This window comes from Gymnodraco acuticeps, unplaced genomic scaffold (assembly GCF_902827175.1).
Source record: "Gymnodraco acuticeps unplaced genomic scaffold, fGymAcu1.1, whole genome shotgun sequence".
Classification (NCBI taxonomy): Eukaryota; Metazoa; Chordata; class Actinopteri; order Perciformes; family Bathydraconidae; genus Gymnodraco; species Gymnodraco acuticeps.
The window spans coordinates 2,041,839-2,186,017 of NW_022990014.1; the positions used below are offsets into that span (position 1 = coordinate 2,041,839).

Below are 144,179 nucleotides of genomic sequence, written 5' to 3' on the forward strand. Positions count from 1 at the left end.
TGTGTGTGTGTGTGTGTGTGTGTGTGTGTGTGTGTGTGTGTGTGTGTGTGTGTGTGTGTGTGTGTGTGTGTGTGTGTGTGTGTGTGTGTGTGTGTGTGTGTGTGTGTGTGTGTGTGTGTGTGTGTGTGTGTGTGTGTGTGTGTGTGTGTGTGTGTGTATTTGTTGTGTGTGAGCGCCGCCTGCCTTTTAACAGCCAAAGACACATTTTCTCCATGCTGATCGTCTGTGTGTCTCTGCCGTCAGCTTGTCAGACCTGTCACCATAGTGCCTAACGTCCCCGGGATCCCAGGACCCCCCTCGCCACAGCCACAGCCCGTCCAATCAGAAGCAAAGCTGGTATTAATTATCTCTTCTCTTACATCAAATACCATTTTCATGTTGAGTTTTTTATTTCCCATCTGAGAGATAAAATAACAGCCAAAGTAATGAGGGAGCTTGATGAGAAGCGACCTTTCTTTGACCAGATGAGGGCGCTAGTGACAGGTTGGGTCTGTAGTATTACACTAACTGGTATTTTTACATTTGTATTATTTTATACCTTTTAACAATAGACTTTCCATCTGGATGAAGGATATTGTATTTCTTTGAATCGATTCATTTTTACTGGTTTATAGCAAAAGCTTAGCTGATTAACTGACTATTTGTTGGAAAAATAATGGGATAATAATCGTTGTCATTGTAGATTTGCTGTTACAATAATATTAATAATAACATTCATTAATAACTTCATTTTTCTATCACCTTTCATGCAAAAAAAATGAAGAATAACGCATTACAATAAGTAAAACTACGTATTGAAACATGTGCTGTTTCTTCTTTGTTATATGTGAAACTAACCTGACTACCTTAGGTTTTGTCTGTTTGAGGCATTCTTGTGAATATTTTATTTGTGCCTTATCCAATCCTCTTTAAGTCCCATTCTTATGAACACCTTATTTTATGAACGCTTTGAAGGATTTCTTTTTTATTTGGCACAAGTGTCTCGATGATGAACTGATTAGAATTGATTTGGTGGTTAAAGGTCAAAGGTCATCCCCATACAACACATTTTTGGCCATAAATCAAGAATTTACGTTCTAATTTTGACAATTTCACACAGTGGATTAAATTATGATAATGAGTTTGGACTTAAACTGCATTTTGACTGCTTGTCAAAGTAACTATTGTTCACTAATTTGAGACATTCCATTGACAAAACGATTAAATTAATTCAGAAAATAAAAAATACTCACAAAACTGATTGGATAATCATATAAAAACAGAACCCCCGCCTCAAAAACATTCCGAATATCTCTCTGTGGGCAGAGGATGGTCATAGACCTGCTGTTTCTAAAGTGAGTTGAAGGGCAGGGATATGGAGTGTAGAGAGGGGGATCAGTGGCAAAGTGATGGAGCACGGATCACAGGACCTGTAAGTGTTCGCAGCGTGCTCCGCCTGTGGAAATTAACAGATACACTGCGGAGAGGAGGTGTGTGTGTGTTGTAGGGGAGGATTGATCCTGACTGGAGAGGAAGGAGTGAAGGAAGGGGGAGGCGAGGAGGTTGTCGGGGATCATGGGGTACGGAGATGACAAACTCGGAGACAGCGTTGTGCTCAGCACGCCGTCACCGGGGCCAACCGGGGGGGGGGCTGCCAGCGAGAGCCAGCTGGGGGCATCCTGGCACACGCTCAGCGAGGCACATTAAGTCGGCCTCACCCTGCATGGAACCTTTTGTTCAGCAGAATCCTGCCTGACCTGCCCCCCCCCCCCCCCCCCCCCCCCCGTCTCACTCGCGGCGCCTCCCACCGCACCCAGCTCATCAGCAAACACCTAATGAGCCCGCGTCAAGAAAACAGACCCCCGCTCAACCTGCCCGCTCTCCCCCCCCCTACCCGACTCTCGGGGGGCGCGGAGACGGCACTTTACAAGGACTGATGATGCTGCAAAGACCACAATAATGATAATTAACTTGCTGAATTTAGAAGATTATGCTGTTAATTAGTTGCAAAATAAAGATAAGTAATATAGTAGCAGATGGTTGAATAACACCCATGAGATGGAGGGTTATTACACTGATGAGGTTTCCGTGGCAGAGATGAAATATGGATCCGACTGGCTTTCCCCTCTTTCTATGGGCCATTCCAAGAGAATAATATCTTGTTTCTGCCAGAAGAGCTTCTGGAAGGGTATTACACGATAAACTAATTTGGTAGATAGATTGGTCTGGCAAAGGTAGTTGTTAGAATAATGTGGTCCTCTGTTTTCTCATGTAAATGTATTCCCTCTCACTTTGTTATTGCCTCGAAAGGCTCATTCACTTTCACCTTGTTTGCTCAGTGTTTGATACTAGAGGAATTGGCCTGTGAGTCATGGACACCAATCTGTAGGGAAGTAGTTTCTGTGAATGTGGTGTATTCAATCCTAGTCCATGTTCAGAAATATACATGTTTTGATAGTTTGGGTCAAATTATGTACCGTGGATCTCCATCAAATGTTTTCATCAATAGGGCTGCCCCCTCTTAGTCGATTTGTAATCCATTGTTGGCTAAAATGTCTTTATCTGGATTGTTTTTCATGCTTTTTTACAGGTACAATTTTATATATATTGTGAAAACACATGTCTTATCTGCCACTGAAAATGAATTTTAAACATATTAACTTTATATAGTCTATTGAGATATATGAAAAATAGCAACAAACGTTTTTTTTTACAATTTTTCATGACTAAAAATAAATGTCCTCGCCTCCTTTTTGCATGAACATTTCATGACTGTTTTTCATGATTCTTTTCCCTGAAACTGAAACCCACACTAAGCCAGCTGCCTCCTCAGGTTACCACTGGAAATGTTGGTGAAGTCCAGAGCAGCGCTGTCACCCACTCTCCTGCTCCCCCTTCCCCGGCAACCCCATCTCCCTCCCCGATGGCGGTCCTGAGTCCGGCTCCTCTCCTGCCCTCGGCTGAGGAACCTTCTGCCCTCTCCCTTCAGCAGCCAGCCACCTCCACCACAGAGACCCCTGTGAGTATCCACACCTGCAGCAGACACACACTTTTGCTCAATGAGTGTTTCACAAGAGCTTCATAGAAGAGTCTTATTTTGTATTGTATCTGTGGGAATACGTACATGCAAGAACAATACTTAAATGTGTTCCTTAACAGACCTCAATGTCAAGGTCAATGATAGGTGTTTACAGTAGGGCTGCATGTTGAAACTCAAGTATTTTTTGTATACATTATAAATCTACCTGTAATATCAAAAACCATCAATCAATCAAGTACCAAAGAAATTGCATCATCATATTTGTAATCTTGCGTACAATCTTTTTTTTGTTTACCTCATCATTCAGTCCCCTCTTAAGGCACACATCTGGTTTGGCAGCGTATATTTTGTAAGGTATCACAAGTTCTGGTTATATTTTTTTAATGTTAGTTATTGTTTTGTATTGTTATTGTTTAGGCGTCCCCAGCGCCCTCTGCGCAAAACCCCCCGAGCACAGGAGGTCGGCGGCGCAGAAACACAAGCGAAAACCCCGATGAGAAGCGGCGCAAGTTCCTGGAGCGAAACAGAGCCGCGGCTTCTCGCTGCCGGCAGAAGAGGAAAGTTTGGGTCCAGTCTCTGGAGAAGAAGTCTGATGACCTCAACTCCACCAACGGACAACTGCAGGTGCTCCTTACCCCCTCCCCTCAGCTTCTGTTATAGCAACAGCTCCTTCATCTGTCTTTCTCATGTGCTGTTATGCATCAATGTGTCAGTTTTTGTATGTTTTGCATGCTTGCGTTTGTCTGTTCATCAACATGTGCTGTTGGTGGAAGCGTGTGTTCGCAGACTTTTCCCTTCTGTGGTGATGAAGTCATTAAAGCCGATTAAGAAGAGCTGCCGTGTGACAGCAGCGGTGTGTGAGCCCTTTACATCGATATGTCCCTGTCAATAAAGATGTATCCTCCAGATGTCAGCCGCGCACAAGCGTGTCTTCGCTTCTGTCTCAGCAGTTTACTGAATGGCCTCAAACATCTCCTAGGGAAAGGTGTCTTTTTGAACCTTCATTTTGCTGGAAGCAATTAGGATCTGATGCTGACAAGTTCGAAACAGTTCATGTATCTGCTGTCTCTGTTGATAAGTGTGAGCCGGGGGTGCGGCACATCGGTGTTCCAGACAATTAAATGAGATGTGGTGTTTATTTGCTCACTGTCTTATTTTTCTATGAAAGCAGATTTAGTTGTAGTGGGTGGAGGAGGGGATACATGACAATATAAAGACATGGGTTCATGTTGTTAATTAATATCTGTGTCAAAACATTTTTGATCACCAGTTGTCATGAGTGTGCTTTTTGAGATTACATTTGAATATATGCAGATGAAAGGGTTAGGGTAGGTTTAGGTGTGTCAGTAGACGGGTTATAAACGGAGCATCGCTGTTAACTACAAGGAAGGGAACAACATGTGGCAGGGAATAAAAGGGCGCTTTATATGAAGGCATTAATCAGCAGTGCAGTTTTTGTATAAAAGCCCATGCTGACATGGCCCAGCTGATCAGTGAAACTGCCTCTAATGATGCACAATTATTTTAACATCATCCTTAACTGGCTTTTTAATGAGGTGTCAGACCAGACCAGGCAGCTCAGACAGCTCCCAGCATCACCCAAGGCCTTTTTCTATATTTTGATTATCTCACAAAGTTAGAAATAAGTTTTACAGCTTGGCTCTGTTTAAAATACTAGGTATGATGCAGTTTGACATACTGTACCTGTTGGCGTGCATGCATCGCAGCATTACTGGTACAGGTTCTATTTCATTTTCTGGGTGAATGTTTGAGAATGCATTTGTAATTCAAACAAACAGTTTCTATTTTATCAAACTAATTGAACTACATACTTGTATGGATGTTACAATTTCTGACTTCTGTTTACAAGTCCGGCTTGCGTGCTTTCGCAGATTGGAGGGAGGGTTTTAAAGGATTGTGTTTTAAATTGGCCGTAAAAGGCTGCAGTTATGGTGGAAGAGCAGTGAATAGGGCTTTGGCTTCATGTGATGCATACGCTCCTTCCAGCTGTGTTTTAAATCTGTCTTACAATAGCTTAGCCCTGCCAACACCAGCAAGACTAAACAGATGGAATCAAATAAATTGGCTGCTTTTAGACTAATAGATTTAGCCGCCCATAGTCCTTTAAAGGAGAAAAGAAGGAGCTTAAATCTGCCATGGGGTGTTCTGCGTGCCCCTGGTCGCTTTAAATCCAGTAAAAGTCACCTTCAGCGTAATGTGGCCCTCTTTTACGACATGCAGAAATCCTCAAGTCCCCTGAGAGCCGTAACGACACCAGAGTGTAAATCTCAGAAGCATCCACAAAGTTGCACTGACAATCCCAACAGCTCACCTCTGACTAATGTGCTGCTCGTAGCCAGTGAAGGCCCATAATTATTGTGCAGGAAAAAAAGTAAATGACACTTTTCCTGTCTTTACCGTTTGGAGTACCGTTACCGCTTTTCTTGTTGTATGAAACGATGAGATCCCATGAATTACTGGTAATGAAACCAATGGTGGATGAGAGTTACCGCTAATAGAGAGAAAACAATAAACGGACATTTGGTGTAAATACTGTTTTTACTGTATATGTGCAGTAATGCGTTCAGAAGAGATATCAACGCATATATCAGATGGGGCTGATATTTACATTTTTAGACATATCAGTTTTTGCTTAAATGTGGGCCAAATAGTCACAAGAACAGTACTGAAATATAACAAATGTGTGTCGTCATTACATAGATTGTCCACCACCGAGCATCAACATGTTTATTTTGTAACTATAAAAAAAGCAATTGCTCAGTTTAAGGTATCTTTTGGTCACAATTATTTTAAAAAACTAACATAATTGATCTTTATCGTCTGTGTTACATATGTTTAAGTGTGTTTGTATAAAAATGGAGGGTACATTGTTATCAGACACTTAAACGTTCAAACATATTTATCAGTATCGGCCTCCAAAATGTAGTATGGGTTGGCCTCTAGTTCAAACTTAAGGTTATAACTTTATAATGAAACGAAGAAATGCTCCCAATCATATTTTAATGAACCATATTGAGACCTTTGTCGAAGTTTGGACAATCATTGCACAGATTTGAACTATCTGCACATGTCGTAATCGGATAAACTGTACGCTCCAGAGTGACCATTCTATTGCTGTTGTGTATTCTCCTCTCAAAGAGTGAAGTGACCCTGCTGAGAAACGAAGTGGCTCAGCTGAAGCAGCTTCTTCTGGCTCATAAAGATTGCCCTGTAACCGCCATGCAGAAGAAATCCGGCTATCACAGTGAGTAATGCTCCATTATTCTCAGCCCGAGGCTTCCTGTGAAACGCTTCTAAAATGAAGGACATGTCTTACTTATGGCCAAACAGAAAGAGCTATTGACTTATTAGATAAAAAGAAAAACTTTGCAGAAGTTAAGATATTAATGGGCAGAAGGGTTTCAGACACATTTCTCGCTGCCGGCATTGTCCAAGTCTTTTGACGAGGCCACAGGTGGTAACCACAAGAACTGTTTCCTCCTCATTTGACACAATTTGTCACATGCAGATAAATGTCTGCAGGACATATCGTCGGGTTGTCAGAATAAATAAGCCTGATCTGTGTTTCTCTAACTCCTACTGTGCATGTGTTAATTCAAATATAACTTCATACTACTTACATACGAGAATCACGAATATTTAAACATCATAATTGTGCAGTTTGCAGCCTCTTCATTTAAATGTCTTGTCGTCAAGGCGCACAATGCGTCTCCATGCCAGTTCTTGTTCATCACACATTTAGAATCAACAATATTTCTTCTGTCATTCTGATTTTCCATTCATAACTCACCTTCCCTCACAGATGAGCCAGTATGCAAGCCGCTTCTCCACTGTGATGTAAACCCCTCCGCTGACTTGTATTGACAATGATTGCCTCTGAAATGAGTCTATTAAAGCAGCAAGCTTGACAAGACTGCAGAGAGATTCTCATTGCGGGGTGTCCACCAAGCTAGGCTGTTCATTATGCATCCCCTATTGCTAACCATCCCACTGACACACGTCCTGTGCATTATGGGACTGATGGTTTGCAGGCTAGAGCCGGCTGTCAGAGCCAGGTCTCATTTGGTGTTGTCTGGATTGTTTTTTCGAAAGATCCACAGATGAATTGGGTCATCTTTCTCATGTGTTGCCGAGGATGTCTGTCCCGTGTTTCTGGACCTTTGTGAAGGATGACATTTGGAGCACTTGTTACCCTGTTTGGGAAGATATAACCTCATCCAAATACCCCAGTTCATCAGTGTGGCTCTCACAGTGACAGATTTTAGACAAGCAATGAAGGAAAACCAACTAATGTGAAAGGAGGAATAAATATCTGGCAAAATGAAATAATCCAGTGGCTCCCAACCTTTTTAATGTACCTACATCGACCTACCTATTGATTAGTTTCTGCTTTTTCAGCACTTATTTTATAGTTTCAGCTAATCATTTCCACTTGTTATCCACAACATCTAGCTATATATTTCATTTGCATCAACTACTGCTTCTTCAAGCAGTGAAATAGTTGGCAAAATTCTTGAATCCAAAAGTTTGAGCCAATTCAACCATTGCTTATATTTAACTTTTAAACATCATTAATTCATGAATTCATTACTTTGTCTGTTGCCATCTATTTTGAATATTTATCCATTACTTTACCTAAGCTTTTAGACGTCTACCTACATGATTTCATGTACTTTTGATCACAACATGTACTGTACAGGTGCTATAGCTGATTGAATATGTTTTCAATTAAATCATGTATCCTTCCATATACCCCCTGGCAGTTGCATAAGTACACCCTGAGGCACGAGTACCCCTGGTTTGGAGTCACTGATTAAATCGATCTTGCTAATTACTGACTGACTGATCTGTGGCCCTCACATATGTAAAGGGCCTCATGAAGCCCTCCATTCTCTGGGTGTTACATATCCTGTTAGACTACATGGCCCCCCAGGTCTGGTAAAGACCCTTCATGGTTCTGCCCAGGTGGGAGGACATTACCCAGACTGCCCCGCTAACAAGCCAGGACAAGCTTACACTTGGCATGCAAAGCTGTCCATCTGCTTACAGCGAACCCCACTTCAGAAACCAAGAGAGCAGAAAGAGGATCTGGCTTCCCAGGAAACTAGATTTTTCGGAGTATTATGATACGTCCAACAGCCACCCCTTAATGTCATTAGGAGTAATAATGCACACTTGAACATGGAACAAAACCACCACGCTGATTTATTCTGAGGTTGACCTTCTGCATGGTAAAACAGCAAGGGAGTTTATAGTGCTTTGACATTCACTTGCACTAAATCACACGGTCAAAGTCCAGTCAGGAAGGCAGATGAAGCCTCTAATGTGAAGACATTTGTATTTGCACTTTAATTGCTTCCTCTTGCTCAGGAATCTGTATTTAACACTCTCAAATACGAAACCCCGGTCATTAATTACAAAGTGGCATAACAAGTGACTTCATATCATTAACAATATTAATTATCACTGTGCTCCTTATTCCTTTACGAAACAGAGCATGAGAGTAGGCTTTTTTTTCCATCAGGATCCAATTAATTCAATGCAACTGCCTAACAGCTGGTGGCATTTCAACTCCAAGTCTTCCCTACTCTCAAGTGTGTGCATCATTAAAATCAGGTGCTGTAATCATCTGTCGCTGCAGTAGTTGGCAAGGTAACAAAAAACAAATGAGAGAACAGTTAGGGATGGGAAACACTGCCACATGCCCCAGAATGTAATGTACCCTTATGATGTGGGTTTAAATTGACATTGGAGCTTTAATTAAAGGAAGGGGTGCAGAAGTAGCATTATGGGGATTAATGAAACAGTTTTCACACACCACATGCAAATAGCTGTTTTACATCTGATTAGGCCTATGTGCCAAAGCTTTCCCCAGCCTTTCTAGATGATATGCTGTAATGTAAGAACATCATAACATTATAATGGTACAAGTTTATTGTTCAGTGGTTATTCTCTCATCTTTTCCAACACAGTCTCGGATAAGGACGAGAGCTGCGAGGAGATGTCCGTCCCCAGCAGCCCCCAGAACGAAGCCATCCAGAACGAAGCCATCCAGCACAGCTCCGTCAGCACCTCCAACGGGGTCAGCTCCTCCTCCACGACCCCGTCCGTCTCCACCGCGTCCAACCAGAGCACAGAGGAGACCCAGCCTTCAGGGAGCTGATCGCCGCAAACCGTGCCCGAGCGTCAAACCTGGAGCCTCTTTAATCCCTGCGACACACAGAGGGATTCTCTTCAGTTTGAAGTGTGGTGTTTTTCATTTATTAAGATTGTATTGTTTTTGTTTGGTCCATTTTGTCCTCCTTTCGCAATGCTTTTTGAAAATGCAAATGTTTTCTCTGGAATTGATGAAGACAAAAGAACAGGCACTTTAGGTGTTAGATGTAAAACACGTGGTTCTAAAATGATTTTGTACTTGTGTGATTTATTTATTAATCTTATGTTTGTATTTATTTATAAGCGATCAGCCTTAAAGTTTGATCAGTGAATTGTTAGAGACCTTACCAAAGTATGTTGTGTGGGTCATTTGTAATTAGTTTGCTTGTTTGTTTTCATTACTTTTGTAAGCACTGTCTTTATGATGAAGTTACATAAAGATGAGTCAGCCTTTTTTTGTAATTTGCTTTTTCAATTTTGCACATTTTGAGAGATAATTGGTGACCTTTTTAGAGATTGACAGCCCACATGTTATTAAGTACAGGCAGATTTTTAGAAGTACATTTGAATACTGTCACATTACACACATGTAAATGCCTGAATCAGATTTAAGATTTGACAACTCTTCTGTGAGTGAGATCAGATGTAGTCACATTGTGCTGTTTGAATGTTTGCGCTCACCTCTGCTTGTAGAAATAGTGTTGAGGAGGTGAGCCGGTTAGAAACGTGTTATTTCATTAACATTCCACGTGTTGTCTGATTGTTCCTGAAGCAGTGATTGTAGGATTGCAGTACCTTTTCCATTACTCAATCTTTGTGATGTTGACTTCATTCAGTGCCATTAATGTTTTTGTATCTTCTGTACATTTCTAATGCAGATTAGCTCAAACTGTTAAGATTAAGGGTCTCATGAACATTTTAGTAAGGAGATATCTTGCTTTGTGTAAGGCTTCAACGCAGAACACTTAAAGATGTTGTTTTCATGATTACAATTTTTTGACATTTTTAGAAAACATTGTAAATAACGTCAATGATACATTGTGTGTGATCTTTTTAGGTGGTATGTACTTTTGTATAGAATAGTCTGGGGACAGAGCTGAGCCCTGTTGACCACATGAACTATGTTAGACGTAGATCTTAACAATGTTGAAATCATTAAGATGACTCGACTTCTCATGTAAAATAAAGCGTTCAGATTTGAACTGGAAACACATAATATATATTAGAGTAACACTCCTACCGCCTGTAAGAATCGTGAGCATTTCATCATTGAAACAATAGTAAGAAGCAAGTCACACTATGAAGTCAATTTGCCTTTTTTCTTAGTCTGTCCTAGCTTACTACTGTGTAGTTTTAAGAAAAGCTAAAAAAAAAAAAAAGGTTTTCTTAATGTATGAATCGTTTTTATTTTCACTGTTTTGTGCTATTTGCATGAGATAATAATTCTCCGTGAGAATTTAATTGTTTTAATAGTAATAATGTCTCAGTCAGATAAAAAATATAATTAAACAAGTTGTTTCAACTTCAGTTGTGGCTCTAAGTTTATGAAAGCTTTGGTTTGTTTTACCTCAGCGTTACTGCTAAAACAGGAGTGTGATACTGTATTGAAAATGTACTTGTAACTTGTGAAAGTTCTGTATAAAACATTTGAATTGATAAGTTGTTGTAATAAACCTTTTAATATCTCTTTAAAATCCAGCTTTGCTTCAATGTATTGCTCCAGATGGAAAGAAACTCTGAATATGTGATTGGGCTAACAACATTAATGGCTGTTCATTGGGTTTCTAACAATAAGATAATAATGTAGAAGACAACCCTCCCCACATGCTTTACCAGATGTTACAATGGGGCAATGTCTTAATGCTTTCATTCAAAACCAGTGTTTTGATTTCGACCTGGCTGCTGCATGTTGTCAAAACTGTAAGGGATGAACACAAAAAATCTTGTGGTGTATTCTGCCACCTTGTGGATGATCTAGAATTGTCCATATTTTTGATAAAATATCATTATTAGCCATAAGTCAACTGGATACTGAATATTTGTGTTTTTCCTAATAGTTCTCCTGCTTTCAAAGGTACTTATATACACACACTTAAGTACAACAATATGATCAGCACAATGTATCTCATTTACACTGAAAATAGGCTAATGGTGGAGCTAATATTTTACAACTTCAAATACTGTTTGATAGTTTTCATCACTAACTAAAAGAAAGACACAAAAGCCAAATGCATTAACTGGCTATAATAACCATAGTCAGGAATAATTGTGCTGACAAACAAACTGAAAACATAACCTTCTAAAAAAATATGCCTTGAATAGTGACTATAGCTTTCAAATACATGTTGAGTAAATTGTAATTGCATGGATGCAATGGATGCAATTATTTGGACTGGCCAAAAATACTTGTTTATCACTTTCACATATTTTCATTTAATGATAAAACTTAGATTTTGGTTTAGGTTTGCTAAATCAAAGGTAGATTTTGGTTGCTAAATCAAGGTTGGAATGACCTATTCATATGTTGTGCTGCTCTATAAAGGCAATACATGTTTTCCTCTTCTGATCCATTATTTTTAAATTATATAGATTATCTTTTATTTTTATATTGCCTTGTATATCTTGTCTTCAGGCCCTATGCTTTTATGTAAAACACTTTGTAATGTCTTGTTTACGAAAGGCGCTATACAAACCAACTTGCCTCACCTAAACAGGTAGGCCTATAGGCAACACATTCACTGCTGAAATGGAACAACACTCCTTCCTGTCATTATGGAAATTAGCTGAGTTCCGTATGGGATGACGCAGGCTAAAATAAACTGAACATTGACAGTGTTGCTAAGAGTGACCTTTTATTGTTCCTGCAGTAGCCTATACGTGTCTGTGTGTGTGTGTGTGTGTGTGTGTGTGTGTGTGTGTGTGTGTGTGTGTGTGTGTGTGTGTGTGTGTGTGTGTGTGTGTGTGTGTGTGTGTGTGTGTGTGTGTGTGTGTGTGTGTGTGTGTGTGTGTGTGTGTGTGTGTGTGTGTGTGTGTGTGTGTGTGTGTGTGTGTGTGTGTGTGCGCATATTGTGTGAGTGAGCGAGAGAGAGAGAGCAAGCACGTGTTACCGGGGTTTGTTTTTGTTAGCATTTGGTGCTAGCTAGCGGCTCTAACCGCTGTGAGAAGCTGTTTCTACAACAAGGTGGAGGAAGAGTTCTCTCCTGTCTGACTCAGATAACTACAGCTCAGGTGAGGTAAAGGACTTTATTTTACTTTAAACTTTCGGTTAAAATCTTGCCTATAGGGAAGCAAATTGGTCTGAGCCAATGAGCTTAATTTACACAAACAACCTGCATCCGTCATTCTCAAATTACAGTCTCAATGTGTATTTAGCTATGGTATTTAGTCAAACTCACATATGGAGCTGCTTCAATATCTCCCTTTGACAGTAGAGGAAGACTGAAACACCTATAGGCCTACTCTTCACTGCTTCTATTTTAGTGTTACATTACTTATTGTCTTTCACGAAGAAGTTGCATCAACTGCACATCATGGTATTCAACAAGTGTAAGGATTGTGTTTAAATTGATTATATAAACTGCAAAAAATAAAAAGCAGTAGGCTACATATCAAAGTAGGATTGTTTTTTTCAATGAAAAAATACATGCAGCTCAAATGATTAGAAAAACCGGTGTTCATTTAAATATGAATATTGTACTTGATTGTGTGTGCTATTTGCTCACATAATGAAGCAAACGACCCCTGAGCAAATTATGATCTGCATGATGCACAGCTGAAGGTTTCCCTGATGTCTCCACCAGCAACGGCTCTGAGTGTCCAGCAGGTGGCAACACATCCAAACTAATACCCCAAATGCAAATGGCTGTCTTAATGTATCTGCTTTTCATGGAAACATTATTCAGATTACAGCTAGGAGAACTCACCGAGATGTAAACAAAAAAGCCTCTCAAATCGAACATTATTCGACACAAAATCAGAGAGCTGTTTGAATGTTTTACTTATTCATATTGTTTCATTTACATTTTGAGACTATGTTAAATTAAGAAAATAATAAATTGTCTCTCATTAAGTGTTTTGTCCTGTTTACAGAGACAGAATTGTGCCTCCAAACACACCCTCACAGTGTTAAAGTGGGGCAGCCTTGATTCACTGCTGATCACAGAGGGGAGAAATGTAAATGTTACTATGTAGGTCACAGCCTTTACGAATAACATCACTTTTGGCTCGATGCTGCATATTTACAGAAATGAACCAGAATCATGCGACAGTACAGATCTTTGAAGTTAAATCAAAGGGGAGAGAAAAACAAAGTCAAATCTTATTTTTCCTTTCTTTCTCACATGCAGAAAATAATTAATCTGGATTGTTTGATTAATTAAAATCCCCCTGGCAAACATCCCTGCCTTATTCATTATTCATCCTGTAATGATTTTAATGTTAATTTGATGAGGTTTCCCATTAATGAATGCATGTTTGGAGGTATCACCATTTTCTAGCTATAGCAGCATGAAGAGAAGCGTATATCAGTGTCCTGTGTGGTGACAAAAACACACATTGCGAAATAAACAGAATCATCACTGAACAGCAGCAACAGTCTCCATATTTCTCTAAATTACGAGCCACACATGGATGCGAAGCCATACGACAAAGCCTAATTGGGAAAGGCAACAGGAATAAAGATGGCCTCTGGTTGGGAGTCTCTCTGTGTTTCCCTCTCGATAAATGAGCAGGATAATAATGTGGAACTGATCTGCTGACAGGCAGGCGGCTCCAGCTGTTCCCATAATTCGACAGGTATTACGCTTTGGCCCTTAGCAGACTGGCACTTAATTAGGCAAGGATTAAGGCCAAACAGCCTCATTTACGTGAAATGTTTCACAAATACAAACAGGCTGCCCTTTCTCCTTCAGGGGGCATCAGGGGTTACATTTGAAAAACGCAGAGGTTTGCTCAAAAGAAGATGCTCCAGGCTTTAAACTCCAGATTTCTCAACAATGAAGACTCTTTCCCCCTGCTGAGGGGTGCTGTTTTTGAGCACACGCTCTTAACCCCTCAAATCCAGGGAGACAGAGATGAAACAGCTTGATTTACATTTAATTCAGATTATGCAAATACACTGGTCACGTCCCAAACCAAACACGGGACACAATGCAAGCTGCCTGCAGCACCCAGCAAAGATGGCCTCTATTGTTATTCAAATTCAAGGAATAAAGTATTGCTTTCATACATGGGCTGGGCGTTTAATTGAACTCCTGATGAGATATAATATGTTCTCTCTACAAATATTGATAACCACTCATTATTTTCACTTGGCAAACTCCACACACTATCATGTGGAGTCTGTTTGCTTTCGCTCGTGATTGGAGGGCGATGGGCACGGCATCTGGCTCTGCCACGCGGGATGTGCATGTGTTTAATAGTATTATAACGGAGTATCAGCTCAGCTATCACTGAGTGCAAGGGTGGAGGCAAATCCCCAGTGGGCATGTGCACGTGCATCGAGTGAGCTCTACTCTGCCAATCCCTCCCCTGGGCTTCCCCGGTGGCACCGTGATCTCCTCCATTAGCCTGCGCTGACATTAGCATTCATGAGGTCTATTCAGTAGGCCGTTGACTATATGTGCATACTGTATGTTGGTCTCCTACTCAATTCTGTTTCCCATGTGAGTTTGCTTATTTGGTTATCAATATTTAATAGTGGTTAAATTGACTTTCCATGCTGCCATTGACGGGTTATGAAACAACACTTCAAGCAAGCAGCACCCGAAGTCTGAAGTTTCTATCATTTGTAGTCATTTTAGCATTGTTTGTGTCATTTTGCATTTCTTTGTCGTCTTTTTTTGCCTCTTTTTGTTTTTTTTGTGTATCTTTCTAGTAATTTTGCATTTCATTGTAGTTGTACAGCATCTCTTTGCAGCTGCTTGTGATCCCTGGCATCTTTGTGGCCGTTTTGTGTATTGTTTTTGTCTCTTTCCGGGACAGTGTTCAGTCATTTACGTTTGTTGTGCACTGACGATACATTGCTTTACTTTCTGGTAAAACAAGGCAGAGCTCGGCCAGGTTCATCTGGCCATTATTTAATGTTTGGAGAAGATGTTTTTAGATCCTTGTAAGAAGAGAAAGGATATGAATACTTTTATAAGAACTGAAATATTGCATTATTAAAATAGTCATTTAGACCTCCTTTACTTCTTGCAATGCATCATTCATCGAAAAATGTAGTCGTGAACGAATAGGGTAAAACAGGACATCTATCTAGTTACTTTAATGCCACTAATTGTAAGACGTCTCAATATAAATATGCAACTTAACATTAGTATATCTGAAATTAAACACATCTTATATCACTCAAAATGGAATAACATTAATTTAATGTTGTTCTTTTTCCATTAACTTGCCACCTTTAGCAGGTATTGTGTTGTCTAATCATTAAGAAGAAGGATGCATGCTTTTTTTCACCACAACTACTACCCTTACAGAGGCCTCTGGTAAGTGACTATAAAAATGATTGATAACTTCCAGAGTCGTAAACGTCCCGACCCAGGCTGTTATCTTCTTCCTGTATTGCTCATATCTGATCCATGTCTGCTAGCCACTCTGTGACAGTATATCTTCTCATGATGTACTTGGCAAGAACTTTTCATGCTTTTTATGAAGAATAGAAGCATGAAGGAGGTTTTTTGTGGTGCGTAAATGAGTTAATTTAGATAATTTATAGGTATATGTTGCAAAACAATAACATTTTGCAAGGAAAACAACTAACTTAGAGAAATATCCCCCGAATATAATTGAAGACATAAATCTGTTTTGCAGAATATAGATTTCCAGAGTTTGTACTGCAGGAAATCCTCTTGTCCCTAATGGATGTTTTCAAAAAAAGTGTTATTGGAAACATCTGCCCGAATTACACCAAAAGTGTATTAATCTGCAGCAAAAATAGTCCCCAACGAATGCAAAAAAGACCTCCCTTTTGTGAAACATTTGCTGTATTCTGATGTATTTTCTGATGTATTTTCTGATGTATTTTCTGATGTATTTTCTGATGTATTTTCTGTACTTCATGTTTGCGATATATTTTTTTAAAGATGCACGTTTTTGGGAGGAATACATGTGCCAAGGATGAGTGCCAAAGACAATCTTACTTCAGAAACTATAGAAAGATGAACTGATGCATTGTGGATGTTGTTACAATCATAACGTTTGCTGACAATAAGAACAACATATATACTATCTGTGTCTGTCCCTGCAGCTCTCTCTATCCTTAGCTCATTTGGTGCTGTATCCGGTTATAAACTCAATTTAAGTAAAAGCGAATTGTTCCCTTTAAATAGAGCGGCGCGTGAGTTCCCTCTACATAGTCTACCATTTAAAATTGCACTACACAGCTTCACTTACCTCGGGATCCAGGTGACCGATACATTTAAAGATCTTTATAAAGCTAATTTTGCCCCCCTTTTGTCCCGCGTACAGGAAGACTTCGACCGCTGGTCAGTGTTAAATCTGTCTCTGGTTGCCCGAATTAACTCTATAAAGATGAATATACTCCCCAAATTTCTATATTTATTTCAATGTGTGCCCATTTTCCTCACTCAAACTTTTTTTCGTAAAACTGACACTATTATTTCTAACTTTATTTGGAACAAGAAAACCCCAAGGATACGCAAGCAATTTTTACAGAGACCAAAGGTGGACTTGCTCTGCCGAATTTGAGGTTCTATTATTGGGCTACAAACCAGAGAATAATACAGTCCTGGCTGCAGTCTGACTCACAGCACTCTCTGCCTGTTTGGCTTGAAATGGAGGCTGCTTCCTGTAGTCCAGTATCTCTTTCAGCATTGGCTCACTCTCTCATTAAGACCCCCTCCTCTGCTTACACTAAAAATGTAATTGTCAAAGCAACCTTGAACATTTGGAATCAGTTCAGACGTTTCTTTGATCTCCAAACATACTCTACACTAGCCCCTTTAACTGCAAACCATGTTTTTCCTCCATCCTTAGTAGATGGCGCATTTACTATTTGGTTTAACCAAGGCGTTAAAACATTCAAAGACCTTTATATTCACAACACATTTGCCTCTTTCCAACAGCTATCTGATACATTTGCACTTCCTAGGCAACATTTCTTCAGGTATCTACAGATTCACAGTTTTGTTAATAATAGATTTACTCAGTTTCCTAATCACCCAACTGATTCGCCGCTAGACACACTCCTCAGGCCGTTACCTACTCTGAAGGGAATGATGACGTGTATTTACGCTCAGATTTATTCTCTTCGTTTGGTTACCCTGAACTCCATTAAATCTCTTTGGGAAACAGATCTTGGGGAGGAGATTTCAGAAGAACTTTGCTAATGTACACAAATCTTCTATTTGTGCTAGACATGGACTGATTCAGTGCAAAGCAGTACATCGCACACACTTCACTAAGCTCAGGCTCTCTAAAATATATAAGGAAGTGGACCCAACTTGTGACAGATGTAGCCAAGCACCTGCGAGTCACGCACACATGTTCTGGTCTTGTCCGGTCTTACACTCTTATTGGACTGACATCTTTAGATCACTGTCAGAAATTACTGGAAAACCGGTCGCTCCTAATGCTATGACCGCACTGTTTGGTGTAACCCCACCCACATGGCCACTCTCTTCTCTGGAGACAGCCTTCACAGCCTTTGTTACCTTACTAGCCAGACGCCTGATATTGCTCATGTGGAAGTCTCCAACATCCCCTTCACACACCTCGTGGTTAAAAGAAGTCCTAAATTCAGCCAAACTCGAGAAAATAAGGTGCATACTGAGGGGCTCCTTGGGGAAATTCCACAAGATGTGGAACCCCTTCTACAAGTATATACGGGAGCTGGACATGCCGGATGTCTCTGTACAATAGGGTGGTGGACCTGCGGTGTTAAACTGTGATTAGCGGGCGGCTGACTGACCAACAAGTGCTGTGTTTTTATTTTATTTGATATATTTGGTCTTTTTGTTCCATTTATACACATTATTTGATCTCTAAATTGCATTATGGTATTAATAATGGACTTAGACTCAGAGCCTTTAGATTCTGACTTTGTATTTTTGTTTTTGTCCTGTCGCAGTCCATTTTTTGTTTTGTTTTATTCATTTGTTTTTTATCCTGTCGGACTCAAATCACACTTGTCATCCTAACTTGTTTGCCAACTGCTATTGCGTTGTCTGTCTGGCTGTTTGTTGATAAAAAAACTAAAAAAACATAAAATACTGTCAGCCTTATTTTTTAACTTAAGCTTTTGACATGCTCTTTCTAGCTTATATCACCCAGATGAAGCTGCTGTCTTCTCCATCTGCACTTCTTTGTTCCTGACAGTATTTGAAGGCAAAGCTGTCTTGATGTTAGTTTCTGCTCCATAATTCATAAACATTGATTCAGTGATGACAACAGCGGTGAAATTGTCTTCTGATCTCAGCGTGAGGACAATTTGCTTTTAAATGATTTTAAAATGTGCTGTCGAGGTGCGTCCTGAGATGTCTCTTAACTGAAGCGTTGACTGACCTTTCGCTTCAACATGCTTACACGAGGGAATCTTCTTCACTAACTGCTGATCAGCGCAAAGTCTTATTGATTGTCAGACACTTCAGCGGGGATCTGAGGATTGATTTCTTCTAGAGATGTGTCAACAGGAATTCTTTATAATTGCTCCAATTACCATATTTACGTGGATTTAGATTCTGTTGGACCATTTTATCATTATGTTTTATAATAAGTCATCCTGCGTGTAAAATGGAAACTGTGCTCCTCCAGAAGCCATAAAACATCATCAATGTGCTCTTGACATTGACTCGCAGCATCGACCACCATGTATGTCACCCTCCCCCCTCCAGTCCTTCCCCACCCTGCCCCTCCCCCCTTTGCTCCCTGACCAGTGTTACTTATTGCTTCTGTATCATTTTGGGCACAGTTGTGTTGATTTATCGGCTCTGCAGCGATCTTGATCCCCCTCATTAGCTCTTTCATTACGCCGTCGATCATTTTGTGGTGGGCCATATTGAACACTCGGTTTTATTGAGCCGGCTCTGAGAGCGTTTCTGTGCTCGCTGGTTATCATGATAAATTCCTTAATTTCTCACATTCGAGCTTTAGCGTTTAGTCACGTTGTTGAAATAAGAAGAAGCAGTTCAAGATTCAGAAGATTGTCCCCAGTTTACGACAAAGGATATTTATTTCTCTAATTTAGACTCATGTTATGTATAAATTGGAACACAATAACAACTGGACTATAAGGTATTGACACTGCTTAACCTGCATTATAACACACATATGTTGTTTCTACGGTGAAATAACATTATTTCACACTGCTTTTTGTTGACATAAGATGCTTTAATCACTGCCAAATGTCATTGCTTCAAGTGCACTTCCTTGTCTCCTCACTGTGTTATATACACTTTATACTTACTATGTTTAGTGTATATATTTTTTAGTCCTCAATACATTTATATGATTCATTTTGTGTTGTACTTATTCAATCTTGGTACATTTAAGTGATTTTTAAGTTACAAATGTAGCCTGTAGATCTATTCTTGTTCTTCTGCCATTGTCTCTTTGACATTTGCATGTGTTTGTTTATGTCCTAAGGTTAAGGTTTGTTCTCTATTAGCTCCCTATTAACAAAAACATATATATACTACATCAGGAAATGCTCAACTAATCAATTGAGCAGCATGGAGAGGTGGAAGGTTTTAGTTTCTAATTTGATGTGATGCACAAAGTAAGCAGCTTTAGAAACATCTGCAAATAAGCCTGCTGCTGCCTCTCTATTCCTTTGTTCCTTCATTATTACACCAACACCAACATTCAACACAATTCAAGATTACATATAAAACCCCACTCTGCTGCCTAGATAAACAATGCTTTACATGTTTTAATAACAATACAGATGTGTTGCAGACATCTTAAAGACACTAATAGTCTTCTAAATGGTGATTGGCTCCATTGTCTCTGAGGCGGTTCACTCAGGTCGTAGTCACCGTTTTGCTCGAGGAGTGCAGCTCCACTGAAATGACCTTGGAGGATTTTCATCAGGTGAGAATTTCACACGTGACTCAAAGAAATACAATATGCAAAGCACCCATTTTCCATCTGTCAATCAATTATATCAATCAAGACACTCCTCCATTTTTATATTCAACTAAATTGTATTTTATGAAGATAATAAATCCTTCTCTCTTCAACAATGACCATAATGAGTCAGGCATTGTCTACACTGTCTGATTGTGCTACTGCATTTTTATATTCATCACCAGCCATTAAAAAATCAGCCATGTCCATGTTTGTCACAACAGCTGTATCTTCCAATTTCTTCACCACGAACTCAAGTCAGTCACCCTTTAATGGGATTTCCATAAATCTTCTAAATGGGTTTAAAAGCAGCCTCGCCTCGATGTGGATTTCAGAAATCCTTCTGTGGACTTTGAAAGTTTAAGATGCACACAATTTGACAGAATTTGTTCTGTCTCAGAGAGCTCCTCATGGTCTCGCACCCTTTTTCTTCAGTGGTTAAGACATGTTTGAGCTTGATAAAGTTAATGGGATTACAGACGAGGCTGCTAAAATAGGATTTAACTATCTAATGTTTAAGAGCAGCGCCAAGCTAATGAGGGCACTTCTCATCACACATGAAGGGGAGCAGGATTACTGCGGTTTATCAGATGACACCAGGGACTGTGAGGTCACCGCTTTTATTGGTAGTATTAAAGTCTCTCTCGTGCTCATAAAGTGTATTATAGCGATGTGAAACGAGGATCTTGTCTGCCTAACAGAGACGACATAAACGCCTCAGCTCTGCGGGTCCTGCTGTTGACAAACCTGTGAATCTGAACACTGAGCGGAGAGAGGGACAGACAGGAAGTCAGGAGATATATTGTCCTCAGTTATCATACAATGAGCATAGTAATATAGTATGGAGTAATAGCTCCATTGCTGTCCAAAAGCAATTAAAACATAAATAAAGCACCCTGTTCTTTCATAAATCACCCGGGTAAAATACAGGTATACTGCTATTTACCCAGGTGCAAAAAGCATTGTTTACTATAGCCACCCTGGTGAAAATAGCATTGTTTACTATAGTCACCTGGGTGCAAATAGCATTGTTTACTATAGCCACCCGGGTAAAATAGCATTGTTTACTATAGTCACCTGGGTGCAAATAGCATTGTTTACTATAGCCACCCGGGTAAAATAGCATTGTTTACTATAGTCACCCGGGTAAAATAGCATTGTTTACTATAGTCACCCGGGTAAAATAGCATTGTTTACTATAGTCACCTGGGTGCAAATAGCATTGTTTACTATAGCCACCCGGGTAAAATAGCATTGTTTACTATAGTCACCCGGGTAAAATAGCATTGTTTACTATAGTCACCTGGGTGCAAATAGCATTGTTTACTATAGCCACCCGGGTAAAATAGCATTGTTTACTATAGTCACCCGGGTGCAATAGCATTGTTTACTATAGTCACCTGGGTGCAAATAGCATTGTTTACTATAGCCACCCGGGTAAAATAGCATTGTTTACTATAGTCACCTGGGTCCAAATAGCATTGTTTACTATAGCCACCCGGGTAATATAGCATTGTTTACTATAGCCACCTGGGTCCAAATAGCATTGTTTACTATAGCCACCCGGGTAAAATAGCATTGTTCACTATAGTCACCTGGGTGCAAATAGCATTGTTTACTATAGCCACCCGGGTAAAATAGCATTGTTTACTATAGCCACCCGGGTAATATAGCATTGTTTACTATAGCCACCTGGGTCCAAATAGCATTGTTTACTATAGCCACCCGGGTAAAATAGCATTGTTCACTATAGTCACCCGGGTGCAATAGCATTGTTTACTATAGCCACCCGGGTAAAATAGCATTGTTCACTATAGTCACCCGGGTGCAATAGCATTGTTTACTATAGTCACCCGGGTAAAATAGCATTGTTTACTATAGTCACCTGGGTCCAAATAGCATTGTTTACTATAGCCACCCGGGTAATATAGCATTGTTTACTATAGCCACCCGGGTAAAATAGCATTGTTTACTATAGTCACCCGGGTAAAATAGCATTGTTTACTATAGTCACCTGGGTGCAAATAGCATTGTTTACTATAGCCACCCGGGTAAAATAGCATTGTTTACTATAGTCACCCGGGTAAAATAGCATTGTTTACTATAGTCACCCGGGTAAAATAGCATTGTTTACTATAGTCACCTGGGTCCAAATAGCATTGTTTACTATAGCCACCCGGGTAATATAGCATTGTTTACTATAGCCACCTGGGTCCAAATAGCATTGTTTACTATAGCCACCCGGGTAAAATAGCATTGTTCACTATAGTCACCCGGGTGCAATAGCATTGTTTACTATAGCCACCCGGGTAAAATAGCATTGTTCACTATAGTCACCCGGGTGCAATAGCATTGTTTACTATAGTCACCCGGGTAAAATAGCATTGTTTACTATAGTCACCTGGGTCCAAATAGCATTGTTTACTATAGCCACCCGGGTAATATAGCATTGTTTACTATAGCCACCCGGGTAAAATAGCATTGTTTACTATAGTCACCCGGGTCCAAATAGCATTGTTTACTATAGTCACCTGGGTCCAAATAGCATTGTTTACTATAGCCACCCGGGTAATATAGCATTGTTTACTATAGCCACCCGGGTAAAATAGCATTGTTTACTATAGTCACCTGGGTCCAAATAGCATTGTTTAATATAGCCACCCGGGTAAAATAGCATTGTTTACTATAGCCACCCGGGTAAAATAGCATTGTTCACTATAGTCACCCGGGTGCAATAGCATTGTTTACTATAGTCACCTGGGTCCAAATAGCATTGTTTACTATAGCCACCCAGGTAATATAGCATTGTTTACTATAGCCACCCGGGTAATATAGCATTGTTTACTATAGTCACCCGGGTGCAAATAGCATTGTTTATTATAGTCACCTGGGTGCAAATAGCATTGTTCACTAGTCACCAAGGTGAAAATAAAACTACTCAGGTATTTATGTTACCAGTGTGAAGAGGAAGATTATTGGTGATGATGCACAATGTACATCTGTTAACAAATAACATCTTGCATGCATATTACCCATCAAAAAATAGAAGATTATGAAAACAATTGAAAGTCTCTTTTTTGATGCAGGACCCCAACACTTGGAGCCTCATTGTTCCCAAACCCGTCACACTAGTTTGTTTTAAATCAAAAGATGACTGTAACAAAGAAAACTCATACGTCAGGGTTGATTTTCAGAAAAACAAGGGTTGAATGTTATTTGAATTTTGAATATTTAATCCAGTATCCATCTGTGTGTTACATGAAATGTTCAGTTCCTGGCACAAAGAACAAGATTTAAATGATAAAGGAACAAAAACATGATCGCCATTACTCAGTCATGGAAAAATACATTGATTCACAGTTTTTCTCTAATAAGATTTTTTGTCCTGAATCCTGACCGAGAGTTTTCTGATTTCTTGCGTTTCCACCAGGCTGTCTTGAAGATTGCCGTGTTGTGATGATTGTTGCCTCTGATTAGCAGACTTGCAGCTGCTTGCTTTCACACCAGCGAATGAATTAATCAAGAAAACAAAGACGATCTAATCACTGTTTTAACATTCGCCCATTAAATTAAGTGACGGCTAATTACTGTTTGTGCTTTAAGACAGGCTTTCAGGAAATCTCAAATTGCTTTGAAGTCAGATATCATCTCTGATTGATTTCTAAAAGGTCTCTTATTCTAACCTCGCACTGAGCATCTTTGTCCTGCTTTAGTGCACAGAGATACTTTATTTCATCTATGTAATGTTAAACTTAATTCCCCCTTACCAAATGTCAAAGCATTTTTCATGTGTTAGTTAGTTCACCCAAATTACAATAAGACATATTGTCCCCTTCTGCTCTACTGGCATCTAGCCATGCAAATAGTCCTTCTCTAGTCAGTGTAAACTGTTCAGAAAAATGAAGCTTTTCCAACGGCAAAGCACGATCGCGGGAACAATAGAAACCTTCAGAAAAAAGTAAGGGATAATATAGTATAAGGCATTCGCTTTGTGAGGTAGTTTCTAAGGTCAACAATGAACATTTTCTACAAATATTTTCTTTGCAAATGTTTAAGTGCCTTACCTTACCACAAGAGGCAAGTGAGAGCTTTATTGTTTCTACCTATAAAAATGTGTGTATTTTGACGTTTATGCAGACAAAGCTGGGACTGGGAATAGCACAATAATGTAAATGTTTTAACTAAGTATTTCCCAAAACTGTGTGCACGTAAAATAAGATCACATTGTCCTGACACTCTCTGCGCTCTCTTTGTGTAAACACGCAGCTCTGGTGCATGTCAGCCATGACAGATATTGATCGCACAGACATGTGGTGATATTTTCACCTTTTATTACATGTCTCTGTGCAAACAAGCTTAATGCCTTTCTGCTGCGTGTCAAATCTAAAATTGCTGTTTTTTATTCCCTGGTCAGGGAGGCAATAATGGGAGAATTAGGGCGGCTTTACCCACAATCTTTCTATCCCTCGCATAAGACCGGCCTTGTAAAGATTTTGACATTGTATGCCACAGAGTGTGTTCCAACAGGGCACACAGCAGAAAAAGATTTAAAGAAAAGGAAAATGCTGCTTCTTTATTTTGCATGCATAGCCATTGTTCCCTTTGATCTACTGCATTACTGCATCATGCATTTGTTCCATTCATAATCAATTCAGTCGGTCCTTTCTGTTCACCATGAGAAAGAGAAGAGCCTGATCATCAAGATGATAAATGGTTTCCACATCACTGCTTCCAAGTCGCTGGCTTTCCACCAGTGCAAGGATAGCCATTTATGTGTCAGCTCACATGATACACAAGTTTAAAATAAATGCTTTTATTTGAGGTTTTCTGTTGAATGTGTACCCATTCTCTCACAGAAACAGTAATACAAACAGTGTTTTTGTCTCCACCTGTAAACTGGGACTGCATATGGAAAGTTCATGACTGCAGAAGTGCTCTTGATCACAAAGATGTTATTCTTGGAAAGGCTATAACAATGGCAGCATGATGTTTCCTCAAGGTATTGAGTGTTGATGTTAAGATAAACAAGGAATAATTTTTCTTATTTTTTCTGAACGTTATCATGAGTTTGAGAACAAGTTGTTTACTCATGCAATGGATATAAAGGATGGTAATAGCTGTGACTCTCAGAAAGGCGTCAGGTGGGAGATGCAGCCCTGTGAGAGCAGATAACCAGCCAGAGGCAAGAGAGCCAGCCTCAAAGAGGGAGATTGTCCTCGCTTAACGGCGCAGGAAGAGATATCGTAGAAAGTGACAATTTCAAATGGTTTTGAAATAAATTCAGAATAAGTGGAATAGAGAATAGTTCAGGGCGTAAAAAGTCCCTTTCTTCTGCAGTGTTTATTCTCACGCTGCAGGAGACTCATAAAGCAGTTGGATAATGGTGGTGTTGTTGGTGGAGTGAGTTCAACCTCGGAACAAAGGGCAACTTTGTTTAAAAATCTGGGCAGATTTCCTTCGTCTGCTCACCCCTTGTGTAATTATTTTAAGTGGAGGTGTTTTGTTTGGAAGAAAAGTATATATTTTTTAAAGCACAAATTTAAAAAAAATTGTTTTCCCCATGTCTTTTTATCTGATTCATACATTTTTGTCTTTTATATGCTAACAAGCAGGCTGCATGGGGAGAGTGTCTCCCAGAAACCGGTTGGCCAGATGTCCACCAGTCGCTCTGCTCTGGGTAATTTTAAATGATTTCATATTCATGGCCTGCTGATTTAAAAACTGCCTGGAGCCAAATGCCTTGGATTGGATAGATAGACATACATATACATGCATTGCTTACTGCTGATGTGTTGTGGAACATTTGATGTCATCATGCCTTTGCGGGCTGCAAGTAATGGTACCTCTGAAAACAACATGATTTTGTAATTTATAAAGGATAGTTCCGGGTCTTCTATATGGTCGGCCATTATTTTTTTATGAAACATTAGTCTCTCAAAGCTACAACACCCAAATTGTTAAAATGTGCAATAATAAAAGCATCACAATTCAATGTCCAACAGGCCAAGAAACCAAATCAGACTTGCAATCAGGTTTTAAACAATCAGCTCAGCCAGGTTATCTAAACATGTTTCTTTGTAGGTGAAAAAGAAATCAAAAGCACCCATAATGTCAATTATAAACCCTGATAACTCAAAACAAGGTAGGCGGACCACTGCAACAATGAATGACTTAATTGTTATCGAAAGCCAAACTAAAATCAATGCATGCTACCAATCTGATTGTATTTGTTTCAAAAGTTGCAATCACAGCATCCACCGCCCAGACAAACTGAAAAAGCCTCTGTACGTGAAAAGTAACATGCTGGTTTGAAAAGGATTTACTATAAATATCCTTTTAATTAAATGATGTTCACAACTTTTCCAGTCATGGACTTGGAAAGGTGGTAAAACCAGAAACTGACAAATGACAAGTATCACACGTATAGGCCTCAATTATAAACTGCATAGTGAAGAAAGGATACGGATACATATTAATGACAAGAAACAACATTTAACATATTCAACACTCTTCAACATTCACGTGACATGGGATTAAACTTAATATTTAATTTTAGGATTGACTGGTGCACAAAGGAGCTTTAACACGACTTTATTAAGTCATGGAACTCTTTATTATTCACAGGAAAATCACTTTAGAATCAAATATAACAAAGAATGAAATATGCAGCAGAAGTGATGTGAGATATGTCTATGGACAATAAGACTTATTCACTGTAAGGAGTTTCAAGCTGACCCCAGCTGCTGTTCTCTTTGTAGGACAAAACTACCAAATGTTAGCACCCCTTAGGCTGACAGGGAATGAGTCATTATAATGCAGAGTTATTTTGAACTCTGCCTCTTTTCTTCACTTATTCTGTCATTCACTGCAGGAGTTTTTGCTCTTCTGTTTTCTAAAAGTGTCAGGCATTTTCATGAGCTGAGCCTAGAATATTTTCATGGAGGATTTTAATGCAGGCTTAAGAATTAGAAAGCTTTACGCTGACAGAGTGCAGCTAACAACAGGCTGATCCTGTTGCTGTGGTCCTGAGTCCTGGATCGCGAGCCCTGGATCTTGAGTCCTGGATCATAAGTCCTGTAAATTGAAAAGATAATACATTTGCAACATAGATAGTCCAAATGTTTGGAAATGCATGTGTCTATAATAAGTAGATGAATCCACGAGGATATCCATCTTCTTATTATACACACATGCATTTCCAAACATTTGGACTATCTATGTTGTAAATGTATTATCTCTTCGATTTACATACGGCATCTATTGCACGTCTGTCCGTCCTGGGAGAGGGATCCCTCCTCTGTTGCTCTCCCTGAGGTTTCTCCCATGTTCCCTTTAAACTGTGGGTTTTCTCTGGAAGTTTTTCCTTGTACGATGTGAGGGTCTAAGGACAGAGGGTGTCGTATTGTCATACTGATATTCTGTACACACTGTGAAGACCACTGAGACAAATGTAACATTTGTGATATTGGGCTATATAAATAAACATTGATTGATTAATTGATACATTAACATTATTATGTCTCATTGTGCTCTCTCATTTAATTATTTCCTGTTTGTTATTTACAATTGTAAGATGCATTTCCTTTCTACATAAATCCCTCACTAGTTTGCTCAGAATGCAATATGTTTACAGTGCAGCGTAGTATAACTCACACTTATCAAATTATTCATACATCAGCACCTCTAAAATATGTATTAACACCTCCTCCTCATGGGACCAGTCATGTAATTGTGGCTGGTAAGAGAACCAGCCGTGTATAAAAGCAGTCCGCCGCCTCAGAAACGTTGTTCTCTTGGGAACCTGGCGCTCTCAACAGATGCTGTTCTTATTTCACAGCGAGTGAAACAACAACAACGAGACACAATATGGTCAGCACTCCACAGGTTTGTCTCATTTTCAGCCGGAGCAGACAGCGAGCAGGTTACTGAGCACAGAGTCAGGCCCTGCTGCCAAAATGTGACTCTGGGCCACCTGTCCCCAACAATGAAAACAGGCTTTAAAAGGATTCAATTTGAACTGGAACATATTCTTTTTACACTTCTTTTATGTACTGTAGCATGTTGTGTTTGTGAAGTGACTGTTCACAGGTGCTGGTGGGGGATCATGTTATTGTTGCAGAACTAGTGGGATAAGAGAGACTTTATTGTAATCCATCTGCAGTGCAATGCAGAACACGGAGGAACTCAATTGTGTTTCTTCTGCTCCCCGTCGCACAGCAAAGAGAATGAATGATGCAACATGAGTGGGAGTGAAGCAACATGCATAAGGTGCGGAATAACAAACAAGATACAAAATAAGGTACAGACATGTAGGACAATACGCAGGAAGAGAAAAGACTATGTTAGAAAATAACATATGGTATAATATAAATATAAAGGACAGTATGGTGCCAGTTCTTCCACACTAAACATAGAAAGCCATTTATTTTGTTTGCTTTTTGTATGGAAGCATTGTCATGTTAATTCAGAAAACGGGCTCCCCTGAACTGTTGTACTATACTATTGTATACATGTAATTTCATTCTGTAGCATTTAAATTTCCTTTAATTGGATCTTCGAGGCCTAAACCATGAAAAATAGGCTAATACTCCATTTATGTGCTGGTTATTTCTTCTTAAAATGGCTCCAAATGGCTCCATAGATTCCTGGGAAGACCCATAGTTGTATGCTTGTCTTTTGGTTACATCAGCCTTGAAATTAATTGGAGTTTAAAAATGGCAAGTGTGTCAGTTCTCCATGTCACAGTCTTATTTTATCTGTCTACAGAGACATGTATATGTTAAGGAAATTGTTTGGAAATTAATGTGAATATACAGAACCTTAAAATAACGCATGACCCAAAATAGGCACAGAAAATGTGTATAGAAATGTGCGTGAATCTACTTTATTTTCTTTAAATCTGGACTTTATGTTGAAATTGTTGTTTTTGATTGGTCTGTTGCCTTCTCTGTTTATTCACCCATTGCGCATAATGCAACTAACAGGATATGACTGCAAGACTGATGTAATGAGGCAGAAATAACAACTCAGATGAAATCCAATCCCTGCTGCACACCCAGCTGCTAATCTGGATGTGTTTAAACGTGTGTAAAAATATTCCTTTGTTTTGATTATTATATGATGAGACAGAGAGGGCCTCTGACTCGCTGCCTGTTATTGATAAGACCTGAACTGGTTGTGTAAGAGCTGATCGTGAAGCCTCGCTGTCCTTGTTTAGGCTTAGGGGACTTCTAGACCTTTCTCTCCAGGGATGTGTTGGAGTAAGGTACAGTTACATAAGAGAGAAAAATGCATATACACTCTATACACACATCATTATGCATGGCCAGTTCTGCGCTCAGATCCCACGCTGGGTGCTCACACAGAGCTTTTCAAGCGTTCTAAACCATTAATACTCTTACCAGTACTTTTTTCCTTCAGTTGTTGTGTAATCTTTTATTTATTGACACTATTTAGGGAACAAAGGGGTGATGATATAAACTATAATTGAGCCCGGAACAGTCTCAAGCACATTGTCAGAGTCTTTGTCTTGTTGTGTTTAGTGTTACTCTGTAAAAGCTTTATATTTTAAGACCAGTTCAAGACTTTGTAAAAAACGCAGTCTCTTTGCTTCAGTGAGCAAAATAAGAATATAGATACCAATCCCATTTAGCTTTCTTCAGGATCTGGTTGGCTAGTGGTAAAAGAAGTATACTCAGATCCAGGGCCGGCCCTAGACTTTTGGGGGCCCTAAGTGAGCTTTGGCTTGGGGGCCCCCCTCACTCTAGCACGTTCTCACCACACACAACACGGAACCAACTTTTGTCTTATGATGTTAGCATAAGCACACATATTGTATAAATAAGCATGTAAACACTGTGGACCTAACCTCCTCTAGGGGTGTCCTCACCTCCTCTAGGGGGGTCCGGGGGTATGCTCCCCCGGGAAGATTTGTTTTTAAATATTGAAGTTAAAAGCATCAATCTGGTGCACTTTGAGAGCAACATTAAGAGATCTATGGATACATCTATCAACACCCATATGAAACAGAACTGTAAACAGATTTTTCCTTATGGATATTTTATAAATCACTTAAACTGTGTTCTTGTTTTGTCATATAGTATTTCATAACTGTTTTTCATTTATTCTCTCTGGCTGTCCATCTCATAATTCACATAGAAACTAGCTGTCAATAGGAATATCATTCAGAAGAATTCTAATTTCATGCAAAAATCTGTCACAAAAAGAGGTTGCACATTTAAAATCAGGTGTTGTTATGGCAACGTCATTGGCCAAACAGCCACATTTACTGCTGCAAATACGTTCAAACATGCTGTTGACACGTAAAGCAGTGGCAACTATGCCACCATTTCAGCTGACTTTTTCTCAGAAATACTTTCACATAACATCCATATATTTCAGTGCTAGGTTGATGCTTAGCTAAGCTAACTATGAAACACTTTAACTGACAGGACTCAGGATCAACGGTGTACTGTAAGGTAGCTTTTAGCTTCATGTCGAACAGTAAGTCAACACTTCCCAGAGAGCTTTCTTTGAAATCAACAGGTAACGCTAAAAAACATTACATTTAGATTGTATGACAATGTTTTTATTTAATATATCTGGCTAGCTATAGCTACTTGCCAACGGTTTAGCTTACCCCCGCGATTCAAAGTAACGTCAACGTAGCTGTAATTTATGCTTTGCTTACATGTTCGCATAACTTCGAAGTTTACTGACATTTACATACCTGGTTTATCTGGCTCAAGTGGTGGCTCTGGGGTTGTTGTGTGAGCCACCACTTGAGAATTGTCGTCTTTTTTAAGAAAATGTTTTCTTATGTCCATCTTCAAAAACTCTGAGTCCGACTGAACAGTTTATTTTAAACATTGTCACAGCTCACAGGATAGGTACCTGTCAGCCAATAAGACAGATGTTTATTTCCATTCAACTCTCTGGTTGGTCTGGTGTCTTGCCTCTGTTGCATTCACTGAACACGGGAAATTACAATCCTGCCTTCCCCTCTTGTGTCATGATGAGGTTCAGGTAAAGCACGGTTAATGTATTATATTATTGACTCAATAATATAATACATGACTTTGAGAGTAGGCAATCTAGGCATATTAACACAATTAATTAAACATACTTATCACGGTGACGGTGTACTGAGATTTATTTATTTTTGCTTGGGGGCCCCTTAGTGGCTGCGGGGCCCTAAACGGCCGCTTAATATTATTAATATTATTAATATTATTATGTCGCTTAATTGGTCGGGCCGGCTCTGCTCAGATCCTTTAGAGTAGAAAAGCTTTGATGACATGAACTTGGAAGTTGTATATAAGTTGTATGATGATCTTTTTCCTTCCTAACATCCATTTTATGTGATGTGAACACAGCATAACACCTGAAATGGGATTGATATACGAAACACAATTTTCTTGAAGATATTGAACTTTTCCTTTCAGAATATAGGTTTAATGCTTTAATGATGGAAAAGTAAAATGTCTTTATACTCCACCGATTTGGTATTCCTCTGCTAATTTGTTAAAACGCCTAAAGACTGACCAAAATATTTCAGGCATCAACTAAATCCTCCTGTAATCATCACCCTGTTGCCAAAATAGAGCACGCACAATGAGCCATTCATCATGCTCTGTCGCTGGTATTCAGGCTGTTGTTGGGGGGAACTGCTCTCGGTGGAGGCACATAGAGATAAAAGACCACTCAAACATTTTAATTATTCCTCACAACCGTTCCTCATTCCATATAATACAGTCGTTCTTTATAAAAGTAGGTGATTCCCCAAGTAGATTGCTTTGTGGTAGCTAAATTGTTTCTCAAGACCGAATGAATGGCAGCGTTTGTACATTAGTGGCTGAGTTTTAGTCGTGGCACCTCCACTGATTTACAATAAAATATTATGAACTGATACCAATATTTAAGATTATCTTAGGGACCACTGTATGAAAATTCAAATGTATTTTATTTTATTCCACCAACAGTAAAACTCAGTAACAGTGTTAACATAAAACAACACATTTCTATCAAGGATGTGTTGCTCATTGTGAGTTTGAAGCTTGACGGCACTAATGTGATCGCACATTTCCACGTCATTGAAGCAAAATGAGTCACTGTTATGTTCAGCACTGTGATATTTTTTAGACTACACTGTTACTGTTTAGAATGATAATATAAATCAGAATTCGGTCATCTTCCACAAGGAGATTTTTCTTGTGGTAATTTTGGTGTGTATCATTAAATATAGTGGGAGAAAATCAAATTCAAACGTACTCGTAAAGTCAATTATCACCAATAAAACTAGAAGAAAATAGACACTTATATATATCAAATTATAGAATAAATCTTGTGAAAATGCAGTTGTAAGCTCACACTATATTGAGCGTAGTGTGTTCTTCGTATGTTGTGACCTTGTGATCCGTGTGAAAAGCAAAGCGTGATAGCAGACCCCCATACATCACTGTCAAACCACAGACTGCTCCAGCCACATCCAGGTAATCTATTTGTCCCGGTAAAATATGGTGTAATTTGTTCCAGTTTTTTCTGCAAGCCCAGCAAAAAAGCTGCCGTGTGCTGCAGCTTATGCATATGTGGCATTTCCTGCATGGTGCTGGTGGCCAAATAGTTTTTCTTTGTCTTTTGGGATTCACATTGCTTACTCTCATATCAAATACGTAATTCTTGTGTAAAACAGGTTTTATTTGCTTCATTCTAAATGACTGTATGAAGTACAATCTCTGCTGTCATAAGACCTTCAATGCGTGACCAGATTCAGATTTCTTGTGCTCATCTCACAATTGAATGCCATGTAGCTCTCTGAAAGCTTTCAGTGTGGAGGCACTCTAGTTCTGACGTCAGTCCTCTTGGACTCTATTATAACCTCTTGGTTCTTGCTCTCGTCATCGTGCTATAGTTTCTGGTTATATAACATTATGTAACTTTATGATTTGCAGCTTTAATCAAGGATGTTAATGGTCCAGCCGCCTTTTACATTAATGCAAAGTCTTACAATGATCACTTGGCAACCTACATCTCTTTATTTTGGCCTTCGCTGAATCATGACTTACAGGTTTAGATCATGATAACTGTTATATATATTTCAAACAAAGACTGTTAAGTAAAAGATAGAAATCGTTGCCCTGAAAGCTTTCAGATCATGAGAGCTAACATGGCTGCCCTGTTAATGGGTCTTTATGTCAATGCTGGGTCAGCAGTGCATTAGAAGAACATTTCCTTATGCAACAACCTTTCTAACCCACAGACTAGTCACACTGACAGTTTAAGGGCTTACAAGAGAGTTAATGTGAGTGAGGAAACAAAGTTGTAACAAAGAACGTTTGGAGATTTTGCTTGTTTCTGGGTTAAACCAGAATCAAATCGTTTCATAGCAGGATTTCAGTGTTATTTATATCCTAAATGTGGCTGGATCCCAACATTCAGAATGAGGCTGGACACAGACAGACTTTACAGAGAACTAAAAGATACTGTACTGTGCACTAAAATCCTCAAGAGTCCCGTCTCTGGACATGTTTGGGAAACAAACAAATCAATCCGTGTCAATTAGAGCTGCGTTCAAAGTAACCCACATCCTGGGAGTCAGTCTCTCATTCTGCACTTAACAGCAGGCAATGCAATTACACTGCAAAACCCTGTAAAGTGCTGAGGGTCTGAGAGGATGAGCCTCTGCATAAAAGGCTCTTACTGTCTTTGATCTGTACCACTCTCAGGTACCCTCCCGAGCAGAGACTTTCCCCATAGCATGAGAGAGCAGAGCTGCATCGGAAACCCTCTGTTTCACGTCTTTCATGTTGAGATCCATACGCCGTCAGACACCACAGTTAGGGAAGCCCCTCTACATAAGTACACTGATCATCAAAGCCCCTGTTCTGCTCCCCTCCACTGTTCCTTCTCTTATTTTGATACCTCTCTGCTGAGGTGGGGGCAGCGAGAGTGATAGCAGTCCTGATTGAATTCCTGAAGGAGAGTTACTTCCTCTCCAGCTGTCCTCAGTTATAAAAAAAGAGGTGAGAACGCTGCACTTTAACAGCTGAGTCTGAATTAGACTGAGGAGTGGGAGCATAATCACATTTGACTTGCAGTGTGAATTACAGAAGCAGGTTGTGTGTCCTTTCTCCCACATCGCTATCACGATACTTCATTTGCATGCACACCACACAACGATTGAATCAGTGCAATCCTCAAGGAAATGAACATTCAGACAAAGACTGCAGAGCAAGAAAACTAGGAAGAGGCTCCCAGCTTCCAGACATATGTTGTTAAATTCTTTATTGTATATTTTATCAGAATGTAATAAGATGGAGTAAGCTCGTACCAGTGAAAATGATTCACGCTACAAATGATTAAACTGGATAATATGTTATGAAATATTAAATGTACTGCATAATTCCTTTAGGGTGATTCATTTGCAACGTAAGGACAGTCTATTAAAAGCACTTTCAGGACCAAAGGAAATTCAGCTTGGTTCAAAATATATTACAAAATACAAAATGGGAATGTATTCTCAAACAGAGCACTGGTATGTTGTTTTTTTTATCTGTTTTTGCTGCTTACATATGTCATAATAGACATTGAAAAGCTGTTTCATCAATGTGTGTATTATAAACAATGCACTTTTTCAGGAGATTCTTTATATTTGTATTTATTCTTCATCAGCTTGTGTTTATATTTTCATTTCCTCTAATTGTTTAGTCCACATGAAAAGGATTGTATTTGCTTGGAAGCTGGAGCATCACTTGTGTCAAAGTGTACATTTGTATTCATATTTTTCTTGACTGCATGGTGCTTATATGTTAGTTCCCATCATGACCCGTTTCTGTGGCAACATGATTTTGAAAATAGCTCCTCTCCAACGGCCCTCTGCTGTCGCAAGTTGTGCCGGCAGCAGCCCTCTCTTGATGCATTACTCATTCATTGCTCATTATCATCCCACTCTCATTTCATCCAGGGTCCCCTGCTTGGATATCTGATGGAGACGGTTGTGTGGGGGCGGGGTAGTGGCTACTATAAAGCTGGTGTATGCTGTGATTGGCTGGTGGGATCCATTTAATCTGCTGTGACTACTACAGGGTCCGCCCCCTGCACTCCTCCCCCTCGCTCTGCCCGCCCTAACGGCATCCCTACACAATAGTGTGCTGTCTCTGTTCCAGGGAGAATATCAGCTCTGCACAGGGAGGAGAGGATTAGCGCACACTACTCAGCTCATCTGCATACATGTAGAGAACACATGAGCGCCCAGAGCTGCACTTCTTTTGTATAAAACCTGGCACTCCCACCACAGAGGCTCCACTTCACCCACTGTCACTGCTGTGAGAGGATTTATTAAGGACCACAGTTTTCATCCTTCTGGACTCTTTTTTGATTTTTCTTCAGTGTTTTCTCACAATTCAAATGTGCATTTTGTTGTCTTTCTAATTGGGAAAATGCAACTATCATTATTTGAGTTGCTCTGAGCATCACACAGTTTTCCCCACCTTTTTTGGGACTTTTCCATTGGGGTTGTTCCTTCATCTGGTTTGGGAGACTGCAGCAGCGAAATGCCATCCAGAGAGTCGTACGAGGTTCACAAGGAAGAGAAGTCCCTGGTGCAAAAGGCCAAGCGAGAGGCCAATCAGGAGGATATTCTGGCCGCAGCTCTGGGAATGAGGATGGGGCCACAGAAACCTCCAGCCACTTTCTGGCAGCCACTTAAACTATTCGCCTATTCACAGCTCACCTCACTGGTTCGCAGAGCAACACTGAAGGAGAACGAGAGGACGCCCAAATCTGAGAAAGTCCACAACTTCAAGGTGAGACTTAGAGACCTCTTGTCTGCTGTCGCTACTCCAAAACATTGGTTTAATGTCATCATGTGTGGCCAGAGGGCTTCTCATGCTTCCCTTGTGGGAGATGGGAGGAGGAGAGGGGAGTGCTTCGGAGTGGGAGAGAGGGGATGAAAAACAGGGCTGTTTGGGTCTGTCCAGTGAGCCTTTATCAAAAGGAAATCTGTTGGGTGGTCTGTGGACCGCTGCTGTTATATTTGAGCACCAGATGGAGAGATTAGGCCGATGGAGAGGGGAAACAGAGGAGGAGTGTTTCCCTATTTGGCTCAGGCTCTTGCTTTGGCTGGTTAATGGGATGGAGAGCAGCAGGTGAAACATTAGCTTCCAGGCTTTCAAACTGCTGATGCTTACCGATCTATTTCTGCTGCTTTGTTTGCTAGGATTGCTGAATGTTGCGTTTCAGCATCTTCGCTTAGCAGATAGTTCATGTGTTCAAAGCCCCCAACTAAAGGATGATGTGCAATTTGATTGACTTTATAATAAAGAGAGTGTAAACAACATCTGGTCGCTTAAACAAGTTTGCAATTATCAAATGAAAGAGCTTTACTCCTGCCTTTATCAGACATTACATTCATTTACATTATGTATGTGGATGTGTTTAAAGAAAGACATGATAATGTATGTATCAGAGACCAAGTTAAGCTAACTAGAAAAATATATAAACAGCACATATTGATGAGATACATGTCAAATCATAGTTCTGTAAACATGAAAAGAAACATCAGAAGAAACGACTTTCTTTATATTTCAACACAACGATCTAACTGCACTTTGATAAGCGAGTCAGAAGCTAGCATTTCTTTACCAAAAGGGCTTGTTTGTGTGCGGTGTCTGCTGTTGACGTAATGTGAGGAGAACTGGGAGCTATGGTTTGTTTTCGCTCCCAGAGGCCTCCCTGATTGGTTGTCACAGGCAGGGTGGCCTCCTACTGTTTCCATAGCAAGTTTCCCTGACATCTCGCACCTTCACTCTGGAGAAGTGTCAAATCCTACTGTGCCGTGATGGCTAATCCTCCCCTCCTCGGTGTCACCCACCTAGCCAGTGTTGTCAGTTTGAGGGTTTGTTTGAACAACAATCCTCCTCTGCCTCATTGAAGGTGGCAGCACCTACAGGTCTTCTGGGCCAACTAAGGAACAGGATGTCGTGTCAATGGAGCAAATGGCAAACGCAGCTCCCCGCTGTCTTCTCATTTCACTTCATCACTAATACCTGTCACTGTCCTCCTCTCTGTTGTAGGTCCATACCTTCCGAGGGCCTCACTGGTGTGAACACTGCGCCAGCTTCATGTGGGGACTGATTGCTCAGGGGGTCAAATGTGCAGGTACATGTTGTTCTCAGCCTACATCAATACTGTATTCAAGCCAACTGTACATGGTGTACAAAGCACTTCTGTATATAGGTTACTTGGCTTTTAGTGCATACAGATCTGGATTATCGAGTCTTAATAGTAAATCCCAACAGTAGTTCATGTATAGGGGATTGTATAATAGACTGAAATGAGAGCTCTATATTGTTGTTCATAATGATGTAACATGCACTTTACACCATGTTAAAACCTTATTTTGACCTACTTTTCCACACTGGCTTTGTGAATGGAACAACCAGATCAAACAAGCAGTTTTAGGACTATTTAGAAAATCTAAAAGAAGCTTTATTCTTTTTGGAAATAATGATTACTTTTTCAAGCTGAGGGTTTGGGTTGCTGTTGACATTTTGTGCTCATTATTGCCATAACAAAGGCGATCTGTGTTTCCACTTCCATGATTTTGCAGAACATTTGCTGCATTATAACCTAAACACGCAACAATAGGCTCAATGCAGCAGCTGACAGAAATAATAAAGCTCAGTTTGTTGCATGTTGTCATTATGTGCTCCACAGTATGAGCATATTAGACATAGATGTTACATTCAAACAGTATTTCTGAGAAGTAAATGGAGCTGTTATATTTTCCGTTTTGCTTGTCAAACACTGTAATGTGATTTCAGTTTCACTTATGTGTTGTTGGAATTTGCTTCACATCCTAGAATAGTGCTAAAATATAGCCTGATGTGTGCCTTTGATGTTTTATTGATGATACAAAGTATGTCACACAGATCTGTGGGAGCTCTTGCTTTAATTATTGATGTCTTGATTGTGAACGCTGACAACAATAAAAAAAGGCACTTATGTTTTCAGCCAACCTTTAAAAACTCTCATGTTGCCATTCCTTCAGTCTCCGCCACAGCTACCAGAATCTAGGGCAGCGAAGTCTCACATGAGGCTCACATTTGCATACCAAAAAAATGTCCTCCCACCCCCTTTTCTTTTTGAATGTGTGAACCGGTTTTGGCCGTGTGCCAGAAAGCCAGCCTCTGCTTGTGCTTGTTGTGCCACATTTCCTCATCAGAGTACGCCCCCCAGCCTCCTCCCATCATGCCCATGAAGGAAAACAAAGCTGGCATGTCTCTTTAATGAGGAGCAGGGCTCGGAGCGTGGGGAAAGATCTCTGTTTCCACACACATTAAAATGCAGAGGCTTCAACCAAAGAGCTAGGTCAAGCAGCTCAACCTCTATTTCACTTGAATACTTGGTTAAAAAGAAATCCAAACCATCTAACAAATACAAGTGGTGCTTTTTGTGTCTCAGATAGAGACCGTTATTTGTCTCTGCTGGTCGACATGTTGATAATGTGATGATTAGAAATTTGCATCCAGCCACCGTTAAACATCTTCAGAGCCCTTTAGACAAAACAGAGCTGCAGCCTCCTCCATAGCAACAGAGACAGAGCTGACGGTGCAGTAAAGCAGAAACCTCTGTCTCCTGGCTCCCTCGGGTCCCTTCCTCACTCTGACCCTCCCCACCTGGGACCCAGGGCCGTCAATGTGCTCACATGGACAACAAGAGCCCAGCAGACTTGTGTCTGATGACAGGCCGTCCTCTATTATACTGCCTGTCTCATATCCTTAAGAGAATCATCTCTTAAAGTAATTACATTTCTGCATCAATGCATATAAATGCAGGCTGCTTGAATTTCTCCAGGGACCCATATTAATCTCAATATTGTCTGCGGTACTCCAGTAGCATAGATTCTTGTCTTTTATTTAAAAATGTAAAAAGTAGCGATTCTTCTGAGGGATCAAAATGTGTGTTTTTAATCTTTTGGAATCAAAAAGCAGACAGCATTTGTAAAAAAAAACCTTTCGGAACTTGGAGCCGGCTCAAAAGATCTGAGAGCTTGAAGAGCTGCCCCATTTTAGTCTGGGAAACTAGGTCTAGAGTAGCCCGCAGCGCCTCAATTGCTGCTTCCGAAGCCATTGTGTGTGAGCTTGGATTTGGAGAAGAATAGAGCACACAGCAGCAGCGCTGGCTATCCCTCCTCCAGGCCACAGCGTTCTCAGTGTTCCTCTAATTCCCACCATGCATCTCTGTTACAAAGCAGAGCAGTAGACTCTCTCTGCTCCTGCTCTCTACGGGAGCCTCTGTACCCGACAAGGTGAATCCTGCCCTCAAACAGCTGAGCCCCAGGCCCTATCTGCTGGGAAGACAAAACGCAATGTGGGATACTTACTGACATAATGACTAATATGCCATTTAAAAACCCAGTGTGGTGCAACCAATGTAGGAAAAGATATAGGAGGACGAAAGGAGGAAAAAAACATTTCCACACATTTAATATCATCAAATCAATTTGCCTGCTGTTCAAATTACTAAATGCTTTTATACAAATAGGAACAAAATGTGCACAGAAATATTTCATAGATTAATGCCCTGTCTCGTGGTTAATCATAGTTTTATTTTACGTTTTTTTAATGAACCAATAGCCCTTTAGAGGTGACTTTGGATCGTCCAGTGCTCAAGGTGACTTCAATGCCGTGTGTGGTGGAGAGAAAAGAGCTCTCCAGTGGTATTGTGACATTTAAGGGGCAAACATTGATCGAGGGAATTAACTCCCTTCTGCAAGCCAAAACAAACATAAAACCAGCCAACCAAATCCAAATTAAGCTGATGTTTAAGGTACATTTGCATAATTATTCTCAGTTTACAGATCAAATAAACTGACCTATAAGAATTAATTTACCTTTAAACCTCAACATTATTACACTCTTCCATTATGACTATTTTTAAGATGCACAAATGAACATGAACTAAACATGCTGATGTCTCTCTCTGCAGATTGTGGTTTGAACGTCCACAAACAATGTTCTCCTCTGGTGCCCAACGACTGCAAGCCGGACCTCAGACACATCCGTAAAGTTTACAGCTGTGACCTCACGACCCTGGTGCAAGCTCACAACACAGCGCGACCCATGGTGGTGGACATGTGCATACGAGAGATCGAGTCAAGAGGTCAGTTCAGGACATCCGTCTTTGTGTGTGTTCACCACATCAGAATATACTCTAAGGCTATTTCTCACAAGATGTAGAAATGATAAATAAGCAATAATTGTCCGAGTGGAGGCTTTCTAATGAAGGATTATTGCAGGCATGCTGCTAACAAACAAATAGAGACTGTACTCATTTAAGTCACTACTGCATACTTAATTATTACATTCAAAAGCAGCTGAATTTATATCATTAATACATCACATTACATTCATGATTCATGTGGAATGTATCCTCTGAAATATCGTTCAATTAAAGATTTACTTTAGAAAAATCATTAAAAAAACGTCAGCTTCACAAATGTATTATGAGTTATTGGACAGTATTTTTTTGTTTTCTGACATTTTAGATCCAGCAATTATCAGTTTCATCTCAGGGACTTTGATTTTGGAGACTTACTATATATGTAAAAACTTAAATAGAAAATGGAACAATTTGATCAGTCTTTATGTGGAAATGTTGATTTTCAGATAGATGGTTTTGTCAGTGCTGTTACTGTTTCAAAGCTATAAATAATGATCAGCTAAAGCATTTAAATGACAATATTTAATATTCAGTAGGTAATCAATTAAATAAGATTTTAAACTTCTGCATGTTTTTGATGAACTATTCAGAATCGAACCTATTCAGCTAATGTCCAGTAAATCTTAAGGGATTTTAAACTCTTCCTCTTTACTGTGGATGCTTTCCTCTACTTTTATACTAAGTGATTTACATTACTTTAAGTCTGCTTACATTTCTAACAGAGTTAATGTGTTTGTGCGGGGGGGATGACTGAGTGATGAGTGTGCTGGTAATTGAGAACATGTAATGAGGAATACATTACTTTGTTTCCTGCTGCCTTATTTGATTGTGTTTCAGTTAAATCATTCAACTATGTAGGAAACTCATTGCTCCCTCATTGTCTTCCCACTAATATATGTCTGTAGCTAAGTTTGATTTATGTCTTTATTATTTTGCCCACTGATGCAAAAAACAATTTGCATCTGCCCGTGTTGTTCTATTGTGTGACATTGTGGACATTTTATCCTTAATTTCCTATGCATATTTAAGGGTGTTAAATGGCATTTCCTAAATTACCCAAGGCAATAATGTGCTGGCGAATTTTTCTACATTACTCATGACAGCCATGACAATGTCTGTGAAAGGTTTTTGTTTTGTTTTTAATCATTATTGTATATTTCTCTCAAGGATTGAAGTCTGAAGGCCTTTACAGAATATCTGGATTCAGTGATTCATTAGAAGAGGTCAAGATGGCTTTTGACAAAGGTACGTGTTGCTTTATAGATTCCTGTCAGCTCATACCATGATGATTGACATTGCATGCCTTCATTTGTGTACATATGACACACATAGCATTTCAGATTCACGAGAAAGTGACACATTTGTGGAGGATTACTGTCCATCTGGGAGTGCAAATCCTATCCTGACCATCTCACACAGCTTTTCACAGTGTGGACAGACAGGGGGGGGACCTCAGGGGATACAAACCATGGATGTTCTTTCACTGCTTTAAACATAGCTCTTAAAAAAGAGAACTCTTGCGCTGTGTTGGGATTCAGTACTAGACTTAGTGAGAATGAGCCTGTCTTTGCCCAGTGCAGTGTGAATTTTAACTGTAAGAAAAACCCTCCAGCACTGGGCTAAAGTCTCCTTCAGATCCGCATGTGGGAAATCATCCATGACAGAGTGTCATTCCAGCTCACAGCGCTGTGATGTTCAGTCTGCCAGCACAAGTAGGCCATGGCCTGCTCTGGAAAGCATGCATAACTGAGGGAAAGTCAGAATAAAACAGGCCAGGCGGATGATAGCAGCGACTTCACAAAATACAGAGCGAGGGGAAGTGTTTTTATCCACCCACAGTAACACAATCTCTTTATTCCTCAATTCACACGGTGATGTGAAGGTGTCGATTGTCAGCTATTCTTGCAGTGTGAAAACTATTTTTGTCTTGTCTCCCTTATTCCATCACATATCCTCACAGATGGCGAGAAGACAGACATCTCAGTGAATGCCTATGAAGACATCAATATCATCACGGGTGCACTCAAACTTTACCTCAGGGATTTGCCCGATCCCATCATCTCATACGACGCTTACCCCAGGTTCATCGAAGCTGCAAGTAAGTCACAAGACAAATTAGTCAGAAACACACCTGAGTGCTGCAATAAAGGGGACAAAGAGTCAGTATTCAGCTGTATGTTGTTTGCTAGTAACATGGAATCAAAGTAATTAATCCTCTTTTATTTAGCAGAAAATGCAATACATTGGCCATAAGGTGGGTAAAACAACAGAAACACTTGTGATGAAATCAAATGTAATAACCTTCAATACAATTAGATTTATGTTACAACTGAGCATTATTCTGGCTGTAGTTTGTAGGGTTGTTGTGTTATACTGCGTTGGCCAGGCACATGCATTGGTCATTTTGCTCAGTTGCAGCTAGTACACAGCTTGTTGACTTCCCAGAATCAACCAATGACTTTCCAAACTCAACACTGAATTCAAGTCCTGAATACGTAATTCAACTCTAGTTGTGCCCGTCATTTCCTCAACCACAACAGTCGAGAACACATTTGCAATATTAAAATGCATTAGCCATTTCATGCAGCCTCAGACTTCCTCTCAGAGACTAATGGCTTTTATTACCCAACAGGAAATAACTACATTGATTCCTGTTTGTGTCCTCTGTGGTCAGAGAGTGTATTCTGGCCTCTCTGACAACACCCTGCTTTCTGTTTCTGCTCAGAGCTCACAGACCCAGAGAAGAAGCTGGAAGCTTTCCGTGAAGCCATCGCTTTGCTGCCACCATCACACAGTGACACTCTGAAGTACCTAATGGCGCACTTAAAAAGGTTAGCAATGCGGCTCAGCAAGAGCGAAGGGGCTGTGTGAAAATTAATATGCGGGAGGGGTTTCATGGAAGGGGGACGATGCATTATTTTCATTTGGATGATAGGAGACTGGTTCTTGTATATTATATTTCATTATAGTATAGTGGTATAGTTTATTATTGTTTTAATTGGAATACACTATGTCAAATTCTTTGCACCCTTTTTAGTGGTTGATAGCTAATAAACTGAACTAGTCAAAAGTTGGCTAAGTCATTACTTTCAGATATTGTGGGCCTTGTTTTATCAACAAAAAAAAACATAATGTTCATTCCACCTCCCCACCAAAGTCATTTTCATACAGTCCCGACACATTTGTATTTCCAGTATCAGTTTGTGTTTCTAACTTTGAAACTTTAATGTTTTTAGGGTGGCCCAGAATGAGCAATTCAACCTAATGAATGCAGAGAACCTCGCCATCATTTTCGGACCCACCCTCATGCGTGTACCTAACCTTGACGCCATGACAGCACTCAATGACATCCGCTACCAGAGACAGGTGGTGGAGCTGCTCATTAAAAAGGAAGATGTGCTCTTCTGAAAATGGATCAGGACTTTTATAGAACAGCTATCTAAACATTATTCTGTGTAAAGACTTGAATGACTGTTTGTATTACATTGATTGATACATTTTTTTTAAATGCCCTGCGTATGGACTAATGTTGACCTAACATCTGTCCTTCCCTGTTTCGGGGTTGGAAGATGAACTTAACACTTGCACGTACTCTATGTCTCCCCATTTTTGTCGGGGGATTTTCAGAAGCTGACAGGCCGGCATGCATGGTGCAAGGTCTTTGTTGCTTTGTAGTCGTAACCCAGCATGTGTTAAGATCGTGTAGCGCTGTGATTTTGCTTTTGTCTGGTCTGTAGTAGTTATAGCCCACATTCTCAGCTCCCTTTTGTTAAACATTGTATAGCTGGATTTAAAAATAAGCTACTGATATTTCCGGGTTAATTTCTATGATGCTGTATTTTTGTATCTCCTCAACTGTTTTAATGAGTAGTTGAATGAGCCTTTCCTGTTGATGTGTAGACACTGGTGCATTAGCCTGACCTGAACATTTCTATTGTGTTAAAAACAGCATTATTTGTGAATTTAATTTTGTATTGTAATGTTTTTGTACACAAATTGTGCATGATCACTTTAATTTATTAAACCTTACTCTGAGAAATGAAGAGCTTAATGAGTCTGACTTGCCATAATAAAGATCTGAAAGGGAAAAAAATGTATACCTACGTTGATACGGCTAACTTATTAGCAAACTGCTTTTTTCTATTTATAGATTCTGCAGACAAGGCAACATTATCGTTCACTTAAAGTTTTTCTTTCTGGCATAATATCTCTATCTTTAACCTGTAAATTATCCACCATACTCACCAGCTAGTTGCCAACTGCATCTCAATTGGCCTGTTTTCCAAAACACCTCAATACACAGAGCAACATAACAAAAATACTCTGACCTACAAAAGCAGTAAGGCGCCTTGTCTTCCTATCTGAGTGCAGCAGATAATAAAAGGGAAAGCAAAAATTAAAGGGAAGGACAAACACATTTTGTTGATTTTTATGTAGGCAATATATATAAAAAACATAATTACAGCAACAGTATCCTTAAAAAGACTTTACATATAATGTTGTTTCAAATATTATATATAAATAGTGAAGAACTTACTTTGTGGCTGCAAGATTACCCTGACAGGAAGGACTGACAGTTCTTCATTCTGCACATTCAGGATGACAGGTTCTGCCTAAAAGCCACATGTCATGTGACTTTTGAAAAAGCCCCCTAACAACACATCAGTCACACTGATTCACTTTGAGATTAAAACCAAACACGCAACACCTAAGGCAACACCAGTCGTGCACTCGAGAGACTGTTAATTACTGGATATATGTGCAAACAATGTCACATTAAATATATGCATTTTGTGTTTAAATACCCACAGGTTATGTATTTCCAAGCAATTTATATAAACCAGGCATGCACAGCCATCAATGGTTCATACATGAGCACTGTTTCAAACAGTTTAGGCTCTAATAGGATTGTGTCTTCATGCCACATTTCCTGTTAAATTATATATATCCTCCGTGGGCATATTAACCTTTAGGTTGATAATTATTGACGGATATAGAATCTGATGTAACCACAGCGTTTTTAACTCCATTTTGTCTATGTCTTCAAGTTCAGTTGTTGCCTTCGTTTAGGTTTTTGCGCTTTATATTTCCCCACAAAGCATCAGAGAAGCAATCACTGGTTGACATTTAATCACTCAGGTTTTGTGACCACATCACATTGAGTTAATGTGAGCCGAAATCCGACTTGTCTCTGGTGATAGTGTGGCAAAATTGGATTTTCATCCAACCGATTAGCCTCCCCCGCCATTATCAGCCATTTTAAAACATATCATACTTTCATCAACATCAGGCATTGACTGTGAAAGGGGGTAAACCGAACTTCCTACCCCTCAGTCAGATGCTGTGATAACACCAGGCTGGAGTAATGTCTGCCAAATGCATTGTGCGTGGATGTGCCTCATTCCCAGTAATGAGACTACATTTGAAAGGCTGCGATCCATGAGATAACTGACCTTTCTTTGTTGACTGGATCATGACGCTTACCTCCCTGCAAACTGATGACCTGAATACATTTTCAAGTGTTGAATTATAAAGAAATATTCAGTTTATCCATGTGAATTGTTGGAAATGGAAAAATGTATTCTGTCTTTATAATCATATCGTATATACATATATTTCACATAGAGCAATTTATATGTAATCATATTAACAATGTAAACATGAATGCTATTTCCTTGAGTTTTATATTCAATGTACATTAATATTTGTTTTACTTTTGAACAAAACAGCTGAAATACTATAAAACAGTGTTACAACATACTGTTTATTATACAAGATTGTCCATTGATTGTGAAGAAATATTATCAATGCAGTGCAATTTTTATATTTATGTTGGAACATCATGTAAAATATAGCACACATAATAATCTCTTCTATAAAAACTCTAACCCTCTTAATCTTCATCGAGGCATAAACATCCAGTATGTGGTCCAGTTTCGTCCACCCCCTGCAGATATTAAATGGGTGCTTTCATTCAGATTCAATGAACATTTAATCACCTATAGAGCAGATATAAACACACAGCTCACAGTCCTCTGGAGACTGTAAATGCCTTGTGAGCCTTCAAAGTGTTTTAATTACCACTGGACAGAGCTCCAGAGCGCCTGACTGCAGGTCCAGTGAGCAGACACAATGCTGGCCCGTCCCGTGTTACATACCTGAAGAAAGGCGAGGTGATGCTTACATGGTGTACATTCAGCTGGCCTGAGTGATTGGAGATAGAGAGGGGGTGGGTCGAGACAAATCTCTCTTAATTCAAGCATTGCCAAAATGGTCATTTGTCCTTAAGTGAGATGAATGAGGCGGCCGGTTGAGTGACTGGCTGATTGAACGGACTCGGGATGGGAGGAAATTGAGTTGCCTGACCCATCACGGACCGACAAGATGGGGTAGAGCAAAAGAGGAGAATACGGGGGTAACACCTGGCCCCCAGGACACAAACAAAGGCTGTTTGAGCATCTGAATTATCTTAGATTAAATGTTATTGATTGTTAGGGGCAGCTGGACATTAAGAGAATACTTTCTAAAACAAAGCTTCATCATCCACCTCTTCAATACACAACAAAACAACTAGAAGAGTATCAACAATGAGTGACAAAGACCTTTTAATGTTGTTGTAAGCAAAAAAGTCAAACCAACCATATTAGATATCACTAAAAAATATATATATATACAGATAGACCCGAAGAAACATTTCTTACCTTATTCTTATCTCACATTATCATTCACCTTAAATAAAGCTCTTATGAGTTCAATTATGTATATCTATTTGCCTGTCAACTTAGACTGTCAAGGTGGATAAAGGTTCAAAGAAACCTTAACATTAGATAAATCACAAACATGTATTCATACACATATCTTTCATTCAGTATTTTTTCAGAATGCATACAATTTCAAGAGATTCTGGTTTTTTCTCTACCCGACAAGCAATATTAAGAGGATTTGTTAAATGTAACCTACCAAAAGATAGCTTATTTAATTAACCATTACCCTTAAGAAACAAGTTCTTACATGCTGCAGAAGAAAGATCCCAAATCTGAGACACTGTAACCTCATGTAAATGTTGCCTGACCGAGCATTGCTCAAAGGTTCACGCTCCAAGCTTCACGCTTCAAGTTTAGTGTATTTATAGAGCATGTCTCAAAACAACAGAATTTGACATAAGCGTTGTACAGTGGTAAAAGAACAATACAACGTATACAAATAAGACATACGTGTTAAAAAACAATAACATAGATACAAGCTGAACAAATAAATAAATAAAAACATATGGGGCAACATTGAGGTGGACATAAGGATCGATTAGATCATTTCACGACAAGCTTCTTTCAGCTGTTCCTTGAGCCTTTTATTGCATTACATGATCTTTCTCAGCACATTGATATTGATCATGTAATTCAATGTAATGCAAAATGATAGTTTGAAAAGGCCCTAGTCAAAAGACCATTGTGTAAAATACTGTTTCCAAGGTCAAGCAGGAAATTGACAAAGCTTTATTTTAAGATCCCATGCTTCAAAATGCAAAAGATGTCACACGTCACCCAAACTTCGATTACCAAATAGAAGGCAAACACATACATACAGGTTACATATGGACATTCTAGTTGCTAAACATTATGCATCACCGGGGTACGGATTTAAAGTCTGTAATGAGAGTTTATCAATGGGGGTTCAAAGCAGCCATCATTTGCTGTGTCTCTTCTCACCTCGGGATGAGTGTGGCCAAGTTCAGGATGGGATATTTCAGTGGTGGATTACTCCGGCATGTTGATCTTGCCGATCACAAAGAATGTGGCCCTCTCAAATGACAAGCACTGGCAGCTAGTCACTCACATCCGCTGTCGGACAATAACAACACGTCTACCAGTGAAGAGCTCGGAGCGTATGCTGTGAGTTATATGCCAGTGCTGAAAGATGTTTTAGCTGTTTTAATACTGAAGTAGTCTGCGGGCTGCGTGCTGAAGTTGGATCTTGGTTATTGGTTGCCTGGTTTTATTGGCAACTATGAACTCTGTGTTATGCATTATTCCTCTAGTCATTCTAGCAGGTAAGAACTTACAAACTGAAGAGAATGTATGTTGTGGAAAAAAGTGCCTGTCTCCTTTGCTTGAATGACTTGTAGTGTTAAAGCATGATAAGGTTGGAGTCTATAAAACAATTACCAAGCCCTGTTTGCTTTCATTATGTTATTAAAACCAGTCTCATGTCAGTGAAAGCTGATCCAATTCAAACAACAACAAAAAATGAGCAAATGTTCAGTCAGTGCAAACCAGCTTTTGATTGACAAGGGCATGTGTGCTGTTCTCATTTTTGCGTTCCAACCATTTTTCTGTCAACACATGAAGTCACCTGCATAATTATGTTCATGTTCTTGAGTTTACCGAGTCGAAGCTCAGTAGAATCATTCAACCAATGCAAACATGTTGCTGTAAAATGACCTTCTTTTCAAGGTCAGCGGGAAAATGTAAGGGGATCCTACTCCGGCTTGTCACAGATATGCAGCAGTGAGAGTAAAAGAACATCTCTATTAACACACGTGCAGGGGTGATTGCATGTTTGAATGCAGACTTTTCTAATTTAGTCCTTAAATATATATGCATTCACAAATACATGCATTTACACAAGAGGCCAACAGGATTGCAATCATGTTCCTGAATACAATTCCCTAATGGTTTTCTCAAAGCCTTGAAAAACATTGAAAATAAATTAATAAATGAACATATGGACTTTTTTAACACACCAACATTTATGTTTTTAATGCCCAGCATGTTAAAAGTAGCTCCATTATAATAACAACATGCACATACAGTATGTTCACAAACACCTTACACCTATAGAATTACCCTGGGCACATCTATTTTAAACTCATATTAAATGAACCCAACATGTATCAGATGTTCTTAAAGAGATATTCTACTTTGGTTACTACTTAGTTTTCAAGCACAGTGAAGATCGCCTTCTACATGCCTTAAATGTACAAAACTGTGAAAAACAACATGCCTGTATGGTGTGTTTCTTATTCTAGGCACTGCCTTGGGCTCCGCTAATGAGACAATTCTAGTCCAAAAACTCTTTACTGGCTACAATAAGGTCGTCCGTCCTGTCAATCACTTCAAGGACCCGGTGATTGTGACTGTGGGCCTTCAGCTCATCCAGCTCATCAGTGTGGTGAGAGCTCTTGTCACACAACATATCAACCCATCTGTATACAATTAACCGTCACCAACTGTCTAAACACATTTATCTGGATTTACAGGATGAGGTCAACCAGATTGTCAGCAGCAACGTGCGAGTGAAGCAGGTTTGATACTTGGTTTATTGGTTTATTGGTGTTGTTGTGATTAAAGGAAGGCTTTGGATTCACCACATCACAGAAAGCCTCAATAATGTACCAATTCATATGAGTTTGAAAAGGATTGGGAAAAAATAAATCATCAAATAAAAAATGATAACTGTCCAAAATGTGAAATCCCTTCAACAAAAATGTATTAATATGTAAAAATAATTTATAACGATAATTGAATTTTCTTATTCTATTCAAAAAATTCTCTTATTTTTTTGTCAAAATGGATGGCATGTCTACGGAAGAGGATTAGGGCCACATTAAAAAAAAAATTGGGAGGATTTGAAAAACAAATGTTTTTGTTTTTTTCTGAGAAAAAAGTCAGAATTCTGACTTTTTTCTCAGAATTCTGACTTTATTCTCAGAATTCTGACTTTTTTCCTCAGAACAAAAAAACATAATTTTTTTTTGTCATTTATTTTTTCCAGCAATGGGAAGATGTAAACTTGAAGTGGAACCCGCAGGATTACGGCGGCATCAAAAAGATCAGAATTCCCTCCAAAGACATTTGGCGGCCTGATCTGGTGCTCTACAACAAGTATGTTCTCAGGCTATATTTGATACATGCCATGTCCCTCTTTCAGTTTTTCTTGAAACCTTTTTTGTAAAATGTTGATGTGCCCTAAAGCATCCACACCTCTAGAAACAATTAACACACCTTGGAGAGGTGCTTTTAATCACACGTTCCTATAGTCCAGTATTCAGCGTGTGATCTGGACTCTATATCAGCCCCCTCCCCCCTCCTCCCACCATATGCTGCGTCTGACAGGCTGCTTCTTTTCCCTGACAACCAGCTCCGCTGCCACAACAACTTGTGCCAAGCTGAGCTCTGGTTGGCTGTGGTGCGACCGCAGCACTAACCCATCCTCAGGCACTGATGTCCCTCTGTGTTAACATTTAACTTATTATCTCCCATGTTGATGCTGCCTGTTTGTGTCTGTGCCCGCAGTGCTGATGGAGACTTTGCCATCGTTCATGAGACCAAAGTGCTGCTGGAGCACACAGGAAAGATCACATGGAACCCGCCTGCCATCTTCAAGAGCTACTGTGAAATCATTGTGCTGCATTTCCCCTTTGACCTGCAGAACTGCACTATGAAGCTGGGGACCTGGACCTATGATGGAACCCTGGTTGTCGTCAATCCAGTAATTTAACTCATTCAACCCAATTTCTTTAGGGAACTGCACTTATTAGCTTTGTTGCCGAGAAGATTGATGGTGGTATCAATTTGTCTTTCTCCAACAATAAAAAGTCAATGTCAAAATAATATATCAGATCAAACACCTGTCCCCTTGAACAGCATCACTAATAACTCTGAGGCCCCTTTATTGCTTAAGAAATTGGTACAAAAAGAAAAAATATACACTATGGCTTCAATTTATAATCTTTTTTTTCATGCTGTGTTTTTTGCGGCACAATTGGAGTAGTAGCCTCTTGTAAAATATTAGAATGCAAGCAGTCTTTCAAAGGAGGTCATTTCTGTTTACAATTAACTAATATATGCAACAACTTAAACATTTTTCAACATCAAAAACACTATGAAACCATAACATCTTATAGAAGATATTATGTATGCAAAGTTCAAACGTACCGCAGCCAAAACACAGTTTAATGCCTTTTTTAGCAAACAGGAACAGAAATAATTAAGAAATTTGATTTAAAAACCATCCTTTATTAACCCTGAGTATTGCTTCTCCTCACCAGGAAAGTGACCGCCCTGACCTGAGTAACTTTATGGAAAGTGGAGAGTGGGAGATGAAGGATTTCCGCGGCTGGAAGCACTGGGTGTACTATGCTTGCTGCCCGGAAACCCCTTACCTGGACATCACCTACCACTTCCTCATGCTGCGCCTCCCACTGTACTTCATCGTCAACGTCATCATCCCCTGCATGCTCTTCTCCTTCCTGACCGGCCTCGTCTTCTATCTTCCTACAGACTCTGGTATGTTGATACCATGGTTGATACTGAGACCACAATTTGGATATAACATAAAGTATTAATCAATAGCACGGGGACATTATGACATCAGTGCTTTTCTCTGATTTTCAAAAAGCAATTAAAGATGACATATACCACATACAGTATGGTAATCTACAGTCTATACAATCTATACATATTCAACAATAACAACACACAATATATATATATATATATATACACACAATAGCTCTTCAAATACATCATCTATTCTATAGGCCAAGTTGACATAGCTGATTTTATATAGTATGTCTTTATACATTTGCCCAATTTATTGTGCCGCATGCAAATACAGTGAGCAGGGTTTATGTGAGGGGCTGGTAAACAGATTTTTTACCTCTGACTCGAGCCAGACTAGCTTGTTCCCTATAGCTGCCACCAGCACCTCTAAAACTCACTAATTGGCTCTCTGTCTGGCACTCTCACTGTGACAACAAGACATAGTCATTTCAGTTAATTAGTGAGCTTTCGAGGTGCTGGTAGGCACATTGAACAGAGCCAGACTAGCTGCTTTCCCCTGTTTCAACTCCTTGTGCTAAGCTAAGCTAATGGTTTCTTTGCTGTAAAGTATCATATTTAGCCCACAGCTATGAAAGAGGTTTTGGTTTTCTTAACCTTAGCAAGACGGCACATAAGCTTATTTCTCTAAATGTCAACCTATTTCTTGAACATGGATGACGGCAGGCCCAAAGTTCTCTGACACTCTCAGCTGAGATAATGATTCATACATGCTAACTGTATATATGTATAATATGGAGATATGGCAAATACAAAAAAAACCTCTGATTTAGTATTATGAAGTTGTCCAAAAAAAACATCTACTGAATGCGACATTATCTTCATTATCTGTGGTATCATGATGTGACATAAAAACACAGATACGATATGATAACTGACATCATGTTGGACTAATCCTCGTCCCTAATTCTGAGGTGTCCCTACATCAGCTGATGCAGTAGTTGCACTGCTTGTGCACATCTGGCCGTGTTCCCAGTGTGTAAGTCTGCCTCATTACCCAGGGTCCCTCTGTGCTGTCATGTCTGAAAGCGGGCCTTTGCTTTAATGTATAATACATCACTTGATTCCAGTGTCTGATATGGCTGCTGACAGGAAAGTGTGGAGGAGAAGCTGGTGCCAAAAGATGCTCTCTCCGGGATAACTGCTCTATCTGAGCAACAAAACAACACGTCTAGCATTTTACTTGTGAGATGGTGTCAGAATAAGTTTACTTGTTCTATTGTTGAGTTTAGAAACAACAGCAAAAATACCTCGTATTCTCGAGTGTGAACAGTGCAGTTATTGTGTGCTGTGTTAATAGTGGGGGTAGCATCCTGATTGGATGGCAGGGTAATGGAAGTATTTACTACCCACAGCAACAGCTCTCCCTTGTGGCGATGTATTAAGATTGCATGTTTTTGTGTTTTGAACAAACATTCTTTCAATACGGCAGCTCCCCATTTTTAATTCAGTTTAAGGGTTATTTCAGTGTGTCTTTAAAAGTAAAGATGTGTTCAAATAACATAGAATGTGATGTTGTAGGTTGACTTTTTCTGCTGCTGTAAACACAATGTTCTCTACACTTACAACATTTGAAATCCTTTTTGACCCCATGCTGATTTGTGAACCACAGACATTTGTTTCATATGTTTACCGGTTGTGACCAGTTGAACTAAAACAAGTTTGATGATTATCGATGATTTCTAAAGTCCTGTATATAGAGTTCATGATGATACCCTTGATGATCACAAAAGATGTCTTCTGTGTCTCCCAGGTGAGAAGATGACCCTCAGCATCTCCGTCCTGCTGTCTCTGACTGTGTTCCTGCTGGTCATTGTGGAGCTGATTCCTTCTACCTCCAGTGCTGTACCACTCATTGGGAAGTACATGCTCTTCACTATGGTCTTCGTCATTGCCTCCATCATTATCACTGTCATCGTCATCAACACCCACCACCGCTCCCCCAGCACTCACACAATGCCAGACTGGGTCCGCAAGGTGAGCACATAAACAGAGGGGAACATACACCTTAACCTATTGTTTTGACTGAAGAGCTTTACCACTCAAACTTGGCAAGCTTTAGAGAACAATCCTTTATTTATTTTTCTTTGTATGATATTGCCATCTAGTGGTAGCAGGCATAACATGTTAATTTCACATAATCCAACTTGTCTAATGCTGTATGACATCATGCATATCTGTTGTCTTTCTATGAACAGGTTTTCATTGAAACCATTCCCAACATCATGTTCTTCTCAACAATGAAACGCCCAGGAAAGGAAATGCAGGTTAAACCCAACCTATATGGTGCTGATTTTGACATCTCAGACATCTCAGGCAACCAGGCCTCTTCTGTTCCCTATCAGTCGCCCATGACTAAGAACCCTGACGTCCGCAGTGCCATTGAAGGAGTCAAATACATCGCAGAAACCATGAAATCGGACGAGGAGTCCAACAATGTAATCTCTCTTGCACAGAAAGTGTCACTAATACTGTTCTTTAGCATGCTTTGTGTAACACATTGTCCCTCTTTTCTTTCCAGGCTGCTGAAGAATGGAAGTTTGTAGCCATGGTGTTGGATCACATCCTGCTCTGTGTGTTCATGGCAGTGTGTCTCATCGGCACATTAGGTGTGTTTGCAGGCCGTCTCATTGAGTTGAGCACGATTTAAAGTCCTGGAGTGGAGTGCACTAGCTGGGCGTAACTGCATCATGTTTTACCTGTCTAACTTTGAACAATAGCTGCATTCATAGTATAAGTTTTTGTTTGCTCTTTGATGTTGTGTTCCTACATGTGTATATGTAAAAGATAATGTTGTATACAGTAGCTTCAGGATATGTTTTTGCCAGAGCTGTGTTGCTTTTCTTTTTTAAAGTAATATATAGGTATATGTGTGCAATTGAGATATTGAATTCATTTAAAAACATTTCATATATTCTTTCACATGTTTGTTTAGGGAACAACTTAATTAAAAATGATCAAGTCTTGCTCTGTGTCCAGAATCCTTTTGCCTCATATTATTTCATATATGTAAAGGTGGTAAATATAAAAGTAGTTATTTTGCATTATTAAGCTGAAGTGAGGCAATGATGCTGACGAGCGTGATTATCTCAGGCTGTAAAACAAAACATTGAGTTATAAGAAAAGCTGAGGGACATTGAAGAGTTGAGTCATACTGTAGTTCTCTGTGGGTTTGTCCCTTCAAATAACCCCTGTCACCTTATACAGTCATATGATTCATTGTTCATAAAGGATGTACGTAGAGTTATTGAATTATGAAAAAGGAAAAACTGAGGGCTGGTGTGGATTGATGACTCAAATACACATATAAAACAAGTCTTATTAACAATAATAAACTATTACTTTTGTAGGAAAATGATGCTTTCTGAAAGTTTGATTATCAATTTTACATATACCAGACTTGGTTTTTCATTTAGAAATATGTACACCTAACTCATGAATTGCCAAACTTTGATTACCTTTCCAAGCTTTTTAAACACTTCCTCAACATTCACTAAGAACCATCTCTTTGAAAAATCCTACTTCAATCACTACAATCCACCATCTGAAATTAGGTTTTCTAAGATGTATAACTCATAATGTATTATAAGTAAGTAAGACAGTACAAGTTATAATGTCTAAGAGGGGAATAGTATCTCATCTCAGTCCTGTTTTAATTATACCCTCTCCTGCACATGGTTCAAGCGTTTTTAAAACTCTTGCGTCTTCAAATAATAACAAAACTATAGACTACAGAGTTTAATTCAGTATTATTACTAAATGTATGTGTCGTACTTGATGGGGGGCATCAAAAAGCGTGTGTACCTGCTTTGCATGTGGTGTGTGGTGTGTAAACGAGTAAGCCCCGCCTCTTTTTCCCTCGGTATATTTTGATTGGTTGAATCGTTGTTGACAAATCAGGGAATAGGAAAGTTGCTGGGTGGTGACTAAAGTGAGCTATTAACACCTACGTAACGCGACATTTCAACAACTATATAGCCCCGGGTGGGGTTAACGTGTGGATTTTGGAGTTGTGCAACTCCACTTACGATTTAAGAGGATACTCTCAGTTGTGTTTCACCAATTCAACGATAGCTAGCTGGCTAATGGCTACTCCAACTGACATTTCACTGACACATGGAAACGTTAACGGTACACGTTGGGGCTGAACTGCACTCAGAGCAGAGGTTAGTAATTTATTTATAACCGCAATGACCTTGATATGCCTGTTTTCTATTTGGTAAAAGCTTGATAGTCACTCGTAAAGGAGTCGGTTATATTACGTTGATTTGGTTAACAAACGCCGTTAACTCGTTATCTTTGCCAGTTTAACGTCTTACTACAAACTCCTCCTTTGAACTCCCTCCCTCTTGTGTTATCTGACAGGTTCGACAGGAAATAACATGCCCTCAAACCAGACATGACAAGTGACAGTGGAAGGATGATCAACATGATGGAGGCACCGGGCAGAAACACCAACTTTTCATATGAGCAGGAAGTCCCCTCACCCAGCATGTCCATTGACAAGCTGCTACCGGCTCTCCTGCAGTGCTTTGGGATAATACTGTGTGGATACATCGCAGGGAGGGCAAACATCATCACCTCCACACAGGCCAAAGGATTGGGGAATTTTGTGTCCAAGTTTGCCCTCCCAGCTCTGCTGTTCAAGAACATGGTGCTGTTGGACTTTGGGAATGTCATTTGGCCATTTCTATGGAGCATCCTCATTGCCAAAGTGTCTGTGTTTTTCCTTGTCTGCGTTCTCACGCTGATAGTTGCCAGTCCTGAGAGCCGCTATAGTAAAGCTGGGCTTTTCTCAATATTTGCCACCCAAAGCAATGACTTTGCCCTGGGATATCCCATTGGTGAGTATAATGCCTTTTAAGCCTACCACACACATTGCTTTTCATTCACTGCTGCAACTGTAATCATGCTGTCCTTATGTTTGTCCACTCATCAAATCAAAAGTGTAATTATCCATGTGTCACTGTAAACTACCTCAGCTGAAGTTGATATCATTGTGCTCACAACTTTCCCTTTTTAGGTTTTTATTCCTGAGAACATTTAGATTCATTATGTTATACTCGCAAACATTTGGACAAATGGAATAACATCTCTGATCATGCTTATCTTCCAGTAAGGGAATTTAAATGTTATACAAGCATACTCATGCTCTATAAGCATGCATATGCTGATGCTTCTGATCATATTATTATAGAATAAACAAACCCTTTAAGCATGATTGATTAACTGACCGTTATAGATATTTCTAAATACAGTAGTAACAACAGCGCAGGTAACAGTATGGCCCAGGTACTTTATATGTAAACAGTCCTTACACTTCGCAGAGTACGTCAATATTGAGCTATTTGTTTTCATCTTTATCCACAGTGGAGGCCCTTTACAAGAGCACATACCCAGAGTACCTGCAGTACATCTACCTGGTGGCACCGGTGTCCCTGATTCTTCTAAACCCCATTGGCTTTGCTTTCTGCGAGATCCAGAAGTGGAAGAATCAGGGAAACCACCAACAGAGAAAAATCCTGATCGTGGGGCTTGTAGTGTTGCAGGTCCTGAAGAACCCTATCGTGTTCATGGTTGTCATCGGCATCATCGGCCATTTTGCCCTGCATCAGACAATTCCTCCCTTCATGGCTTCATTTCTTGATGGCTTGGCCAACTCTTTCGGGGGAGCAGCTCTGTTCTACTTGGGTCTGTCCATGGTGGGACAGTTGGGGAAATTAACCAGATCCTCAGTCGTGACACTGATTTTACTCACAACAGCGAAACTGTGAGTGGAAAAAACTAAGATCTTTGCTTAATGTGCATTTTGAACAAGGGAGGATTCAGTGTTATCAGATGAACTCTTAATGTGTTCTGGGAGTGTAGATAGTCGTCACGAACATGTTGTTTTGTGCTTATGGTTTGTGTGAGTCATGCTTTTCACATTCCACATTATCATGCTACACCTTCCTAACAGCTATGACTTGTCATAGCTGTTAGGAAGGCGTAGCATGATAATAACTAGTGTATGTTGTTTATATATTCGTAACATTTTTCAGTTAACTAACTCTCAGGTAATAATTTATGACACCGGCCGTTTGATTTCACTTTCAGGTTGCTGATGCCGCTGATTTGTAAGGACATGGTGGATTTATTGGACAATACCAACACCAGCTCATTGAACCACTCAAGCCTATCCAATTATGCCTTTCTTTATGGCGTGTTTCCCACTGCACCAAGTGTGGCCATCTATGCTGTTTATTACAACGCAGAGCTAGAAGTTGTAAGTTGTTTAGAGTCAACATCCTATCTGCCATTTAGATGCTAACAATTCATTTTATTTTTTACTTAACATACATAGTATTCTTCTTCCTGACAGGTAACCTCTGGGATGGTGATCAGCACTTTTCTCTCAGCTCCAATAATGTATGTTTCTGCCTGGTTACTTACGATGCGCTGGATGGATCCTCAGCTTTTGATGAATTCACTGCTGAGTGTCAGCTTTAATATAAGCATAGTGACCTTGGTTGCACTGGTAAGTCTGATATGTGTTAACTTGTTGTTGGTTAATGTTTTATAACTGTCTTTTTATTGGCTGGTTATTTTGTTTTATCTTAGTATGTGGAATCTGGGTTCAAAGGGAAGTCCTGACTCATAAACCCTTTGCTAAAGCATTCTCTACTTCTGAACTTAAAGCAGTTGGGCCTGCAATTACTTTAGTAAGTTATTTCCATAAAACAGCACAATTCACTACTGCTACTACACATCTGCTGTGGAATGAAAAGAAAACACAAACATGTGGCTTCTTGTGAGATGTTCGAACCACTGTGGCAGATAGACATAAAAAGGCTTCGTCATTTAGAGGATGTGTGACCGAACAGATGCTTTACTGGCTTGAGAACTTACTTCCTCATTCAATTCCACTTTCAGGAACCTGCAACCTGTTGCAAAAAACAATGAATAATCTTTGTTGTGATGAAATATGTATACAGTTGTGTATTCTGCAGTATATTTTACTACCTTGTTAGTCTCCATTCTTTCATTCTCTTATTTCACCTGTCCTTTGCTTTCAAATGAAATGCCAGCAAATAATGTTGAATAATGATAGTTATTGACATGTCTTCGTGTTGGACGACATGTATAATTTAAAATGTGTGTTTTCCCTCACAGGTTTGTACAATTGCTGTCATGTTTTTAAGTAAAAAATTCAAGAAGCTACCTCACATGTTTACAATCAACCTTTTTTTGGCACAGGTGAGCAAACTTGCACATTTTTTCTGAATTGATTTTATGATCCATTATTCAAATTGACCAAACATCTACCTGCAGGTGTAACCTCATAAGTAAATGCAGTTCTTTTTTATTGTTTGGTCGGTAGCTCCTAACTTGTGTTGGGATGATTCTGTGGAACTTTATGGTGAAAGAAGACAACTTCATCGGGCAGGTCCTGACGTTCACATTAATATGTACCTCCCTCTACAGTAGCTTTGTTTGGCCAAGTATGCAAACAACTCTCCATCCACTTTAACCTCACATTAAAATGCATACATTTAATTTGGTGATCTCTGAAGACTGAAGTTGTTTTGCTAATTCTGTAATGTGTTGTTTATCATTATAGGTTTAATAGCACTCTCTCTTGTGCTCATGAAGAGTCATGAGGATGTGAAAGTCTTACCCGGCATGTTCCTCATTGCTGGCTGGGGGTGAGTCTCTTTTTAAAGAAGACTAAAAACAGAAATGAAACTAACCCAGATTGTCTGGTCTACTAAAAGGTCCGCCATGTTGGGGATTTTAGATTAAAGTGCATTCATTTAAAAATGTAATCAGAAACGGAGTGTCATTGAGAGGATTTACATTTTACATCTTGATACTGTAATTGATTTGAAATGTTGTCTCTATATTCACAGTATCCCAGTGTCAATAACAGCTGTGTTGCTCATTTCTGGGACAAAAGTGCCTGACACTATTGACTCAGCTTTCTTTTATGGCAAACCACAGGTAACAACATCTAAATCTTTCATATTTTCTGCAATTTTTTAACCTGCAGAGAAATACTTAAAAGCCTACATGTCTGTATGTGCATTATTTTACAGATAATATGCACCACGGTTGTGCTAGCTCTCAGTATACTGCTGGGAGGGAGCTCTCTTATATGTCTCAGCAGAGGAAGCTGGGCCCACACTGAGGAAAACTCTGCAGAGGATCTTGTAACTGAGGATGATCCAGAGAACCAGTCTCTGTTTGAGCCAACCGCCCCATCAGGAGATCCCAACGGAGGTCATTTCTCTTAAAGAGGCCATTCAACTGAGACTTTTATTCAACATTTCAACATTTGTTTGAATGTCACCTTTTAAGATTCTGAATAAATAACCGTTTGCCAAGTGATGAATGTCACAGCACATGGGAGCACACAGAGAGTTCACACATCTTAAATGTTGTCACAGTTGTTAAAGCCTTAGAGAAAAGGAGAGAACAGTCGTTATTCAAAAGTCATCCATACGTCTTCTTCAAACTGCCACATTGGCAGCGCAACTTATTTCTCATGTACTGCCCCAGCAGACCATTTGCACAAGTAGAACAAATAAGTTTCAAAATCACAAAGTAAACACTGAGAAAAAGGAACAAACATTTTGGATGTCATTATCTGGAGGAAACACAAGAATCTGAAGTTACTGATAAGTGTCGATAGTATGACTCGATACAAGTCATAGATATAACTTGTAATTGAGCCTTCACGGCTAACATTTTGTCTTCTTTTGTAAGGAGACTACTGCTGTGCCAACTCAAAATGTGCCTGTTAAAAACGTAATACAATACAAAGTGTGCACATGACAAAATGAGTCACATGGATCTCAAGCTGGCACCTAAAACATCCAAAGTCTCCTTCCATTCAAGTTAGAGCTCTAAGTGTGGTCCGACTTTGGGAATTTTATTACAATACATACAAACCAGTTCTGCCACTGTTGGAGAAACACACTCTTTCTTTTATATGAATATGATTTGAAAGATACTAGTGTGTTGCAGACAATCATGATTCTAACATAAAAACAACGACAATTTAAACATGTGGTTAAGAGAATACAGTAGGTATCATTCACATAAAGAGTAGCATGAAAACATTTAATTTCGCAATAACTCAAAATATTCAAGATAGTAATATGTTATAAGTATTACTCTCATCTTCATTAGAGGGTTAATCTTGTTCTGTATTACTCATACTGTGTGTGCTTTTTGCCTCGAGTTTGACCTCACTCTTAACACTTTGTTATCAGCGTGCCTCCTGTGTGACTGCGCCCCACCCCAGCCCATGCCTGACATGATCAGCACCACCATCAACAACACAGCAACCACACTCACAGGTGTTTTACTAATAAACAACAGTACATTTATTCAGCGAGAATTAAAAATACATTAACCCCAATTTGTTAAACACACACAACAATGAGCATTTCTGTACAATTAATAAGATTCAGTATTGAGTGTATGTTCATTTCCTGTTGTGCTGCCCCCCTCAGGTCAGTGTGAGAGCTGTTGTGAGTCCACAGACTGCCTGCTCCAAGTGGAGGAGCTCCAGCAGGTAGAAGAAAGACAAGTGGCCCGTCATGTGCTCCTCTGTCTGCTTCTGACTGTTGGCTTGTTGGCTGTGAGTAAACCACCACTTTTCACTTCTACAGTGACATGAAGCCAGCCTTACTGCCTGCATCATTATATTTAGTGCATCACAAACCAAATCAGACACAAATGGCTGAGCCATGTAATTTCCAACTCACTCACTCATTCAGTTTTGGTTGTAGCCTTCTCCAAGGCAACCCATTAGATTATTATGTTTGGATTGGTATTTATTGCTCTAAATATTTGATAAGAAAAATATTACATCTAGAATTTATATTTGTTTGTCCCTGTTTTAGGCCTTATTTATATTTCATTTTAAAGAACATTTTAAAGTATGTTAAGACTGGACATGAAAGCTGACTGGTTCTAATAAGACTAGTAGATACCAATCAAACTTGTGATATGTGGTTTCTTTGTGTATCTCAACAAATATTTTTTAAAACCTGTAAATTCACTATTTAAAGGTATAGTACAAATGATATGTAGTGGGGTTGGAAAACATTCTCCTCCATAGTCACTGCTTTACATTGCCCTTTCCAACTAGACTACATTGACAAAATTAGTAATTTTATCTTATCACAAGAGTTGCTGGTTTATGGCTGCCTACATTAGTGAATTTGTTTGTGTTAATGTGTAACTTTGGTCAAAGCATCAAAGTCACTTGAACAATCTAACCAGTGCAGGAAGCAGCTGACTGGAGGTTGTGTTTTGTGAGGTAAAATTACAGTTTTTTCTCAATAGTCAATAGAGTCATGAGGCTTTAAAGAGAGCATGGATAATGGCCTCAGTTCAACGTTGTAAAGGGCAATCCGGCAGCCATGTAAATGAAACAAATACTCTAAATATAAAGCTGATCTTGAATATACAACAATATATTTTGTACTTTACTTTGCTACTGTGCCAGTACTGCTTTCTGCTCATACAACAAACATACAAGTACTACATACAGCCCTTATTCAAATAATCCAAACTATTCCCTTAATGGAAGTCAAGTCACTCTTATTTTCTGTCACTTATTTAGTTGTCCTAATGCAGTAATTTCACTCAACTGGTTCCACAAGCGCTTCGAGATTTGTCTTGGCAGATGAGAAGCACTATATACATTTAATTTATTATTACATATTGTATTCTGTCAGCATGTTTGCTGGTGTACACCTCAAACAAAAAGCTCCTCTCACTTCCTGTCATAACAGAACCTGTCCAGCTGCTTGTGGTTGCTCTTGAATCCGGTTCCTGGTAGACTCTACTTGGAGCTGCTGTTCTTCTGTGCTGTGGCCAACTATGGACAGGTTGGTTTCCCAGATACACTAATACCAAGATTGTGAGCTTTTTATTGTCACAAAGCACCAGTGTCATGACCTGTTCTCTGTCCCTAGGGTTTGCTCTCTTTTGCTCTCTTTGGGATGGACAAGCATTTGATAATACTGCCATTTAAAAAGAGGTAAAGATAATCTATGTTATTAAGCTTTGACACACTCTCTAGTGTTTTACACACAAGCCACACTGTATTAACCGTGTATACATACTATGTGTTAACTACACTATACTCTATGCATTTATACCTTGTTTTTGTGAATGTTTTTTTAGGTTACATCGTCTGTTTTATGGAAAGAAGCAAGAAGAGCAACCACAGACTAATTTACCGGAGGAAATCAGGATGACCTGCTCCCAATTCACCCAATACCACAAGGACCAGTGTTGTCATGACATCGTCAAAAAGAGAAGGTGAGAGCACATCATCATCATACTCACCGCTGCTCTAGTCAGAGGTTGATGACAAATGTCTTGAATAAACATGGTGTGTGGAGAAACAATCCTGGTAGTCCAACACATATGACAATTATTTAAAAAAACCTTTCAACAGTTATTTTGCTGTAAAGTGTCACTTCTGTAGGCTATTTTTATAGGGTTAGGGTTATGTACAGCACTTTGGCTCGACCAAAAATCGTTTATAAATGTGCTATATAAATAAAACTTGATTTGATTTGATAGTGCTGTCTCTTTGCTTCTTCTATCTATAATTCAACCTTTTGGGTGGATGTTTCTTTAAACTATAAGGTGTGGGAAGCAGACTATGGTGGAGATTTTCCTTGGCTGTGACCTGGTGGAGTGGCTGCAGCAGGTGGGCTTGGCTCAGGATCAGGGGGAGGCGGAGCTCTACGGGAAGCGCTTACAGCAGGGCGGGGTGCTCCAGCACATCGGGCAGGAACACGGCTTCCAAGACAGTCACCTTTATTACCGCTTCATGACATAAGAAACAAGGTCAACCTTTCTGTTCTGTTTTTATTAAAGGAAAATTGCATTTTCATTGAGGAAGAAAATGTCTTCTTTGATAGATCTTAAGGTCAGGCCACATGAAGAAGCATACTGACTCTAGGAAGTACCATAATCTGACATGCTGTGTGCACACCATGCACAGTACAGTCCTTCCCAATGCTGTTTTGTTCAGCACAACATCCCTGTCGGGTGTTGGAACAGACCACACCTGAACGTGATGATGGGTGTGTTCAGAAGGGCAACAGACTTGAAACTTTAAAACTAAGTAAGGCCAGGTCATCGCACTGTGCAGAGTTGGTCCTAAAGGGATTTCTAACCATAAATGTCTTATTTATGTAGTTAAACATTTAACATTTCAATCACCAGTATACATTTAGGGATATTGAGATGCAGCAACATTGCTTCAACGGTCAGTCAGGACAGACTCTGCATCATTTTAACTGCAATGAAACTGGTGATTAAAATGATTACATTGAAAATGACTGAGGGCCATAATTTCATATACAAAATCATAAGCATGTCATGCCAGTTAAAACAAGTATTACCAATTTTAAAGGATAAAACTAGACGTTGCTGCTTTTTATTGAATTTGTTATCATTTCAAATGCAATGCAAATACTTGGACTTTCCGTTGGATTGTTTTTATGTTGTGTCCTGTTTGGGATTGACAATGCAGGCAAGCAAGAAATCCCATTATTCTGCTAAATGTATTATTGTCTTCACTAGGGCACTTCAGAGTGTGTCATCACTCTTTTACCAACGCCACTTGCCAAAAGAAAAAAGGAACATGGTTAAAGCTGCCTCCTTTTTTTAATAGAATGTTTTTTAATGTATGGCTAAGTGAGTTTTACCAGATAATTACCTGGTTATGAAGCTTGAGAGTATTGTATCTTTGATAACCTGTAGTTTAATAGGACTTGGTTCTGATGTAAAACAGTTTAGCAGAGCTAGTATCCTAACATTTCAACAAACAACCTGCCAGTTCCTGCATGTTCCAAATTTGAATGACAATGTTGAAATTAAGAATTGTTTTTCTGAAAATGACAAAATAAGCAACCTTCCTCTTTACATTAAAAAAGTTATAATTTGTGTGAAATGAGTGTCATAATCCAGACAATGTTAATGTGTTTACTCGCAAGTGTGCACATTGACTTTGAGACTTGGGATGTTACAAGCTGCTGGAAATCATTTTTTTTCTCTCAGGTATACATAATTTAAAACACTGCTAAAATATAGTTTTGTTGCTTTTTAAAAAGCAAAACGTTTTACATTTATGATGCACTAGAGGTGTAAAATGTATTTTTGATAAGAAAAACACTTTAATATACTAGGTGTGTATTAATGATGTGTTTTAAAAATAAATGTTATGCCCAAACCCTCAAGTCCCGTCTAATGTAATTTGTTCCTCCTAGTATTTCTGGTCAATGATGCGATACGTACAACATGGGTATCCAAGTCTGTTTTACTTTTTCTACAGCAATGTTAATTTCTCAAGTTCTGTTCTATTTAATTATACAACCATGTTTTTTTACACCTGATTCAACGGTAAACGCAGAAGCATATGCTGGCTGTGTCACTGCAGTTCTGTTTTGTGGTTTCAGCTCTTGCCGTACACGGCCATCTCCTCCTGAACACAGCTCGGGAACAGATTCACCAAAAGATCTGGTTCCTTAATGCCATGTGAAAGAATCTCCTCCATCTCTGTCATCTTCTCCTTCTCCAGTCTCCTCATATTTTCTGTGATCTTCTTTCCTCTGTCCTATAGACAAAAAACAATTGGTTAATACATATTTAAAAAGAAATTGATCATACCAAGTTGAAATTGCAGGCTGAAATTAAGTTGTTAAACCTTGAAGGACTCCATGATGGCCGCCACCAGTTCATGTTTGACAAACAACTCGTGTTTGCGGTCAGGTTTGCTCTGGAAGCGAGGTTTCTTCTTGACAGGGTCATCCGCACCATAGCTGGGAGAAGTAGTCTCCTTCGGCAAATTAATCGCATTAATGTTCTTCACAAAGATGAAAGGTTTGAATACGGACCTGTTGTGCAAAAATAATGACATTATCTGGTCATTAGCTTTTTTAAATGACTTCAAAGCATGCTTTATCAGCTGAACTGTGATCCAGCACTTTACCTTTCAGGGTCTGGAGTTGCTGTAAAGTAGTGAACCCCGGGCAGAGAGGGATCAGTGGGTATCACAGACACCATACTTCCTGTTGTCATGAACATGCCCTCCATGTTGATGCCACTCTCTTTATCTCTCAGGATATCCATCATCGTCTCAGCAGTAATGTGACCTTCAGTAGACAAAATAAACACTTGCATAAACAGCGGTACAGTTGTTACCTATGATTCAATTCCCCATAGTGAAGTGTGTGTTACTTACCATTGCTCTTTTTCAGCAACTTCTTCCCCTCACAGTACCGGCTCCCAGCAGCTTCTATTCTGGCTGTAGTGGTAAAGGAGTAGACCGTGGAAAAGTTGAACTGAGTCTTTCCATCCCACCAGCCCTTGCTCTGTGCATATTTCCTCAATTCTGGGTGTTCCTTGTCGATCTTAGTTTTTATGCTATACTCGTTTGAGATGTTGCGATATCCAGCTAGAAGTAAAAACGAGAAGATTAGCAATTATACTTGAATTTAACAATATTTGATAGCAACCTAAGCAGTGTAATGTGTTGTAAAAAAACTCAGGCCTTTAATGCAGAAAAATGTCAAGGCGTGATGGTCTTAATAAGAAATTTGATTGGCAGCTACTCAGAGAATAACCTGACAGGGACAATATGGTAAATGACAAAAAGAATAAACATTAGAGCATCAGAAAGTCTTCTATTTTACTTTGATAGAATAATAATAATAATAGCTCCACTTTGAAGAAGGATAATCTTGTGCCCAGGTTTATTTAACAAGGTAGGATTCTTGTAATTATTGTTACCAAAGTGTGACAGTTAATCATGGCATTTCTGTCAGTGATATCAACCAGCCCTTTGTTTACAAAGCAGCTGGAGTGCTGACAGAGCTGTTGATCCTGGTGCGCCACATAAACAAAACTAAGTAAACATTCTTATTGTTTTGGTAGGCCCATGGGTTTGGGTGTACATATTTAAATATCAAATTAAATTAAAAACATATTTTGTTAGTAAGTTATAGGTTTGCTAAAGAAAAAAGGTTAAAATTATGTATATGGATGATGATGATGGATATATAGGATGATGGTGCTTGTTGACAGCTGGGATCTTTTTGGCTTATTGGGCTGCAACTAAAATAGACTCCTACAAACATACAGTATATTTGGCATTTCTCCGACAGCATATATACAGATAAAACGATAAATATGAACGTTATTCTGTTTTCTAATTACCTTGTCTTCTCTCTGCTGCCCAGTGCTTCCCTGATGTTTCCAGCAGCCATGCCTCCTTCCTGTCAGAGATGAGGAAGCTGTTGTGGTAGGTGAAGCTTCCCTGATCCTCCATGCACGATCCTCCTTGGCCATATTTTTTCAGAAGCTCAGTGATAACATCCACAGCTTTCTCAGCTGTATCCGCTCTCTCAAGTCCAAGCCTTGAAAATTGTAGAGTCAGAAATGTATGTTTTGCTTCGTCATTGAGTGTTTCTCAAAAATGGTTTTCTGGATGTTATTACATTTCCAACAATCTCTTTTACAGGGGCTTTACCTGACAAGATCCATACCGAGAAGAGCTTCGTCACCATCTGCACTCTCTCTGCCCCACACTGCTTCATTTCCAATACACACTTGATGTTCATTTGCGCCCATTTCTGCGCCCCACAGCCATGCTGGTTTGCTCAACATCACTGCATAAGTGTGGGCAACCTGCTCGATCTCTATGTATGTACACTGTTCACAAGATAAAGAAGAGAAAAACTGTTAATGGTTACCCCATGGCACTTTCACCAAAGATCAATCATTGTGGGCAATTGTGAAATTGAAGGTTGGAGGGCAATAACAAGCTGTCTGTGTCGCCTACCTCAACCTTCTCCCCTGCAACGAAATCTCTGGCAGGAAAATAGACCACCTCCTGAACTTCATCACAAGGCCTGTCAGAGTTTTTCCCAAAGATGATGCATTGTCTCTCAGTGGAGGGGGGCAGAGCCACGAAGGTGTCACAGGAGGATGGGTGCATTTTGAATCAAAAACTTTCTGAAAGTCATAAACATAAGGATCAGTACATTGAGTGGGTTACATTTGTAGTTAAACAGGTTTTGAAAAAGGCCTTAACATTAGCAGCCAATAGTACACTTTGCACCATATTTATTAGCCAATAATACGACATTGGTATTAAATCAGATTTAGACCTAAAGTTACATGAGAGAGCAAGACAAATGTGCAGAGTAATTGAGTTGTTTGTAACTATATTCATCATTCAACAAGGTACGCTTACCTGTGTCTGTCAGTCTTAGGTCTTACTGAGCTCTGTCTGTCACTATAAGTTTCTATTTTCTTTTAAGTTTCCATTTGAGCTCACCGTCACAGTTCACATTGTAGTCTCACACGGAAACAGTCACACAGTCACGTGACCAAGCTGAAGTCCGTTTTATATTTGTAATCGAAGTAGTGTTGTTTTTTTACATTATAGTTTTTTGTTTTCATCCTTTATTGTTACGATGGCAGTTGGTGTTCCTAAAACATATACATTTTATTTAATAATTGTTTGACGATGTGTTGTCAGGAAATCATTATTGTGTCATTTCATTTATAATTTAATTATCAAAATCCCATGGACAAACCCAATTAAAAAGATGTAGCTTTTTAAGTTTATATATTACAAATGATGTTACTATATTTCAATGTAAATACTTGATGCATAAAGAATGAACAAATACATGTAGTTTAAAGCGTTACGCGTTTATGTTTTCAACGGCTCCCTGTAGCACCAACACAGAACTGACTTCCTGCAGAAGGATTTGTTTACATGCGCACTCGGAGGCAACCTGCTACGTTATCAACTCTCTTAGCCAACGCTACGATTTCCATTCAGGTGACATTAACGGTTGTCAGCCATGGGGAAGTCGTTTGCCAATTTCATGTGCAAGAAGGATTTTCATCCTGCGTCGAAATCAAATATCAAAAAGGTGAGTGGTTGCGACAGTTAGTATTACAGTTTGAGGGTAATTTAGCCAACTAGCAAGCAATGCTAACCGTTGATATGCTAGCCCAATTTGCTACTAAGCTTAAGCTAACACAATCCACTTTGAAAATTGTTTGATACAAATGACTCCCACTCAGTAGTGTTTATGTGTCAATTATATACAAACCATATACGATGTTTAGTCTACATTGTGTGCTCGCATTGTTGTGTGTTGGTCGGTAACGTAAAGCGAACGTTACAGTACAGAAAGACATCGCTAACTTTACTTTAGTCCACTTTACTATCGTCGTCTTTAAAAGATAAAGATACTATTAGCAAAAATTGACCACCCAAACTAATACTGTATTTGTTTACTTTGCTGATTGTAAATGTGATTCAATATACATGATATGTAGTACTATCATTGTGTCTAGATGTAGTCTAATGCTAACTTGTAATGAGAGTCGTCTCTCCGCTCCCTGTAGTATAAATCAGTTCTCGAGACTAACAATGTTTATACACATGACAACCTCTCAAATAAATTCATTTGAAGATACATTCAATGATTGCATGCTCTACTCATTCATGTGCTTTAGTTTTAGCTGTAACCCATAAGGATTTCTCTCTGTTGATGAATGTGACTGTAATGATGATAATAATTTAATCTGTAAAATAAAAATATTCTTACAGGTATGGATAGCAGAACAGAAAATAACCTTCGACAAGAAGAAGCAAGAAGATCTCATGCAGGCGTACATGAAGGAACAGGATTGTTACAACAACAGGTTTGATACATATATAATTGTAACCTTAAACCACCTCATGACCTACTGATTTATTTTGAATTGCATTTAATTTTGGTTTATTGATTAAAACGTAACGTGTAAATGGAAAGGTTTTTATTTACTTTACATTAACTTATACAATCATTTTAAAATAAATACTTCCTCTAATGTTATGGTAAATGTTGAAAATCACCATTAATAGAAAGTAACTCAAATAAAATGTTTTTGTTGTGTTTTCCATTCTGCAAATTATGTATCTATACATTCCATTTATTGTATATAGACTCTTCTTGCATTATTTCTATTTTATTTTGTACATTACACAACTCAAAACATTCTCTTGCACTATTTTATTTATCAGTTGTATTTGTTCTATGTCCTATATATATTCATGTTGCTCTGTTGGAGGAGCCTGTGACTTTTTCATTGCCATATCTACACTGTAGCTACTGTGCACATGACAATAAGGCCTTGAATCTTATTACCTTTAGGGTGTTGATGGGGGATGATCGTGTTAAAAATGGCCTCAATTTCATGTACGAGGCTCCACCGGGAGCATCCAAAGGTCAGTGGTTACTTATTCCAAACATCTGATTCTTAAGAAAGAAATGATAAACTTCATTAATACTTGTTTGCTTTCTTTCATCATTGTCTTCTCTCCTGAAGAGGAAACAAAAGAGGTAATTAAAGCAAATTATTTATCCATACGGTCCACTCTTTTTCTGCATGTGGACCTTTCTTTACAACTCATTTATAAATAGAAAGGCTTGCATACTAAAATGTGTAATGAACATGTGTCTTTTTTTCAGGATGGGGAAGAAGAGTACAAATTTGAGTGGCAGAAAACGGCTCCGAGAGAGAAGTAAGTATTTTTCTTTGAAACGAACCTACATTTTATAGAAATATTCTCAAGTGCGCTGCAACATTTGCATTCTATTTAATCCTTCATTTTCTCCTGTAGATATGCGAAGGATGACATGAATATTAGAGATCAGCCGTTTGGAATCCAGGTATGTGATGAATTTTTATTATTTGAGGCATTAACGGAGCGTCCACACAGCAGCGTGCGTTGACACTTGGAGGTGGGCGTATCTGAAGCTTGGGGATTTTTTGCGACCAACAACCAATCACATGAATCTCCCGCCCCCGACAAACAAAGCAATAGCAATGTTAAAACGAAGTAAACTGGATATAAACTCCCCAAACAGGCGAAAACCTACCAGATTCACCCACTGTCTCTGCCACCTCCCTCCATGCCTCGCTCCTCCGGTTTGTATCCCGGTAGATGAACAGAGACTGATCATACAGCACCGGGTGATTCACTACCGCTATAATGAATTTTCCCTCCATTTTTTTGAATATGAGGAAATGACCTGCGTAGTCTCTCCCAGCATACACGCGGTTTGATTGGCTAGTGCTTGTACTGGCAGATTTGCATAAACGGGATTTCATTGGCTGACGCCTCCATCGAGGCGTCAAAAGTTGAACATTGCTCAACTTTTGACGCCAGCAACGCTCCACGTCGCTTCCCAAAATGCAGTTCGGCTAAAAGTGACGTCACCCCATTCAAAGTGAATGGGCAGAAGCGTTGGAAGCTTCAACGCACGCCGCTGTGTGGACGGGCCGTTAGGCTGCACCTGTGATTTAGATCTAGTGTGCACAGGTTGATACAAATCTAAACAGAAGAAATGACACCCATATCTGTCTAAGATGTAGCAGTAAACGTATACGATTGGGACCCACTGTAGTATTAAAGAAACTGCATACATTAGTGAACAAAGTAAAAAAAATTGGACATTAAACTAATCGATTTAGCCTTAAAGTATGTGATGCCATCATGTTTAGAAAGGATTTGTAGACTATTGGTTTGTCTAAGTAATGAATGGTACATCTGCACTATTTTCCATAATGTGTGTTGTTGTGAACCCCCCAGGTGCGCAACGTGCGGTGCATCAAATGTCACAAATGGGGCCACGTGAACACCGACCGAGAGTGTCCCCTCTATGGTCTGTCGGGTATCAATGCCAGCGCTGTGGCCCCCGAGGAGGCACCAGGTAAATGCAGTCATTATCTCAAATCTGAAACGCCTTCTCCAGCAGTGTCTTTGTTTATCAAAATAATCAAATGTTATTTTGATATCTCTGTAAACACACAACAACCATTTTATATACAGATAGTGTGTTGCTATTGAATTAAAACAGTCATTCATTCATCTATACAAGCATATGTCAACATTATAAATACAGCACATTTAAATATGGGATAAAATAAAGGAAGTAATCATTAACAGTTTATCAATATGTTGATACTTGACCTGCTGTGATATATACTTCTAAAACATGGGTGTTCTTGATTATGCAATGGGAAAAACCAGTAGGATTATGGTATGTCGTACAATATTATAAGGAGTGAGTGTGAGCTTCAGTCTGTTGCAGATTTTGCAGCAGGTACACTGAATCATTCCCCTCGGGGTTCAGCTGGAGCTCCCAGACTTCTGCAATCAGCAGATAGCGCAGTAAAGAAATAATGTTTCCCTGGGAGAGTCCAGTCAGTGCATGGTGTTGATGGTGGAGTGCTGTAATGGTCCCCCTCCTGTGCCGGGAGGAAAAAAAGTAATTATTGTGTATTCTGATTCCCCTAACTGCTGCTTTGGCAGAGCATGATATTGTATGATTTGCTCAGCCGGAAGTAGAGTGAGTTGATTTGATGTCCCATTCTGTTAACAAAGCCGCCCCTGAAATTCCCACTGTGGAGATAGTGGCTGGCGTGGGTCTGACATCAATGGGACTCTGACGCTGTGATTTGTGCTAACAGGTCCGTCGATGCACCCCTCGGAGTTAATAGCGGAGATGCGAAACAGTGGGTTTGCCCTGAAAAAATGTGTCCTTGGTAGAAATTCTACTGTTTGTGATATATCGCAGGTAATTGTCTGTCTCACACTCCCTTCTTTGCACACATAGGATGATATATTCACACACACACATATATACTTTACCCTTCAGGGGGAAAAGGCCGACTACCTCTCTTATATGTCCTTAGAATATATGAATGCTGCCGAGAGGCCAGTTATTGAGGTAGCTTAAGTCAAGTAGACTAAATGATATGGATCAAATGTATTGTTTGATTTTCAAAAGGTTTTCGGCTGATGTACTCACTTAGAGATTTACAAAATGTGCCTTTGATAGTTATATTTATCTATATACGTTGATGTAAATGTGCTGTGTGCTTTTATAGGAATACGTTGCCAGTGAGGATGAGGAAGATCCCGAAGTGGCATTTCTTAAGTCATTGACAAAAAAGGAAAAACAAAAGCTCCTCAGGTAAAAACATTTAAAGCACATTTAAAAAAAAAAAAAATGTTTATTTATGAATGAACAAGATTATTAATATTTTTGTAACACTGTTTGAATATTTTTTGCCTAATTTATAGAATAAACTGAAGGAAAATAATGTTTCAAAACCATCTGATGAATTACTAGGTCACTGTTTTATATGGAGCGATAGAAATATAACTTTTGAATATTAGTATATTATCAACTGTCAAAAGTGAAAGGCATCTTTTTTTGCATTGTTGCATGGTTTCCTATTTGGATGAAGTGTTTTACATTCCTTCCAACTCAAATGTGTTTATTAGAATGTATTTTTGTTAATAATATTCGGTTACCTGCTGCCTTGTAGAAATCTTAATTGAACATTTGTGATCTTGTTTTACAGAAAACTTGATCGCCTGGACAAGGAGAAGGCGAAGAAAAAGAAGAGCAAGAAACAGAAGAAGAAGAGCAAGAGAAAACACAAAAAAAAAGGCTGAAAGTAGTGACAGCTCGAGTGACTCCTCCGATAGCAGCAGCAGTAGTGATAGTGACTCAGATTCAGACAGCCATGGCAAGTTCAAGAGCCAAAAGAAAAAGAAAAAAGATTCCTGTCGGGATAACAGCTCTAAGAGCGAGCGGCGAGTCAAGAGTCAGAAAAAGGCCTCCTCTCACAGAAGCAGGTCACCGAGCCCTCGCGCCGAACACAAGCGGCCTGAAGAGAAGTCGGGGAGATTATAGACAAACAAGGACAGAGAGCGGGAGTTGTAGTCTTATCCCAGAGAACAAGATCAAACAGGAGGGAGGTCAAGAGAGAAAGAGACACAACAGCAGGGACAGAGAGAGACCTAGCAGCTCTGCCGTGGACAGAAGCAGGAGCGGCGAGAGAGGCAGGGAGGAGAGAGGGAGAGACGGGCGTCACAGCAGAGATGTTGAGAGGAACAGAAGCAGCCCAGATGGAAGGAGAGGCAGAACAGCAGATGGGAGGAGCAGAAGCAGGGAGAGGAGGAAGGAAAGGGATGGCATGGGGGAAAGCAGGAGTAGGGAGAGAAGCCAAGACAGAGCCAAAACAAGGCACTGACTGTTAGCTGTGTTCCTCTCTTACAATATTGGACAAAATATGTTGAATCCCCTTTTGTGATGACTCTGATTACTGAGAACGCTATAACTGTCTCTCTATTTCAATTGCAGATATTGTTCAGTAGGTTTTCCTTTTTTCTCCAGTAGAGGGAAGCAGTGGACAGATAATATCCAGATGCAGCTCGTTGCGCCCTTGTGTTGTTTGGAAGAGTCTAGATTAATTGATAACCATTGCAAGCAATTTGCAGCTATGATCCTTTGATGGAAAAATGTTAGACTCATTTTAATGGTCAGTTGGCCACCGGAAGACCATTTTCTGCGATGCAGCTTTTTTATATATTGCATTCATTATTGTGTCGTTTGGGGAAATATCGTCATTGTAAGATGTAAAGCTTGGACGGCTGTTGATTCCGGAGAAAAAAGTCTCGATATTTTATTTTCTGATTAAATTTTAAATTCTCTCCAAAATGGGTTTGTTTTGCGATGGATGAAAGAAAAACCATCATTTAGTAGGCCTACTGTTAGTGTATTCCCACTAAATACTAACATGCCTTTAGGTCCGGGCACCTGAAGATAAAATATTACTATTAGGCTATAATCAGAAACTAATTACAATGTTTATTTATTTGTATTGTTTGTTTTTTTTTGGCCCATTTCCCTGAATGATATGACACCATTTGTGTTTTTCATAAAGATATATATTTCCTGTTGGTTTTTTGCAGGCTTCAACAACAAATATTATTTATATCTAAATGTCAAGCGTAAATTCAGCAAACGAAACAGCAGCTGCACTAGCCTGTATTTGTTTTATTAATGCACATCTGTATTTAGCATTTAAATACATGTTTTAAACTGTGTACATTTATTTTTAACAATTATTATTTTAATTAAATGTGACAAAAAAAGTTTAACCTGTTATTTGATGTCCTAAAATTACACATTTAATTTGAGACAAAATACATTTTGTAAAATAAAACATGGCAACAATTAAATTATTTATCTCAGATTTACTTTTTTTGCATGTGATGCAAGAAGCTTTAATTTCCCAAAAAATCTCAAGTGTTGCGTTTAGCTTTTTTTGTTGTTGATGAAATTCAGATTGTGCATTTAATTTGCTAGTTTTCACGATGTGGCCGTTTCCTTAGCGCCGCTGTGGCACAAAGGGGAAATTGAAATAATTTCCCTCTATTGCCTTCTGGTCAATTTAACATCCTCTTTAAAAAAAAGAGGGTGTCTGGATGAGATGCTGCTCCCTGACGTATTCCCTGTCCTGGACCCACGCTTTAATTATTCCCCGGGTTTTCTTTGAGAGTCGGACGCTGCACTGGGTAAGCACAAAGAAGTCAGAGAGCATCCTTGAACCCTTTCAACACGGGGCCACTGATATTCAAATACCGTGCAGGCACCATTTGACTGTTCTGAGCAAAGAGCATTTTAAATTCAAACATTTGCATGTGACTCTTTGCCCCTTCTTTTTCTAAAGTTTAAAAACTGTTCCCATAACATCTATGTGGCTCCTGGCAAAGAGAAAGACGCCGTATCCGTATTATCGGTCCACCGATTGGTATGCAAATGAAAGCAGTTAATTTGGACAATTAGAATAAATATTCAGGGCCCTTTGTCGTCAAACCCCCTCGGAAACCCCCCGATAAAGTGAAAGTGAACAAAAGATGTCTCGGAGATTAATTAGATATTTGATAAGACACGAATCCCTAATCGCAAATACAAGACGCATGGGGCTGCGATGTGCTCCAAGTCATAATTAATACCATTTAACAAGGTTTTCATTTGGGCATGAAATGTTTTTTTCCGGGGCATTAAACATTGATTTATTCCATAGGGGAAATAGTGAAAGTCAAGGTGTTATAGGTGATATTTAGAGTAATAGTAAACGAGCAACACGCACGTTTAAAGATAAAATTCAAAATTGAATAAACATTTTTTTTAGCTAAAACCCTCTCAAGAATAATTAAACAAAAATATATAAAATGTACATCACACAATTTCAGCCTTTTTTAAAGATGTTTTAATTACGATAAAATGAAAGTCATATACGTGTGACTTTATACAGGTAAACATTTATATATAGATATTTTTTTAGCAAAGAAATAAAATGGTTAACCAAAGTTGAAAAAGCTGTGTACATACATATCCACAAAGTGCGTCGAAAGTAAACTCCCTGATTTCCAGGATACCAACACGAATAAAACAATCATAGCCTAACATTTACATGAAAATAACAAATAGTTTAGTCGTCAATATACAAGGTGTAACTCACATTGTCCAACCAAAATTCAACAGGTTTCGCTCACCCTTACCCAAACATCCATTTCGTTTTCAAGTTGCCCCTAAAAATCCCCAAAGGCCTACAGTAAAGCACTGTTTTCTTTTGATGGGTTTACGAATGAAACGTCTGTGGAGAATATATGTTTTTGACTTTGCAATCTCCTCTTGGAATATTTTCTCCTTTTTATTGTCTTTCAAATAAGACCCGTTTTTCTATGCTGTGCATTTTTTAATCTGTTTTTTGTTGTTGTTGGATGAAGCCTCATTAGGGCTCGTCGTGAGGAGACTCATGGTCCTTAACATTGATTCTGGGATTCACCCCCTCCATTATAAGTTCTGGGGACTCGGACCTCGGGGTCTCCAGGTTACTGGTGTCGGTGTCACTGTCGCTTCCCTTTTTGCTTCCACCACCGGCCGTGTGCGTTTTGATGTGCTTGCTCAAATGGTCACTCCGCATAAAGCGCTTGTTGCACACCGGGCAAGAAAACCTTTTCTCTCCGGTGTGTGTGCGGAGGTGTCTTTGGAGCTCATCGGACCGAGTGAACCTTTTGCCACAGAAAAGCCAGTTGCAGACAAAAGGCCGCTCACCGGTGTGCCATCTCAAATGCGCTTTGAGGTGAGACGTCTTACCGTACACTTTACCGCAGCCGGGAATGTGGCAGCTGTGGAGTCCCTTTCTGCGCAGGCTGGCCCCGGCGGGTCCCAGCCGCTCAGCCTCCTGGCAGTTCGGACAGTCACATGTTGCTCTGCCGGAGTACCGCCGGGACGACCTTGAGGAGCTACTTATTCCTGAACTGCCCCAGAAATCATGGCGTTGGCAGCAGCAGCGTCTGTGTAAGTGGGGATGACAGTTTTGAACCCGTCCTGAGTTAACAGGTGCTGCCCGGTGGACAGGAGGTGGGACGCGGTGGGGCTGATTCCTGTGGAGCTGAACGCTGAGTGGGTCAGCGAGGAGAAGTCCGGGTTGTAGCCACTCAGCTGGGAGTGGATGCTTTGAGGTGCCCCGGTGTGCAGTGAGGTCTGGAGGGTGCCGGCAGGATTCTGGACATCAAGCCACGACCCAGGGTTAGTGTGTACGTCCCACCACGAGGACGCACCGTTGGCAACTTCGCCAGAGATGGTCGAGTGGAAACCGGACTTGTACCAAGACTCATACGGGTGCGCCATCCCCACCCGAGGGTAAAGAGACTCTGCTGATGTGTGGACTTTGGAGATAAAAGCTGACTGTCCAGAATCTTGGGATGAGACGCTCGCAGAGTTGGAGAACAGACCGCTGTACTCTGTGGAAAAGGCAGAGGAGGTTGGGGAGGTGGAGGCAAAGCAGAAGGCGCTGTTGCCTGCGCCACTGCTCGCTGTTAGTCCTGACGGCGCGCGGCTTGTTGCTACTGTGAAACCGGGCAGACTGGATCCCAAGTTGCAGCTGGAGGAGGATCTCTTCCACGGATGAAATCCACCTTTTGAGAAAGCGCTCGAGTCAGGTAAAGTTGTAAGAGGACTGGTGTTACCAATTTTGTTGCAAGTTGCAGCCAGCATTGCTAGAGGCGTAGTTCCAAACCGTGGCTCTTCCTGAAAACACACACACAAGTTGGACTTAAAACGGGCAACAACATTGAAATATATAAATGTTTTTCTATTCAACCCGAATATCTTTAGCAGATGACTTATTACAAACAAATAAGACTTTAGTTAAATAAATAATAACAACATCTAAAAAGAATAGTTGGAGCTAAGTTAAATGTTTTGGAGCGAGAGGAGAATCGTTTTTTAAAAATCCATACATAAAACACAGGCTAACGTTCAAGAAATAATTATTTATATTTTTTTTAAACTTTAAACTTTCTCAGTATACTAACTCTGTCAGATATCTGCTGTGAATATACACACATATAACATAATAAAACACAATCCTACACGTCTTTATCGGCATGTAACTATTTTTTAATAATAATTAACGAGTTAGTAACACAGTTGGAGATCATTAGTGCAAACTTGAAAGCAAGCATGTTTATGTAAGCAGCAAGCACTTTCAGTTGCAGAAGAGTAGTCTACAATAACTTTACGCACAACCTTTGCGCACAAATACAAAGTCAGACTCACCCCAAGTATAGACGTTGCCATATCCAGGGTCTGTGCTGTGATGAGAGTGTTCGCGATTTCAATGCTGTAAGGCTCCAATTTGTTTCAGACTCACCGTGTTTGACTCAGGTCACACGGTTTCTCTCTTGGCTCGCAGCTCCCAACACTACCTAGTTGTAGAGAGCGTGTTCTTTGAAGTACAGCTGGCAAAGACTCACAGCCAATCGTAGCACAGCATTCATGGCTGGGGATGAAGGCAGCCAATCAGAGACTCGACCGCGGACAGAAACACCAAAAACCCCGCCGTCAATCATCTGTTGTGCAGCCTCTGCTCAGACTGTCATACAAGACACGATTTTTTGTTTTGTTTGTTATGCATACAGTTATTTTTATGTATTCTCACGAAGGCTCAATGTCTCCTTTCATTGCAGAATTGAGTTCACACGTCAGTTCTCCAAAAGGTAAGCGTTTCACTTATTTTAAAGCATGTGTAGGTTGTGGTGACACTGTATTCTTCCAGGTTTCCCGTCTGATTTTCAATATTCAGATCATGCGCAACACGTCATTGAGAAAGTGCTGCTATTTAAGCACATAGTATCCTGAACAATGTGAGAGACGCTGGCGTTGCTGATGACTTTATCAGAACAGAGTGTGTAGACATGCTGCAGTGTGTTGGGCACGGCACAGTCAATGCTCGGGTGTAAACAAATAGCCTACTGTTATATAGCTTAAACCACAGGTGCTCGTGTTCGTATTGCAAAATCACAGGAGAAGTTTAGTGAAGATGTCCAGAAACAGGCCGGAAACAGCAGGGATATTTCCTCCAAACGCCTGGGGATCATTTATGAACCGACTGAATGAAACGTATTGTCTGAACACACGAAGGAAAATAACCTAATCACTCGTAATGGATCAACAACCATGTGTTTACTTCCAGACACAATTATTTGCGCGTCTGTGCTCGTGCGTGTGTTCGTGCCGTGCGCGCATCCCCCTCCCTGCTTCCTTGTTGGGCAGTTCAGGTGAAGGGTTAATTACAAATGACAGCTTGCTTGATCATGTGTTTTTAACTCAACGACAATTATTTTAAAAGAGGGAAAAGTTTCAGTTAGCAGGTGATGCCTGAGGCCGCCACTCATCTCCATTAAACTGCGTTTGCACTCTGTCCGAGTCTCATCCGAGAAATAAAATAATGCCACTCTAATCACTCACATCATACATTTTAGAAGATTAAGAGGTTGCCGTTTTCCAACAATTTATCTAAACTAGCGACTATGTTTTTCCCTTTTAAATATCACAATTCCATAAGCCCGCATACCACATAGCTTGTAAAAACGCCCAGGGATAATGACATAATATAAAACTGACCTCCTCTGACGTGAACCATCATCCCTCTAAAAGTTAAAGCAATTTTCCAGAGAAAGGCTTGACTGAACGATGTGCATTATAGTATTCAAAACGGGCAAATAATGCTCCATTAGTATGAATGCTTCCATTCAACACAGGCGCAATTTGTTCTTTTTGCTTTCAAACCACCAACCTTTAAAAGGGTGAATAAAAATCAGCCTCATCAAATACCGAGAGCTGTAACGACAATTAAATATTTGTTTGCAATCTTGACAATATGCTGTTAACAGTATTAAATGTCTATTATACATAAAGTGAATTGTTGCTGAAGAAGTTAAATTAATTGGAACGGTAAATTAAATTACACGCAGCATGTAGGGGCATTGTTTTCATTATACTTAAATTACATTACAACATCGCACAACATTATTATAACAATTATTAAAAATATAAAATGATGTCACAGATTTTAGTCTCAATGGTAAGACGGGTATTCTGTCCGTTTGTTGACATGTTAATTCAAGTGTTCATGATTGTGTCCTATTATATCATACTGTAATAAGAGATTGTAATAATGTTCAGAAATCTCAGATTATTAATGCATCAATAAATGTATTTTACAAGCATTGCCTTAAATGTATTTGCAGGAAAATGTGTTTGTCCCATTAACCTAATAATAATAAAAGAGTAGTGATTTTTCTGGCGATGTCTTCTTGAGACAAAAGGGGAGAACATGATCTTGCCTTGTCATTCAAGTAAGATTTTTGAGTTGCATCTGTAATCCTGGATTTTCGTGAGCACTTCTCTGTGGCAATTAGGAGCCTATTACAAGCCATTAGATTGATCAATGTACCTTAAACAATGGGAATGATTTATTTGGTTGAACAAAACGCTCTGCATCTATTGTGATGAGTCTAAGTGGGGGTGCATCCATCAACAAAAGATAAATGATTAATTCAGACCTATTCATTTGAATTCTTCCTACAAAGCCAGCCTCACTTGCCTCAAATCCAGATTATTAGAGCCTCATTTTCAGCATGTTAAACCAGACAGGGTGCTGGATTGGGCAATGGTTTTTGGTTGTGCCCCTGTGAGCTTTAATTTGTATTTCTGCTGGGGGAAGTTTATTTGAGGACATTTAACTAATTGTGGTAATTTGGTGTGCTCATGTGGCTACACCTGTTTCTCTCAAAGGGGGGTTGGTGTAAACAGCAAGGATGTTTTACAGTGCTGTCTGAAAATTACACTTTTTATGATCAGATGAAGCTCATTGAATAGCACAAGTATGAGTATTTTGTCAATATGTTATTACTTAAGGTCTCTTCCTTCTTAAATGTAAAAATAAAGATAAAATCATTGTTTTTGTTTGCTTTAAATGACAATGATCTACCATGAGTTTGTTTAGGTCATTGTTTCGTTTGTTGGCAGCCGAATAGAGACAAAAGCACTGGAAATAATTGATATACATTAAAGTGCATTGTGAAATAAATTGCTTGATGAGAGGATTTATTGCTGTAGGAAGTCAATAAGGTATAAAAGAAAGAGAAATGGCCAAATTGCTTAGACCTGCCAGCAAAGGGATGAAGCTGGTGGATGTCTTCAGTAACACGGCTGTCAAGACGATTCAAATGTTAATTCAAAGCAGGCAGCTGTTGACAACCCAGTCAAGCCTCTGTTGAAGATTAACTACACTTTCAATGCAGACACATTTCAGCCAACAGTTCTATGTAAGATTGATCTCACAGCAGCTCATCAACCTACATTGATAAAAACCATCAGCTAAATGTGGAGGTACAGGTCATCCTGCCAGCGTTCAGTGTCAACTTCCATTTCCAGAAGCTGCATGTTCTATTTTTAATGCGGGGGAGCGAGCCATCCGAGGTGCAGTCGGCTGGTAACATTTGAGGACTAAGCTTGGCACATTTTGTGTAAATGTGCTGTTTTCTTCTCTGAGTTGGTGAGCTGTTGTGGAACTCAGCAGAAACCTAACAGTGGAAAATGGCTCAAAAGAAGTTGCAGGTTATGAGGAATAGCTCCATACAAAAACGAGCATGCATTGTGGATTATGTAATGGTGTTTGGTTCTGACTTCAGACTTCTCCTCGTTGTCTTTATCAGGGAAAGGGAGAGAATGAAGCGAAGCCACTGCCACTGATTGGAAGGTTTGGCACTTCATTGAAAATAGGAATTGTTGGCCTGCCTAATATTGGGTAAGTAACGTTTTTATTTACATAGATAGTGTTGCCTTCTCCCCATTCACACTGCCTGCACCAGCATGTGCTCTGTCCACATCTGAACTATGTCTGCCTCCCATGATGCCATAAATATAAATGCATGAAAGGCAGCATGTAAGCTGAGTACAGTAGATGTCAAGACTTAAGAGCATATATTAAATAAAGAAAGAAAAATAGAATTTCAGATATACAGACAACTTTGAGTTGTTCACGTTTCTTCACAAAGAGCTTTCACACCTTGTTTTTATCAAAACAATCTAAACAGCATTTGGCTTGATGTTTATAACTTGAAATGTACACAATAGCCAGAGAGGCAAAATACCTTGTTACTAAGCAACTTCATATTTTCAGTGTTTCTTAATAAACGTTCACGTAATGCTTTAAACATTACATGTTTTAAGGTGTTTAAAGTGAACACATACACAGGATTCTCAGTCAAATAGGACACCTTGCAGGCCACAGAAAACTGTATGATATTCACTTCACAAACCCTTTGCATTAATCACTCAGCTATTACACCTGCATGAAATTGGACATTATTTATGGACATACACATTTTCTGCTGTGGTCTTTCCAAATGTTTTTTTCTCCTATGCAAACTATGCTTTAGTGTCTTCAATTGTGATATAACCATTTCAACTAAAGGTTGCAGGTACACATATGTAGAAGGATGTTAATCAGAGTCCCGGATCTTTTCTCTTTCTTCTTATTTACTGATGTGGTTTTATTTATATATAACGCATAGATGCAGCAAATATTTTAGGTGTTTCTGTCTGTCAATGCATCAATGTAATCAAACACAGTAACTTGATTTAAAGGATGAAAAGAATGTGAGGTAGTTTTGGAATATTTCCATTTATATGAACCTGGAAAGCGAGTTACTCTTCCTGTGATTTGTATACGTAAGGTGGTCAACTTGACATGAATCTGTACTGCATGCTCAGAGTGTGTGTGAGGAGGCTGACACAGTGTCTGCATGTCAGACCTGGTCAGACAAATCCAGCTTGTCAGCACCAGGACCTTCAGCAGCCCCAGTGACAGAGTGTAATGACAGGGTAATGACATGTTACCCTTTGAGCTACAGACTGGGCCGCAGCGACAGGTCATCTTCCGCTCAGCTGTCAGGTTCTCATCTTTCTGCAGCTTCCTGAAACGTTTTTTGAGTCAGAACGGTTGTTTTCAAGTGGCCTTAAAACTTTTACAAGGACTGAAAACTGCAGGTTATGAAGGGAAAAAAGCTCATGTTATTCCAAATAAACTGTATAAAGCGTGAGGGTATTTTTTACAGGACTTTTCATTATATTTCCAGGTACTGGATATTTATAACGGAGAATAAACACTCTGTATAGAATCCCTTTTTTTTTTAGATGTTTCTGCTCCTGCACATGCAGTCTCTTCACACAGCTGTTTGCTGGATGTTAGAGCACAAGGATCCAACCCCCTTGAGTCCAGTGTTTTCTTTTCTAAACCCAGCAAAACCACAATTTCTTCCTGGTATAAGAAGAAGAACTCATTGAGGTTGTGGCCTGCCATACCTCATTTAAGTCAAAGTGCAACTCGTCAACCCTCCTGTGGTTTCTTCATGAATGAACCATGTTTGAATGCCAGCCTGCTGTTAGTTGGGCGTAACTGACCGTTCTTCACACACATGGGAAACTTGAGAGTGTGATTCAGCCAATCTCGCAGCTATTCCATCACAGAGACCAGCACATTTGGTCTTTTTGCTCAAAAGCTCCAAAAGGTTGAGTCTTTCTTGTCCATTTAACATACTATTGTGACACACTGACAAGTATGCACAGTTTATGGCTTAACTGACTCATTGTGAGTCATTCTTAAAACACTTCCTCTGGTCAGCTGCTGAACTTAATTGAAAGGGTCCCTGCCTTTTGACTATAGTGCATCATCCCAGTCTGCTCTATGTGACTTCTTATGCACTTAAGCTCGTTATGTTTTTATGTTTATGTACCAGACAGAAAATTAAAAAATACTGAATCTCTAAGTCATTTCTTGAAGTTCCTAATTGCCCCATTTAATATGCTTAAAAAGTGGATATGCTAACATTTGCTCATGGACATACTGTGTATGCATGCACTATTAATTTATTTTTGCAATAGACAAACAACAAATATTTTCTATTTCATACATTTAGCTCATTGGTCTCCCTGCCTTTTTTACACTGAAATAATATCATTGATTTGATTGAAGTTAAACAAGCAATTCAACCAGAAAAACAATGCAATCTTCTGATAAGAACTGTTGTGAATACAAATATCATCTATAACAAGGGTCTTGTCTTTTATTAGAACATAGAGATATCCCAGATATATCACATAGAGATAACACAGATACATATGTTGTGGCACTTTGACCCCTATAAAGAAATTATGTAAGAAAATATGTGCGTTATTTGCAAATCACACATTTTAATTATGTGCCATGACTTTTCTCTTGTTCCTAATTGTTCTCCACTTTCAGTTTAACATTCTATTTAGCATCTTCCTTTTCTTGGAAAGATTTAAAAAATAAACATATAAGAGTTAAGTATATACCACTCCCACTAGTGGAAAAACAGTCTGGATCCCCATCCCCATGGACCCGCATTTTACACTCTAAATTGTAATTAGAAACATTTTCAAACCTGATGATAATGGGGCAATGTAACTGTGGATTGTCATTATTTTTGTTATCCAAGGTGACCCAAGAATATCCTTCAAGTATGTAAAAAACAATTTAGGTTTACATACGAAACGAATGCATCACTTTAGCAATCTTGAGCAATCTTATGCCTATAGGATTTAACAAACAATCATTTCCCCCAATGAGAGGATGCAAATGTAAAGTCCTGGATTATAGTTAACTGCCATGCCATTATGACTCGTAGACACTTGCCATTGTCTGTAGATTTTGAAGTACACTTGATCTGCTTGTGCCAGAGAAAATAAATCTCTGTGTGATCACAACATGGGGCGGCGTTTGGCTGATCCCGTTCAACAGCTGAGATCTATCAGAAATGTAATTTTCCCCTCGATTCCACCTACAATTGATCTATTATGGGATTATCTGACCTTGTAATTGGGCGAAGTATTTCATATAGTATTTCTGAATCAAAAGCTCAAATACTCTATCTCCATTAACCTTTTGGTTTTTTTTGTTCCATTTTCCGAAAAATTAAAAAAGCCTTAAATAATTTACTGAACTCTTCCAGGTTCATGCAGTCGAACCATGAGGTTCTGCACACCAGCACTTTTAGATGGATTGACCTCACTGCTGTTTTTATTTTCAGGAAGTCAACCTTTTTCAACGTGTTGACAAAGAGTCAGGCGGCAGCAGAACATTTCCCCTTCTGCACCATTGACCCAAATGAAAGCAGAGTGCCCATTCCAGATGAACGCTATGATTTCCTCTGCCAATTCCACAAACCTCCCAGGTATGGGGTCTCATCGTTCACCTATTATTCACACTTCAGATCTGTAGTCGCTGACGGTCTTCTTGCAATAGGTATGAGAAAACATAACAATGTTGTTGACATGTAGCTGCTAGTTCTGTATGATGTATGATTGCTGCTCTACTTCAAGGTTTTCTGTTAAGGGAAAAGCAGAATCATCTGAACCTCCAACACCTGGTTATCATACACATTTATAGAGGCTGTTAAAGCAGGCGGAATTCAGATTTGTCGGGCTATTCTGACAAAGTACTAGTGAGATATCCCTTTTTGACTGACAAGCATTGGTATGTTGAATAGCACAGAGCATTTGACTGCATGAATTTGAGTCACTACTGCCTTTCAAAGAGCAGTATGTATCTCAGTGGCAGGCTTAAACTCAGTTCCTCTTGACTTACGCTGCAACTTTAATACCCGCAGAACAGATTCCACTGCTACAGTATAGCCCAAGAACAATGACATTAAATACCTCTCAGTTGTAAATTATTTAGAGACGGATAATGACATTATTGTTTTATTTCATAGGATTTGATTGCAATAAAGAAAAATCCAAAATGAGCCTTCTCTTTTATGATGTTTACACTATGTTAAGGCTTCTTAAGATAGTGTTGACTATGCCATGTTTTGTGACTATAATCTGATATAAGAAGATGATAGTGTAATCTTTTAAGTGTTAAAATAATATAACGTTTTACATGACTTTATTGGATTAAAGCACAATGAGGGAGGTTTCTCTTTTATTTAAAGTGATATTAATAATGTTTAAAGTCTGACCTTTTTGCTTTTACTTCCTGGTTTGCAGCAAAGTTCCAGCTTTCCTTAATGTCGTGGACATTGCTGGCCTGGTGAAAGGCGCTCATGCTGGTCAAGGCCTGGGAAATGCCTTCCTGTCCCACTTCTGCTCCTGCGACAGCATCTTCCACCTGACACGTGAGTCCCAGGTTGAGGGCTGTGCTCATCAGTGAAGCACTCTTGTTTCTACTGTAGCAGTTGGCAACATTTAGTCACAATTTATAGCACCAGTACCGTCTAAGGGTAAGGATAGGCCTTAGTTGTGCTATATAATACCAAGACAATGTCCCAGGACAACTTATCTGGTGCATTCAGATCAACATACATCTCAAAATGAATATGTAAGGAATGAGAATCATAAAAGTTAAAGGGACTGTAGCTTAGGCTTCACAAAATCAGTAGCATATTTGTAGTTTTAAAAACAGAACAAAGAGTACCACATGATATAATATCATTCCTAATGACACTTTTGACTAAGGTTAGGTACTGTGGAGGTAAGTAAGTTATTCATGAACATACTGTGAGGATGAAGGTTTACTTTTCTTTTCCTTTCAGTTTAATACACACTGTTTACATTTCTAATAACAAGCAGCTTTAAATATAATAACTTGACAAATACTATTGCCACTCCTTATAATACTGTTGACAACAATAACAGTTGGAATAATAAAACAAATTTGTAATGATTTAAAATACCTTCTGTGATACCTGAATGTACAGATCTGATTCACTCAGCATGTTATTCCTGGTCTGTCCCTCAGAGAGACAGATTTCAAATCTCTTCCCAGGTCTCCCTCAACTTCCTCTGTGTCTCTGACATGGTCTTTGTCTAATACAATTACGTTTCCAATAATAAAAGTGTTGCAAAGTAGAATCATTAAAATGACAGCAACTGAAATGAATGCAAAGTCCCCTTTTAAAAATACCTTTTAAAGAAAGTACTGATTGTATGCTGTTATTGACTTTCCCACTGTGTGAAAGGAGCTCTGATTAGAGAGACGGTGGCAGCAGACATGAAGCCTCCACATGGAAAGGGTTAAGATTAAGACCATTTTGCTACATTGTTCCTAAATTGTTCCTGTGTGTCTCAGACAAGTGTATTACTTTTGTTCCAGCAGATTTCCAATCGCCTCTGACTCCACAGTTTGTGAGAAGTGGAACTGGAAGACAGACCACCCACTGTAAGACTTAGTAATGATTTACAGAGGGGACAAGACAAGTGAATTGAGATAAAAAGGTCTGATGTCAGTTCAGTTTTTAATGGCTTTTGGCACAACTTAAGTAATATTACAAAGCCGGTATTATTTTACCTCAAAACCAACAATTCTTTAGTCATTATATTAATACGGTAGTTTTCCTTAGCCTGTTTGTGGTAGCTAAAACAGGTCATAAATATATAGGGTTTGTTGTATTTCAAAATGTAAGGGAGAGTTTCCCACAACTGCTTGGCAATGTAGTTTAAACTAAAACAAACTTGTCTTAAATACAGATTACGTAGATTAAGCACTGTAATTGTGGGGGACTATTTTCAGCTGCGGATTAATACACATTTGCTGTACTACAGTATTTACAGCCACAGGGCAGAATATTACAGATTTACTCAAATTAAAGAGTGCCTTTGTGCATGGTATTGAAGGACAATGTCCACCAGAGCAACAGTGCAGCTAAATTATATGATTTTAATAGTCTCTGGGCAACAAAAGTGGTAGATAGCACACGGGAATAAACTTATTTTGTACACTTGTGCAATTAGTTGGATCAGTTTGGTCTTTTCAGATTTGACAATTAAGAAATATACAGTACATTAAATATTCTCAACCGTGACGTTTTTCATATTTCAAATGACAGAATATAATCTCTTTGTTTTCCTGTGTGCCCACGTTTTGAAATACTAATTCACTACATGTGCTATACATAATTGTTACTAGTATGTGGGTTATATTTGAAATATCCTTATGTACATCCTTATGTCCTTAAAAACACCCACAGTTCCTTCAATATGTGTATGCAAGATCCTCTCCCAAAACCAAGTCTTTTGTTTCTACTGCCACAAAGAAGACAAACATCCTCAACAATCATAAATAGGAAGATCGAAAGCTTCTTCTTTGTGAGTATTTACATCTATCTGCTTTGGCGTGCTATTGTTTCCACTCTTGTGAGGTCCTTGGAAACAATGTGGTATGTTTCACAAGTTAACCATTAAACATAGCTGGTTTTGTTTGGTAATTATATCTGGTGAAGGCAGACTGCAATGTTGAAGCCATTGCTTTTATATAGCTTGTTGTGGGGGATCACACTTTTTGTTTCTGGAGTGGTATGTTTTTTGTCTTGGAATTAACAGAAGGGCTTTTAAAGTCACCACAGAGAGATGCTCAGCTTTAGTGTCATTAAACATCGATTGTCTTTGCAAAATGAAGACAAAACCAATTGACCTGAGCCTGATGAAGAGGGGAAGTCATGTTTTATTTTAGAGATCAGCATTTATTTTCTACCATTTCTCTGTATGACATTATTTTAGTGTTTTTTCACTGTTACATTCCTTTGTGATGAGGTTGTACAATTTGAGGAAAACAGGTTTTACAAAGACATGAAGGCAGAATAGTTACCAGAGAGTGAGTATACATCTATTGAAAAGATTAAACTGTTTCCAGGGAGGAGTCTTATTTAATTTGCGTCTTGGTGTTTTTAAATTCCACCAGCATTGTGCACATTATGAATATTTGTCAACCCCTAATGATTTTTGAAAAGCCTGTGTAAACAGTGGATTGGCTTTCAACAATACCTACCCAGTACTATGAAGGCGCTTGATGACATCCTGAAAGCTGATTCTGCTGAACGGCTGGTGTTCCCTGGTCTCATAACAAATGGTTTGCAGGCTAAGTGTTCCCAGTGCTTCTGCAGTGACTGGAACGCGACGGGATTCTCGTGGTCTGAGACAAGACGCAGACATGTTCTACTTCATCTGTTCTTCTGTTCCCCGCTAGCAACTCTGCCAGCTCACCTGGCCTTATTCCCAGATGTTTGGTTTCCAGCAATTAGATGTTTGAATGCTCACCCAGTGTCCCCCTCATCGCTGCAGGAATGCTCTGGTTCACTTCTAATGACGACTTATTTACGGTTGCATGACACTCAGTAAGAATCTAGCCTTAAGATACTGTGGTGAAGCACGTTTAATCTTTAGGGACTGGCTGTGGTTGTGGGCAGCGTACTGGAAAGGAGCTGTTATTTTTGGCGTAGACTCACTGTGATATTCATGAATTTAGCACCTGAACTCCTGGTTAAGTAAAGGCTCTTCTCTCTCGTCCTCTTTACTGCCTGAAGCAGTCACTAGAAAGTTATCCAATGTTATAAAACAGTGGAAAAAGTTTCAGGATATAAAACCTGATCTATTACATGGTATATCTACGGTGGCCAACTTGACAAAACGTGAAATTAAGCGCTGCATTAGCAAAATGCTACAAGCATAAATCACTGCAAAATCAAAAAACGCTGCAAGAAGCTCAAAACTCAACGGAAACGGGAAAACTAAAAAGTGATGATCGATGCACCAGAGCGTTTCTTGACATTTAGGGATTGTAAAGTTGGCCAACTGTCACCCTCGCATAGTTGTACGTGTTTTATCAGTATATTTGAAATTACTAGGTTAGCTACGTTAGCTCGCTAGCTTTCAACAAATCTGCAATAATATCTGAAGGAATCATTAAATTACATCGATAAAATAATTGTATATAAATTTCCTGTGACAGATATTTGCTCCAGAGCAGTTAATATGGTACATTGCTTTATTCATTCATTAACTTATTAATTAGTCCATGAGAACTTAATCATGAATTAGCTCGTTGATTAAGGCATTTTATAAAAAGCCCAAAACTTTGATGGTTCCAGATTCTCAAATGCGAGGATTTGATGGGATAAGGGTTTTATTGTTATTCAGTGTTGGTAGTAGGCCTACAGTACCACATGGTACAATAGTACCTCTGAGTAGCCTACTATAGAACCTTTTAGAGGTAAGATGGATAACTGAGATACATCTGCAAAGGTCTCTTTTACAAACAGGGAATACTTTCTCCGTCACTGCAATGTAAACCCAGACTTGTGCTTACAGCAACTGTAGCTGTGGTTACAGCAACAAGAACAACATCTAAAATCCAAAAGCCAATGGGCTACCTGTTTAGCTCTTTAGTTGTTTTGCAGTCTTGGTTACCTGGAAAACACCCTCATAAAGCAGTTGGCAGCCTTATGGAAATATTACATATTTGTGTTGTCCAGCTAATTATAAATGAAGACATTGGTCTGTTTCACTCCTGTGCATTATTATTCAGGTTATACATAAGTGTTCATTGTTCACTGCAACTGTAGTTTGATTTAGTTGCTGTGTGTTAGTTTGTGTATCAAATCTGTCAAACACTTTGGAAGTGTTGCTAGGTGCTAACTGTCTATTACAGTTTTTTGTTTGATGGGGTTAAGTCAGTCAAATACAAATTAACAACATTGGTACCTCTGAAGAAATTGATCTGATTCATCTTCCAAAAAAAGTTTGGTATTTAATTTCCTCAGTGACTTCCACATGAATCACCATGACCTGATGAATATCGGAATATGATGATAGACTGAGTGATTAAATGAGTTGGCTTCACTTTGCTGAATTTGGTTACACATTGTATTTGTGTTTGGTTATTGCATCATGCAGACATCAGGCCACAATACACTAATCGCTTATAGTGAACAAATCAAACTGATTGTTTAGCTACAGGCTTTATGAACAAACCAGATTGACTATTCAGACAGAGCTGATTTATGGCCAGCCATCCTCCGCACTGACGCCAGTAATGGCTGGTCTCCAGGAATTCTGCCTTTTCACACACCAACTCACACATTCTCAACTCGACAATCATCCAAAACACCTCACGCAGCCCGGTGGCTTCCAAGTGTGTGACTATCTAACCAGATCAGGTAATGAGTGAATCTCTCAGCAATTCAGGAGTTGCTGTTGATGTAATCATTTTTACAATCAATTGTCACTGGCAGAAATGTCAGTTTATGTTGCAGAAAATATTTTACGGAGAGATTGTTTTACAGGAGGAATATACTGCTACAGCTGAGCGAGAAAAAACAAGTAGTGAAAACATGTACACAACAATTTTTACAAAAGTTTGACAATGACATGTTTTCGATCCCCTCATCATTGTGAGTTTATCTAGAATGTCTCTCAAATGATTGAAATCACAGTATACCTGATTAATTTAGTGTATTTCAGTATGACTGAAACTTTTAACTTGAAGAAAGACTTTTTTCATTTAAATGAAACTGTATTTTTGTGCAATTTTAAAGCTTTCTATCCGTAATGGTAAGATTTGAGAGGTATGAAAGTAGTAGTGAAAGTATTAGGTTGTCAATGGGGACATAAATTATTCAAATGCAATATTAGCGGAGTAACACCTAACAGCCTGACTCTGTAGTTCTATAAGACATTTCAGAAACAGTGCTGAAATAGTGCTTTTGAGCTGCCGACTATTACACATTTGGTATGAAGTATTCTCTTACTGTCACTCATTAATGTTTCCACCACCACGATTTAGGAGCTTTATGTGGGAATGACTCACAATTGATGACAGTGGCCATGAAGGAGCATGTCACTCAGAATAACAGTGTGGTTCATTGCTGAGTGTTTCATCATTTTTGGACAATATGTGACAGAGACATTTTTAATTGTATGTCTGGCTTTTTGTACAAAGGCATTAGTTATTATACAAATTGATTCATTGTTGTTTTTGTCTCAATTCTTTGTTGTTATGAGCAGATATATCCCTTTAATACAACAGTGGGAAGAGCATAGCTCAGTGCATGGAGCTCTATGAAGTAGCTTACCTTTTAAAGAAGGGAAGGTATCAATACATTTTCACTTACTATAGTTTAAAGGTGGGGTAGGTCATTTTGGAGAAACCAGCTCGAGTGCGCCAGAATTTGAAAATACACAGCCGGAACAAATCTGCCACTTCCTTACAAAGCCCCTCCTCCAACACACACGAACGTGCACATGACCAATGAGGGCACGAGATAAGTTTGTGCACAGATGGAAGGCTGACAGGCAGGTAGGCCATCCAGTTACTTTAGCCGGGCCGGCTAAAATGATTGGTCGTGCTTTTTACAGTACTACGGCTTCCACAAATGACATTTTTGTATGGATTTGTTGTCAAAGCACTAAAGATATTCATTGCTGTCGGGATGTTAAGAGCATTCCATGGAATATAACAAAAAGTGTATCTCGAGCCGGTTTCTCAAACTTACCTACCCCACCTTTAATACAAGTTATTATTAATTTAGCAACACCTTGCACGTTTAGCTCACATACATACAATCATGTTTTTATTATATTAGGAACACATTTCCTCATTAATCCATCTTACATGTTGTATCTCTGAATAGTAATTCTGGTGTACCAGTATTTGCTATAATGTGTATACAGTAATTGCTCATCAGTACAAAACAATGGGCTATCAAACCCTACAAAGCCTGTATGAAATATGTTTTCTGCCAAGGTCATACGTTTGTCAAATTAATGCTTCTGATGAAAATAGAGGGAACAATCTCTGGACAAATATTTAGATGTGAGGACTGTGTTCATGTGTTGCTGTTGTAGAGGCTTTTGCTTTTATTATTTCCTTCTATTTAAAATGTGTCTACATAGTTCACTTACCCTCTTACCAATACTAAATACACTGTTGCTTGTTACTGTCAGATTTCACTATATTATTTCTGTACCTGTTTATTTTTTTCAGTCATAATTGGTACTGTTGTAGCAACTTTAGCTGGTTTATAGGACGCAAGTGACTCACTTCCCACGCCACACTTCAACAATAATACAGTGTGTTGTACAACAGTCTCAGCTGGGTCCTAGCACCTGCCTTACTGTTGTGTCTTTTTATGCTTAAGGAGAAATTGTAATGTTACTTTGCAAATCAGTCGTAAAAATAAGCCTTCCCCTGCCATATCTGTTGTTTTTGTTTTGTTTATGTCAGTTGTTGTTTTAACCAATACTGCAATTCCAAATAAAGATCATTTAGCCGTGGGGATCTTCCTCCCTTTGTGTGTTTCCGCCAGTGTGTTGAGGTGCTGTCACAGCATTTAAATGAGCATTTTGCTTCAGCGTGAATGAAGAGTTTTTGTCAGCCTCCACTCATCGTGGATGATTAGAGCAAAATGTCTCCCCATCTTGACTGGAGATCGCCACGGCTCCAGATAACATGCCCGGTGATTGAAGGTCGCAATATTTTGAATTCTAATGGGGCTGCAAGATGAATTGCCTGAAATAGACGGTAGACTCTTCCTGCTTCCTCCTCGTGCCCCCCTTGCCTGTCCGCTGTGAAAAGAACCACTGGGAATGGCAAGGCCCGATGATCATAGAATTATTGGATGGTGATTCTAAACCCTTCAAAGAGGAGTTGCTATGGAGATCTCGCTCCAAACTGTGAAATGATTCACCTTTGAAAGGCTGGAGGGCCTGAAAGCTGAACACATCATTGTTCAGGTGGCGGTTGGTTAGGAAATTGCTGGTGCCTGTGCAATCAGCAGCACTATAGTAGTTAAGGATCTAAAAAGGTTTGTTCTCTGAATGATGTGGGACAACAGTGGTGTGCATATGACGGTTCCTTTCAATCAAGGCACTCTCATGCTCCACGGTTAAACAAAATAAACTGAATGGCAGAGGTTAAGCTAATGAAAGGGGGAATTATCTTTATTGTTTTTTTTACATTTCATAAAAACTGGAGCCTTCACTATTCAACTGCACACGGATCAGGCTTGTGTCAACGGCTTTCCCCTAAATGTAGATTTATTTTCAGTCAGTGATATCAAATATTTTTGGAAAGATGCACCTTTTAACGCTCAGTTTGCTATACAGACTGCAGTAGACAGTAGATTACATAGGAATTGGAGACACGTTGTGAGGGACAGATATTCATACTATTGAGCACTGTGATTTATTTTTCAAAGATGGGATCATGTTGAAAACATGAGTGTTTCCCTGAAGGGCTCAAACCCTCCATTTTCTGGTGTCGAACTGCCTTTTAGCAGCCAATGCATTTGCCATAATTGACATACCCAAAGAAACAGCTGAATGTGCCACAAACTCTGTTACAGAAGCAGCACACTACAAATTGCTTTCAATTTCATGTATCCTAAAATGAATATCAAGATGATATTTCCTGAATGAACATAAATACCCTTATGTACATTGCTGGTGTGTCTAAGTTGGAAAGACATCCATAATGTGCTTTTCCTGAGACTCATAAAATAGCTTTTACTGCTCTGAATACCAGGAGAATTGCGGCACTGAGTTTGCATGGCCATTTTAAAAGCAGTGCGAGGAATGCACGTTCTTTAGATGTGCTCTTACCCATCTTGCATGTGAAAACATGCACAGGAAGTTAGAAGTCAATGAATACTGTAATTTAGCTGAATTATGTTGACCACATATCCTCCCAGGTAGCAGCATCAGAGGAAGCAGCTCAATCAGTATTGATCGTGACTTGACTGAGATGACTGCCTTGTCTGTGTTGCTGACAGAAAAGTAATGATATAAACTGGCTCCAGCTCGCTTGGCGGTTTTAGGTGTGAAGCTTGTACAAACTAGAACTGATTGCTTATATTTGTATACGATTCAGTAGTATGTTCTTATTTTACAATGTTACATATTACAGTGAGGTTAATGTAAAAAACAATGTCACTGAAATCAATTAGTTTTGTCCGTTTTTTTCCCTTTAAATGCCTGTCATTGAGTTTTATCTTCTCATGCTCCCCTGCCTGCAGTGCCGCTGTAAGTCCATAATTTTGCAGAGCTTAGCCTGATCCCTAATCAGGCCATTGAACACCACTCACCCTCTGGTGACTAATCCCTTTGTTCTGTCAATAAAGGAGCACCTGTTAATAGTGTCTTCAAAACATACACAATATAAAATGAGGCAGTAAAATTCAAATTGTGAGACAGATATGACTCCTGTAACCAGGCCTTTCCAACCTCTTTCTTCTTTTTTTTTTGTGTGTTTTAACTGTCTTGCATGTGGCTTTTGTGTGGCGCCGCAGACTCATAAGAGCTGTCTTCACAGAGTCCTACCCAGACCCAGTTGTTAAAGGACTAATTGTGGAGATTGCCCCCTCAGATTTCTCTCCTCTCTTTCACCTCGGGCATTTGTTCTCTGGTTCTAAGCCTTGAATGGGACGGCGGTAAAGTAGATGTGAATGTTAAATTAGGCGAAATTAATTAAAGCAAATTACTTTGGAATATGTGGCAGTCAGAGGATTGTGTCAGCTGATGACTAAATAGTGAGTGATCAGCTGCTCCTGCTCTGTGAAAGCCTCCTTCAAATTTTGATTTATCAGCTTTTTATTGGCGATGCATAACAATAGTTAGAAACCGGTGATCATTATTTAAAAAAAGTAATAAATGTGTTTCGAAATGATTGTGCTAGCTTTAGGTGTTTTTGTCACATTTACTGATATACAGTCATACATCCTGATTCCATTAACAGTGATTTATTCGGATCATGAGTGTTTTATAAACCATGAAAACCTGTTCTTCGCTCCTCATTAATATGCACTAAATTAAACAACAGACTCTTATGAATCTTTACATTTGAAACACAGAACTGTACATCATAATTGTTTATAGTAGGCCTATATGTATATTCTTGCAGCTAACAAAATGATTACATTGCATTATATCTTCTGAGTTCATGCAGACAATAGCAAATGTTCCTTCCAATCAGTGATGAACAGGGAGCTGGTAAATTGGAGCAGCAAAACAATAATTCCACTGATTAGCCCCTTTCTGTGCGGCGTAAGTGAACTGTTTATACTGTGGAGTACCCCTGCAAGAGGAAAGGAACCAAAACAGCCTGATTAGGCAAAGAGTAATTGGATAAGTTCATTTCACCATGAGGACAACGCACAGGATGACAGCTTGCACAAAAGTCTATAGCTTCTGTCGACTCGCATGAGTAATAAGGACACTGGCAGACGATTTCTTGATTTCTGTCACTTTTGTTGTTTGGATGTGACTGATGAGTGATGATAGATTCTAAAAGCCCTGTAGTTTAGTTTTATCAAGTATGTTTCCCTTCGTAAGACAGTAGAAGAACAAAATACATTAGGGTCTGTCTGTGGAAGATCACAAAGGGCTTCATATTGATTCAGTTTACAACTTAATGTCTCAGAAAACACTCAGATTGTTTCAGAGGCAATGGTTCCTTTAGTGAAAAAGACTTGAGAGTCTGCAGATTTGCGAATGGTAATTTTGGATTGGAAAACTGTCTAAAAACGATTGACTCGCTATCCTGTAACTATCCTTACCGTAAACATTTGAGGTCCATGCCAAACAGGATCCATATTTCGTGAGTTTTGCCCAACGGTTTACCAACTAGACACAACCATTGCTAGCCTGTGAAGCTGCACTTGCTAACATCCAAAAGCCAAATGCTAACATCATCAAGCTAACATGCTAACAGTGACAATGCTAACATGCTGATGTTTAGCAGATTGATTGATTGATTGATTGATTGAAAAGTGTATTAACAGCTTGTATATTGGGTACAGTACAGTACAGCTCAAAACATACAATTGTTAAGGGGATGCAGACCAGAGAAATACTTTGGTCTTGTTTACATCAGGGTCCCCCATTTCCAGATCATGTTTACCGTCTAAGTTTATCGTATTAGCTAACTAGTTATGGCAACCATTCAATAGTGGTTCACTCATAATTGAACATCCTGCACAAAATGTCATGGCAATCCATTAAACAGTTAGCCTATACAGTAATATTTCAGTCCGTACTAAAGTCTGACGGACTGATATTCAGACCCCTTGAGCCATAGAGATAACAAACACTCAATCTTGTTAGTAAAATATTTGGCTTCCTCTGATGACAACTAGGACATTTATTTTGTTAGTGAAGATAGGCATAGATAACTTTGATTTATACTTGACTGACGTGTCTGATAACGTTATGCATAATAGAGCTCTGCAAAGATTTCCCTCATATGCTGTTGCCTAACATGACAACTACACACAGCTGTGAATCATCAATATTTTCAGCATGTATCACTGCTAGAACTTGTTGAGAGACGAGGGGACAGCCGCATTAATTGTGCAGATCACTTCGGTGACGTTATTATCTCACAGGGCTTCACCTGTCAACAGACCTCCACTGTTCAGGTGTCAAAACGTGAATATGGATGGTTTATTCTGTTAAGAGACTTCACCGTGCACATTCCAAACATAGCGTCCTTCGGCGCAGCAATACTTAAAGCCAAGTCATCATTCACCTGACTTCCACTTACCTGTTGAATGAGGTGGCATTCCCATTATGCCAAACTTCACAAGTCTCTGTTGACTGATTTACAAAGCGGGTGAAGCCAAATTCCAAGTCCAAATATACTTGATTTATTTTTTAAGTAGTATGTAAATCTAATATGACGTTTATCCAGTAGTGGAGAAAATCTACAAGTTTGAGGTATTGTACTTTACTAGAATATTTGACTTCCATACAACCTTGTACTTCTACTACAATATAGTTCAGAGGGTGTATACTTTTTCTCCACCACATTTATTTCACAGTTGTTTCACAGATTGAGGATTAACACTCAACACATGATGAGCTTCAACAATATGATAAACTGTTGTGATTGTATACCTAAAAACGTAAAGTAACATTTCCGCATCTGCCAACCACCTAAACTTATCAAGGCATACTACACTTTTTAGATATTGGTTGTTTTACACCATATATTTTACCCATCTGGATCAAAGAAAAAACCTGACTATATGTTAGGAGAAAACAGCTTTTGAGTTACGCTGAAATTTAAAGTGAAACCTCTGAAGATAATTGGGAAAACCTCCATAAATGACAAAAAAAAATGAATCCTAATCCTAGAGAAGCTGATGATCACCATTAAACTCTATATTTTCTTATTGTTGTGATTAAAACATTGCACATGTGTTTAAATTACATTTTTATGCAGTACCTTTACTGATAATTGTACCTACCTAGTATTGCTACTTTTACTACACTAAAGGATCTAGATACTCCACAACTGATCTCCCTTTTATTTGCATACAATATGATGTCGTAAAACAAACTGTACAACAACAGGTTGGGTTGTAAATAAACATATTGCAGTCCACTACAGTTGCCATTGGTGATGTTAAAGGCTGTCACTCTCATGTGACAGATGTACCGCCCCCCCCCCCCTCTCTTACCCCCTCCCTCTGCTGGAGAATCAGGGGTCCTGAGAGCTGCTAAATGGTCTGCTTCAGAGCCTCATTACCTAATCACCAGCACCGCCAAGACGGCTAAGACGCAAATGATTAGGGAAGACTGTCATCTGCCATCTATAAATGTTGACGTATTTCTCCTAAATCATTCTCACTTTTGTTTATTTTTTATATATATTTTTTTAACTTAATGGCTAATAGTTTCAAGACAGAAGGGTAAAATATGCATGACCAGACACTCAGCACTTCATGCTGATTGACACACAAGCCTGTTTTGCTGCACTTAAAGCCCCTTTAAAGGAACTTACTTTGACACACTGTAAGCTGGTTTCTTACAGCTCTGACACTTTCACACGACAACATTTTTTAATATATTCCTAAGTATTTTATTGTATTTGTTATGACTTTCGTGTGACTCCCACTGTGCTTGTTCATGTAGATGTTTATTTCTTTCCCATATTCTCTGCAAATAGCTAATGATTTTTTGTGGCAAAATCAAACCGCTATTTCACATTCGATCTGAAGAAGTCAATGTCATTGATCCTGTGGCTCTGACTGCTTATATATGTGTTCATGTAAAGCGGTGTTGCTGCTGCCAAAAAAAAAAATGATATACTGATGCTCTCTCTGTGTTTGTGTCCTTTCTCTGCAGGTGCTTTTGAGGATGAGGATATCATCCATGTTGAGGGAACAGTGGGCCCAGTGAGGAATATGGAGATCATCCACGAAGAGCTGAGGCTGAAGGATGAGGAGATGATCGGCCCTATTATTGACAAGCTGGAGAAGATGGCCATTAGAGACGGTGACAAGAAACTCAAACCAGAATATGTGAGTCAATGTCCCAGTAGGCCCTTTGCTCCCCCTCACAGCAAGGCACAAATAATAACCCTCCCACACACATGGCAAAGAACAAAAAGTATGTTTTTTTTTAATCTCCCGCAATAGGTCTCACCCCTCCCCCTGCCCCATTTTTCCCTTTCTGCGATTGAAAGTGATCAGGGGTCAGGGGTTTTCTGCTGTAGAAATCATTAATAGAGAGTTACTTATTCAGCTGCTGACCCTGGGTCACAGCACTGGGCTAATGAAAGTGTTTCCACACAGCTCTTTTCATCTTAAGTAATACTCAAATCATGGCAGAGCTCTCGCTCATGCTTATACACCTACAGCAGCTCAGGAAATGGTATAAAGCCATACAGTGGGTGACATATATACCAATACCTGGCTATGAATAACGTAAATGTTTAGAATATTCTTTGACAGCAGATTCCTCGGTCATATGCAGAGAGGTGCAGGGCCAACTGCAAGGTAAGATCAGAAAAAAGATCACATCCTGGATCAAAATGTATGTGGAAGCGCACGCATTCAGATGGTGGTATTGTTAAGGTAATGAGGCTGAGCTGACAGTGTTAGCAATGATTTGGTTGTAAATGTCTCATGATGCACTTCTATCCTCGGAGCAGGATAGGATGGGCTAAACACGAGAGAGGATCTGGCCTTTCACTCGGAGCGGCATACCCAATTTCAGGCCCGGCACACCGAGGCTCTGACCACTCATTACACTAACGAGAGGGGCTTTTTCACCTGCTGCAGAGGCCCTGTGTCTGGTTGGTTCCCCTCAGACTAAACCCCCCCTTGCAGCCAACAGCACTTCCCCACACCCCTGTAGCCACACAGACAGGAGCCATTCAGGCTAGGCAGGTGGCCGCTTACGCACATAATTGCTAACAATTTTAGGCAATGAATAAAAATGATACATTACTTGTCAAAGGTTGTGCACACGTCGGCAAGTGAAATCTATAGAAAACCTCTTTAGACGGCAAAGAATGGTGCTTATCAAAGGCTGCAGCGAGCTCTTAGATGGGAGGGATTGTGTGATTGTCTCACAGGCTGCGTCTGGCGTTTGACACGCTCAGCTGTGCACAGACATACATACATGTTTATGTAAGCATCTATATGCAGAACATGTGGATGAAGAAAATGTACAGTATAAATGAAACAATAGTGTTTGTACTGTCTTCTGTAGAGCCACAGCATGCTAAGAAATAAATGGGAAATTCTAAGAAGATGGTGATTACTTTAAGACTCCTTAGATTTTTTCTATTTACCAAGTAATCTGCAAGACCTTTGAAATAAAATCTAATTTCAGTTTCCCATAATCTACAGGTCTTTTTGTGGCCGGGATTTTCATGAGCAAGAACTGCTTTTATTCCAATTATACGGAATTTACAATATTATGTTACCATTTCGATATCTGCGTATTGTCAGGATGTAATGCAAGCAAAACGTACATTCACATTTATAAAGCTGGATCAGTGGACATGTAGTTTACATGAATACCATGTTCACATTTATATAAGAGGAAGCAAAGTAAGAAGTAAGTAGTCCTTACTATGAATTAAAAACAATTACAATAATATACAATTGTTATGTAATTATATTAAAACCACAAAAATGTCCATGTTGCAAATCATAAAAATTAAGGTATTTAAAAGAGCTTTATTCAGAGAAATGTAGGCAGTTTAATTAATTCCCTTTATATTTTAACTACTTAATAGTAACAATTTAACTTACCATATTTCTCTGAGAGGGAACTACTATATATTTTAGTATCTAACTTTGCAGTACAGTATAATACTTTGTACACATTTTTGGGGAATTTGTATTTAATTCCTGCATAAAGAGCATGTGAGAAAAAAGACAATACACATTAGGGGATAAGTAATAATGTTTAATACTAAAACTTAAAAGGATACCAGCCAGCGATAGAATGCTGTTAAATCAATTGGCAAAATTAATTTAAAAAATCTCTGTGAAGATTTTATAGGTTTGACTATTCATAACGTATTGCTGCCACACTCACTTGAAGATTTTCTGTTTATAAAAAGGGATTTTGTAAGAAAAAAAACAACCAAATCAGACATTTTGAATTTATTGTAAAATAGTATATTCTGGTTAAAATATGTTGTCTGGATAAAAAAGTGATAGAATATTTCATTGTGAGTTTCAGGTGAATGTGTGTGCATGCAGCAGCACGGGACTCGCATTGTTATGAAGATTTAAATGCATTCTGCCTGTGCTGTGTTTACAAGAACATTGTTTCATTGCTTTTGTCTGTGTGAATCCTCAAAATCCCCCACCTTACAAAACAATAATAAGAAGCCGGCCCACCAGCGGCGTTTCATGGTGGCAGGCATATGTGTTTGACCCCTGTGGGACCTATATGCCTTTTATTAACACCTGCCTGTTAGAGCAGCGCTGCACGGCGGCTGCGAGCTGATGAGGGAAACCTGGAGCGGGTTCAGCCTGTGTCACTGGCCGTTTGCTGTTTCCATTTCACAGATGATTAATCTCTCTGTGAAGACTTGGGACGGCGCGGGCGGAGTGTATGCAGCTCTTCCTGCGCTCTCTCCCGCTGGCTGCACTCTGGCTGCCTGACTAAAAGGCCTTTAGAATTCCTGTGGAGAGAGATGTGCAGAGAGTGAATGCAGCTGGCTGGGGGTCAGTGTGTGGAGCTTTTTCTGCCATTGTGTAATTGAGGCTCTGGCAGGATTTTTTTCTCAGTTCTTTCAAAAGGGAGTATGATTGTGAAGTGCTGCAAGGGTTTGGGGAGGGAAAAGGAGGTAGGGGGAGTGTTGCAGGGGGTGGGGGAGTTTTTATATGAAGGGGGAGGTCAAGTTGACAGGAACAAAAAGAATGTGTTCCGCTAATTTCTTTGGGGCTGGATCAACAATAATAGGCTCAATTTCTTTATTACAAATTTTATAACTACCTCCCTCCCATTTTCCCACCCTTTTCCGCTTCCAGATCCTGTCAAGACCCAGACTTGCCTGTGGTCTCAGCCCACAAGTACTTGAGTAATGAATGTGGCATACATAGCTGGAAATGCTCAATATTTTCTCCAGTAGAAACAGTGAATAATTAGTTCTGTATCTCACTAGTGCTTATTCAGTATGACTGCGTTCTGCTAAGTGCCTGAGGAAGGACTAATAATTCACACCTAACTAACCAAGTTCCAATTAGTTCCCCGCTCTTTCCAATTTAGTCTTCTCTCTCTATCCTTTTCATTAAACAGTCCCGAAGGAATTTTGATGTTCAAAACTGTGACTCTAAGCGAGACACCCCAGAAGGCATTTTGTCATGATTTAAAGGAGGGAAGGGGGTCTGGTGCATGCCATCCCTGTCAGAGCCAGGCCACTGCTGCTTGAATGCGAGCACAGCCATTGTTCATTTTGGCATCAGGATGCCATGCATTTAGGAAATAATTACCACATACCCTGCTGGGTTTATATTCTTTTTCATCTCCTTTAATGGCTTCTTGTTCATTCTCTTTTAACCCCAAACAGGACGTTATGTGCAAAATCAAGAGCTGGGTTACAAATGAAAAGAAACACGTCCGCTACTATCACGATTGGAACGACAAGGAGGTAAGCCTTTGATGTTGCAAATGTATTATTGTGATTTATCTTGATCATCTTTTCATCTGACCTAAAACAATAAAACTGCTGTTTCCTCCCCTTTTCCCTCAAAATCAAAGGTAATATTATGCACAGTCTTTTGTTAATTTTATTTTGACATTACTTTTGTACAATCTAAGGACATCTGGCCGTGCTGATCATAATCTGGTGGCTTTAAAGTCGCTCCCCACCGTGCCTATACACCAGACCCTGATTTGATTTGGCATCACTTATCTCTGTCTGTTCTGTCCTCAAAGGCTGCTTTGGGAAGTTTGAATTCTCAGTACTTGTCCTGTCTGTCTCTGCACAGATCGAAATACTTGTTTTTGACATCCAAACCAAAGATTTACCTCGTTAACCTCTCTGAGAAAGACTACATCAGGAGAAAGAACAAATGGTAAGTGCTTGGAAGAAAGGCGGGAGCCGACTCATTCCACTTATTAATCATCACCTAAGAGCTTTTCTGCGACTTATGTACGGATTGATTTAGAATAACTTTGATTGAATCTGCATTTCAGCTACAAGAAGTGTGTGCGCATGCGTCTGCATATTCATGAACTGGAGTGTGAGAAGTGTGTGTGTGAGTTAACCTCCCTGATCTACTGGCTGCGGTCTCCTGCTGACAGAAAGGGTCATATCTGTGTGAGAGGATCTGCCTGGAGGTGGCACTAAGTGTGCACTAACACAAAATCCAACTCTGCTAACCCCAACCAGACACTGCACTTCATTAAGCGCAAACTAGCATATGGTCTCTATTTTCTTGCAAAATTTGACATATCATATGGAAGGCTTTAAATGACAAAAAACAAACAAACATGTGTACATTCAAACCCCGACACGTAATTAATGTTGTGTGGAGAGAGCCAATAAATCACAAGGGTTATACTCTTTGAACATTTATCTATCTATAACTGTTTTGGCACAAATATGTTCACAATATTCACATGTTGTTTTAAAAAGTATTACTTTTCAGCCACGAAACTCGTCTGGATTACAATGAAAGCACAACAAGCTGATTACAAAAATGTTTTGAATGCTAACAGGGATTTCCTCCTTTTTCTGTTCAGAATCAACACACTTTTAATACTAAACTTATCTTCTGTGTTTTAAGCTCTGTCCTCTCAACAATACTTTTTATAGAAATGTTGTCTATTGGCCACAGAGAGCAGATCTTGAAGGCTGGTGTTAGACATCCATTATATCTGAAAGGGCTACTTTTCAACACTCTGGCCCATTTGTCAATAGCACCAACTTGTGGATTGTTATCGCACTTTTCCAATTGCCCTCTAGGCTTGTGGTGTCAGTTCTTACAAAAATTATTTCTAGTGTTTTGCTTGGCAGCGTTGTATTACAAGGGAAGTTGTTTACCTATGACTTTTTGTGAGAATGTGTCGACACGAAAAGTATGAGTGTCAGACAGAAGGAGGGGGAAGAGAAGTCGTAAATCAAATGATTCATAGCATGTGGAACACCCGTCATCGGTATAGGAAGAGGTTTTTTTTTCATGTTGCGTGTGTGTGTTTTAACTGTGTGAAACGCAATAAATCTTAGAGCGTTTTAAACAGCCAAACACTAGTGCTCAGGTGTCCTCAGGGCGCCACGATGAACAATGCCGACTTCAAAGTGTTGATGTTTGACAAGTGATGAGTCACTTCCCTTGTCCAGAGAGGAGCTCACACCTGTATGGAGATGATTACAGGTAGATCTAGCTGGCCCTAATTGTACAATAAATGCTGCTCTCAGCCCTAATGGCAGCTAGTCTGCAGCAGAGACGCCAGACTGCCATTTGGCTGTCGCCATGCTCCCGTGTTTTTCCACCAGCATAGTTGAGATGATGATACGGTTAAGGACTATTCAAAGCAAACAGAAAGACAAATTGCAATCTCAGCTTTAATGTGAGGAGGAAAAGAGGGTGAATCCTAGAATGAGGCAAATAAGCCAATCTCATCTGTGTCTCTCAGGACATCCATTCAAGCCATTTCACAGGTTCCGTTTTTTTAAGTACTGTTTTATATTCTAGGTTTGTTGTTCAGTGAATGCTGCCACTCAGGCTCTTGGCTTATGTTAGTTATTTCAATACAACACACTTTATTTCCTGAATTTAATGCATGTATATTCATTTATTTTATATAACAGACACTCATTTGCAGGTTGTAGACACACAAGTGATTATTGCGGTAGCTTTTGTCTCGTGGGAGATTACAGCAGTTTTATCAAACGGTTTGAGGCTCCAAAAACAGTCCATTGTTAGCCAAGATCATCCTGTTTGGAGTATGGGAACCACATACCAAGCTGCCCTTGTTTAGACAAGAATACACAGTATTAGCTTCAGCGAGCCATCATTAATGGAGGGATCAGACGAGGAGCAAGGCCTCCTTTCATCCCCAGGTTCTCTGCTGGAGACAGTACATCATTTACTGTTGAGAGGAGCACATGGCTCCAATCCTATACAGTGTATGTGTATGTGTATGAGAATGCGTTCATGTGCATGTTTGAAGTCTGTTTCAGAGGCGACTCCATGCTCATTTGGATGCTGGCGTAATTGCGGTGTGGAGATCAAAGGCTCGCTGGCCGAGTGATGTTCCCGAGGAGACTTTACCACACAGCCCTCTCCTCTGTGCAGAGGGGGCCGCCTGCTGCTCACCGCTCCCCTCTCCCCTCTAACCATGCACTGCCCCCTGCACATCCCCGCTCGTAAAAAATGATTAAGGCCGCATTTGTCATGTGTTTATGACTGAGAGGCATTGCGTGATAGGGAATGGCATCTACAAGAGTCTATCAAGAGCTTTCTCCTCTTTCCTCGGCGTCAGTGAGCTGCGTGGAAGACTTTTTCTCTGTGCCACATGCCGTAGTTGGTGTGTTAGAGAGCATTAGAGCACTGTTGAGGATGTGGTGGTCTGCCCAGTGTTACTGTGTTTTCACTTGTCAGTTAACTTATTGTTTGTTTTACAAGCTTGTGGCCTCACCATCTTTATCAGTCTTTATTCATTTAAATAGCTTTGATATCAGATATGTATTCAATCCTCCTCAGAGAACTAAGCACAGTCTTATTTTGCAATGGTAAAAAAGCACAATGGAAAATACTCCAGGAAAGCTTCAATGTTTTTCTTTCTTTTTTCCTTCTTCTTTGGGACAATGTGCATTAAAGTAAATTGATGCCTCCTAAGTAGATGAGTTGACCTTTAAGGAAACCAGCAAGTGTGACCTGTCTGTGAGTGCCTCTGCCTGTGTTTCCTGGTGAGTGTAAGAACTGCAGGGTACCATTGCTCTGCTTTTATTAACTGTGTGTGTGTGTGTGTGTGTGTGTGTGTGTGTGTGTGTGTGTGTGTGTGTGTGTGTGTGTGTGTGTGTGTGTGTGTGTGTGTGTGTGTGTGTGTGTGTGTGTGTGTGTGTGTGTGTGTGTGTGTGTGTGTGTGTGTGTGTGTGTGTGTGTGTGTGTGTGTGTGTGTGTGTGTGTGCTTTCATGCGTGTGTGAGGGTAGTAAGGGTATGCACACGTGATTTGCTTCTAAATGTGTGTTACATTAGGTACCTCTGTCTTTATGTTTGGGAAACCACAACTGAACTGGTCACATACCACAGCTGCTCTTCCAAGCAGCCTTTTTAATCACGTTTCTTTTTTACCTGTAACATTAAATCCCCACATGATATATGTCTGGAAAAATGAATTGCATATATGCCATTTCCAACTATAATGTTGAAAAGACAGCTCAGTTGACTTATGTTCAAAAAGCACTTGTCTGGTTTGATCAAAGCAAAGGCCTCTTTCCGATATAAAAAAAAAGACCCTGTCGACACCTGTCTACCTATTATAAGTCAAAGGATATGGTTGGAGATATTCTATTATTTTTGTTATTGTCAACAAATGTAATGAATACAAATAAAGGTCTATCTTATCTTAATAATTGATCTTAGTATCCAACCACAGTTAAAGAAAGAAAATAAATAGTTTTTTCCTGAGTCTGATAGTTGGCCTGTAGGAGGAGCTTTGACAATTAAAGTAAAGGAAGCTCTGACTCAGGACAGTGACCGCATGTTAGAGCTCATATTTCCTCACAAGTCTTATCCTAACAGATCATGTGGTAAATGCATTCTTCATTGGCTCAGCTTAAGATTTGTCTTGTATTTGGTTATATGCCATTTTTGGTATTAAAGAAACTGAGCAATAAGTTAAGTTCTGAGTACCAGTCAAAATTCAGAGACTGAAGAAAAACTGATGAGGGGAGACTATGATTCACTGAAAGCCACTCCATGAAAGCAGTCACTCCAGCCCACTTCAGCTCCTCCAAACCATAATTCCCATAAACACAACTGAAACTTTATTGAGTGCAAAACCACTGGCTCCATCCAAGTTTTTAGGAGCTACTATCTGAGGAGTTAGAGTTCCCTTTTCAAAGCCACAAGGGAGATATACGATCCCTTGCTCCTTTTATTTTGTGCACAGCCGTCCACTCTCTCCTCATTCAGTGTGGGAAACGCTTTCCCATGGTGAGATGTGTCCCCTGCCCACAGTCAGTCCTAATGGATGCCTTTAGCTAGCTTTCAATGAGAGAAAACAACAGGAGAGGCTGTGTTGTACAACTGAAACAGATGGTACTAATAGAGTCCTGTCGGTCCAGTTAGCCTGGTTATTGACTGTCCCTAGTCCAGGTAATGAAAGGACACTGCTGATATATCACATGTCACCCCGTTGTCTTTGTTGTGTCTTGGTGGTGAACACACAGTGCTGTGGTTGTACCTAATGAGACAGACCCTAAACTTGAGAATAAAAGAGACCAGGGAAGCTATTGCTGTTTCTCACAGTTCATAATATATGTAGGCACCTCTGTCGAAGCACAACATGTTTGCTTTGCTTTCTTCTGAAGGCGCCCTGGGAATAGTTCCCCTGCAAAGCCAAACTTTGGCATTGCAAACATAAAAAGAAATGTCTGCTAGTTTTCAAGTCTGTCTAATGATAGCTTTGGCTTTTCGAGCTGTGCTTTTTATTATCTTAGCGATAAGGTTAAGCCCGAACACACATGCCGCAGTGAGTTGCCTGCAGCTTTGGCAGCTTTAATGAGACACATAAATGAATTTAGTGTTGCCACATACAGCTCCTAAACGCTTATTATCAGGATTATTGTTGAACTGTTATGAATAAGAGAGGGAAAAAGAAGATGCAGGATTGGAAGGGGACATGATTGGCTGATGTTACATATGTCCTTGATTACCTTCCTTCTGCTTTTATTCTAATAAGTGGCATTCTTTGTACTCCCTAGGACAGCTAGACAGTCTGACACACGATGAGAATAAATATTGCATGTGGTAGACATTAAGCTGTCATCCTGGAGAAAAAAAAAGAAGAGATGGAGAAATCCGTGTGGTGTTCTTCGGCGCTACACTTTGCCTGCTCTTGTCACAATTGTCACATCTTGATGACTCCCCCCACTCTACCCCAGCCTCCTTATTTTCTCTCGCCCAGTCAACTGCCTTGAATGACAGCATGGATACCCCATATAGAGAATTATTTTTGGGTGATGTACAATGTACCATAGCTTTGATAATGTCTCCTCAACAACCATCGTAAAGACAAAATTGTTTTTAGGGGTTTTATCTATCACGTGCAAACATTTAAAGTACCAAGATGCGTCTTTAAAACATTTAATGGGTGCAGTTATCAAAGAAAAAAGTTGTTCAAAAAAGCTTGTTACCAGCATACCCTCAAGGTTTGTTTCAGATATGATGTGCGATGATGCTCTTAATTAAAGCTGCTCCCATTGTGCCTGCGCTGGGTTCTGTTTCCTCCAGCCTGTGATTGCTTTGAAGGCTGAAAGAAGTTCACAATATTGGAGATAGTATGTGTGTGTGCGCGTTTGTGTGTGTGTGTGTGTGTGTGTGTGTGTGTGTGTGTGTGTGTGTGTGTGTGTGTGTGTGTGTGTCAGATCTCCTTCCTTCTCAGAGACTGATGTGCAATGCCTTTTTCCATCCGGCCATGGCCACAGGGAGCAGAAGCCCACCACTGGGAGGATGAAAAGCTTCCCACAGAGCCCCCGACTTCCCAGCCTCAAAAGCCACCATGAGCTCATACCTCTCATATCTGTCTCCCTTCACAGAGGAAGGGAAGAGGAGGGGGTTTGTATGCGCCGTGTGCCGCAGCATCCTAACCCTCTGAGATGCTGTTCCCTGCTAACTGGGACCAGCATAACACAGTCCCCACGTTTCTTACAGGATGAGTCTGAACCTGGCATGTAAGCCGGCAGCTGGCAAGATTTGGGAAGGTGCTCAGTAATATGTTGGTATTTGACCTGTGTGCTGAGGTGCCATTACGGTAACACCTGGTTTCAAGGCTTTTATTGTCATGTGTTCATAGCTACAGTGTAGATATGTCAATGGAAATCTTAGGTCACAGGCTCCTCAAACAGTGCAACACAATACAACTGATAAAATAGTGCAAGTAAATACAATTGAAATAGAAATTGGAATATGATATATTAGATAAATAATTTGTAAGTTCAAACAGATGAATGTTATAGATGTTCTTTCAAAAGTTCAGGTGTCTTATGGCCTGGAATGTCCCTGAGTGTGGTGGTGCGAGACGGCGGCAAACAGAACAGTTTGTTGCTGGGATGATGGGGGTCTTTTGTAACCTGGCCAGTATTCCCAAGTTATTTAGGACCACCTGCCCGATCCCCTTCCCCGGGTGTGTCACTGATGAAGCTGTAATGGATGCAGGTAGTGGATTACTCTTCAGGTGTGTCAGCATTCAATTGCATCTGAAAGGAGCACTCAAACTGGAGATGATGGCCCACCTTTTACAGGCTTAACTTCTAATAAAGCCAACTTGTATGAATGCATGTCAGACGCAGGCCCAGGTTATTGTCTCAGGTAGCTGCCCCTGTACTTTAGAAACTCCCATTGTTTTCTCCTCCTGAGCCATTTAAGCAGATCAAAGCTCTGACAAAGCCCAGGGAAGCCCCGGGCGTGCGGAAACACAGGAATTATCCCCCCCTCAGGATTCCCACACAAAAAGACAAATAGACTAGCCCCAGAGGGTGGCCCCCTGTGGGACGTCTCCATTCACAGGCAGCCTGTTGTGGAAGCACCAATTGTTGTTTTTTTCTTCTCTCATTTCACAATATATTGTGCATTGTAAATACAGCAGGCATCAAATCTAAAGCTTAGAACAAATAACACAACATGTTTTTTGGTATAGATAAACAGGTATACACTCATACTGCTTGTTTTTATCAGTTAACAACATAAACCAAAACATTATAATAATTGTATATCATGTTTTAGATTTGTAAGAGTTTGATAATGGAACAATTTTTCCTCCTTGAATCGAGAGCAGCGGGAGAAGCACAAACATGGCTTGTTCCTTAGCTTTGTTTGAGCCTTCAAGCTGGTGAATGATTAGCAGAAATAATGTCCCTGTCACCCTTAATCACATTAAAACGTGGTTAACATTTAATTTTTCCCACTTGATATGCAAGAATTTCCACTTGATTTGCAGCAAAGGCCATTGGAATTCCATTATAAAAAGAATAAAAATTTCAGGCATCATTTGTTCAGAGAGGGATATCAGGACCAGAAAGTGCTGAATCTTTCTATTAACTGAGCAGTGAGAGATGGCACTCAGTGCTGGGACATAATGGAGACTGACAAGACACACACACACACACACACACACACACACACATACACACACACACACACACACACAAAGACACACGGACAGACACTAGGACAGACACAATCTCGGTCACTGGATTTGTGTGTGTAGCTCAGACTTTTACAACAAATATTTTACAAGAACAAATATTGTATCTATCTTTTTCTATTTCTATAGGATATTTTACATTTTCCCTTAAATTATTTGTGATCTTTCTTAAGCAGAAACCTAAGTTGTACATATTTTAGATTATGCTACACTTTACATACAATAGCCTGCACTGTATATTACGGCTATATTATTGATAAGCAAACATTTGTTCACGGCCTACCTCTATCAAGGTTGTGTTCATCAATATAGTCTTCTTTCTGAGGTGTGTTGATTCTCTTTTGTAGTTGTAGTATGTAATTTGAATGGTTGATTATGTTTTGGTCTTTTTCGTATGACTTTAAAGTGTTTGTTTCCTTGTTTGTATTGTTTGTTAGGACCCCTCTAAAGTCACATGGTTTATCTCAAAGAGTTTATCCTCATGAATAAACTTGTACAACAACAAAAATAAATAATGCCAGCATTTCAAACATGTTCTTGAGGAGATACTGAAACGACGCCGCTGAGCAAGAGCAAAGAGTCCTTGATGTATTGAAAAGATGCTTCTCCTCAACACCTTGATTTCTCTGAGATACAGATTTGCATGGAGACCTTTATGACTCAGAACTTCATCGAGACTGAAAGATGAAAAAAAATCTGCAGCATGTTTTACATAAACATTTCCCCAATTTACAATTCCTCGTACAATTCACACAAATAATTGGAAAGGACATAAATACAAATTGCAAAGTGGCATGGGCAGACAGCGGGGAAGTTGACAGAATCTGTTTTGGGAGCCGTGTTGACGGAGCATCAAAGCTCTTAATTGACAGTGCTTTGTTTCTGGAGTTGAGGGAAGGGGGAGTTTCGTGTTCCTGTGGCAAGGTGTTTGTCTGGTCCTGTGTCACTCAGTGCAAGGACCCAGAGGCCCCCATGCTCATTTGCAGCGCACGTTCTCCGTCTCTGCATCACATTATTAAAATCATCCCTCAGCCTTCTACCGAGAGCCTCTTTGTTACTTGGCTGGCTTGGCTCAGCTCTGTCAAGTCTTCACCAATTACAGTCTCAGGTACAATGGTCTATTCAAAGGATCACAGCCCTTGACTGGTGTGGAGAGAGTGATTTGTGAATCATTATTCAGCCGCCTGTAGAGTGCGCAATACCTGAGGAATGCAAATAACGTGCCACCAAATAGACAGCTGTGCGCCTAAAAGTGACAAACTACTGCTGTTATTATCTCAGATTGGATTCTTCCCCTCTTGGAGCGCCCGCCATCTCCTGTCTTTTTTGGGCTTTGACTGTGTTTTATTTTTCTGTCCTTTATTGGGGAGACATTGGTCGACTACCTTATTGCGGTGGCAGTCAAACGTCAGCTCCACACCGAACAGAAAGGCAAATATTAGGTTACGGCTCTTAATAGATGTGCATCCGAACAGACAAAGTGGCATATGAGGCATTTCAAAATGTACCCTGTAGTGTTATCTTATCTTGTTGGGAAAAACATCCAATCAAAACAAAACTGTGCTCTCCCTGCGCCCGTTACCCTGTCATATATTGTATATTGATAATCATTATGTGGCAGCAGTGATATGGTGTAGGTGATAAAGCGGTGACATTGTTATTGGAATAGATGTGGTATTGAGGTGGTCGGGTTCCTCCCAGTCTTTGATTCTTATGGGCTTTAAACAGGAAACTAGGATTACAGATAATGACAGGGACCCCTTTAGAATCAATCCAGCCTAGGAGCTGTGTCGGGGCCGCCGTGTGAAAATGGATTTGTGTGATGCTGTTCTTTGAGACCTGTACAATCCCAGCCCGAGAGCTGGTGGGGCTAATCTCATAATTGCCCTAACCCCCTTGTATTGTTCTGACTGAGAGTTACCATTAAGTGTGAGGATATCTTTGTCATGCAATGTCAGGTGTCCCGCTGGACTGAGAGACAAAAAGAGAGAAAAACGTCAGGTGGTAAAGAGAACGACAAAGACATGTATGAGTAAGGAGACACTTTGCGGTTAGTTTGTCTACTCCTTCTTTGCTCTACGGTACAAGGTCAGTTGGGGTCTATTTGTCAAATGTAGTAAACGCTTTGTGGTGTTTTGAAGTAAATACTCTCCCACACAGTCCTTGTCGGTACTTCTACTTGAGAATTTCAATTTGTTGCTAGTTTATGTGTCTACTTTATACGTTTCATAGGGAAATGTTGGCCTTTTTACTCCACTACATGTATTTACTATTTACAGTTACTCTATTGTTATTTTCCATATTTGATCAGCCTCTAAAACATGATGCAATGTCCTTTTATAAGTACTTTGAATTTATAATAAAGTGCTTTACATCATATCCATGAAACGCCAGTGCATTAAGAATATTCCAACCCGTTTTCAAAACAAATCAACTTTGCACATTTTTATTAATATTTCCAGTGCAGCAATTGGCCTAACTGTCTCTTGTATCGAGATGTAAATGTTTTTTTCTAAAAGGTTGATTTGAATATAAAACATTGATTTGTTTTATGTATTTACTGCACTAGAAGGGTCCATCTATGAGTACCATTACTTGTGATTAATTTAGTATATTTTGCCTTTACCTTTAGGAGTTTGAATGCAGGACTTGTATGGGAGTTGCCATTGTTCCTCTTTAAATCTGTGGATCTATGCTTTTTAGTGTGAGCACATGCCAAGTCAAGATGTTTACTTGGAAATAAGTCAATCTCTGAAAATAATACCACCTTTGAAGTGCAGTCGCCAGAAAACACTCATATGTTCAGCTGCTCTCATGAATATGCATACACCAGCAGATAACAAACACTTTGTTGTGAATCAAGTCCTTTTGTGACTGCTGATTTTTACCCAGGTTGGTGAAAATCAAGGAGTGGGTAGACAGCCATGACCCCGGAGCCTTGGTCATCCCCTTCAGCGGCAGCCTAGAGAGCCAGCTCCAGGACCTGAGTGAAGAGGAGCAGCAGAAGCACTGCACCGAGCACAAGACGCAGAGGTTAATTAGCATTCAGTCTCCCCACACTTTATTATCAGCTGTGTCCTCCATGCACTCCTTTAATTGCATGTGCTGATAGAATAATAAATGGCAGAGTAATTACCATTATAAAGCAAAGGATCCCTCTTCTTACTGAACAACTCAGTCAAAGGGTTTTCCTCTAAATTAAGTTTTTAACTGTCATCTGTCATCTGTAGGTATAATTATAACTTGGCCATTTTAGGTGTATTGTTCTCGTGTGAAAACCTCTATGGAGAGAAAAATTGTGACAGCAGATGTTTTTTTTTTTCTCTTGGTGCAAGGCGCCGGGTTGAATTCTTAAAAATGCTAAATGAGTCTACAAGCTTTCTAATTAATCAAAGAAACCATTGGAGAGTTGAATGTCTTATGAGAGACGAAGTGACCCATCTTATTCACTTAATGAGTTTATACTGGAATGAATGGGGCCTTGCCACTGAAGTGAACTTTGTCTAGGCATCAGTGGCAATAAATAATACTTACACAGTTCAGACCCCTCGATTTAAACTGACATTTCTCTCCACCAGTGCCCTGAGCAGGATCATCAAGGCAGGCTACGCAGCCCTGCTGCTGGAGTACTTCTTCACCACTGGACCAGATGAGGTCCGTGCATGGACCGTTCGGGTAAGAGCAGGCTGCCTGCTGTGCACACACATATGAGTGTGTGTACCAGATACACGCGCACATACACACAAACGAATACACACTGTGTCCCACGTTCCACCCTGCTGGCACCCTCACTGATATCACACACTTTCAACTTTGTCATGGTTGTGCTTTAGCTAGTCATTACAGGCCAAGGATAACTTCAATTACTGGTGAGCTGCTGAACAGTGAAAGTGGGGGCTACATTGATTGAGGAGGGCAACAATTGATTTTGCCCATTACGTCCATGAGAATGTTTCCATCCTGTGCAGATCTGCCTGCCCTCCTCCTGCCGCTGGAGATAAGGAGCCTGTGCATTGTGCCTGCCTAATCTGTGTGACGGAGGTTGTCTGTGCCAAAATTGATGTCGCTTTTCATCCGACTGTTTGTGGGCCTTGCAGGGGGCTCCTCCTCCCTGTGTGTCTCAGTTTACTGAGCCCGGCCCGCCAAGATCTTTGTGCAATGGGATCGCAGGATTTACATCAATACAGATGTTGGCTTTGCGTGCTGGTATTGTGTAAACAAAAAAGAGAGCATCTTGAGTAAATATAAGCATTGAGTGCAGATATAAAAAGGTATTTGCCTGTGGTTCCAAGTTCATGGCAAATCATCTAAATATTCTCCTTGATTTTCAGCTTTTGTGTTTTTGTTGAATAGGCTGCTACAAATCTGTTATGACACTATAACAGGATATTTCAGTTTATATTCATTGGAAAAAATATTGCTCAATGAAGAAAATCCACAATTTCATCAAAACAAAATCAGTGAAATATGTAATTATCTCGCTTCTAAAAAGATTTCATGATCATGGCATTTTTAGTTTAGCTGTTAACTAATAAATAAATAAGATTAGGATTGAAATAGTGTCCAGGCACTGATCTTGTGTGTGGTCAACAAAAAGCTTGAGGCAAACATTTTATTTTATCCCTATAAATCCCTTTTCCATATGGGATGTACAGCTCGACCAGTTATCTCATAGGAGGACATTTCCAGTCTTATGTTGTAATTTTAAATAAATAAAGAAGCCAAATGTGCCCCAAGTCCAGGTTTAGATTCACAATATGAACTAATGACACAGAAATCCATCCTAACATCTTGCTATCATATTGTTATGCTTACAAAAAAAAAATACAGACTCTGTGACGCATACTGTGTATTATTTAATTTTTCTTATTAGAAAATGAGAAAAGGTGACCTGGGGATAAAATGCAAAAATCCCCTCCCTGTCAGTAAGGAACACAGGAAATCGTAGTAAAATATAAGCCTTGGATCGCCTGCCAACAGGATGCCACATGCTGATACTACATTTATCCGGGAAATGCAAATGTTATTACTTTGCAGAAAATGAACGACCACAATAATTACCTATATGTTTTGCTATTGACTAAATCAATTAATGTAACTAAATGACACCTTGAACTAGAAAAATATAATCATTTTTTATTTTGATAGTAAATGTATTGTTGCTAATCATGAGACATGTCCACACAAGTCTGTAAACAGTCTCTCTGTACATGCCAGAGGGAAAGGTGAGCTCACTTCTCTTTTTTTTTTACACAGGACACATTACATTTTAGTGCGATGACATCACTGGGTTTAGACTCACACTCGTCTCAGCATGACTGATGTCCTCACTATATACCAAAAAATCTTGAAACACTTTAAAGGCATCCTCAAAAACACGCTTGTCCTCGTCGACATAAGTTATTACAGCCAGCCTTGATTGTGTGTGAGGGGCATTTAGTCAGGTAAGCATCAGTGAGTAACTATATTAAGCCAATACATCTTGCATTGTAAAAACTACACTTAGTAATGTCGTGTTCCTAAATCCTTTACCATGCTTTATTAGGCAGCCTCGAGGTGACCATTATCTATCAGCCTGCTCTGCATAGCTCTTAACTAGGACAATGTGGATCTCTTGTAGTGCTCCATATGAAAAAAATCCCTCCCTTAATCTATTTTTCTCCAGATAGACAAACCTTGATACTGATTAATGGAAGTTAAACTCACAAGCACTCCGTCAATGAGATTGCAAAGAGATGGTAATGTATTAGAGTCATTAAATACGCATCATTCTTTTGGCATGAAATATGTTGACCCCAACCTGATTATATACATAATTAAAACTGCTCAACAGTTCCTGAGCACGGAGCTGCGGAGCGAGCAGGTCGACAGGCAGGAGTCATAATGATACACAGCAGCCACGTCACTTATACGGGTCATTTGTCATTTCTGCCCTGCATTATTCCAGTGCATATAAATTGCACATTTTATCAGTCACTAGTTGTGTCTTAAATTCTTTAAAAGAGGATTTAAGGTACAAACAATTTATAAAACTGTTTACTTGTGTTTGTAAATTGGCATCTAAAATAACTTTAAGGGCAGCTCCAAATGTATTGAGAATACAATTTAAATAACTTAAAACAGCTTAACAGCAGCCCTGAATCTACAGTATTTACATTTAATTGAATGTACGAAATGAGTTTGAATTACCGGTACCACTTTACAATAAGACTATAAAGGGTTTATAATTAGGTTATGAATTAGGTTGTAAACACTTTATTAATCATTAAGAACCATTTATAAACCAGTTATATACATCAACACAGGCTCACTATGAACTATCAAGATGACTAAGCCTTATATTGACTACTTAGCTAGAATCAACTCAGTGAACAACAGATACCAAGGATGCTGGCTGATGAAGAAGATGAAGTAAGCTAGGTAGCCAATATAAGGCTTAGCAGTACAGATAAATGTGGGCTCACTATTTGGCAAGCAACCGGTCACAGTTGTCCTGTTTATCTCATGTCTTATAAAAGCTTATTAATGACTTGTAAAGTGTTCACAACCTAATTAATAAATGAATTACAAACTATTCGTAAACCCTTTTATAAGGGTAGTCTTATTGTAAAGTGGTACCCAATTACCTAACTCAAACCAAAATAGTAAGGCCTAATGCAGTGAGGCCTGTACCACCCTGGCCTCTCACTGCAACACTGGGTCTTCTTGCTGTCATGACCGGAGAGTCGAGCAGAGACCCACAATGAGGCGAGATTGCTTGGACAGAAATCAATACCAACATGGAATGGGAATCAGAAGGCATTGATAGCAGTGCTGGGTCCTTATCAGTGTCCATGCTGCCCTAGCAAGGCACAGCAGAGTGGAAAGCTATCCAGAAATCAGGACTGAGGCAAGAATACCCCCGACTGAAAACACCCCCGAGTGATGCTCACAGCGCTATCACCCTATCAAACACAATGTCGCTCGCATGCTGTAATCCATCTTCTCCAAAACAATTCATTTGTCCTCTCTTTTCCTTCCTCGTGACAGAAAGGAACTAAGGCTCCACAGGCTGCGGAGAAGATCCACACAGACCTTAAGAAGGGCTTCATTATGGCGGAAGTAATGAAATTCCAGGATTTTAAAGAGGAAGGCAGTGAGAACGCTGTCAAGGTGAGCAGTCAGGGTGCCAGAGGAGATGAGGGGAAGTCTCCTGTGATCAGTGGAGCTGACAGTCAGCACACAGCTCCAACTGCAAACTGCTCTTCACCTTTACTCAGGGGAAGAAATTACTGCACACACTCCAGCACCACTCCTGACAAGCCAACTGATTCTGGCTCTAAACACTGCCATTCTGCTCCAGCTGTGCATATCTTTATCACAATGTGTCTTAACTGGCTGATGGCAGCGCTTGCTCGTGGCTCAGCACCGTCTCTTGGAGGTGGCACTTCGTTACCTCACCAGGCATTTATCAGATCTATAGAGTGCGCTGTTAGCTTAGAGCTCTCTGTTGCCAAATCCCCAAGCCACTGTAGAAGGCATGTGACAGTGATAGAAAGCGGCAAGTTAAATAAAGTGTGAAATTCCTCAAATAAGGACTGTTTCATGGGTGGGTGGTGCAGAAATGTGCCTCGCATATCTTATTTTATGATGGCCTGTGTTTGTTTTTGACCTTTTAACTGGGCTGTGGGTTGTTCATGTGCACGCTCCTGTCAAATGTAATAAGGGATTTCATGGTGAATTTGTAAAGACAATAACTGGGCAGCAGGTACTTTGCAAAATGCCTCAAAATGTGTCTCCCTCCTTTAATAAGTGTTGTTTTGAGGCTTGGCATTAATTTAGTTTCATTTTGGAAAACTGTAATTTGGTAATTGAAGGTACAGAGTTAATAATCCGTTAATCATCGCTGTTGGAAGCCCTTCATATCAAAGATGCTATTTTTTACGTTTCATTTCTGTGAAAACACATTAAGAAAATGAATTCTCAGTTGATTCATTGAAAGCAGAAGTGACTTTTGTGAGCGACAGCAGTGAGCCATGCTGTTAAAATCCCACTATCACCACCATCGACTCCATGTGCCCACTTACAGACTCAACTAATGTAATTATAGTGACACACAGGGAAGTGCGGCGCGGACCAGTGTGGAAACGGGGCACTATGAAAACATTTAAATCTCCTTGCTATTCAAGCCCTTTTTAATAAGTATTTAGAATTTAATGCAGCGGCAGTGTATTGTCCACACCCATCATAAGCCGCAAACAGAGGGCGAAGCGAGTGGGTCTCTGGGGACTTCCACCATTGTTATCCGAGGTTCAGATCTGAGTGTCAGGCCCTTACTGCATGCTCTCTTACTAATCCCTTTCTGGGCCTCATAAGAACATGGAGCGTTTCTTACTGTGGCATTAAAGTCTGTGCTATTTAATGCCAGTTGTGGGAATAGGCTGTCTGAATAGGGCCAGTGTACGGGGATATCACATTATTAGTAATCATATCTGCTTAAGCCAAGCTTGCTGCTCCAGATGGCTGCTTTCAAGTGCAAATGAACCAGTTAGACGTGTCTGGTTTAATACATACTCAGGAATCACAAATAGCCATTGATTTTTTCCCTGTCTCCCTTGCATGCAGTGTTTCTGGTGGTATTGAGCTTGGATTAAATGGTCTCCTGAGCCTTTAAAGGGACATTGATTCTTCTAATTAATTGTGCGCCGTGCAGAACCAGAATGCATAAACCTGTCTGTATTAGCACTTCAAGTCAATTATTTTTGAGTTTGCCGGGAAGGAGAACAAACACTTACTGTATACAAAAGAAATGTTAGAACTTATTCTGTTTCCTTGAGAAGTTTGATAGTGCTGTAATCAAAGACTTATTAACATTTTGTGCTTGTGCACATGAAACTGAAATGGGCAGAAGAGACGATTATTCACTCAGTGGGAATTCAGGCCCCCCTTGAACAAAACATGGTGGTGTGTATGTTTTGTGTGTGTGTGTGTGTGTGTGTGTGTGTGTGTGTGTGTGTGTGTGTGTGTGTGTGTGTGTGTGTGTGTGTGTGTGTGTGTGTGTGTGTGTGTGTGTGTGTGTGTGCGTGTGCGTGTATGTATGTATGTGTGTCTTTAACAGAAAAGGGGGGGATGAGATTTGCGAATTAATTGGAGTAAAGTCATTTGATGTGATACATTAGATTGGATACTAATTTGTAACTATTACAATGTAAACTGTTATTATGCGCTTTATTGTTAATTTTCTTTTTATTTGTTATTTTACAGGCGGCAGGGAAATACAGACAACGGGGAAGAAACTATGAAGATGGAGACATCATCTTTTTCAAGTTTAACACACCGAATGCACAAAAGAAAAAGTGACACGAAAAGAATATATTTGTTTACATAACTGACAGTGCTTGTTACCCCTTTTTTTCTTCCCTTGGCCTGATACCCACTGCCACACACTCATGTTCTGTAGGATCAAATCCCCTCTGATCCAAAGCACAGGTTCAGTAAACTCTGACAGCTTTGCTATTTAAGATCAGGATCGGCCCCCACTCCAAATTGTAGCAGAATTTGAAGGAGCATATTACTCTCCAGATACCTCATTAATCTCCATCACGGGTGCCAGCACTGACACAGCTGACAGCGGGGACAATGCCACCTGCTCTTCTCCCCCTGCTGCAGATAATGCATGTTTTACAGTAGCCCAGATGTCTACACTCAATAAAACATTTGACAAAACCAGTCTGTGTGTGTTTTGGGATGTCTGTATTGAGTGGGAAGCTGCATGGGGATGGTGATAGCGCTCCTGCCGACCACTGATTAGAGAATTAAAAGACACAGCTGACATTGACTGTAGCAGAGAAGGGACAATTATAATTAAATCTGTTAAGTGATGCTGATTTGAGAAGGGCACATGCAGGATGCAGGTGTTTCGGCCAAAAGAACCGGTCAGTATAAATGATTATTTGCAGAGTGATTAAGTTAACCTTTCATTTATCATTGATGAATAGATGTGTCCTCTATTCACTGTCCCTGCAGTACTCTGTTACAATCTTTAAAAGAGCTTCTTTGTTATGTTTATAGTTTCTTTCTCCTGTCCTGAACACTCAAGGTAAATACACACCAACAAATAAATAAAATAAATATTCATTCAAACCGAATTTTCACAAAAACTTCTACATTTTATAATATTCTGTATAGTATGAAAATAGAGGTTGACACAATCCACAACCAGAAAACGATTCCTGTTGTCTGAAGTAGTGTTTTTCTCGCCCCTATACTTTGTGTGTAAGTGTTTGTGGAGCGTTTATGCTGATGGAATTGTATGGCTGCAGCCGCAGTGCTCCAAAGTAAGATTGTATTCTCCGTGGGAGTCCGAACAAAGAGCTCTAGATCAGCAGTGCTTTGGTGAATATCTTGACTGCAGAGAACAAAATGGTCTTTTGATGGGAACAAAAAGATTGAATAAAAATTGTTATTTTACAGAGATAGTATTGCATATCCAAGTTTTTGAAAGGAGACAAGCCTGTGCTACAAAGCAAAGCGTTTGTCATGGAAATAAGGTGGATTATAGTCTTTAAGGTCTGAGATCAGTGGCAAAATATAGGATAGTGTTTATTGTGGTTAGATTGAATGAAAGGCAGATGAAAACATGTGTATAAAATAACATTAGGTCTTCTTTGCTTGGTAGATTTAGCATTAACCACTGATTTTAATCATACAAAGATATTTCATGATGCAGACCAACATTTACAGTTCTCACATACTCTCCTCTGCACAACAACAGGCTGTTTTCAGCTCACTGTTTTCTAAGTGAAACCATACATATCCTCTGGAGAGCACAATGAGAGCTTGAGACAAAACAGTTTTTACATTCTTCTTGGAGTGGTGGTGGTGGTGTTGGCCAACCTAAACCCCACACAGAAGATTATTCATCTGCTGCAGTTTTGAGGCGCGGGGATTGACGAGTTGTTCCCAGTGGTCTGGGTCCTTGAGTATTTTGTTTTTCATAAAGTGACAATAAATCTTCTCAGAGCAAGTAATAAAGTTATTTAGGATCAAACAGATGTTGTATAGGCACAAAACACCATATCAAAGCTTTGTGTTTGATGAATGAATTATGAACTCATTGGGTGTCCTTTCTGTCCAGACACCATGAAGCACATCTCAAAGTATTCACGCAAACATGTGAGCCAATATGTGTACACAAACCATACAAAGTGACATAGGTGGATCGTTAAAGAACCAAAACAAGTATAACCTCTAATAATGAAAACAAGTCCAGAAATGTGACCGATTCTCTGTTGGCACAAATGTTCTGTCAGCGCCATCAATCAGGCGGTGCCACTCTGCCCGAAGGCAAACCACAGTGGCATCAAACCGAGAAGGCCACAGAGTGCCAAGCTCGCTATTAAACACACACCCATGCAGAACAGACCACGGCCTGCTGCTGTAAATCACATGCTCACCAAAGACCTTTGAAGACTTTTTAAATAAGTAATGTGTGAGTTATAACAAATAAACGTATAAATAACTACGCCATTTTATAGAGCAGTTACAAGGCACAAGGGATTTTGTGGAGAAATTCAATGGTCATTGTAAACGCATTGTATCATATCATTACAGTGAGGAAATTATCTCTATTTTGGATGACAATAAAAGTGATGCCATGTAGTAATTATTGCTATTGTGTAACTCCAATGTCTGACACATGCACTGTATTGTACAAAGAACAGACATTAAATCAATATAGAATCAGCATTTGACTAAAATAACACTTCATGTTCAGTTTGTGTAACAATTTCCGCTCACTTGTGTTATACTTTCATGACACAATTATAAGTTATACTTTTTATTTCTCAGGGAGAGTGTATATTATAAAGATTAAATATCCCAGCATTAGCCAGTCTCGTTTTCATCCATATTCCTTGTATGGTGTGAAGTTGGCAGCCTAGAATGACTCAGGTGAATAGGGTAATTTTTTTAACTTAAAGGTATCAGCTAGAAATGTCTCCAGTTAATTACTTACAATAAGGCAATTGTCTTTTGTATTACAAGTTTTCTGAAATAGCATGTTTAAATATGCAAATTATCCATTATCTCATTAAATATGCACATATTTTAACACATTTCAGGAATCGAAATCTGAACTTTGGATATAGCCAGATTCAAAATTCTTGTTTCATTTTGTAGTCATATTAGTATCTAAGGCTTTTACAGAAGGGATATTGGATATCTCTTTTTATCATTCCATAAATCAGAAAATACTGTCAACAGCCCTAAAATATCCATTTTCGCCATGTTTTTAGGTATACAATGTTGTATAATTCAGGCTATGAATTATATATGAACAAACCCTTCTGTAAAAGCCTTCATAATATTGATAGGAATATAACTGGAAGGTTTGGTGTCTCTACGTGCTACTGAAGTAGAAATTTCGAACTCAGAGTAGGAGAAAAAACTCATTTTGAGAAAACGACCTTTAAAGATTGCAGTGAGGCGCTAGCTAAACCCTCCTGTTCTTTGGATGATAGCTTGCGCATCGACGCACTCCGCGAAGGTATTTCATGTTCAGGGTCATTTTTTTTTTTATATATAACCTTGCTTCGTGCAAGTGACAATTGTTGTCGTCTTCTCTGTGAACGTTTTTTTCGCCGTTCGTTTGGCATTTTGAGATTTTAATTTCTAGCTGAAAGCTAACCAGGAAGTGTTTTAGCACACCACGTGACGCATCTGAACGAATCACGTTGTCAGAAATTGACACCAGCCAATGAGATTTCGTTTCTTGGTTTAAGACCCCTTTGTGCTTTCACGATTGGTTGCTGATACAAAGGAAATGACCATGTTTGGATCCGATGAGATTGTGCAGGAGAGACGGAGCTTTCCAGCGATACCTCTGATGACATGGTGCACACAGCGGTCGCGGTACTTTATGTTACGTTAGAATGCTAACTTTTAGTGAATTTAGGAGAAATCTACAGACGCAAATAGACAAACTATAGTAAAATAAACACTTAAATGTGTATTTTGTACGTTTTCCTTCCAAAAGCCTGAAAGAAAACATGTTATGGAATCAAAATAGCACAAAATCTCAAAATTGACCAGTACTTGAAAAACGATGTTTTTGCCTGCCGTGTCTCGCCTTAAATACAGAAACAAGTGTGGAACTGAAACGGCATATCATATCTCATTAATGGATACCTCTGTTACAATTAATGTCTTAATTTATAATTTTGCACACAGAAGTACTCATCTTTCTATCCCCAACATACACATTGGCCACTTATGAATACTGTATACTGTACTGTACAATCGTATCCAAATAAATACAACAGCTCTGTCATAAGTTATTCCTCAACAAAGTGTTTCAGTTTTAATTGATGTCAGAAATATAGTATATCAAAAATGTTACCTTTGTCACTGGGTTAAAGGTATAATGCACTACATAATAATGTTAGGGTTTTCATGTTACATGTTTATATACATGAAGGGAGTACAATATTTTGTAACACCTCTCAATATAATCTAGTCCAGTTCCACAATGCAGCTATGTGGCAAACATACTAAAAAGGCATTATAAAAGTAGTGGATTATATAGATCCATATTGATATACTTTCACATCTCGTAACTGTAAAGTAAAAGGTATTTGTTTTTCTAATTATATTTGTTAAACATTGTTGTCTTTGTTTAGTTTTGTGTCGAAAGAGCTACTGAAAACTGGAATCAAATTTCTTGTAGGTGGCAAAAAAGTTGACATGAAATTCTGATACTAAATGCATATGGGAAATGCATCCATATGGTAAAAGTATGTTGAGCTCCCAAATGAATTATAAACTTTTTTCTTGCAACCCTTTAGAGTCAAATTCTCAATCCCCCAGACAAAGAACAGTGATGGTTTCTGTCTCAGCTGCCTCAGAGTTATAGTCGATAACACACATTTGATATTCCATCCACATTTCTCCGTGCCGCACCAGTTTCAATTCTCCCTCTCAGGTCTATTTACAGTATCTCAGAAGGTGCCTCCAGCAGGGCAGTTTCTCTCCGTGAGGTCACTCTTCTTGGACTGGCCTCCATGAAAACAACTGTCAATATGTTAATATGAAACACTCAGGGCCATTGTGGACTCTCTCTGTTACTCCTTTCATATTTCTGACCTTTGTCACAATAACAATGTCCACTCTCAGAAGAAAGTGAAAAGTGTTGTATGACATTAATAATCAATTTCTTCTGTTGAATTTGAAAAAAGAAAGAAATATGAATGCATTTTATCCACAACAATACTAAAGGAAAGCTCAATCTCTGCAGCAAGAAGGTCTTTAATGCCCATATTTACAGTTATAGGTATTACACTGAATCCTGATGTGCTGAAACTCCCACTGAGTAATTGCTCCACATACTTTACAGATTCCTTGCATGAAGTGAAGTCGAGGTGTTCAATAAAATTACCTTTGTTTGCAGCCCGAGCTGGGGACAACACTCACAGGTCTGAAGACAAACATCATGGCAGTTATATGTCTCGTCTAGGATGCTGCATCCACCAGGGTGTTGCATTTGAGCTGCCTTTAGGATATTTGACTTTTTCCTTTAACTTGGAGGTCTTTGTAGAAATTGTTGATACGTTTCCAAGGACTTCAGGAGTAAGACAGACACAGCTGCAAGGTTTTTCTAAAGCTGTTTCCATTGGCCTGTGTTTACCTGACACTTGGATTGACAGCAGAGTGATTGGAAATATCCACCATTCACTGCAGTGAGCTCCTGAGTGCAAGGAAAGTGCTTTTGTAGTCGGGCTGTAATGGGCCAAGTTTGAATTGAAGGTTGAGAGAAATAGCCTCACTGCGGTCGCGCACTGTGAGGAACTGACACACCACAAATAATACTCAGAAGTGGGGTCCTGATAGCATCACAGGCACGGAGCAGGTACAATAGCATGCAGCCTCTCATTTCAATGCACTTTCACAATGTTGCACTGTGTACAATCAGATGAAGGGGAAGAAATCCGATCAAATACAAACTCAGATTGTGTCTCGATTGTGTTCCTTTTTGTCCAAAGCAATCAACAAGCTCTTCAAACTCAACTGCTGATCACTTTCTTATTCACAGGTAAGAAAGTGCCACTGTTAGATTGCAGAGACACAAAAGCAAACCTGCCTTGGAAAATGTATTGAGTCAGAATGTGCCTTAGAACAAATAAATCTGTTTTGTTAAAAATACAAATACACTGGTCTAATATGCCATAACTTGACAAGCTATCATACACTGTTTCTTTGTCAGTGTCATTGTACAATTATGTTTCCTTCATATATTTGAATGATGATGCCAGAGGTGGGTTGACCTAGTAACCGTCAGATTGCTGTTTCCTGACAAAAGTTGTGATGTAACAAGCTGGCAGGCAATTTAATATACTTGCTATTGATCCTTGGCTTTTAATTAGAGTTAAAGTGGGCAATACACTACTTCATAAAATCCCCCTATAGTGTTTATGAGTAGTGTAATTGTTAGAGACGCTATCCGAGTCAAAAACTGGATCACTTTAGTTTTCTTCATGGCCTACAGGCACCAGTTACTTTAGTTGTTCCACTGTCCGCCGTAACTCCATTGAAGTTAATTGATACTCGGAAACTAGGGATGACATTACTGATAATTTGGTTTTCTGATGTTCGAAGCACTTCATTTGTGTCAAAAATCAAGCTTACATTTCCCCAGGGGATCAAACACTTGGCAGACAGAATTGCATAGTGAAAGCGGGGCTTATAGGGAACCATGGTAAATGCTGATAATGTTATTTTTCAATTGCCATTATATTGTGAATTAAAATTACTTTACAACAAGTTTAAGAAAAACACATATATTTTGGCACTTTTAATGCAGTATATGTATCCAACGTATTCGGCACTATTTGGATCAATATGTATATAACTTATTTGTACTGCAAATGTGATATTTTGCACTTTTTTACAGACTAGTTTATGAAAGTAGCTGTCTCACTTTAAATTGTATTCATTTTTAACAACAACGAAAGTAAACCATGTAACTACAATTCTCACTACCATCATACTACTGTAAAGCTGAACATGCATAATAAACAGGAACAGAATCCAACAAAGGATGATTGGCATGGCGACTGACAAATAACAACACGGTGTGCAAATCAAACAACCAATCACCTTTAAGAAGGAGGGCGGGATTTCCGGTCTGTGACGCAAAGACTCCCAGTCAACACTGGAGGCCCCACCCTTTGTGTTACCTACCGCCCGTCAATCAAAATATAAAAAAATTGACAGTTATCACCTATTTTTACGCGTATACAATCTTTTGAATGTGCTGATAATGTCCGGTGGCTTGTGACTATCAAGATTCTTCGTTTCACGACAAGTCACGCAATGACTGGTATGTTATATTTATCTTATTCTTCACCACGTAAGCTAACAAGCTACCACAGGCATCCTATGGCTAAATTAGCTTGCTAGCAGGCTAACAGGGATGCTTGATGGTGATATTGCTAATCACCGCCGGCTAACTTAGCATTGGTGGCTAACGCTGCTTAGCTTAGCTAACCTTGTTAGCTACTTTATGACAAATCAGTAGTGAGCTCTCCTTAAACGAATTACTGCTACATCGCTGTTTTCTCCACAGGGTTGATGCTTGTTTTAACGGTGGTTGTGAGTGTATTGTTTACTTGCGCTACTATAACGTAACGGATGTAAGCTTACGTTAGCCGTTTAGTTATGTGAGAGTATCAGGCTTGTTAAGCTAATGTTTGCTACGGCTGTTTCCACTCTGAGCTTTTTGCTTTTTAATACACAGCCCCAGAAAAGCCGATTAAATCAGAAGATATGGCTGACGTGGACAGCAGTCAAATGGACTTTCTGCAGCAGGTACAAGGCAGGGGCCACCAGGTAAGGTTTCCCTCACGGGATTATGACTCTCGTTATACTGCGTTGCTGTGGTGCTAACCGAAGTTCACACATTTCAAACTTGGAGGGGGGTATTGCACCCTCATTTAAACCTCTCAGGCTACACTTCCTCTAAGGCAGTTTACAGATCCCGCCTCCTTAGCCAGGAAGTAAGAGACAGGCTGTAAACTCCAGTCAGACATGAAAACATTACCTGTGTGCTATCACACGGTGCTGCCTAGGGGGCTAAACAGTAATTGTACCTCCTCACTTCAGACTTTGCTCTTTGGCAATAAGTCATAGTTAAGTTATGGCCTAGACTAATGATCATACACTATCTTCCTTTTAAATGTGCCTGTTGTTGGAAGGACACTCAGCCATCATCACCCCTCGACCTGCTAGCAACCACCTGCACTAAGGTTGGGTCACCGTCTTCAGAGGTGGACAGGGGTGCTGCAGCTGAAGTGGTAAGTCAGCACCTCTGCTGGACACAGCAGAAGGGAAGTCACAGCTAAGCCACATTTGAGTTTGGATGTGCTTTTAATAAATGTATAGCCTCTGTATTTTGGCATCAAACAGAAGGATATCTAATTGCTCTAATGTTTTTGGTTTAAATATTGAGACAAACTCGGTAGGGGCACCAATATCCTTGTGGTCATGTGATTACACTGGGGTTCCTATACTGCACATGACATTACATGCGAAAACAGTTGTCACTCAAAGTAAAGTGCTCTAGACTTTCCATATAGCAACTAGCAATTCATTATTGTACATCAAGCTTAATCTCTATTGTGCTCTAATAAAACTGCAGCATAAACCACAATTATATCAGGAAATGAAATAAGGCTTGTGTACTGTATACGACTGTTAATTGTTTCACAATTCATAATATATCAATGCTTTATTAACAACAAGAGCCTCATCCTTCTTTATAAATGTCAAACGTTTCTTTTTTCTCAGACATCAGATCACACTGTGACTGATAGATGGGAGGTCTTAACCCCCTCGACAGCAGCAAAGGATGAATCTGGAATGCTACAGATCCAAAGTCAAGGAATATTAACATCGAACGGACAGTATGTTCTTCCTTTTCAGAACTTACAAAGTCAGCCAATCTTTGTGACTTCGGGAACGGACGGCTCCGCCAATTCAGTGCCTAACATTCAGTACCAAGTAATTCCTCAGATTCAGACAGCCGATGGACAGCTGAGCTTCTCCACTTCTGGAGTGGAAGGAGCGACTCTGACTCAGGATGCCACGGGGCAGATTCAGATCATGTCTGATGGCAGTCTCACTGCAAACATCCTTAATAACAACCAGAACCTCATATCACAGACTGGTCATGTCCAGCAGCTCCAGGGGGTTTCTCTTAGCAGCTCCACCTTCAACAACCACGGCCAGGTTGTTACAAATGTGCCTATGAGTTTGCCTGGGAACATTACTTTTGTTCCTATTAACAGTGTGGACTTGGACTCCCTCGGCCTCTCTGGTGCTCAGACTATAGCAACAGGGGTCACTGCCGACGGCCAGCTTATCATGACGAGTCAGCCTATGGACGGCTCAGAGGGTCTGGAGAAGACAGATAATCACCTCTCACAGACACTACAAGTTAATGACTCAAATGCAAATCACGAGATCTATGTGCCAACGTCTTCCTCTCAGCTACACATTCCAGGGAGCGAATCAGGTCTGCTGACACAAGACGCTTCATTGTCATCGGGGCTTACACAGCAAACCAATTCGAGTTCTGGTCTCCAGGAGGGCTACATCCAACAGGAGCAGAGCATCCAGGTGTCTGCAGCTCAGTCCATCATCCAGCTGCAGCAGGTTCCTATACAGACCTCCAACGGTCAGATGGTCCAGTCCATGGCCTCAGGTGGGCAGAACATGCAAAACGTGCAGCTGATCAACCCAGGAACCTTCATCATCCAGGCCCAGACCGTCACGCCGTCAGGTCAGATTCAGTGGCAGACGTTTCAGGTGCAGGGTGTGCAGAACCTGCAGAACCTCCAGCTGCCCACCACACCGCCCCAGCAGATCACCCTGGCTCCGATCCAGACTCTGTCCCTGGGATCCAATCAAGTCAGCATCGGACAGGGTCAGATTCCCAACCTGCAGACAGTGACGGTCAACACAATGGCCCAACAAGAAGGAGACACGATAAACGTTGGAGGTATGGTAGTTATTTTTTATGTACCTCGTTTTTATTTTGTTGCAACAGCATATTTTACTAACTGGTGAAAAAATAATTTTCCTTTTACATTTTCCAAGTTCCCTGAAAAAAGATTCCTTTAATTTTTTTGCTTGGTAAGATTCAAGAGTCAAAAGTTTTATTGTCATATGCACATGGCTACAGTGTAGAAATGGCCATGACATTCTTCTGACCTGAGCTTCTCCAACAATGTAACATCAGGGTTTCCCACACAGACTATACTTGGGCGGGCCGCCCAGGTATATTAACGGCCGCCCAGGTATATTAACGGCCGCCCAGGTATATTAACGGCCGCCCAGGTATATTAACGGCCGCCCAGGTATATTAACGGCCGCCCAGGTATATTAACGGCCGCCCAAGTATATTAACGGCCGCCCAAGTATATTTCGCGACCCATTTAGGTTTATTTTTATTTTTTATAATTTACTAAAAAATGTTATATTTTTTTTTTTTATTCGTCCGTGACCACAACGCCATCTGCGATCGATTAACTTGTAGACAATGATCCCTCGCTCCCTTGCTCTGATCTCGCCTCCTTCTGGCCTGTTAAGTGGCCTGCCTCACACAGGGTGACTGGCTGTCCACATGATGTGGCCTGCCGACATGGCCACTGTCATACAGATCATAAATCAAAGCCCTTGATTGGTCTCTGTGTGTCATTCAAGCTCGGGATAACCTCAGCTCAGGTGAGGTAAAGGACTCTGAGTGTTTAGATAGTTAACTTAGTCTAAGTTCTCAGTGGGTCTCAAACGGTGTGGTCACCATTTATGTAAACGCATATTTCCATTTGAGAGGGTAGTGATTGGTCTAATGGATAGTGAGGTGGGCTGAAGATCGGAAGGCTGTGAGTTCAAATCCCGCCAGGAACACCACCACTAGTGTTCCCTTGAGTAAGGCACTTAGCCCTTAGTTACTCCAGGGAGAATGTCCCTGTAATCGGTCATTATAAGTCGCTTTGGATAAAAGCGTCAGCCAAATGAAATGTAATGTGATTAGTAAAATATGCATGAATAAATAAAAAAAAAGTTAACTAGGTGAAAAAAGGTAAGATACACTTTTAAAACTTGTTGAGAGAAAACTAGTCTTTGCTGCTGCCTCAAAGAGGAGGGGGGGGAGAGGATGGAGAGGGGGGAGAGGAGGGAGACAGGAGAGGCTGATTCAGGAGCACAGACACACTCACAACTATAAATGAACCAAAAATAAATTAACAAGTTTCAGTGTTTTTTTCATATTGGAAATGGTATGTTATTAGTTATGGCCATGATTTTATGATTATTGAAATGTATACAGTTCTGTTTAATATAGGTGTTTCCATAGATCTCTTTATTTTCCCCTCAAAATGCACCAGATTGATGCATTTAACTCCAAAATAAAATCTTACCGGGGGGGCATGCCCCTGGACCCCCCCCTAGAGGATTTGAGGTCGACCCCCTCTAAAAATCACATGGATAGGTTCCTAAATACATTTATAAATACATACATTTTTTAAAATAGTAACTCATTTCCATATGTTCATGTGTGGGTAGTAGATTTAAACTATAGGGCTATCACTATGGGCCCTGCCTGTACCTGTTCGCTCTGCCATCGCGTGAAGGGTCTGCTAACAAGCGACCAACAGAAAGGTTAATGTTAATGTTGTCGCACGTCACCTCAACCCCCCCCCCCCCCCCCCCCGCTACCACCACCCCCCAAAGTATATTTCAGATCTGTGGGAAACACTGGCAGTTAATGGACCAGCACCAGAGGCGTTCCCATACACACAGGCGTTGGAGCTGTTCTTCATGAAATCCCAGAAGGATGAAGTGCTCTGACAAACAGTGCCATCTTTGCGCAAAATGATTATACCGGAATGAAAAGTCAATAAATAAACATGTTGTTAAAACTTTTTTTTTTTTTTTTCGCGCACCCCCCCCGCCCGCTGCCACCACCCGCCCAAGTATATTCATATCTGTGGGAAACACTGAACATATATAATAAAATACAAAAATTGTGAAAGTCTAATACATGTAAATAGAATATGATATGTACGAGAACAGGATATGAAATTTAAATAATGTACATTTAGACAAAATTAAATACGGTTAAATAAGGCGTATAAGGTGAATAGAGGCCATTTTGTGGTGATAATTAGACAGTTCAAAGTGCTGTGTAAAATGATATGTAACGTTATAGGGATGTAACTGACAATCATTTACAGTGTTAATTCATCTAACCCTTGACATGATGTCACAGCAGGAAAGGACCAGGTGTAAATCACTAAATTAGTTATGGTTGAATTGCATTTAGCTGATCCAGATTCAGGGTCCTGGTATGCTGGCTCTCTGACACTTGAATGCAACTGTAACACCTGTGCTTTTCCTACTATGACTTGTCAAAATACCTGCTGTAAAAAGGTTCTATACTATCATACTATTATATTTAATGAAGGAAAACAAACAAAGATCTCATATTTGGTCAGCAAAGGCATTTTTTGGTTAATAATGTATCCGAAATTCTCATTATAACATAGTTAGTCTGAATTCTTACCAAAATACTTCGTGTTTATCCTTAAAGCTGAATTTGTTATGTAATTATAGCTTTCAAAACATTGTGATGAAATTATAGCTAAGTCGTTCAAACCATTTTCTGCCATTCATGTGGGTCCACAGGGTACGTTTAATTAATTATCAAAAAATGTCATTGATACGTTTTCTGTCAATGCTATCACTGTGCTTAAATATGGAGCTTTATTTCTGAAATGTGCCGCCATGCTGTCAGTCAGGGAATATAATAAAGCAGCTCTCAGTGGGAAGGCTATTTGACAAGTTTATCAGTGCTTGATATTAACGTACACATTAACTCCAGACATTCAGATAAAAGAAGAGCCCGACTCTGGAGAGTGGCAGCTGAGCAGCGACTCCACCCTGAACACCAGCGACCTGTCCCACCTCCACGTGCGGGTGGTGGACGACGACGACCAGCTGGGGCAGGAGGGCAAGAGGCTGCGCAGAGTGGCCTGCACCTGCCCCAACTGTAAGGAGGCCGGGGGGAGGTGAGTGAAGTCCACCCATAGGCGGGCTAGTAGGGGAGTAACAGATTACATGTAACGGAATTACGTAATCAAGAAAACAAGAAAAGGTAACTGTATTCCCTTACAGATACATTAATCCAATTACTGTTACATTTCTAGAAATTGGGGATTACTAGAAGGATTACATGTTAGTAGAAAAAACTAAAAGATCATATTGTGCTTGTTATAAAAGGATCAGATTTCTTACTCTGTAGGCTGTACTGTTCTGTGTGTGTGTGTGTGTGTGTGTGTGTGTGTGTGTGTGTGTGTGTGTGTGTGTGTGTGTGTGTGTGTGTGTGTGTGTGTGTGTGTGTGTGTGTGTGTGTGTGTGTGTGTGTGTGTGTGTGTGGTGTGTGTGTGTGTGTGTGTGTGTGTGTGTGTGTGTGTGTGTGTGTGTGTGTGTGTGTGTGTGTGTGTGTGTGTGTGTGTGTGTGTGTGTGTGTGTGTGTGTGTGTGTGTGTGTGTGTGTGTGTGTGTGTGTGTGTGTGTCAGCACTTTTGTGTAAGCACAGATTTTATTTCTGCTTTTTCAAACTGAAGTATGTGCTCATGTGTTTTCATAAAATCAAATTTGTTATACTTAATATGTTGGTTTCTTCTTTTCTAAGGTTCCATTGTTCTCTTGTCTTTTATAATACACTGAAGTAAAAAAAACATCTTATCGTACTTTCTCTTCCCTTTTATTTATTTGCATTGCACTTGATATTGAGATAATTTGCAAGTAATCAGGTTACAATATTTTGAGGTTACTGATTTCATTAGGTAACTAGTAATTGTTACAGATCACATTTTTAAAGCAACCCTCCCAACCCTACTTATATGTAATAAAATGTAACTCAGAAATCAAATCGGGACCTTAACGGCCGTACCTGTGTTTCTCAGAGGATCCAGCACGGGGAAGAAGAAGCAGCACATCTGCCACATCGCTGGCTGTGGGAAAGTTTACGGGAAGACATCGCACCTGCGAGCCCACCTGCGCTGGCATTCAGGGGAGCGACCTTTCGTCTGCAGCTGGATGTTCTGTGGGAAGAGGTTCACGCGCAGCGACGAGCTGCAGAGACACAGGAGGACTCACACAGGTGCCCTTCAGTGTTTTCACATCAGTCAAATCAGTAACAATGTGTTTCTGCCCTTCAGAGTGTGAGTCATGGGGACAATTACAACATGTGTCCCCCCCTCTAGATTTACACTTAGAATGTTAAGATTGAAGGCCATTTTGTTAAAAAAAAGCATATGCCGATTTCACAGACTGGGTGGTGCAGAATGGTCTGTTCTGGGGTTGAATCAGCAGTGCCAGTTAACATTTGATGATGTAACAGAACAGTGAAGCTATTTCTGAGCTCTTTTTCCACTGTGTTTAATCTGATTGAATATTTCCCACCCCATTTCCATGTGTTGTTATTTTGGGAAACAAAGGAACTAGTAGCCTAAATGAAATCCCGTCAGATATACCAGCACAACATAATAATATAAAGTATCTGTCTGATGATATTTACTGCTAGGATAGACTTTTGAAAGAGATATGATTTATAAACCTATCATTGGCTGACGGAACAGACTGAAGCAACTTTTCATTACGCTGTCAGCTTCAAGATCAGATATCAACAGTTAGTGTTCACACTTAACTGTGCAAGTTGATATTCAATAGTTCTGGGTTTCTAATTGCAGTTCGTTATACATTATCAATTTGTTCTCAGTGACAGGTTTTTATTAAGCAACACAAAAACTATTTAATAAGAAATGAAACTTCCGTGAGGCAATGTCACTTCAATTCACATCAAAAAAGCAAATTGAACTTGCCTGATACTTAAACTTATCTCCTCACCTATAAGACATTTCCTCCAGATAGGAGTTTCACCTGCTCCAAATGTATTCAGCATCTCTTCATCCTCCAAACTGTGTTTTCTCTCTGGCAGGAGAGAAGAAGTTTGTCTGCCCAGAATGTTCCAAGCGTTTCATGCGGAGCGACCACCTGGCGAAGCACATTAAAACTCATCAGAACAAAAAAGCCGTGAACTCTGGCAGCGCTGTGATGGCCTCGATGGAGTCCGCGGGGTCCTCAGACAGTATCATCACCACGGCAGGCGGGACCACCCTCATCCTCACCAACATCCAGCAGGGCTCCAGCGCCGCCCAGGACATCCTGGCCAACGCAGAGATCCCGCTGCAGCTCGTCACCACGGTAGCCGCCAGCGAAGTCATGGAGTGACTTACACTCGGCTGATGAACTTCTGAAACCTCTCTCATACTGTATACTCCTACCTGCATTTCTATTCAAGTTTTGAAGAAAAATTATAAATATATATATATATATTTTACCACAGAAATAGTCAGCCCATGTCCAGACCCGGTCTTTACTGAGGAGTGGAGGCTAAAAGAAGGTAGAGGTGAAAAAAGACTTTGCGGTAAACACACAAGGAAATGCCTTATTTTGTACTATACTGTGTCGTTGGAAAATGTAGGATGCCATTTTGTTTTGAATCAACATTTTTTGTTTGTGTTTTTCACGAAGAGATTATTGGTAAGTTGAGCAATTTTCTCTTCGCCTTTCTTTTTTTTTTTTTGGTATATTATTATGATGTCCTTGGTAAAGGTTTGTTCCATCCTTTGAGCAAAGACTAAATCTCACAACAGAGCTAATTTTATCCAGCTGAAGTAATGTTATTGCTTACGTCCATGCAAATGTATTCATGTTGTTGTTGTTTTTTTTTATATTATGCATATATATTTCAGCGTCCTCTTGCTTACAGTCTGTTCGCAAATTAGCGAGCCCTCCTTCCTCCAGTTTTTTGAGAAACTTTTGCTCACATTTGCTACATTTTGAAGGTGAAAATCAAAACAATCAACATTTTGTACTGAAATTCCTTTTAGCATTTACTGTTGTTATGAACAAGTTATTTTGCTTATTAAATATTTTGACTGAACCTTTATTTTATATTTGGTCTTTATAAGGACGATGCATTTATTATTCTTACAGTCCAAAATATTTGAAATGGCTCTACTATATGTCATTCAAATGTGTTTTTGTAAAACTTTTTTCTTGTAATATGAAGAAGAAAAGCCATTTCTTTTGGTGGTAATTGCCAAATTTGACCACAAACTCAGGGTGACTTGTGACTGTGTGAAACAATAAGAGTAAATCACCCCCGCAGCTTCCAATGCCACGCTGGTGACGTTGATAGGAAATGTTATTTGATGATGGACCAAAAGCTGAGGTGAATTAAGCTGTCACCATGTTACCAGTTCTCGTTGAATTCTACCATGTCAGTTTTTACGATAAGGACAACCCCCGGTTCACGTTATAGAAACGGCTTCGCAGAATTCTCGTCGGTATCTTGCTCCATCCTGCAGTTGGATACATGTAGTGTATTCCTGAAAGCGGTACTCTTTTTAACAGCACTATTCTCATCACGCTCATCTTGTTGTTAATCCTTTTGTATAAAAAAAAAATGTTTTGTATACTTCCCAAGAAACTGTCCTTTATATCCACTGTCAGTAAATGTACAACTGTCTTGGTGTTAATACTTATTCTTTAACTGTATGTTGCATTCACATGTTATTATGTTTTATTTTAACCTTTATATGTTCAATTGAATACACAAGGAACAGTGAAATCTGGTGGCATATTTTATTGATTTCTTTTCTTTTTGTCAAACATAATGCACGTGATCATTGTTGCTCTCGTGGCCTCTTCAGGAGATCTAACAGCATCTTTATATTGTACTAAAAACTGAAGGTTTGTTCTCAGTCAAAAATCTTCTGTATAAATATGTCAATATAACATCAATATAAACCTTTCTGTTACACTTGCATTTCATTTTTGAGTTATTTTCTTTTTTTATTACTTTCTAAAATGTCCCGAAAGCAGCTTGATATTTCAAACAAAATGTAAGTCAAGTTTGAATTTCTCTTATACTTGAAACCTTTTTGTTTTGTCTTGGAAGACTTGTCGTCCAGGCAGGAGGTTGTTCTGCCCCACGGCTCACACTCAGGGTTAGTAGTCCAGTAGATGTCACTGCAGCCAAGGGAGCAGGAGGAGAGGTATGTTTGACCCCTTGACCTTCCCCATGTAGCGCTGCTAGGATAAAGACAGAAGTCACTGAGGCCAACAGGAGGTGTTGACCCTCAATTAACCACGTGTTAATGTCACACAGGAATGTCAGGATCATATTCTGCTGTTAGAAAACAAAGTACGGCTCATGACTTTGAACAAACGCTACAGTCATATGAGAGGTAATGGCTTTTCTATGACCTAGATTCATGTATATCTGAGTGAATGATCTGGAAAGACATTTAAATAACATGCTTTTTTTAATTCTGAATTTAAAGACAATATAATTTGCCAAAAGTGGAGATTTGTTCTTAATATTCTGATATATGAATCTAATATTAACTCCCTACATCAGCACACATTCTGCATATCTATCTGTGCCTCTCACAGAAATGGGGCATTAACTAATTAGGTACTGTTGCTATTTTTTCTTTAATTTTAAAGACATTGGCTTAAGGGAATTACAAATGTATAATAGCCACCTGGTTTTAGTGTCTGTGAACATAATTAAAATGGTATTCTATGAAAAGCTTTATCTGGTAAATCAGAGAGAGAGAGAGGCACATTTTGAGTCTTAGTCAATTTACTAAAAACGAGTCAGAAAATGTGGTCTATAACATTTAACAGGACTCATCCGTTGTGTCGTTCCTTTCATTTGCATAATGTAATGAATCCAATTCATTGTAATGCAATACCTAGTGCACCAGGAACATAGAATGACAGTTTGAGTTAATGAAATGTGTTAACGGTATCATCATTTACTTGTATGTTAATTAGTCCAATTAATTTCCCCTGCTCGGTAATCTGAATATTGTAATAATCTTTGCTCCCCTGCAGGAATGGATCTGTGAGACGCAGACCTCTGGGACAACCTGCATGGAGAATCCTGGATTTCCCGGTTGAAATGTGCGGCAGATATGAAAAAACGTGAGTGCCTTGAAAGATTTCTTACTTTGAGATTCAGGAATTTGTCTGCAATATTTTCTGGGGGATTTATACTCTGTGCTTGAATATTGTTTACCAGAGGTTGTGTATGGCCTGCCTTCAGCTTTTATGATGCAAATCACACCGACAGTTGGAAATGTTTTGAGAAACGGAGGGCGATTGTCCGGTGCAAGAGCCAGGATAACTTTGTCTTTCTTGACAAGGTATCATTGCATTGTAACAGGAAGAGGCTTGGCTCTTCTGGCGGCTGTAGATAAAAGCTGCCATCAGTGGGCAATCCTCCTCGGCAGGTTAAAGGAAGAGAAATCGGGCGGCTGCTGAGCGTGTCCACACTTGTCGTGAAATACTGACCAGCTGGGTTTGAGGCCAACTCTGTCAACAAACTATTGTAGCTCTTCTACAGACTTAGATTCGGATGTCAGCGTTCATTTGTAAAATAATGAGCAGAGATTTCAACAGTTTTCAGCCCAGTAAATGAACAGAGAGTTATTCTCTTTATATACTTGTACATTTACAAAGAAAACACGCAGATGCAGGAGTAAAGCTTCTTGGGGTAAGTGTGTGTTTACTGCACACTTAGTTAGGTTTGAGACACAATTCAACATGAGTCTTATTTTTGAGAATAAAAGGAAAGCTCTTTCAGTAAAGCACCTTCCGCATTGTGTTTTTGTGATAGAAAAACACTACAAGTTGTTTGTGTGTTTTTATTGCAGCAAACCGCTTTTGGTTCTTCGAGCTTGAATAGCGGGGAAATTGTTCATGGTGCTCAACTTCTCTTCCAATTCATGTGCTAAATGCAATAACTATGCAGAGGGAGAGAAACACTGTAATCATGCAATAGCATTTCCAACTGTATGTGTGATAGAATTCAAAATGCTATTGGGATTATGGTTCTTAAGCATTGGGAGGTAATGCGAACCGTCGGCAGAAATGACTTCTTTCATTATACTATCCAAAATATCCCAAATACTTCAGCGAGAGAGCTGCTTCTTCCCTCTCCTTCTGCCCAATTTGAACTGTTTTCCACAGGGAAGGAGAGGCCCTGCAATTTGTCTCTGACTATTATTTGCTTTTTCTCAAGGAATCAACAACTTGAAAGTACAGTGCATTGAATTGTTGGGAAATTTTAAGCTGCATTCATTCACAATGTCTCTTCTGCAAAACACAACATTTAGAGCATTGAGCCTTTATTCCAATTTCATATGAAGTGAATGTCTCTTCATAAATAGAAAGCACTCACCATCCTGCTTAATATTTTGTTTACAGCGGGGTACTAATGGTGTTTATCTCTTAAACCATTAGGACGTTTGAAACGACATAAAGAAGTGTGCCACGTTTCTACATTCATGGCACATTCTTGCCCTTGATCAACTGTAAAAGGCAGACAATAGCGCAGATCATTTTCCTCAGGCAGGGAAACTCAGCATGGATCAACTCAATAACCTGATATTCCCTTTCTACTGAGTGTGGCCAATTTAACAGAAGGTCAGCGCCTTTTTCTTTTTATTCCAGAGACAATTTGGTGACCTCCCTCTGGAGCCTCAGCAGGACAAACAGAATCGTCGAGGTAGAAAGTGCTCGTGTTGACATTGCGTTTCGCTGTGGACTTCTCAAGGTGAACAGATACCTGGTGAGGGACAGGGAGGCTTTTATGCAAACCTGAGCCACGGCAAGAAGTCACAGGCTTGTGGATTTAGTTTTTCATATATTTTTGGCAATTATTGACGGTGCCCGGGTGTATGTTTAAATTTAAAGATGTCCACTGGGTATAAAAGTATGGTGTCCCTGCGTCGGTGTGACTGCAAATCATCCTCAATCATCCTTTTCTATGCAGAGGTGCCATTCAAGGCTTCAAATTAAACACTCTTGTGTCAGGAAAATGACGGTCTGATTCGGATCTATTTCAGGAGGGTGGAATTCAGATTCTTTATTGTAAAATGTCTCTCCTGGTGGTTTGCATTTACTTTATGCACGTTTTTCCCCCTGATCCAACTGTGAAAATTGAATCGAAAACAAAGAGACACCTCCATCAAATTTCCCACATTATGTTCTTTGTACTCAAACACAGCATGTGTCTGTTTTTTAGTGAGGAGACAATTTCATGAGATGATGTTGAGATATATGAGAAGATTAGGAGGGATCATATTTAGCAACTCCTCACAGCAGTCGTATAGTTTTCCCATTGTATGAAATAACTCTGTCTTTATTGTGCACCTCAAGGTCAAATGTGACAACGGCTTCAACTTCCTCAGACTGGAGTCGAGGATAAACTGCAAGCGTTTGCTCAATATTCTCTCTGGGTGACAAGAGCTGGCCTTTAGTGTTACTCAGCCCATTGAAAACGATTTCAGATGTGAAAAGAGACGTTTTGTATCTGAAAATGTACATTAAATGGTGTCAACAACATGGTGGAGGTCAGAGAAGAGTCCCCATGGAGACTGAATCTGGCTGCTGCGCTCAGAGGCTCGACACCCCCCTGAGTGGCGGCTCCGTGATGGCTCTCAGTTTCTCTCGTCATGTCCCTGGCAGCTTTGACACAGGTAATATGCATGCTGGCTGACAGTGGCTGGGATGTGCGGCAGAGACAATGATGTACATATCATTTTCCTCCCTGACTGATTGAAGACTGTAATCTGTGCTGGACTTTCTCTCTGATTACACACGTCTCAGGGAGCAAAACAAGGACTCTGAGCTGCCACTGGGCACTGGACTCATCCAGGGCTTTCAGCCTTCAAGAGGACTGAAGTCCGCCTTTAAGGTGAGCTCAATTTTCGTCCCATTTACACAATTGCTACAAGTGTCGGACGGAATGCATCTGGTAGATAGTGGTCAAACTGTGGCTGTCTGAAGATGACACCGGAGCAGAGATGTATCCGACACCCAAGGTCATCCTATTCCAATCTCAGCACTGCCGCAAATGTTTAGAGCTCCTGTGAAGAAACAAAGAGAGAAACAATATCATGCATTTTACATTCAGTGCCGTTGTGCTCTGCGCTCTCAAAATACAAAGTGTCTCCCATGCCAGGACAAACCTGTCCAACAAGACCAACTATGATGTGAAGACAGAGAATCGATTGCTATAATACTCTATTGTTCTCTGTAAAAAGAAAGTGCGCCACATAAAACAAACTAGTAGGCCTATTTATTTTCCAAACAGATATTCAACACACTCTTAACCTGCCTGTGTAAGATTGTGAGGTACACTTGTGTCTTTATGTAAAATGTAAGAGGTTTCTCTGTTGACAGTAGGTCAATCCTTTACAGAAGTTACCTAGCACATTACAAGGTTGGTCTCGGGGGAGAAGTAATGGGTTCTGGGCAATTGACCAACCTGCCATGCTTTACTGCACCTGCACTGAGTTAGAGCTGTCATCATTACCACTTCCTCTAACGTTCCCCCACAGCAACCCAGACACTCCCACTTAGAGCGATATTTCACTTTGGTGGAACATTTTCACTTTTTATCATGCATCCCTCCATACAAGAGCGGAGGCAGTCGAGCTGTTAGATTTGAAGCAGTAAGGTAACCTCTAACAGGCCTTTGGGGTACTAAAACATAACGTTTCCAAAATAGCTCCCCGTCACACGGCTATAATTCTGACTTAACTTTTCAGATTGAGAACCATGCTTGCCAAAGAGAAGAAATCTCGAAGATAAAAGGTGTCTAGGCAAATTGTCTCCATGTCAAAATATGAAGAATATGAGGTCAGTCATTTGAATGGCATTTATCCTCTATTTTAGTTTAGTTATTCAAAATGATTGCGAAATTGTACTGTCTGAAAATAATCAGTAGGCAGTTCTGTTAAAAAAAAAAGCCTGAATGGCTCATTAAAATGAAGGAAACGCTTCTACATTATTTAGTTAATCAAGACTTGCTGCTACGAAGCACCTTCAACATCATTTGTATTTCTTTCCTTTGCATTAGTACAATCCTTTTAGATTTTATTTTTGAGTACAGCTACATTCAGGTCAGGGATAAAAACTGTGGAGGTCACAAATGTCAAAAACAGTTTTCTGATTACAGCCGTCTGAAATCTGGTATAAAAAACATCCTTTGTGCTTTAGTTTGCAGTGGTTACAATATAAAACATGCCAGAATCATCATCACACTTAAACCTTGTTGTTTTGTTGCTATTATAATCCCACTGAAATGCAATTTAGTTAGAAGCTTTCCATGATGTAGCATGGTTTCCAACAGTAGATAGAGAGTACCTGATAGGGTTTAACATCATCTAATGTATTTGAATACAACTGTTTACTGACTGTAATAGTGATATTTATTACACATTATATTTTCCTCAAATGAAAGCCAACAAACAGCCTTATTGTAAAAAAACCAACAGCATCGTTGCTTTTTAAAACAACAGACATCAGAAAAGATCAAGGCCTCGGCTCGACTATAACTTCGCTCTGACTTGCAGATGTTTTTCCTCAGTCTTCACTTCCTCCTCCCACACGTCTTATATCAGTATTTGCCGGATCCAAAACGACCAGCTTTGAAAATGAAGGAGAGGAACTTTACATTGTGCCAGAAAAAGGAATGGAAATTACGGGCAGTGTCAGATAATTGAGCTTGTCGTAAGAGACATGTTAATAACAGACAGAGATGCAGAAGACTTGTCACTCCGTACCCGGGGTGACAGACTCTCTCTGCTGTTGATGAGCTGTTTTAGAGAGGAAATTGTTCCACGCAAACACCATCGTTATTACAAGCTGGCAAGCTGCTCGCTTGTGTACCCAATTCTGCTTGAACTGACAGAATCCAATTGACCGGCACATATTCATGCACTTTATTTTCTTTATTCTCACCAACAATGCAGATAATTACTGCACCAAGTAAAACTGAAAATAGAATTTCACTGTGTCCCAGAAAACAATGCCAGAGCTGTCTCAGCAGCATGTCTGTTGAAATTGCTGTGACTGGGAGACCTACTGTAAGACAAGCAGCAATCCAATATTACTTGTCAACTTAAAATCTACTGAAACCATATTGGCATTTTATTTTATTTTTTTATCAAATAACTTGCATTTTCATGTTGTCATTGTGCTCGGTGCAGCAAAAAGCAATGCCACATTCAAACCTTTATTTATGAAAGCACTTAGAGCTTTATCTGCACTGTTTCTGTTGTGCTGTGACCTAACCTGTTGTTATGGGACTCTTTGTACCCTGACTGAATGAAAACACATTCGTTTGCTATCACTCAGTTTTAGAAGATATCTCTTTCTGTGGTCGGGACAATGCAACGTTAAAAAAAAAATAGTCAGCATTTCACATGTAGCTTTAGGTTGAGGACATCATCATCTTCAGCTTTATTGAAGAGACTCAAGGTCCATTTTAAAAGACATACAACACTCAAATATACATTTTAAAAAGGCAGGTATACTAATGTTTCCACAGAGGTGACTGGCATCGTACAGTACTGAGACAAGGATGTGACAGCAGCATAATGACAAAATGATGAGAAACATTCAATCTACAGATACATATTTATGTTTGAATAAATAACTAATATTTTCAAATACTAAACAATGCAATCATTCTTAATGTCTGCAATTTGAACTTCTGATTTAAGTTCATTTTAAGACTTTTTAAGATTTTTCTGCAAAAAAATGTATTATTTCCTTCCCATTAAGACAGTACATTTCATTATGTCTGTTAATGTTAACACTATGTCATACTACTAAAATGTTTCAATATTAGTAGCTGGAAACAATATTTACAAAATGTTCCCAGTTGAATTAGATGAATAAGCTAAGGAGGATTGTTGTGTGCTGCTGTTGCAGACTATCAATGGACTCCATATTGAACCCTGTCTATCTACAGGCCAAGGTTCTGCTGCTTGAACATCAGCAGCACATTCAGGTCTATTCACCTCATAAAAAGCTGTGGTTCAAGAGCAGCAGAGAGATGACGGCGAGCACAAGAGGAAAAATGGAGTCTGATAAATCTGTATTGAACAGTGTGTGTGAAGGATGTTAATACATATTAATGGTGACAGGAATATTTGCAAGTGAATACACTGGCAAAGGGGATTAAACATAACTCTCCATAGAAGGGGAGGTATCATCACTCCCATTCTGGCGTGGGACCCGGCCGTATCAGATTCATCCCCATGCACATTGCCAGCAAACACTAAGCCCTTATCTCTCCACTGGGCCTCTCCGGAGAGTTTACAATTTCTCGCTTCGTTGGAGCCTGAGCTCAGCTTGTTACTGGCACAAAGGCTGAGAGGTGGCCTGGTTGAGAGCACAAAGCCGCCCTCACCTCTGGACGGACACATTTCCCTCAGATAACGGACGACTTGTTGGACAGCGGCACTAGAGTGTCCCCATACATTAGTATGACAGCCACACATCCTCCACAGCCCGGGACGAACAACAAAGTTAAAGTTCAATACATGACACCGTGACATGGCTTCAGTCAAAGATCCTTATTAATGAGTTGTGTTAGAGGCGGCCGAGAGACATCAGCAGATGTGGTCCGGTCCCTCA

General features: G+C 39.7%; 9 protein-coding genes across 13 annotated transcripts in view; 7 read left to right on the plus strand and 2 right to left on the minus strand.

The window, feature by feature from the left end:
• atf2 (activating transcription factor 2) overlaps positions 1-10,835 on the plus strand; it is a 15,855-nt gene extending 5,020 nt beyond the window's left edge. For 2 of the 3 annotated variants that reach the window (XM_034213464.1, XM_034213465.1), the window contains exons 8-12: positions 244-336; positions 2,813-2,998; positions 3,437-3,643; positions 6,179-6,284; positions 9,013-10,835. In XM_034213464.1, coding sequence (XP_034069355.1) covers positions 244-336; positions 2,813-2,998; positions 3,437-3,643; positions 6,179-6,284; positions 9,013-9,203 — 783 coding nt within the window. In that variant the 3' untranslated portion in view covers positions 9,204-10,835. The remainder of the gene's footprint in view (positions 1-243; positions 337-2,812; positions 2,999-3,436; positions 3,644-6,178; positions 6,285-9,012) is intronic. The other variant, XM_034213466.1, reaches the window with a different exon arrangement.
• Positions 10,836-35,427: 24,592 nt separating this feature from the next.
• On the plus strand, positions 35,428-44,550 carry chn1 (chimerin 1). Its single transcript, XM_034213451.1, has 7 exons — positions 35,428-36,087; positions 37,357-37,441; positions 40,274-40,447; positions 41,675-41,752; positions 42,468-42,605; positions 43,233-43,338; positions 43,744-44,550. The coding sequence occupies exons 1-7, from the start codon at positions 35,836-35,838 to the stop codon at positions 43,913-43,915; spliced, it is 1,005 nt and encodes a 334-aa protein (XP_034069342.1). The 5' UTR covers positions 35,428-35,835; the 3' UTR covers positions 43,916-44,550.
• A 3,924-nt stretch (positions 44,551-48,474) lies between these two features.
• Positions 48,475-54,812, plus strand: LOC117544437 (acetylcholine receptor subunit alpha-like). Its single transcript, XM_034213450.1, has 9 exons — positions 48,475-48,554; positions 49,533-49,675; positions 49,764-49,808; positions 50,279-50,388; positions 50,800-50,995; positions 51,555-51,792; positions 53,600-53,823; positions 54,045-54,284; positions 54,368-54,812. Exons 1-9 carry the CDS (start codon positions 48,512-48,514, stop codon positions 54,494-54,496), a joined length of 1,368 nt encoding a protein of 455 aa, XP_034069341.1. The 5' UTR covers positions 48,475-48,511; the 3' UTR covers positions 54,497-54,812.
• A 935-nt stretch (positions 54,813-55,747) lies between these two features.
• On the plus strand, positions 55,748-65,099 carry gpr155a (G protein-coupled receptor 155a). The gene is made up of 16 exons (XM_034213434.1): positions 55,748-56,012; positions 56,212-56,690; positions 57,217-57,616; positions 57,943-58,111; positions 58,208-58,363; positions 58,999-59,082; positions 59,207-59,327; positions 59,447-59,531; positions 59,736-59,826; positions 59,922-60,105; positions 61,101-61,187; positions 61,344-61,471; positions 62,634-62,729; positions 62,817-62,881; positions 63,028-63,165; positions 63,499-65,099. The coding sequence occupies exons 2-16, from the start codon at positions 56,246-56,248 to the stop codon at positions 63,692-63,694; spliced, it is 2,445 nt and encodes an 814-aa protein (XP_034069325.1). The 5' UTR covers positions 55,748-56,012; positions 56,212-56,245; the 3' UTR covers positions 63,695-65,099.
• scrn3 (secernin 3) lies at positions 64,782-68,266 on the minus strand. Of its 2 annotated transcripts, XM_034213437.1 has the most exons (8): positions 68,117-68,266; positions 67,703-67,875; positions 67,391-67,572; positions 67,078-67,277; positions 66,104-66,316; positions 65,852-66,014; positions 65,567-65,756; positions 65,315-65,476 (listed from the first exon to the last, which is right to left on the minus strand). In XM_034213437.1, the coding sequence occupies exons 2-8, from the start codon at positions 67,856-67,858 to the stop codon at positions 65,315-65,317; spliced, it is 1,266 nt and encodes a 421-aa protein (XP_034069328.1). In that variant the 5' UTR covers positions 67,859-67,875; positions 68,117-68,266. The 2 variants fall into 2 exon arrangements, with proteins under 2 accessions (XP_034069329.1, XP_034069328.1); XM_034213438.1 differs by lacking the exon at positions 68,117-68,266 and having other exon boundaries at positions 64,782-65,476; positions 67,703-67,858.
• Positions 68,267-68,621: 355 nt separating this feature from the next.
• cir1 (corepressor interacting with RBPJ, CIR1) lies at positions 68,622-74,444 on the plus strand. Its single transcript, XM_034213435.1, is given in 12 exon segments — positions 68,622-68,807; positions 69,494-69,588; positions 70,080-70,153; positions 70,255-70,268; positions 70,398-70,450; positions 70,550-70,598; positions 71,522-71,642; positions 72,403-72,509; positions 72,823-72,908; positions 73,303-73,381; positions 73,383-73,625; positions 73,627-74,444. Coding segments are annotated over 12 exon segments (1,344 nt in total). The 5' UTR covers positions 68,622-68,735; the 3' UTR covers positions 73,978-74,444.
• Positions 74,445-75,984: 1,540 nt separating this feature from the next.
• Positions 75,985-78,495, minus strand: sp9 (sp9 transcription factor). The gene is given in 3 exon segments (XM_034213436.1): positions 75,985-77,048; positions 77,051-77,828; positions 78,360-78,495. Coding segments are annotated over 3 exon segments (1,320 nt in total). The 5' UTR covers positions 78,381-78,495; the 3' UTR covers positions 75,985-76,527.
• A 3,188-nt stretch (positions 78,496-81,683) lies between these two features.
• LOC117544332 (obg-like ATPase 1) lies at positions 81,684-120,329 on the plus strand. Its single transcript, XM_034213272.1, has 11 exons — positions 81,684-81,704; positions 81,803-81,894; positions 85,202-85,345; positions 86,163-86,290; positions 99,072-99,247; positions 102,763-102,851; positions 103,181-103,270; positions 113,464-113,604; positions 114,150-114,246; positions 117,601-117,723; positions 119,815-120,329. Exons 1-11 carry the CDS (start codon positions 81,684-81,686, stop codon positions 119,908-119,910), a joined length of 1,197 nt encoding a protein of 398 aa, XP_034069163.1. The 3' UTR covers positions 119,911-120,329.
• Positions 120,330-126,750: 6,421 nt separating this feature from the next.
• sp3a (sp3a transcription factor) lies at positions 126,751-136,503 on the plus strand. Of its 2 annotated transcripts, XM_034213439.1 has the most exons (7): positions 126,751-126,925; positions 127,343-127,434; positions 127,800-127,898; positions 128,392-129,604; positions 132,488-132,674; positions 133,574-133,770; positions 134,608-136,503. In XM_034213439.1, the coding sequence occupies exons 1-7, from the start codon at positions 126,919-126,921 to the stop codon at positions 134,898-134,900; spliced, it is 2,088 nt and encodes a 695-aa protein (XP_034069330.1). In that variant the 5' UTR covers positions 126,751-126,918; the 3' UTR covers positions 134,901-136,503. The 2 variants fall into 2 exon arrangements, with proteins under 2 accessions (XP_034069330.1, XP_034069331.1); XM_034213440.1 differs by lacking the exon at positions 127,800-127,898.
• Positions 136,504-144,179: the final 7,676 nt, after the last annotated feature.

What these genes read in the sequence shown, in the direction of transcription:
- sp3a (XM_034213439.1), top strand. An exon ending in GGGGTGCTGCAGCTGAAGTG is followed by an intron (nt 127,899 to 128,391) that starts GTAAGTCAGCAC and finishes CTTTTTTCTCAG; the next exon opens with ACATCAGATCACACTGTGAC. An exon ending in AGACACGATAAACGTTGGAG is followed by an intron (nt 129,605 to 132,487) that starts GTATGGTAGTTA and finishes CATTAACTCCAG; the next exon opens with ACATTCAGATAAAAGAAGAG.
- LOC117544332 (XM_034213272.1), top strand. Translation starts at nt 81,684, where the DNA reads ATGGCTCAAAAGAAGTTGCAG. An exon ending in AGAAACTCAAACCAGAATAT is followed by an intron (nt 99,248 to 102,762) that starts GTGAGTCAATGT and finishes AACCCCAAACAG; the next exon opens with GACGTTATGTGCAAAATCAA. An exon ending in AACGACAAGGAGGTAAGCCT is followed by an intron (nt 102,852 to 103,180) that starts TTGATGTTGCAA and finishes TCTGTCTCTGCA; the next exon opens with CAGATCGAAATACTTGTTTT.
- LOC117544437 (XM_034213450.1), top strand. Translation starts at nt 48,512, where the DNA reads ATGAACTCTGTGTTATGCATTATTCCTCTAGTCATTCTAGCAG. An exon ending in TGCCAGACTGGGTCCGCAAG is followed by an intron (nt 53,824 to 54,044) that starts GTGAGCACATAA and finishes TTCTATGAACAG; the next exon opens with GTTTTCATTGAAACCATTCC. An exon ending in CGGACGAGGAGTCCAACAAT is followed by an intron (nt 54,285 to 54,367) that starts GTAATCTCTCTT and finishes TTTTCTTTCCAG; the next exon opens with GCTGCTGAAGAATGGAAGTT.
- chn1 (XM_034213451.1), top strand. Translation starts at nt 35,836, where the DNA reads ATGCCATCCAGAGAGTCGTACGAGGTTCACAAGGAAGAGAAGTCCCTG. An exon ending in ACGAGAGATCGAGTCAAGAG is followed by an intron (nt 40,448 to 41,674) that starts GTCAGTTCAGGA and finishes ATTTCTCTCAAG; the next exon opens with GATTGAAGTCTGAAGGCCTT. An exon ending in CTAATGGCGCACTTAAAAAG is followed by an intron (nt 43,339 to 43,743) that starts GTTAGCAATGCG and finishes TAATGTTTTTAG; the next exon opens with GGTGGCCCAGAATGAGCAAT.
- gpr155a (XM_034213434.1), top strand. Translation starts at nt 56,246, where the DNA reads ATGACAAGTGACAGTGGAAGGATGATCAACATGATGGAGGCACCGGGC. An exon ending in CAGTAGCTTTGTTTGGCCAA is followed by an intron (nt 59,328 to 59,446) that starts GTATGCAAACAA and finishes TTATCATTATAG; the next exon opens with GTTTAATAGCACTCTCTCTT. An exon ending in CACAGCAACCACACTCACAG is followed by an intron (nt 61,188 to 61,343) that starts GTGTTTTACTAA and finishes TGCCCCCCTCAG; the next exon opens with GTCAGTGTGAGAGCTGTTGT.
- scrn3 (XM_034213438.1), bottom strand. Translation starts at nt 67,858, where the DNA reads ATGCACCCATCCTCCTGTGACACCTTCGTGGCTCTGCCCCCCTCCACT. An exon ending in GTTGCTGAAAAAGAGCAATG is followed by an intron (nt 66,015 to 66,103) that starts GTAAGTAACACA and finishes TGTCTACTGAAG; the next exon opens with GTCACATTACTGCTGAGACG. An exon ending in GCAACTCCAGACCCTGAAAG is followed by an intron (nt 65,757 to 65,851) that starts GTAAAGTGCTGG and finishes TTTGCACAACAG; the next exon opens with GTCCGTATTCAAACCTTTCA.